At 40.8% G+C, this 144179-nt stretch overlaps 1 protein-coding gene and 1 long non-coding RNA gene across 2 annotated transcripts; one reads left to right on the top strand and one right to left on the bottom strand.

The window, feature by feature from the left end:
- The first annotated feature begins 1265 nt into the window (after positions 1 to 1265).
- LOC103178941 (bcl-2-like protein 11) lies at positions 1266 to 29538 on the top strand. The gene is made up of 5 exons (XM_042332940.1): positions 1266 to 1322; positions 8721 to 8801; positions 8953 to 9107; positions 14830 to 14969; positions 28507 to 29538. Exons 3-5 carry the CDS (start codon positions 8996 to 8998, stop codon positions 28603 to 28605), a joined length of 351 nt encoding a protein of 116 aa, XP_042188874.1. The 5' UTR covers positions 1266 to 1322; positions 8721 to 8801; positions 8953 to 8995; the 3' UTR covers positions 28606 to 29538.
- Positions 29539 to 53860: 24322 nt separating this feature from the next.
- LOC103178942 lies at positions 53861 to 99529 on the bottom strand. The gene is made up of 4 exons (XR_487920.2): positions 99471 to 99529; positions 72233 to 72477; positions 55912 to 55977; positions 53861 to 54639 (listed from the first exon to the last, which is right to left on the bottom strand). It is a non-coding gene; the product is annotated as an uncharacterized LOC103178942 (long non-coding RNA).
- Positions 99530 to 144179: the final 44650 nt, after the last annotated feature.

Here is a 144179-nt window from a genome sequence, read left to right on the forward strand (position 1 = left end):
CAGAGAAAGGTCACTGTGCGCACAAAATATACCGAGTCCCACGCAGCATCTGATGATAATAATAATAATAATAATAATAATATCATCTAAAAATAGCTCGTTTCTCCTTATCTGTAACCCGGGTGTTTCTTTTTGAGCGACTTGTTACAGCGTTACTTCCTCGTTACTTCAGAAATTGTACATTTCTTCCTCGAGTTTTAACCTCTCCCCCCCTTCACCCCCTCTCCCCCACCCCCCAACCCCAACCCCCCCCCCAACCCCAACCCCCCCCAACCCCACCCCCCCCCCCCCCAACCCCCCCCTCAAATCCATCCTCTATTAAAAGCGGTTTCAGATCTCCTTTGCTCTCCCTCCTCACCCGGCGGTGCTGTTTGCCGTGTTTCCCCCTTTTGGCTGCAGCCCTCAGTGAGCTGCAGATGTTACTGTGTGGGGAGTGGGAGGGAAACCTGACTCGAGAGAGGCATCTCCCAACCTCCCGCAACACTCCCAACCCTCCCGCAACACTCCCAACCCTCCCGCAACACTCCCAACCCTCCCGCAACACTCCCAACCTCCCGCAACCCTCCCACCCTCCCGCAACCCTCCAACCTCCCGCAACCTCCCAACCTCCCGCAACACTCCCAACCTCCCGCAACCCTCCCAACCTCCCGCAACCCTCCCAACCCTCCCACCCTGTGCTCGGTGAGCCTCACTCTTGCCCTGAACCCCGGTCAGGGATACGTTCTTAGCTACGTTTTTGATTTTATTAAAACGAGCCTTTTTTGTTAAAAAATGTTTTCCTTATAAATTAACCAGTCAGTTACACTGCCCGGTAACTCCACCCTCCCCCCCCCCCCACCACCACCACCATCAAAACAAAATAAAAGTCGACTCCTTGTTTCCGTCACTGTTATGCAATGGTGTAGACTACTTCCCTAAAAACATCACACGCATTCTCCCTGTGGTCGTGTACTCTCAGCGGCTCGGGGGTGGATCGCTGCCCTGTTTGCTCCCCCCCACCCCCCCACACATCCCCCCCACCTCACTCTCAGCCTCACCTCACCTGCCCTGACTTGCCCCCGGAGGACCGGCCTGTCTTTCCGTATGTGTCGTGTGTTGTGTTTGGGCGGAGACGAAAGGGGAGGAGGAAACAGCAGTAAGAGGTGCGAGAGAGAGGTTCTGAACGCAGTGTGTGTTTCCTTCAGTAGCGAGTGAGTGATGTGAGTATCGCCCTCCGTCAGACAGTCAGTCAGTCAGACAGACAGACAGTCAGTCAGACAGACAGACAGAGAGCTGCAGCGCACAGACCAGCCGCCAGCCAGACACCGCCGAGCACTGCACAGGTGAGCCATTCCCTACCTGACACACACACTGCCCGACACCCTGCCTGCCCTGCCCTGCCCGACACCCTGCCTTCCCTGCCCTGCCCGACACCCTGCCTGCCCTGCCCGACACCCTGCCTGCCCTGCCCTGCCCGACACCCTGCCTGCCCGGCCCTGCCCGACACCCTGCCTGCCCTGCCCGACACCCCTGCCCTGCCCTGCCCGACACACCCTGCCCGACACCCTGCCTGCCCTGCCCTGCCCGACACCCTGCCTGCCCTGCCCTGCCCGACCCTGCCTGCCCTGCCCTGACACACACACTGCCCGACACGCTGCCTCTCAGCGCTGACAAAAAGGACGCGTGTGTGTGTGTGTGTTTTCCCCCCAACAAAGCAGCGGACAGACAACCGGCAAAACTGTGGGGGAATCACACCCGAAACTCTTCCCCAAAACAAACCTCGGGGTTTAAACGCGTTGCGCCTTTTGCCGCGATTGGCATTAGGGTAATGGGGATTGATATGGTTTAGGAGCTGCGCTGCAGTAGCCAACCCCCCCCCCCCCCACACACACACACACACACCCCACCACACCCCCCCCACCCCCCCCCCACACACACCCCACCCCACACCCCCCCCCCCCACCCCCCCCACACACACAACCCCCCCACACCCCCCCCCACACACACACACAACCCCCCCCACACACACAACCCCCCCCCACACTCCCCACCCCCCACACACACCCCCACACCCCCACCCCCCCACACACACCCCCCCACCCCCCCACACACACACACCCCCCCACACACACACACACCCCCCCACCCCCCCCACACACACACACCCCCCCACACCCCCACACACACACACCCCCCCCCCCCCCACACACACACCCCCACACCCCCCCCCCCCGGGGAGGGGAGGGGAGGGGGCGGTGTCTGCTGTGTGTTTATTGTCCGGCGGCTCCGATACTCGTCTGACGGCGACAATAACAAAACCACATGTACTGCGGTTTGCGGAGGCGCTCGACCGAAAGTTGAGAAGGATCTGTTATTCTCTGTGAGTGAGTGACTGACTGAGTGAGTGTGTAATGTGCGCATTTAACGCAACATTATATTTGTTATAGCATTTCGTGCGATCACTTGTCGGAGACGATGTGTTGGGTGTATATATATATATATATATTTTTGGGGGGGGTCGGGGGGTGACTTTCCCGCAGTGAGAGCAGCATTTGGCGGTGGTGTGGAGCGACTTTGGGCGCATTTTAACTTTTACGAAAACTTTTCCCACCGCCGCCGCCGCCCCCGGGACTGAGTTTATCTTTGTACACACAGCAATGCTCACATCTGCTCCAACAGATTTTCGGATGAACCGATTCTTTGGGTGGGGTGGGGGGGGGGCTGGGGCTGGGGGTGGGGGGGGGGCTGGAGGGTGGGGCTGGGGGGGGGGGGGGGGCTGGAGGGTGGGGCTGGGGGGGGGGGTGGCTGGGCTGGGGGTGGGGGGGGGGCTGGAGGGTGGGGCTGGGGGGGGGTGGCTGGGCTGGGGGCGGGGGGGGGGGCTGGAGGGTGGGGTGGGGGGGGGGCTGGAGGGGGGGGGGGGCTGGGGGGTGGGGGGGGGGGGGGGCTGGAGGGTGGGGCTGGGGGGGGGGGTGGCTGGGCTGGGGGTGGGGGGGGGGCTGGAGGGTGGGGCTGGGGGGGGGGGTGGCTGGGCTGGGGGGGGGGGCTGGGCTGGGGTGGGGCTGGGGGGGGGGGGCTGGGGGCGGGGGGGGGCTGGGGGCGGGGGGGGCTGGGGGACTATTTCTTATACTTTTTTTTCTCTCCTTTTCTTTTCCCCTCTCGGCCACAATTCGAGAGGTGGTTTGTCGGTGCCAACTCCCCGCCGGAGGCTGTTGTTGTTGTTGTTGTTGTGGGGGGGGGGGGGGGCAAGGATTTTTTTTCTTTAGAAATAACACTTAGGTATCTGTGTGGGAGTGGGGGTGTGTGTGGGGGAGGGGGTGGGGGTGTGTGGGGGGAGGGGGGTTGTGTGGGGGGGAGGGTGTGTGTGGGGGGGGTTGGGGGGAGGGGGGTGTCGGGGGAGGGGGTGTGTGGGGGGGAGGGGGGAGGGGGGTAGGGTGTGTGTGTGGGGGGGAGGGGGTGTGTGGGGGGGGAGGGGGGTGTCGGGGGAGGGGGTGTGGGGGGGTAGGGGGTGTGTGGGGGTAGGGGGTGTGTGGGGGGGGGAGGGGGTGTGTGTGTGGGGCGGGAGGGGGTGTGTGGGGGGAAGGGGGTAGGGGGTGTGTGGGGGAGGGGGGTAGGGGGTGTGTGGGGGAGGGGGTGTGTGTGGGGGTGTGAGGGGGAGGGGGGGTGTGTGGGGGGTAGGGGGTGTGTGGGGGAGGGGGTGTGTGGGGGAGGGGGTGTGTGGGGGGGAAGGGGGTAGGGGTGTGTGGGGGAGGGGGTTGAGGGGGGTAGGGGGTGTGTGTGGAGGAGAGGAGGTGTGTGGGGGGAGAGGGGGTGTGTGGGGGGGGAGGGGGAAGGGTGTGTGTGTGGGGGGCGGGAGGGAGTGTGTGGGGGGGGTGAGGGGGGAGGATGTGGGGGGGAGGGTGTGGGGGGTTAATCGTTACATTGTGTAAACTTGTTTTGGGGAGTTGTCGGGGCTCCGGTGAAGTCTCGCTGTTCATACTAACACTCACTCTCTACACCTCACTCACCCACTCACTCACCCACTCACTCTACACCAGCCTCACTCACTCACTCACTCACTCACTCACTCACTCACTCACTCACTCACTCACTCACTCACTCACTCACTCACTCACTCACTCACTCACTCACCACCAGCCTCACTCACTCACTTACTCACCCACTCACTCACTCACTCACTCACTCACTTACTCACCCACTCACTCACTCACTCTACACCAGCTTCACTCACTCACTCACTCACTCTACACCAGCCTCACTCACTCACTCACTCACTCTACACCAGCTTCACTCACTCACTCACTCACTCTACACCAGCCTCACTCACTCACTCACTCCACACCAGCCTCACTCACTAACTCATTCACTCTACACCAGCCTCACTCACTCACTCACTCTCACTCTACACCAGCCTCACTCACTCTCTACACCAGCCTCACTCACTCACTCACGCACTCACTACACCAGCCTCACTCACTCACTCACTCACTCACTCACTCACTCACTCACTCACTCACTCACTCACTCACTCACTCACTCATTCACTTCACTCACTCACTCACTCACTCACTACACCAGCCTCACTCACTAATTCACTCACTGTACACCAGCCTCACTCACTAACACTCACTCGCTCACTCTCTACACCAGCCTCACTCACTCTCCACCAGCCTCACTCACTACCTCACTCATTCACTCTACACCAGTCTCACTCACTCACTCACTCACTCACTCACTCACTCACTCACTCACTCACTCACTCACTCACTCACTCACTCACTCACTCACTCACTCACTCACTCACTCACCCTCTGCACCAGCCTCACTCACTAACACTCACTCACTCGCCTTCTGCACCAGCCTCACTCACTCTCATTCTCCACCATACTCATTCACCGCACCAGTTTTACTCCTTCTCTACCTTCTGTCTGACACCTACTCTCAATGTACCCGTCTCTCTCACACACACATGCTGTGTTCAGTGTCTCTCACACTGTGTCTCAGTCTCTCACATTGTTTCTCAGTGTCGCTCACACAGTCTCAGTCTCTCACACTGTGTTTCAGTGCCTCACACTGTGTGTCATTGCCGATCACTGTGTCAGTGCCTCTCACTGTGTGTCAGTGCCTCTCACCGTGTGTCAGTGTCTCACTGTGTTAGTGTCTCACTGTCAGTGCCTCTCACTGTGTCAGTGTCTCACTGTGTCAGTCAGTGTCTCTCACTGTGTCAGTCAGTGCCTCTCACTGTGTCAGTCAGTGCCTCTCACTGTGTCAGTGTCTCACTGTGTCAGTGTCTCACTGTGTCAGTGTCTCACTATGTCAGTGTTTCTCACTGTGTCAATGTCTCACTGTGTCATTGTCTCTCACTATGTCAGTGTCTCACTGTGTCAGTGTCTCACTGTGTCAGTGTCTCTCACTGTGTCACTGTCTCTCACTGTGTCACTGTCTCACTGTGTCAGTGCCTCTATCGCACTGTGTCACTATCTCACTGTGTCACTGTCTCACTGTGTCAGTGTCTCACTGTGTCTGTCTCACTGTGTCAGTGTCTCACAGTGTCACTGTCTCACAGTGTCACTGTCTCACTGTGTCACTGTCTCACACTGTGTCAATGGCTCACTGTGTCAGTGTCCCTCACTGTCAGTGTCTCGCTGTGTCAATGTCTCTCACTGTGTCAGTGTCTCTCACACTGTGTCAGTGTCTCACTGTGTCAGTGTCTCTCACACTGTGTCAGTGTCTCTCACACTGTGTCAGTGTCTCACACTGTGTCAGTGTCTCACACTGTGTCAGTGTCTCACACACTGTCAGTGTCTCACTGTGTCAGTGTCTCACTGTGTCAGTGTCTCACACTGTGTCAGTGTCTTTCACTGTGTCAGTGTCTCTCACACTGTGTCAGTGTCTCTCACACTGTGTCAGTGTCTCTCACACTGTGTCAGTGTCTCTCACACTGTGTCAGTGTCTCTCACACTGTGTCAGTGTCTCTCACACTGTCAGTGTCTCTCACACTGTGTCAGTGTCTCTCACACTGTGTCAGTGTCTCTCACACTGTGTCAGTGTCTCTCACACTGTGTCAGTGTCACTCTGTCAGTGTCTCTCACTGTGTCAGTGTCTCTCACACTGTGTCAGTGTCTCACTGTCTCAGCCTCTGTTCTGGGCGCGATTTTGCACATGTGACGAGCTCAAGACTGTAAACAGACCTGAGCGGCCAATGAGCAGCGCCCTGAGGCCGGCAGCTCCTACGTCAACCATCAGTAGGCTTGAGGCACTCATTCACTCATGTGACTGACAGTCTGTGTGTGTGTGTGTGTGTGTGTGTGTGTGACAGTCTGTGTGTCTGTGTGTGACAGTCTGTCCATGTGCGACAGTCTGTGTGTCTGTATGTGACAGTCTGTGCGTGTGTGACAGTCTGTGTGTCTGTATGTGACAGTCTGTGTGTGTGTCAGTCTGTGTATGTGTGTGCGTGGGACAGTCTGTGTGTGTGTGACAGTATTTGTGTGTGTGATAGCCTGTGTGTGTGACTGACAGCCTTGGATGTGTGTCAGTCTGTGTGTGTGTGACTTACAGCCTGTGTGTATGACAATCTGTGTGACAGTCTGTGTGTGTCGGTGTGACTGAGAGTGTGTGTGTATGACTGACAGCCTGTGTGTGTGTGTGTGTGTGTGTGTGTGACTGACAGTGACTGACAGTCCGTGTGCGTGTGTGTGTGTGACTGACAGCCTGTGTGACTGAGAAGTGGTTTACACCTGTGTGACGAACAGCCTGTCTGAGTGGCTGTGTGACTAATAACTGTGACTGATGGTCCTACTGACCAGCGACAGGATGTGTGACCAACTGACCGATCAATTGGGGTCAAGCTGTGTGATGGACCAACTGAGTGGGGATAGGCTGTGTGACTGACCGACCGACTGACCGGAGACAAGCTGTGTAACCGCAGTGCTGGTGATAAAGTATTGGTGGGGGGAGGTGGAGGGGAGAGTACATTTTTAATCCTCGGAGGAAAAGTCTGGCCAGCAAGAGGGTTGACAGAACAAAGTCTACCAGGCAACAACTTGCAGGAATAACAATAGGGAAGCATAAACTGTAGCTAAAAAAAAAGGCGTTAGTTCTTTTTGAAGAGAAGAGTTTGCTTTCTTTTCGACACTGGCAACACGTATTTCTATTTATAACCCACAACACATCCCACGTGCTATTTTTAAACTTTTTTTTCTCTCCTTTTAAATTAGCACACTTTACAGATGTTTCCCATTACAAAAGTGCAGAAGTAGAGGCTTGGAGTTCAATCTGAGCGCTTCAGCAGTCGGGTAGCCCTGTGCGTGCGTGTGTGTGTGTGTGTGTGTGTGTGTGTGTTGACAGTGTGTAAGCTGTGTGGTGACGCACTTGTTGGAGATGCTGTTGCTGCCAATTCTGGAACTGCTGTGGTCAGCACTTTGGAGAGAACAATGGAACTGTAGTAGGAAAAACGCCAGACTCACATCTCGTCACATCCCTCGCAATGCTTGCCTCTAAATTTCATCAGAACGAAACAAAATATTTCTGCACAAAGAGTGCAGTTCTAGATTTCATCCTGGATTGTGGAATTATGATGTCCTTGCCTTGCACTGAACAGTTCGGTTGGGGGTGGGGGGGAGGAGGGGGAGAGAGGGTGCAGGTCCAGACTTTCCAATTGATTTGTTTTAATGAGTTAATATATATTGTCTTCAGAAGGACTTTTATTGCATTGGAAAAAGTTAGTAAATTAGTGGAAGGAGAGTGCAGATAAAAGAGGATGCAGACCCACGCAAGTTATGACTAATATGTATAAGAAAACATTGACTGCTTACTCAACTTTGAATGGCATCAAGATTGTCAAAATGCTGCCTTACTCCAGTTATTTTATCACAAAACCTGCTGTTTTAAGACTAAAATTAGAGGTGGCAGGAGTTTCATTGCCACGGATGCTATCCAACAATGACAGCATCAGCTTTTATAGATTTTTATGCTAAGCAAGTGGGCTGCTTAGCATAAAAATGTTCTGCATTAGATACATTACAGAGTTGATAAAACACAGATGTATCTCCATCACACTTTAATGAAATGCCCAGAATTGTTCAGCAATACAATTGCTGAACAGTTTTGTGAGCTGGAAGTCATCTGAAGTTGATTATTAACCAGAAATATATTTTGGGATAACTCCCTCGGTTGTAAGAATAATCAATTCTATCAGAATTAAGATCCAGCAGTATCTCTGTTGCTATGCAGGCTAACACCAGATAATTCAACAAACACTAGGATTGAACCACTAGCAGATCTTCCAGGTCTGTTCGAGTTCAATTCACTGGCAGTGTATTCACTCATTGAAACTTCAAGTAAATGCTCCTTGAACATCTTGAGTGACCACAAAATCTTAAAAGATTTAGTTTTACAGATATATTACTACTTGTAATTGACAGTTTTACACAAACAATGTGAAGCACTGGGTGCTAGTCAAAGTCTTGAAGTTAAGCAGATAGTGTTAACTAGCAGTATCCAGTGTGTGATTTGTGATGACATTTTTATTCATCCTTAATCAGTCAGTGATACAAGGCAAGATTTATTTTGCTCTTTTTAAATAGTTAAATCACAGAGAATAAGTAATTTAATAAACACTATTATTAGAATATTTTATATCATTTATTATCTGTAAGTCATCTAATAATACAATAAAATATGTGTTCAGGTGCTTAATGAAAATGAGACATAAATATTAATTGTATCTTTATTTTTTCAAGTAGGACAAGATGCAGTCAGTTTCAGTTCCACACACTGACTGACAAAAGAGAAGGTCGTCAAGGAGTACCCAGGCATGTCACGAGGTGAGCTTTCTGGGCAAAGCGATTTCCCTATTAACACGACATGCGAGAATATCCAATTGTCACCGGCCTTCATTACAACTTGCCCATTATTCAATACGAATTTTTTTCGTACACCATATTCCCCTGTTTCCCCATCTTCGAGAACCAGCAGGTTGTCCAGTGGATATTTTACTTTTGATGTGGACATCGGACTGATGGCTAGACCCACGAGTTGCGACAAGTCTACGCAGACTCCAAGCCCAACCTGCCAAGCCATCTACCTTGCACGTCAAGCTCTGGCACAGACACCGCATTCACAGACTCATGGTAAGAATCTCCTCCTTTGGTGTCAGGCAGAAAGTTAGCCAGAAGTGATGGTCATCAGGTTCAGAAAGTTACTGACATATATGTCTGGTAACCTCGTCATTTAGCTTAGATCTCACTGTAATGATCTGAACTAATTAAAGGTAGCATGTAGCCGAGACCTCAAACAAATGTGTTCTTTGTTTTATTAGATTAATATAGGTGGGTGCCTTTGTACCACAACTGCTATCAACCAGAGTTTCAATTGTAGTACTTGGACTGATGAAACTTTGCAGGTATAACTAATGTGATTTCACTTTCTGGCACCTCCCTACCTCCCTGCACCTCCCTTTTTCAAGACCCGCCTGAAAACCTTCCTTTTCAACCGTGCTTATGGTCATTACCCCCCCCCCCCGGCGCGGAGTCAGGCTCCATTACTGTTAAGCGTTCTGATGAGATGTTACCCTGCGTGGAGGGCGCTATATAAGTGCAAGTTGTTGTTAATTAGGCAGTGCCTTGGAATTACATCTATTTTAAAGACGAATGCTACGCTATCCGTAACTGCAGGAAATATAAGGTTCTTTTCGATCAATGAGATATTTTGGACAAAAATTGCTCAGCTTTACATAGAGAATGTTCAGGGCATTTCTCAAATATATGAAGATTTGGTTGATGCAAAGTCATTGAAAAATGCAGATATTACTGTGTCAAGTATCTAATTACAGATTAGATCACACTTCTTTATCTCTAATGTCGGTAAATGCTTTCTCACTTAAATTCAACCATTTCTGAAGATCGACAAATAAACAGTTCTTAGGTAATCATAATCGTGAACTTGAAATGATGGTTATGAGGTATAGTAAACAGTGTGTGAAAGGAGTACATCTGAAAAGCACACCATTTAATTTTCCAGTTCTTTTGAAATCATTATAGTACATGATGACTATTTAGTATTTTTCTTCCATCAATGACTGCATTTAACATTGAATTAGACCCCCGAGGTAAAGGTTTTGTTATTGTATGAATAATAGAAGTAGGAAAAGATTGTAGTGTAGTCAAAATATAGGTGGAGACTTTTTGTGCTGAGTAGACAAGTCGTATACGATACTCAGCCACCACAATAGGCTGTTTTTGTTGGCCATTCCTTCACTGTTGTAGCTCTATCAGATTTGATTTGTTAATTCACATTCATAATCTTTCAGATACAACCATGCATATAAAGAACAATATTTTCCTTCATACAGTACTAACCAGCAATTCCAGAGCAATGATGTATATGATAAAATAAGTTGTTATGTTGAGTTAGTGGGTGTATTTGGGGAGGGAAGTATCTCTGGTTTATTGTTAAATACATAGTACAATAACCAAACTCAGTACATAATTGTGAAAGTTAAGTCTCAGATAATGCAATGTATTAACAATGATCCCAAACATATTTTTCTAACTATTATACATAGAAGAAAGGAATATATTAATGTGATTTGGTGAGTTATAAGACCTGTCTTTGAAGTCCTGGAAAGTTTTGTTTAAGCTGAATACTAAAAGGTCGACAAAACAAAAATTAAGTACTATATCAGGGGAATTGTAAACGTGGATCAGTTTTCAGTCTTGATTAAGTTTCTAAAAAGAATAGTGGACTAAAACTTGATATTGGTGCCAAGATAAACATTTATCTTCACATTTTGCACTATGGTTGAACACAGCTGTTCCAATAGTTTGGGGTCTTTCTTTGCCCAGAATGAAGAAAAATCCAAGAACAGTAACCCAGGTATTGATCATGGTTTTCTAAAAGATCTTGAAGCCCACCATTTGGTAATCCATCTGGGTTATTAGTCAGGGTCAAGGATGGCTGATGACTTTATTAAAGCCTGCTAGCGCATAATGTTTCTGGTTATGTTTGCATTTGTTTTACGCCCGTTGAAAGTGCGTGTTTTGGATAATTGCCAGTTAGAACTTGAGGCCGTTCAAACAGCCGTGACAGCAATAAATAAAACAGGCAGTGTTTTGTTTTCTTCAAATAGAATAAATCCAAGGAATGAAGTCTTTTTCATTAACATTAATTACTCCTCTCTTTCTTATGATATGCTGACCTCGCTTTTCCTATTGTGAAATAACTATTACAGTTCTACTGAGATTTATGGGTAACATTAATGATAACAATCCTTGCATTTGATTGCCGATTGTTATCCATGTAAAGCCTGCTCTATCTGATAAAACTTTTCACACCTGGGAACGTCAGTAAAGAAAGACAGATTTCCCCAGGAAGCAATGATGTATAACAAATAATTCTTATCAGGACAACAACGCTATAATTAGAGAGTTAAAATGACAGCTCAGACAAAAAATAAACACACAACATAAACAAATACTACAAGGACTTGGTTCCCGTATGGCTAGGAGAGCTGTGAATAAAGCCTATTTCAGTCAACCAACATTTCTGCAATATGACTGTTTCTAATGTTGTATTGAATTAATAGAGTAATATTAATGGTGATATCTCATTGAAATAAATGAGAAAAGGCTTTGGTCTGTCCTCCTTTTAAGAAGCTGTTTTATTCTGCAGCGTAATCAGGTAACATAATGACATTTTTCTCATGTAATGAATATTTTTTCTTTGGGTTTTCTTTGGCTTTATTAATGTCTAAAAGTAGTAAGGGAGATTGAGTTTTTCACACACCACAAGCCGATGCAATATTAAACATCTTTAGGAGCCTATGCCACACATACGGGACTGCTTAATGTCAGACTTATGTGCAACACAGTGTAACTTTACAGATTAAATGGTGCCTCTTTTTCTGCTTTGCTAATTCTATTTTGTGTCTGTCTTTTTTGGTGTTGCACAGAAAGGCCTTTCCGAAAGCCCCAGATTAATTTCACTATCAACCACTTAACCACAGTATTAATTTCCTGAATTACCTAGCTTTTATTGGTATGATGTCAGCATGGGGTGGAAAACTATGCATCACAAGTGCATGGATAGAGTGCCATGTTTTAACATTGCAATGCAAGCTTGACACTCCTGTTGGAGATGCCCCTGTAGTTATGTGGGTTCACTTGAATTTCACTGGATTGCCTCAGAGCTGACCTGCTGCAAAAGCTGTTCTCTGCTCACCTGAATGTGAAACCTCTGCGTTTGGTTTCATTTGAATTGTACACAGGTCCAAAACAAAGTTAGGGTAAGATTCATATTAAAGCAACTTTTAAACCAAAAACAAGCTTTATAAGTAGATTGATGAACATATAAACTTTAAAGCAGTTGCCAAGCCATTTAAAAACCTCCATACATCCATATTTACTCAACATTTTCTACATTAGAAATATTTACTAAACCTTTGCAGTCGTAACTGATCACCATCGACCAAAAAATAACAACAATAAATTATATTGTGCTTTTCACATTGGGAGGACATCCCAACGCATTGGGCAATCCAGGGCTTGCACCCGAGCTGGGTTTGGGGGGAAGATGACTGAAGGCTTGGTGAAAGAGGAAGGTTTTAAGTTGGATCTTGAAGGAGTGAGAGAATGGCCAATGTAAGAGGCCTCGGAGATGGGGTTCCAGAGAGTGAGGGAGGCCCTCCAAGCAGAGAGAACAGAGGTGTTGGTAGGGTTATACAAGATCACAAAAGGAGGGCGGGGCAAAACTGTGGTCTGTACAACTGCAAACACGAGTTTATACACCATGAGCAGGTTCCTTAGTCAAATCTTTTATATAACAGTTTCATATTTCACTGAGCAATATTCAATAAGTTATCATGTGGCAGTTGATTCTGATTCAGTACTGTGGAAAGCAGTTTCTATTGTACTTGACTTTTCTCAGTTGCATGCAAATAAGAGTGTAATAGATCTCTGAATATGTACACAGGAAAGCATGTGCATGTTTCAAAAGCTGAAGAACAGGTTAAATAGTCAACAGATTGATTGATGGTATTGTAGAGTGAGTATGTGTATTTATAAATTGGGGATGTACCTTATTAGCAGCATGCATTCCTCCCTATATATCAGTAATTGAAAGACGTGAACTTTAATCGCCAAACAAAACTGTGAAGATTTCCCATGCTTTCACTCTGCTGCTGCTTCTCTGCATGCTACAGTAATTAATATTGTACATTAATTATGTCTTTTTATAACTAACCACATTTTCCACTCCCTCACCTAATTTCATTTGTCACTCAGCATGCAGTGATATATCTGCCAATTATACTTCAGAATTTGAACAAAACTGATCGATATCCCAATGCCTCAGTAAAACCAACGCTTAGTGCAGAAGCGAGTCATGAAAAAATGACAATCTCAGAGCCAAGCCAGCGGTGAGGGGAAGGGTTAAAATTGGTGTCAATACTCCTGGATTAAGGAAGCAAAACCAACTATAGTTCCCAATCCCGATTCAGGCATTCTCGCTAGAAAGTTTGGGTGTGAAAATGCAACGACAAGATCAGGATTACTTGTGATGCCTTTATAGATGAACTCTTTCACACTAATTTATACTCATGCACTGACAGGCAATCACACACACACTCATTCACATGTTCACTCACAAAAAAAGAGATTCTGTCTGTCTGTTCATGTGGACATTAAAGATTCGCCCACAAAATATACAGTCAATTCATTTTACAGTATGTTCTGTGAAGCACTTTGGGACGTCCTTCCGACGTGAAAAGCGCTATATCAAATGCAAGGATTATTATTATTATTATTTCATGACATTATTTGAAAAGAGAAGGGTGTTTCTCCCAATGGCCTAGCCAACATTCCCCCAAATAAAATTGATCATTCACTTCATAGCTGTTTGTGGGACATTGTTGTACACAAATTGACTGCTACGTTCACCTACAAATACTACACTTTTCAGAAAACTGAAGCCCTTTGAAATATTTTGACTTGATGAAGCACTATGTCAAAATCAAGGGTTATTATTCTTGTTATTTGGGTGAGGTACTGAAGGATAAGTAACACCGAAGGAACATATTGACATTTTTACACTAGCATGAGTTAGCAACTTTTGGATAGGAAGAGAGGAGTGTGGAAGGGGAAGAAACAAATAGATTGCCTGTTATTTTGATAATGCATAGTGGTGAATGGTTATACACTTTTGAAAGATCAAAGTTCTCGCAGATAATTAATGCAGTATTAGGCAACTCTGTTATCCTGCAAATATTGCCAATGCTTTACCCAGTTGTGCGAGTAGCATTTTTAATTTTTTAAAAAGAAAATGTATTCACATGAAGGTCAGTGCTGAGTTCATGATGGAGATTATAACAATAATAATAATGTTTACAATTGATATAGTGCCTTTCATGTCAGGGAACATCTCAAAAGTGTTTCTTAGGATACATTGTAAAGAACGTAATGACTGTATTGTGTAGATGAACGCCAAGATGTGGCAAGCTGCCCTATCACCTCTTGTGTTCTTCCATGTCTATAGGCTCTAAAACTTTAAATTGCGTCTTCCCAAGTGTTTCTTTTGTACAACCAACAAGTAAACACAATACAAATGTATATTTATTATAGAGCCTTTCACATCGAGAGGATGTCCTAAAGTGCTTGACACTGTTGGCCTGGCACCTGAGCTGGGGTGGGAAGAGCCAAAACAACCAAAAAGGAAACGACTTGTCTTGTTAGACATTAGCCTGAAAGCAGTCTGAGGCATTCATGCAGAAATTAATCACATATATCTTACATTCACAATTCACTCTTAGCGCTGCCAGTGAAAGAACGTTTGAATTTTATTTTCCGATTATTTTTGCAGGTAGAGACTCGACCCGACAGGCCACCGGTGTTGAAGAAATGCCTCAACCCATGCCCATCAACATGCATGTGGAGCGGTTGATTGGCCAGGAGCTCCGGAGAATCGGCGATGAATTTGATAATCTCCACCGATTACCAATGGTAAATGATCAAATTTCATATCATATTATTATCGCCCAATTATAATCCAGTAAATCTGCTGGTAAATACCATTCGTTCAATTATAGTCAGGGCTGATCTTTCTAAATTTGTGATGAGAGAAAGACACAAGTCTTACATTAATCAAAATATTTGGAGTTTCTCATTAATTATATTGGTGCTGTCTCCCATTTTAATTTAAACTCCTTTGAGAAGCCTTAGAACAAAAGATTTAAGATTCAGGAATGAATAAGGCAGATCTCATGTGGCAAGTTTCTGTAGATCTGTTCTTGAAGGCAGTGATTCCCCTGTAAACATTGGCTGGCTATTTTATCCTGGAAGTGGGAAAGGGAAGATTAACACCAAGCCTGCTGAATAATGACGAGGAACAGGACCACAGTCATGCTGCCTTCAGCTGAAGTTCTATACATAAATATTTTCCTGTGTGGTTCCTGGAAAGCTAACAGAAGCAGGTGGAATTTTTATTTTCCTTCCTTTAAAGCGGGGTATGGAGGCCAAGTGCTATCCTCCTGGCTCAGCGCAAGTGATAATAAACCTTGCATTTGATATGGAGCCTTATCACGTCGTTGAGACAGCTCAAAGTGCTTCACAGAATATACAGTAAAATTACTTGACTGTGTAGTTTGTGGGTGAAATGCTAACCCACTGGTAGCTAACTCACAGAGACCAGGAACGGAACCCAGTAACTTTCGGGTCTGGTTTGGCTCAGCATACCACATGGTGCATTCCCTAGATTGAGCCAATCAGAGAGCGAATCATTTATTAAACTAAGAAATTGGCTTTTGTTTTAAAAAACACAGACAAATGGGGAATAGCGTCAAAATGACTAGGGGAGAAGTAGACTTTCAGTCTCTGTGTTCGTAAACAGTATTTGGGCTTGCTGTTAGAATTAATACAAGACTTATGGTTTATTGTGATTTATGCACAGATAGCTCTGAATTATCTTAGTTCAGGTTTTCATTCAGTTATTTTGTTGTGTGAAATTCTTTTTTAAAATGTTGTGATCCAGAACAAGAGTACAATGCATCTTTTTAAAAATAAAACAGAACGCTTGATTCTGTTTAACAACGTGTAGTTATTACCATCAAAAAAGGCTTAAATGACAGGAAAGTCCCAAATTCTTGCAGTGTGCTGAGTTAGCGGATATCAGATCAGGCAGCAGCTGAGATGCTACAATTAGCCTTAGTGACCTTTGAACTAGGAGAGGAGATATTAGTCAGGTTTCCTTCTCCCAATTGCTATCCAGTGACCCCATGTCTGCATGAATCACGAGAGCAGAATTGGGCTCAGCTGTGAGGCCCTTTTTCCCCATTGTCACATTGCCTGTGAACATTCCCCGCTTAAGCTCCCATACAAAGAAGGGTCATGTGGGCAAGGCACCAGAGGGCGCCCATGGAACAGTACCCAGCAGAAGTCAGTCAGCACCTCTTGGAAAGGAGGGAAGAGAACAGATGAGAAAATAAATGTGTAAACAAAATGTAAAATGGTAACAATCAATACTACTAAATGATAGGGAAAATATATTCAGAATAGCCTTAGCATATAAAGTTCATGTGAATAAGAACTAATGTATAACAACATTGATTTCTTCACATCTACTGTTTTGTAGATTAAATGTAAAAAAGCACAATAAATGATTCGAGTATTATAGTATCTTAGTTTTGTTTCCAATATCCTATTCTCTTGAAACACTGGCTCTCTAGATTACAGTTGAACAAATGCTATTGTTCCACCTCTTATTTGTCAAAGTGGCTATCAGTCACATATAAACCTCGACATTTGAATATCAGCAGGGAATTAAATTGTGCAGGGGGGAGGCAGGTATCCCATCTCCTCCTATCGACACCATCATTGAAGCATGTTCATCTTTCAGCAGAAATAACTAAGGCAGTCAGCAGTTGATACCCATTTCCCTTGCGCCTTGGTCGCTGTCGTCCCTGATAGAGACCGGATAATTCAGCAGTCCAAAATCAAACCCAAGTCCTTTCTAGTTTAGGGCTAGGTCATTTATGCACTGATCCAATGAAAAATTTATTGTCTTTATATTTAATTTCAAACTTGGATTGATTGAGTGGCAACCTTTTTGGTATACTGAGGGGCTTTATTTGTTTAAAATGCATTTTGGTTAACCACAGGAGTTGTCCCAATTGTTGTAGTATTACAGTTCAGTTGTGAAATGTAAAACCTATTTTCCTACAGCAATGTCTGAAGACTGTAAATGTCATTGTAGATTAATAATTTAAGGCAGGTAAGACTGTGTAACCTACCCATTCAATTCCTGGAGAGAATCACTGTTCACGAGCTAGGGAAGCACAACAGATGTGCTGAGCTTAAAACACTTTAACAGTATATCATGGGAGGATGTTTGTGAAAATTTGATCACCTAAGGCCATAAATTTCTCATCTTATGATCTTAGCTTTATGAGCATAGTTCTAAAGAACTCTGCAAAATTCTCAAATTTAGTATTAGTTTGTGAGCCAGTGACTCCCAAATGACGGAATATAGGAATTTTCCAAAATTCTGCAAATCTAAAGTTTTAAGGCAATGGTCTAAACCTTGAGAGATTTAGGGCCTTGGGCAGGGTGTGCATTATCCTAACACTGCTATCCTATTAACTGTATCTTTTCAACATGAAAGAGAGATACCAGCTCAGGCTGTCAGAGTATATTCAGATATGTTGTGCAGTTCCCCCTGTCATGGTAGAGAGCAGGGAAACAGAAAGACGGTCCTCTTCTCCTTACAATATGAGGCTGATTATAGATCATAAATTATTGTAAAAGTGATCTGTGTTTTCTTTGTCTCGGTACTTACAGCAGCGTACCTCACTTAGGATATTTCCCTCGATAGTTCCTCACATACAGTATCTTTAGATCCCACTGGAAAAGTGCAAACTGTCCATTTAACCTTTGCCACGCACTGGAAAACAAAGAATGTACTTATTAGAAAGTGCTTAACTTTTAGTTCCCACCTCCTTCTCTTCTCCTGAGGCACCAACTCAGACTTGGGTACAATCCAGTCAGTGATCACCCTCTGGTATATCATTCTAGTCTGCATTCTTCATGTGGGGAGCAGGCAGGCCAGGCAGTCACGGGGGTCATCACAAACAAGACCAATCCATGGATTGTGTGTGTATGTGTGTGGGGTGGGAGAGGGAGACTCTGGATAGTAATCAGAAGTTACAAGCCTGCCTGATTTATTCCCCTATCCTAGGGGCACGGAGGCCAGTTGCAGCCCTCCTAACATTGCCTCAGCTGACAGGACCAAACTTGGCAACTTCTCTATTTTGGGCTCAATTTAACAATAGCAAACTGGATCTATTGGGAATGGCAAATATTGGATATCTGTAGGTGAAACTCTTCTCCTGTGATTATGAGCTTTTTACATTTATGTAGTTTTGCCTATAGTGGCTCACTTTTTCCTTTGTGTCAACTTGTTCCTCCTGTGTTTCTACCAGCTCCCTGGCTTGCCACTGCATCCCCTCTGAATACACTGACAATGACCTTGCTTTGGACTCAAAAGAATGAATATCTAATATTATAGAGCCAAGTAATAGATACATTTCAGTACTGAACTACCACAGGTATACATACGCTAGATGTAAAGGAATAGATGTATAGGTTGCTATGAAGTGTATTTATATAAAAAGGAATGTGGATGTTTTATGAAGCAATGGGTTTCAGGTGCAGTTTATTTAATATGTGGTCAGTTTGGTGGCACAGTGAGATTGCATATCAAGTATGTGTGCCACAGAGATGTAAAAATGTGGGCACACAAACCTCATTTTCTTTACAGCAAAGCTTTGCTCTAGTCTGTAGTGAAGAGGGATCCCGGGATGGTAGGATGTAGAGTGGAGACCAGTGGGTACTTCCTAGTGGTGGTTGGGGAGGGGGGAAAAGAAGTAGAGATAGAAAATTGGAGGCTCACAAGCCCAGTCTTGTTTACCTCCTAGCAGCTTCAGCAGAAGCCTGGGAGGATATCAACTAGCTCCTGTCTTGGCTGTGGAATGGTGTTCTGGATGGTGAAAAAGCTAATTTAAAAAGTTCCAAATCAGGAAAGAAGTTGTACAATCACCCGACTCGCTAAACCAATGAGTGGCCAAACAAACGCAGGTGGCATCTGAAATTTTAACAAGGTCTGAGCTCTGATTTCACTAGATATCTTGGCAGAGAGTTTCCATTAGGTATTGATGGAAATCAATCAAGTGGTTGGTTCAAGAGATACAAGGATACAAGTGGTGGAACAGTCTGTTTGCCAAACCTGTGGGTCAGGGAATGGAACACTAAAATATCTTTAAAATTAGGAAAGGAAGTGAGATCTAGGGAAATGACAGTCTTCCTAATCCATTAGGTTTTTGTAAGTTTTCAACTCATGCCCTGAGCCTGCATATTAAAACTCTCCACTTCTTAGCAATATTTTCTTGACTCAGTCTTGGGGTGTGTTGGCATTTTGCCAGGATTTATTTAGTTGCCTTGAGAAGATGGTGATGAGCCTTTCTCTTTCATTTCTATTAATCTAAAAACAAATGCATTAAAAATATATAAATAAAAGTTTGAAGGGCGGCAGTAAAGGGTAGTGACTGTGTTGAGGGTAATTGTGGCTTCACAATGAAGTGAATGGCCAATTTTATTGGGGATTGTTGGCTAGAACACCTGGAGAAACCCCATTCTCTATTCAGATAGTGCCATAAGATCTTTAATGTTTACCTGAACAGGCAGTCGGGTTACATCTCATCTGAAAGACTTCACCAACTACAATGCAACAATCCCCCTCCGTACTGCATTGAAGTGTCAGCCTGCACTACGAGTTCAAAAGTTCTTGATATGGGGCTTCAAACCACAGTCTGCTGACTCCAAAGACGAGAGTGCTACCAACTGAGCCAGGCTAACTCATATATTGTCAAAGTGACCTTATTTCTCTTAACAACCACCAAAATGTATAATTTGTGCTGAAATTAAATTGCTTTTTTTAAATCTTTAGAAACAATGCTATATTTTACCTTTTCTTTTATGCTAATTCCTGTTGTTGAAACTTTTTTTAATAAAAAAAGAAACACAGGAGACAAATACACATAATCTTTCACAATTCCAGGCTTCCCAGAGAATCCAGCAAACAGCACAGAATCAACAGCTTCATTAAATAAAAATAGAATATGGTGGAAACCCAGTCGTCAGTCAAGACAATTTCTCTCATTGAGAGAAATGTCAGAATCTTTATCAGATGAAGGGATTTACTTGAAAGATCAGATGGACCATAATGGTCTTTCCCAGTTTTGTGTGTATATCTATATGTATATATATTTGCCATCTAAACGTACAGAACTGTCTGAATACCATTCTACAGACACCAGTGACCACTGGTGTGATATGTAAGCTCTGTAGATAATAATAATACTTCCATTTGATATATAGCTCCTTATCATGTCTTTGAGACATTTCGAAGTGCTTCACAGAATATACAGTAAAGTGAATTGACTATATTTGTGGGCGAAATGCGGCAGCCAATTGCGCACAGCAGTGTCCCACAAACAGTCGTGGATTGAGTGATCAAATTATTATTGTTTTTTTTGAGGGATTATTATCAGGCGTGTGGAGTAAGGAAATTTGCCCAACATTTTGCCCTGCTGGGAATCAAACCCAGGTATCTCGCTTGCGAGGTGAGTGCTCAAAGCACTGAGCTACAGGACTCCAGATGGCAACAGCCTTATCTTTAAAGGAAACACTGGCTTCTAACAATTTTGTCAGTCATCACATTTTCTAAACCTGTCAGTTGTTTCAGGATACCCTCAAGCGTCATTCATTTGTACAATTTAACCGCATTCGATGATACTTGTTGCCTTGTTAATGTTGAAATAATTAGATAATGAGTGGAAAGATGTTTCTCTGAGCTTCAGCACATCAGCGTTATTGTTGGCACAGGATAAAGTGGGGAAGGAAAGCAGATGTTGTATTAACTAGACTATCACGGCTGCCGGGGTGGGAATTGTAAAGTTGATAAAACATAAGTTGTTCTCACCGTGTCCTGAACCACAAGAGAAGTTTATCGACTTTGTAACAGGATAGACAGTTGTGGAGCTTGCTCTGTTGTTGGTTTTCGGGCTGATACCCCAACCTGTAGCAGATTGAACCCTGGATGGAAGCCTTGTCTAGGCTGACACTCCCAATATAGTCCTGGTGTGCTGCATGTCAGAGGTCAGATGAGACATTAAACTGAGGCACTGTCTGCCTGTTCAGGTGGATGTTAAAGATCCCATGGCACTATTCGAAAAGCGAAGGGGGATTCTCCTAATGTCCTGGCCAACACTCCCCCAGATAAAATTGGTCACATGGTTGCTTGAAGGACATTGCTGTGTCAAATTGGCTGCTGTGTTTGCCTATAAATACGCAGACCCTACACATGACAGTAAATCCAATGAAGCACTTTGAGATATTTTGATGATGTGATAAGATGCTATATCAAATGCAAGGTTTATTATTATAATTATCTATGTGGTCTGGTAACTTCAAAATACTTTTGTCATTTATAAAGAGATATACTATATTTTTCAGATTATCAGCTATCCACTACAGAGTATTATAGTGAATACATTCTAAGGTAAAGACATGGAAGTAAGATATCTGATAACTTTTGTAGTCATCGATTCTCTGAATGCGCTGCCTTCTCCTCCCGACCTGCTGTCCCACCACTCTTCCTCCTCTTGCACGTTTGATCTTTCAGTTGCTGAAATAATGGCACAATGCTGTCCTCCAAATATCTGTAATTTTATACACTTTACCCATAAAATACACCTACCAGAGATCCCCTTTCTTTTTGCTAAATTGCTATATAGTATAACATGTTTGGCTACAAATAAACAGTAGTTACTTTTAAGTGTAGTGACTACATTTGTAGGCACAAATGTTCTCACTGCGTGCTAATCCTGTACTACAATTTTAATAATCACTTTGTCTTTACTTTATATTTTTGGCTATTACTTACATCCCACTTGCTGCTTTGATGTCTAAAGACTGTGGAGTAAGGAAACTTCAGAGGATAATTATTTTATAAACAAGAATTAACCACTTTTGATGTGGTCAAAAACATGTCCTTTCTCTCCTCCCCCCATTCTCCCCCCACCCCAGTCGAAATGACTAATGTTTGCTGATGTTCCTCATATTTACAATTCCCCTTTTTTGTTACAGAGGCACAATTAACTGTTCATCATGTCATTTTGGTGGTACAATATCTGAGTTGTGTACAGGGAAACATGTTATTACATCATCACTTTGCACTAAATAAAATTAGACGTTCAACTTGTAACCAGTGGCAGTTTTAAAAGTGAGTGGGATTTTTTTTACAATAAGAATGCAGATTCAGGTAATAATCTGTGTTCCTTTGTTTCCTCTCTCCCCTTTCCTGTGCTTTTGGGCACATAAGTGGTTGCTTTGTTGGTTGCTCACCTTTACGTATAGGTATATTGTAACCTTTAAGAATCAATAGTTTAGAGGTACTTAGACAACTGCACTAAACAGTTGTGACTGAACTCATCATTACAGAAATAAACATTTGTTTAGGCCCCAATAGTTGATCGGCTTGAGTTTAAGAGATCACTAGCACAACAACTTAAATTATACAGTGTCTTTCACATAGGATGAATGTTTTGAAGTACCTCAGAACGACAGTGGGGATAGGAAAGCAGAGGAATTTGAGGGTGCTGACCAAAGCCGTGGTGGAAGAGTTAATTTTTAGAGGGTTTGGAAGGCAGAGAGAGAAGTTACAAGGCAAAGTTACTTAGGGATCATTTTTCAACCTTAAAACAACATTGGTGATGCTAATCAGACCAGTGCTAAATGTGATGCTGTAATTTGAGCTGTGTGGGTCAATTTTTTAATAATAGTTTATCTCTTTCAAGTAAGTGTGTATGTACTCATGCATGTACGTGCATGGTTATGTGTGTGTGGTTTTAAACTCAACTAAGCCCCTCGTTGTTTGAAAGCTGAGGTTGGATTATTATTTCACCACTGTCTTTGTCAAGTTCAGACAGAGTTTCTGTTACATAAGACATCACATTTAATGGTCCCTTCTGCCAGCATTGCTGCAATGCAGATTAAGCATTAAGTGGCATTAAGTGCTGTAGTGTTACAGAGTTACCCTCATTGAGTTGTGTGCAAGTCATTGCACATCCTATTGTGCAATTCAAAAAGGAATTGCTCCAATATGAATTTGAAATGTGGAATAATACTGTTTTCCAGGATTAACATCAAATAGCATTGTTGCCAATATTTTTATTTGGGTGTGAAAAAAGCAGATTTTTTATTATTACTTTGGTATAAAAAGAGCTTTTCAAATCTACACAATTCCTACAGCAGGATATATAAAGTGGGCTTTTTCCAACATAAAATAAACCGAATCAATGAAATATTAATGAACCTAGAACTAATTCAGACAAACATTACTGGAGTTAATCACTTCGCTATTTAGACTCACTAATCACTTTACGTTTTAAATGTGTAATTTAATATCATAAATTTGCCTCCAGACACACTAATGATATGTTGGAAGAATAATTATAGATATAAGGGACAGAAAAAGACAAAGAGTGAACTTGGTTTGTTACGGATAGAGACGGCTGAAAAGTTTAACCTTGAAGGATTTGAACAATGAGAGTCATTTATTTTAATTACATATTTGTGTTAAGTCAGGTCTGGAACAACATCACGACTCTAGCGACAGGACATGTCTACCCTGGACGTGTGTCAGCACCTACATGATGGTGAAATATAAAGCAAATCACTCACGTGATTTTAGCTTAGTTTTTATATTTTAAAAAATAATCAATCGCCTTTTGATTCTCCGAGGGCTGCATTCATTATATTGTGTGACTGTTAAAAGAGTCTGTGATACTGATAAAATGGCCCAGGTCTAAATAACCATTTAGGATTTGATAAGATCCGCCCTGCCACAAACATTGTAATCGAAACCCTATTTTGTAAACAAAATACTGTTATTTTGTGAATGAATCATTCCAGATTCCCTGCCTCTATTCTTGGGGGCAAGAGTCCGCTTGTTCTGATCTATAGCTTGAGCTGAAGTCACGTTTAAGTCATCGATGACTATCTAGCTACGTTGGTGCTTGGCTAATTTTAAATTAAAAGTGGAGCCAAACTGTTAAAAGTACTTAAAAAAAAGACAACCAGTTGCCAAGGGCTGCTGATGTTTTTGTCCCACTCTAAAAAACGTTTCTATATATGAATTGACATGTGCTAAGTATCTTGCAGCTCTTGTGGCAAACAGATAGGAATGTATGTCCCCACATTCCCATATGCTTCAATTTACTTGATGAGTTGGCCTGGTTGTGTAAGTTTGCACCAAGGCATCTGTTTACAATCTATTGCACACTTCAATTGTCCAAAAGCTGAATGTCTGTGCTCAATTGACCGATGTGGTTTTGGAGTGCAGAGTGGGTCTGGTCATGGAAGACATCTTTAGAATGAGACTCTTTGCCTACTGATTGTGCAGATATTAAATATGTCACCTAATGAATCTAGTTATATGTTAGGGTATAAACTACAATGATTTCTACAATTGGATTCCGTAATTAAAGAAAGGGGGTTGTTGTGACACACTTAAGGATTTCTTCCTCAGGAAACTTGGGAGTACTGCATGTCACTACGACTCGTGGGAACTCCCTCCAAATCTACCTACTTTCGGAACAAAGTTCCCACAAGTCATTGTGACGTACTTTTGGTAACCAGGAATCACCACTTGGATTCCTTAATTAAGGAATCCCATTTGAAATGCTTCATTATTAATACTAGTGACACTAACTTCACACTTGAGTAGCAACTGCACCTGTGTTTTATAGCTGTTCGTCGTTGTCTGTATAATTTTATGAGAAAATCAAGTGGATCTGAAGCTCTTCTGATGGCCTAGTGGGTAAAGGTACTGATTTGGTGCTGTACCAGGGCCACACAGACCAGAAAGTCAGTCCCCATCTGTGCAATGTTAGCTGATTGTTCCCAGCCAGAATAGCACTTCCCGTTCTTTGTGTTTCCAGTGACTGCTTGTGACTGGAAAGTGCAAGTATCAGGTTGTTGGGTGAGAAGTGGGTTAAGGCTCAGCTGTGATGCCCTACATTATCAAATAGCCTGCTGATGTTCACAGTCAGGATTCACGCATAAAAAATCATAACTTGGGCAATGTAGGGAAACGCCTGTGAAATTTTACCTAGCATGATTCAGTGCCTTCAGGATAGGAGTAAATTGGCTGAAAGTTTAGCCAATTTGCTTGGCTGAAACTCTAGGATAGTACCGTAAACAGAAGGCTGGCACACTGTTACAATGATGTGCTATGATGTTCTGCCTCACACAACTACTTCAGTTCTACTGCTCAACCTGGGAACAATTCGCATTGAGTTGGCAGGTCTTATGCTTTGGCATATTCTCCTACAAGATACATAATCACTACACTTTACAGTTAATCCTGTGAAGTGCTTTGAGACATCATCTCTCAATGTGAAATGCACTGTATAAATGCAAGAATTATTCTTATTATTATCTGGGAAAATGCAAAAGGGAATTAATAAATGAAAAAATAGAAGCTGATGAAAAGGACAATCAGTTTATAACTAATAGTGCTAATAAGATCTTTAACATGATGTAAATAATAATAATCCTTACATTTGATATAGCGCCTTATCACGTCATCAAGAGGTCTCAAAGCACTTTGAGCATTTTGCTTTGTAGTGTAGTGACTGTGCAAATGAAGGTGAAGACCAAGAAAGGGGAATTTCATTTTGGAAATTGAGATCAATTTCCAAACATCTAGAGTAATCTTTTTATGAAGAATCCTCTGTAGTTAAAGGTAGTGCAGTCAGCTTCGCTCCATTTGAAACAAAGAAACTGAAATTCTAGCAAAATGTTTTTGAGATATTTCGAGAACAATAGTAAGGCCCTTGCTTTCATTTTAAAAAGATAAAAATCTTTTATTGTAATCGGGTTTTAACTGCTTCCCCAGGAATCACGTCCACAAAACACATTTCCTCACTGCCTCTGCAGGGGAAATGCCCACTCACCATCACAATCCCTTTGTGCCAAACAAGTTCACTTGAGCCAATACCACAGGGCCACAAACACCAGCTGCTGTCGCGAGTTTCTGCTGTGGGTCTGCAGCTTTAGCTGACGAAACCTGCTGCTCCCTCCCCCATCCAGACCATTGCGTTGGCTGAGTAAGTTGTAATCATGTGAAAATGGCTGGTGTAATTAGAGAAAGGACTAAATATACAATGGACTGGTAAATATATTCAGAGATATTTTCTTCTCTCAATAGTGTTTAACTGGATTGTCTTTTCCATATTTATCAATATCACTTTGTTTTAACACAACAAACAATTTACATTTATACAGCACCTTTCACGTTGGGCGGATGTCTCAAAGCACTCCACACAGCTGACTGCAATTGTTTTTGCACGTGGCAAACCCAGAGCAGTTAGCACTTCACTCATGGATAAAAGACTGTGTGGTTATTATTTGCGGTTTCGCCCACAAAAAACATAGTCAATTCACTTGACAGTATATTCTGTGAAGCGCGTTGAGACGTTTCAACAACGTGTTAAGGTGCTATATCTAAAGCAGGTATCATTATTATTGTAAGAGATACCGTGAGAGACAGTGAATAAACTCTTGTTAACTCTTTGCCACTAAAATTTTAGGTGATTCAGAGTTCTGCCATGTGCTCAGATTCTAAGGTGTTTTTTTACAAAAAAGTGGTGTGGCAGTGCAGCGGGGTGCAGATAATTTATAACTAAACATCATTACCAGCTTACATTAAGGCAGTTGTGTTGTCGTAATAAATCATTTTATGACAACCAGTGAAATGGATGTGTGATCTGTCAGATGTGCCCAGAGTTGGGCTCTGAATAGAACAATTGATTCATTATGAAACAAGAGACAAATGCTTTTGAATATAGTCTAAACCAGTGGTAGCCGACCTTCATGGTTGGTCAATAAAATAAATATTCTTGATTAAATATTTCTTGACATATGCCATAAATCAAGAAATATGAAATCAAGAAAGAACTGAAAACATACCACTGATTGAACATGGACTTAACTTGACTCGTGCAAATTTTCGGGGTGGGGGCACTTCCGGCCCGTGGGCCACACGTTGGCCACCACTGGTCTAAACTGACACTCCAGTGCAGTACTGGGGTGCATTTCATTTTAGGAAGTGAGACAATAAACCAAGGTCCTGTCTGCCTGTTCTGATGGATGTTAACAATTCCACGGCACTATTCGATAAGAGAAAGGAGTTTTATCCAGGTTGACTTCATGGCTGCTTCTAGGATATTGATGTGTGCATATTGGCTGCCACATTTGCTTACAAAATACGCAGTTGCTATACTTTATATTATATTATATTCTTTGAAGCGCTTTGAAATGTCCTCCCTACGTGAAAGGTGCCACATCAAATCCAAGGATTATTTTTATATTCCTATGGAACTGCCTTTTGTGTAAAGTTATCACTTAAGCTTTTAATATTTTTCCCCTCCCCTAATCTCCTAGGATTTTTTCTGGACTTTTAAACAAATTCTCAGCCTAGTTTGTGATGCCATATGTAAAGGAGTCTTGAGTGCAGATTGTAACCTCACAGAGATGGTGTAGCGAAGTGTTTAGAACATGTCTGAGTCTGCCACAGATATCATCAACCGCCTGGAGGCTCAACTCTTCAAAGTATTGCAATCTTGACAGTGAACTCCTGATTAGCAACCTGCAGTCTGTATACATATTGATTCATCACTGTTCCCGCTGAAAAAACACAACAATTTACAAAATTCTCTACTTATAAACTGCTTTAATCTTTCACGCTGGTAATTTTATATTTATATTTCCAAATCAAAATATAGTGTAAGAAAAGGATTCTGATAGTACGTGCACATTTTTACTTTTCAGACTCACTGAAATACATCCAAGAGCAACATGTTCCATACGCTTAGCAGTGGCTCAATCTATTATTCACTTGACAAGACCTTAACAATTATTACTACAGTGACTTTGTCTTGCTCAGTCTGCCTTGTCTGCTAACCCCAGCACATTGTAGCTATAAAATTAATCCAGCAAATTTACGTGTATTCGTTCCAGAAGATGGTACTAATAGTACTAATTAGAGTGGTGGTTATATTTGATAGCCAAGCTTGATTTAGAAAACATTTCATTTTGTTCTCCCAAGTTTCTCCCCCCACCCCACCCCTGCCTTCTCTGGAGAGAGTCTCTGACTTTTTCTTTCTGCTGAGGTACAGTTCCATAGTAGTCAGTCATTCTTTGGTACCTTGCCCGAGTGGCCATTATTTATATACCAACCTTGACAAGAAATGTTGGCAAGCTATTTGACCATAAAATAAAGAAAGAAAATAACATTCAAAGCATCTGTTCAGTATAATAGATTTTAATTTTAATGTTTTGAGGGGACAGGAGAGGAAGGGGAAGAAGAGATTTTTAAGTTTACAAAAACTAATAAAAACATCTAACTTCCTTCCAATTCCAGGCCAGGAACCACAGAGTCCCCAACAATGAGAATGAACAAGGACATTTCTGGCACTGGGGTATCTGGCTCTACCTCTACAGACTCAGGATCGGCATCTGAACCTGTCTTCAGTTTTAATTCTGCAAGAGAAGCCAGCAGCAGGATTCGGATCTCTCGACCCAGCAGATGTGTAGCATTTCCAGCATTACTGAATTAAATGACATTGGCTGGCTAAAGATTCTGCTATTTCGATCCTCGCTTTCCTTCTTGGACTTTTTTTTAAAAAAAAACGTGTTTGCTCGCTCATCTTTGACATTAAGCTGCATTTGTCATAAGGAAGAAACAATAATTCAAACATCTGATAATCTATCATTTCGTTGAGACTCGAAGCTTGTGATCTACACGGACCTTTGGCAGGTGAAACTATGTAATGTGTCACAACCGTTTAGCAGTGGATCAGCGCTTTTTCCCTTTCAAGCCTTGGATTGTATTTCACAAATGTTTCCTGCAATTTTTTGGAACCTGAGCCAGCAAGTATCCAGGGCTGTGTCCATTTCCCCAAAACAGAATCAAAGTTGTTTTCCTAACACACCCTTATTCAACTGAAATTAATTGGTGGGGGGAGGGTGGGGGGGAGTCAAAAGGAAACGTACATGTGTAAGTTATTTTGGTCATATTTATTAGACATAGAGAATCTCTTTCTGCATTTGTGTTCTTTTATATAATTTCCTCCATTCCATCATCTGAAGCCCCACTGAGCCAAAACTCTCTGTGCAATTGTTTATTTCATGGCTTTATTTTCTGCTTAATGTTATTTAATTACTGTTCTTGTAGTATCTAGGACCCAGTATATTTGTAGCAAACGTTTAGCAGTTCCTACCTTTTTTTTACAATTTAAGTTTCCCTCTTTGCACTGATCACTGTCTATATAACTGAAGGGGAATTGATACTTGTGCAATAATGCTGTATATATGCTATAATGCTTTTGTATACAACCCATTCTTTCATACTTTAAAATTTAAAAAAAAAACAAATAAACCTTTCTTTGCTAAATTTTGAATGTTGGTGCTGCTTCACTAAATGCCAGCTATGATGTATACGTAATAATAATCTTTGCATTTGATATAATGCCTTATCACGGCATTGGGATGTCTCACAGCGCTTCACAGAATATATTGTAAAATGGATTGAACGGGTATTTTGTGGGCGAAACGCCACAGCCAATTGTGCACAGCAGTGTCCTACAAACAGTCTTGTTCAAATACTGTACAGTATTTTCTTCGTTGAGAAATGTGTGGAGGCTCACGCTGAAGGTTGTTTTACTCGGTTGTTACCTACCTTCCTATAATTTACCGACGTAGCCCCAAAATTGGCTGCCGAGTTTGCTAAAAACAGTCACTATACCTTAAAGTAAATCCTGCGAAGCGCTTTGAGACGTTGACGGCATGATAAGGCACTATCTCATATTGCAAGGATTATTATTGTTACTTTGTGACCCTCATGTGAATATCATTTATTTCTTCTGCCTTCAGTTTATTATGTGGGAAATGCACCACCCATCAAAACAACATTGTGATAATAAAGATCGATTGGTTCATATGGGGCTCTTTGGGAAACTAAATATCAATATTCACTGGATTCATCATATGTTGCATGAGGAGATACTGCTTTAACATCTGGACATAATTTACATTTATGGTGCGGAACCTTGGAAAAGTTTGCTTTTTTTGTGCCAATTTTTCCTTCTTTCCTCGATTATACTAACTCATACTGGAATACAGATCCATGGCCAACCCCCTCCCCCCACCTCACCATTATTCATGCAAGTGTTGGCAGACTATACAACTATAGGAGCATTACAGCAGAGTCCAATCCTACCCTTACCTGAGGTCTAAAATTAGTGGACTACAATTGTGGAAAATTCTTACATCGAGTCTTCATTTGAGATATGACATTTTTAAGAACTACAGAAAACAGGTACCCACAAACCTAAGACCGAATTTCTGAGTTTTTCAGAATTCTGCATAATCTTAAACTTTGAGACACAGTAGTTTCCCAGGTTAATAATAGGTGGAGTTTCAGGCTTCTGACAGGGGTGTCTGCAGAACAATAAGAAAGAACTTTCATTTTTGTAGTCTTGATGTGTTGAGGCCTTCCGTACAGACTATTACCATTAAGTTTAGTCACATTTTTGTAACCAAACATGAAAGCCATGTTACAGTGGGAACTTGGCTAATTTTTCCCTTGCTGACCATGGGCTGTGAGGCCAATTGAAGCCTCAACTACTCGGTTGAGATTGGTGAACTTAACACAGCCAGAGCTCAACACCATTGGTGACCTTGTCTATTATTTACCGCTAAACCAGGCTCTGTGTTTACCCATTAAGAGTATTGTGGTGGTGACAGTACTTTTTCAGGTCCAGTCCTTCAGGTATATATTTACATACAGTTTTCAAAGTGTGATTTTACGTTAAGCTTGATAGCGAGACAATACTGATGTGTGTCAGTCTGGCACTGTGGTAGCCGCTCGCCTCGGAATCAGAAGGTTTTGGGTTCAAGTCCCATGGCGGGACTTGAGCTCACATACTCTAAGCTGACAGTCCAGTGCAGCGCTGAGGGTGTGTTTCATTGTCGGTAGTGCCGTCCTTCAGATGAGATGTTAAACTGAGGTCCCATCTACCTGTTCGGGTGGATGTTAAAAAATCCCATGGAACTATTTGAAAAGAGAACGGAGCTTCTCCCAGTGTTATAGCCAACAATCCCCCAAATAAAATTGGGCACTCACTCTATAGCTGTTTGTGAAACATTGATGTGCACAACTGGTTGCCGTGTTTCGTCCACAAAATAGACTGTCAGTACATTTCACAGTATCCTATAAAGCGCTTTGAGACATTTCAATATGATAAGGCGCTATATTAAATGCAAGGATTCTTATTAGTACCTGTGTGACATGAGGATTTTTTTACTGTCATATTACCAGAATAATGGAACAGCATTTCATTTAATACCTTCCCTTGTCATAATATACTTTACAAGAGGAGTTACTTTAAAGTGTAGGGACCTTCTGTCATGTGGGAAATGTGACAGCTACACTGTGCCGGCAGAGTGATAAATGAGAAAATGTAATCTGTTTTTAGTGAATTTAGATAATGGATGAATATTGGCCAGGACACCAGAAGAACTCTATGTTCTTGAAAATAGTGAGATCTTTAACATCAACTGCAACCCAGAGAACAGACAAGTAAGACCTTGGTTCATGTTTCACCAGAAGGACATCACCTCCAAAAAAAGTACACACAACACCAGCCTGAAGTGTCAGTTAAATTAAGAACTCAAATCTTGATGTGGGGTTTAAACCTTCACGGCGAGAGTGCATTAATTGAGGCAAACCAATTGATAATTTCACTGTGGCACTAGTTTTATTTCAAGATCAATGTTTTTCTTCCCCAACTGTAGTGGAGGCCAGCGATATAAACCCTTTTGCCCTATGGCAAGGCTCAGAAATGTGTAAATGTGCTATTCAATAAAAGTGATTTAAGAGAAAGTGCATGTGTCCAGATTTATTGCACTAAGTTCCAATCACTACGACATGGTAAATCAGATGAACAATTACATTTTGAACCTAGTCATTTACAGCCCAGTAAAACATGCACATTCTGTAAACCATGTGTACAGTGGGAATTCCAAGTGCCCTTAGTTCTACAGTTAAGATATTAAACACATTGGCTGTTGATCACATCATTAATAAACTATTTTTATTAGTTACTTACATAATTAACAAAGCCTGTAATTCTCTCTGTGCACATGGTTACACAAAGCCAATAATAGTGGCCATTTATTTTAATACCATAATGTGTTAGTGCACATTTATTATGCCTCCAGCCTCTGGAACTAAAACTAAGGATTTATTCCATTCCATACACGGGAGTAGTAAACACCCTTCCTCGCGCTCTCTCTCTCTCACTCACTCTCTCACCCCTCCCACACTAAACTACTACTTGTGAAAGTTTCTTTTAAAATGACAGTAGGGAATATAGCCTAGATTTTATTTAACATTAAATCTTGGGTAAGTGCTTCTCTCCAAACGCAACCAATATCTGATCTTCTCAAGACTCCTCTGCAGACTCATGTACGTTCCAACAGCCAAAGGGTGAAGCAGACACATTACAAGAGTCCCACTGGAGCAATGAACGTCCCCTCATCGGTGTCAGTGCATCAGCTATTGTAGTCTTCCAGAAAAACAGTCTATCACTTAATCTTTGCTGGAAAATTTATATTTCATTTACAAAATGAAAGCTGCTGAGATACCAGGAATTGTCAAAAACAAAACTCCAGTGTAAAATGGGAACAGGTGACGGAAGTTTGCGTGGTCGAACCTGGACGTTGTGAAGGTCTTGACGGCCTGCAGTGTGAGACAGTGGCGGAGCCTAGCAATAATAATAATAATAATAATAATCCTTGCATTTGATATAGCGCTTTTCACGTCAGGAGGACGTCCCAAAGCGCTTCACAGAACACACTGTAAAGTGAATTGACTGTATATTTGTGGGCAAACGCGGCAGCCAATTGCGCACAGCAATGTCCCACAAACAGTCGTAGATTGAAAATGACCAATTTATTATTGTTTTTGGTTTTTGGAGGGATTATTATTAGGAGTGTGGAGTAAGGAAACTTGCCCAAGGTTTCGCCCTGCTTGGAATTGAACTCAGGTCTCTCGCTTGCAAAGCGAGTGCTCTAACCACTGAGCCACAGGACTCCACAACACAAACAACACAACCCCAAATCTCAAAGTAGAAAACTGACATTTCCAAGTTAGGGTTAAGTACTTCAAATTTCAATTCATTTCTACTTCAACTATTTCAACTTATTAATCCAGCTCTGAATGGGTTTATCCAAAAATATTAATATTATTCATCTTGATCCACAGTGAAGACAGCTAAATGAGTTTGATTTGGGGGAAATCCCCTGCGTCTCTTGACCAGAGACCATAACGGTAAAATAAAAGGAACACATTCATAACTGAATTTGTTAAATACTCCAAAACATTATGCATTAATATTTTTTTCTCTTGAAATTAAAGAACTTATTAAATAAATTAATTTTCATTCTAATTCATGTGCACTTGTCTATAGTATTATTTAATTCCAATGATAAATGGTCAACATTTGCTTTAAATGTTGCGGGCGGAGGTGGGGAAAGGCGGAGCGGGTCATGGCACGAATGTGGGGTATGAATCACAGTTAAGAGTTGGAACAGGAAGCTGAGGTTCCGTATTGGCTCCGTGAGATGTAGAGTGCATCCATAGAGGGAGATGCTATCAGCGCCCAAGATATGGAGGTGCTGATAGGAGCCAAGCAGGAGAGCCTCAGTTTTGTGGTCATTCAACTGCAGAAAGTTAGCTCTCATCCAGGACTTGGTGTCTGACAGGCAGTCTGTGAGGACAGCAGTGGTCCTGGAATTAAGGGTGGAGGCAGAGAGGTACAGTTAGGTGTTATCCACATACATGTGGAAGTTGACCCCATGTCTGTGGATGATGTCACCAAGAGGGAGCATATAGATATTGAAAAGGAGAGGGCCAAGGACAGAGTCCTGAGGAACACCATACGTGATGGTGCTGGAGGAGAAGCCTTTAGTGGCGACAAAGTGGAGACGGTGGGAGAGGTAGGTTTTGAACCAGGCAAGGGCAGGTCCACGAAGATTGAGCTGAGAGGAGAGGCAGTGTAGGAGGATGGAGTGGTCGAAGGAGTTGAAGGCATCAGAGAGGTCGAGGAGGACAAGGAGGCAGAGAGGGCCCTGGTCGCAGATGCTCAGAATGTCGTTAGTGACTTTGACCAGGGCTGTGAGCGGCACGGAAAACCGATTGGAGGAGTTCAGAGAGAGGATGGCGGGAGAGTAAAGAGTGAAGCTGGGATGAGACAACTCGTTCCAGGGCCTTGGAGAGGAATAGGAAGTCGGAGATGGGGCGATAGTTGGCGAGTAGGGGTGGGTCCAGGTAAGGTTTTTTGAGGATGGGGGTGATGGCAGCTGTTTTTAGGGGGGGTGGGAACAGTTCCACTGGATAAGGAGAGGTTGATAATGTCAGTTAAAAGAGGGGTGGAGCTGGGAGGTGAGGAGAGGGGTAGGGATGGGGTCGAGGGAGCAGGTGGTGGGATTTATTTTTGAAATGATGGAGGTGAGGGAAGAGGGGAGACAGGGTCGTAGGTGTATAGGGAGAGATGGGGGGATTCTGGCGAGGGGTTAGCAGTTGACAGGGAAGAGGTAGCTGAACGAATCCCCTCAAGTTTGGATTCAAGGAAGTCCAACATCTCCTTGTAATTGGAATTGGAGGAGAGAATCGGCGAGGTGAGGGAAGGTGAATGGAGGTTAACGAAACTTCAGTGTGGGTGGAGAACGTTCTCGATTTCAAATGAAGGTTTTTTTAAGAACATCTCAATGTGGTTTAACCAAAGCACTAGTTAGGATTTGTTTCAAATGCACGACTGATGCCTTTTGCCTGGGGGCATAACAAAACGCATGCATTACACTGTGCATATATTGCAGAGTCCAGTGCTGCATCAACTATTTATAGATCAGAATTTTTATGCTAACACAATCCAACTATATGTGTTAACAATACACTTGAGCACATTGGCTAACTAAAGACCAGATTGGTGATAGTTTCACTGATAGCTTAGCTCAGGTTCAGTTAGTGGGAGATCAGTTAATAAAAAAAACAGAAAAGGCCATTTCAGCCCATCCAGTTTATGTAAATAGTTCTGTATCTGGGTTCCAGACTATTGCGTCTCCGCCCTACATTTGACCAAGCCTGTATGCCCTGCTTCCTCCTAAGACATGAAGTTCTCCATTTCCCTTTAATTGACCACAGTGGTTGATTCAGTTGCACTTGGTACCCTTTTATTACAGCAATTGGTAACTCCTAGCCAAGCAAGTTGCTAAATATTAGATCCCATTCAGCACAAGCTTCCAAAGGTTATTCAAGACCCTGATTCTTTGCTCCTTGTTTTGCACAAATTATGGCTTATCTTTTCATAATTGTAAATGTTTATGCCATCTTCCCCTGTGATCTTACTGTTAATGATTGGAAATGATGAACAATTTAACTGAATAGTAGGATTGTGCCGTTTATAATCTTGAAAATGTAGGTTATCTTGAAGCCTCTTTCGGACACTCAAAATCATCTTGGTCATTCATCTCTGACCTTCTAAACACATTCATATTTGTTTTTAGTGACCAGCACAGTAATAATAATCCTTGATTGTACAATGTACTTTGCTACAAAATTAGATATGTTAATCTCCTTTTTTCATAGTGATTTCCTTTCCTAGGTCATATACCTCTTGTGTCCTTAAGGGCCAAGTGGGTTTATACTTTAATGCTCTCAGATGCCTACGACTCTCACGAGTCAGGACCTCCAGAGAAGCCTGGGAAGACACTGGACCAATTTAAACAAAAGAACCTGCAGTGTTTCGGCACGATATCACATTGCAACATCGGGGTGCAATTATATAGACAGACTCACGGTTATACTGACACTGGCTCAGGTCAGAATATGGTTGTAGTTGAATCAATGGCAGCATCCAATGGTGCTAGTGAGTGCTGGCAGTGTTCTGCTTCCAACATTATGGGTTGATTCTTCAGGGGAATTTTAATCAGAACACCTTGTGCCACAGGAACGGGCCATTGTTCTTGCTGTGACTAAACAGCTTAACAGTGTTAAGGAATCACTAGTGTTGAGTTTGCTATTCTGACCGAGAATCGAGTAGAGTGGAAGACATGAATGTAAATGCCACAGCTGCACAAGAGATTAAGCTCTCAAATAACTGACTCAACACAAAGTGCTCCTGTACAGTGGGGCCCTATGCATTTTATCTGATCCTTCAGCAAAATTGATTAATCCCTTCACACATACAGAGTACAATGGGATTTAAAAATGTATATTTTGTAGGGGTTGGGTCGTTCTCATTAGTACCCAAGATGGGAACATTTTCCCACTTTGAGCATTGTAACATTACGGAGCATTCTCAGTTCAGGTACAGTAAAGCTCTCCCCCATTGTCACTGTAGTTTGCAATAACCCTAGCTTCAAAAATGGAGCTACCCCCCCCACCACACCCCCTGCACCAGTGTGACATTTACATTTTCCAGCACCGGCTCGCCTTTGTGGCCTCTTTGAGAGAGCTTGCCAAATCAATGCCAAATTGTGCTAAGAATGCATTCTCACCGGGGACTGGATTAAAAACTGCTCTCGTTCACCCCCCCACAACCCCCAACCCCCAGCTCACTTTAGCATCAGAGAGACTGGTTCGTCTCTTAATTCTGGCAGTAATTTTGATGTTGGTGCCAGAGATGAAAAGACACACTGTACCACTCAGAACTCCATTATTTATTCCTGAATCAAGGGTTTGCGTGATTACTCAGTTGCTTATTGTACTTGATTCTTCTCAGCCAATGACCTAGTTCACATTCTACTATTTTTAAACGTTTTTTCCTCTCTTATTAGTACAGTAATTATTCAGCAGAACTGAAAATTCACAGAGAATGTGAGGATAAACTATTTTTGGAAGTTTTGTGAAAATTCACAACAACTCTTTACTTTGGTGTCCAGTTTATGATCTAAACGTTCCTGTACATAACACAATATTAACAATGCGCCATTTCATTTCCAACGCCAAATATCCTTATTAATGATTTACACTCCACACATTGGGGTAAAAGCTTGTGGTGATTCAAAATCCATTCCTTGAGTTAGTTAATACACTGTTCATTCTCGCTGCTGAGCATCAGTGGCTGGGAGTGGTGATACAAGTGTAGACATAGAGCAGGATCAGGGTTAGGCATCGCTCCCGCTTTCCTCTCTTGCTGAGTAGTTTGCCTACAATATACAGCCATTACAGTTTACACTAAATCCTGTGAAGTGCTTTGAGATGTCCTCCCAATGTGAAAGGTGGTATATCAAATGTAAGGATTGTTTATTTATCCATTGAGTCGAATAACCATCCAACACTCTCTATCAAGGCTCACACATGAATCTAGGCCACTTGGTTTGGCACTGGAGGCTGCATGTAGAACACTATCTTCAGTGGAAGAAAAAAGGAGTCAAACATAATAATAATCCTTATCACATCTTTGTGATGTCTCAAAGCGCTTCATGGAATATACTGTAAGTGAATTGACTGCATATATTTGTGGCCGAAATGCAGCAGCCAATTGCGCACAGCAGTGTCCCACAAACATTTGTGGACTGAGTGACCAAATTATTACTATAATTTTTGTTCGAGGCATCTTCTGGAGAGGAGTGGAGAAAATTAGTGGGGAAAACACCAACAAAATCCTGGCACACAGTTGCAACAGAAATGACTCTATTCCAATGACTGGATGCCAATTAATTGCATTACAATGGGAGATTACACCAGCATCGACAGTCTTTGTTCTTTCTATGAACCCTCTGCTGATGTAAAATCCATGGTTATTTATTCAGCCTGAACACCTGCTGAAAACTGCAGATCACCCGTGTTATTTATTTCATTTTGGTTTGTGTTCAACTCTTTCAAAATGTTTCAAAATATTATTTTCAAGTAACCTGACCTATTCCCTTGCACATACGCTGGCAATCAAAGCAAGAAGATAAGGCATCTGTAAACACTTGTACCTACAAGAAATACTGGCAGTGACTATGAGAATTACCATAACATGTAGGAAATACAAAATGTGGTTTCCTTTTCAATACGCACATTCTGAATACGAATTGCTGCACGCATGAAATGGCAGTCTTTGGAACATTCAACCTCTCCCTAACCTTTGAATCCACATTTGCAAACAGTTTATGTCCAAATCAAACTCTGGAGCCAGGGCAAAACAAATGTAATAACATTTATAGTACAGAGACTGTGATACCCCACCCCCTCAACTGAGGGGCATTTCACTGCATGACTAAGGACAGTTCTCTTAATAGAATCATCTCAACCAAGCAACTAAAATCACAGCAACAAAAATAAACCTTATAATGTAAAGCCACTTACAAGAAATAATTTTAGATTTTATGCTGGATCACAAGTTGGTTTAGACTAAGAAGTTCCGTTGGCCCATCTGATCTCATCCCTCCAGAATACCCACCTGACAGTCATCCCATCACAGAATTTTTTTATGCAAGAGTGAATTTTTTTGCATTAAATTATCTGCAAATTCTTACATGGTTAAAATTGATTGCATTTTTCAGTTTTTGCTGTCGTTTTTCTACACACATTATCCATGCAAGCACATGATCACATCAAGCAGCATTCCAGGTCACCACAGTAAAACGTCACCGTGCAACACATGGGATTAGTTCATACGTATATTCTTTTAAAATTATAACATCCAGGAATAGCATAACATTTAGAAAGCCATTGCAAGTACTTGAGTATTTTTTTTAAAAGTCACAATTTGCGTCAAAGGAGTGTCAAATGTCACCAAAATTGTGCTGTCCCAAATATTTGTTTACTAAAAATGAAACTTCTGGTTTGGAAACCTGCTGTAATTTGGTGGATGGTAGAAACAGAACAACCAATATATGATAGACAGGGTGACCTTATGTAAACTTATGTAAACGTGTGCCATAAGCTGTCAAACACAAACACAAGTAAATAATGCACTAAACAGCTGAAATGTGCAAACTTTATCTTTCAAACGGGAAATTCCAGTAGTTGTACTAGAATATCTTATCTGATTGATATACACTACTGTAGCAATGATTACAGCTGTTGTTTGGAGATCGTACACAAAATGTTTCAAGTAATAATAATCCTTGCATTTGATATCATGCCTTATCACGTCGTTGAGACATCTTCACAGAATATATTGTAAAGTGGATTGATTGTATTTTGTGGGCGAAATGCGGCAGCCAATTGCGCGAAACAGAGCAAAGTAAGGACATAGATCCCAAGACTGGTTCAAATGAAGAAGGCCCTTAGGCCCATCTGATCTCATTCTTCCAGAATCCCCCCACCGTCCTTCTATCACAGCATCAAGCTGTTTTTTTAAACAAGTCCAGTGTTCTGACCTCAACCATTCTTCCTGGCAACCTGTTCCAGTCGTTAATTGACTTCTGAGTAAAGAAAACTTCCTGGTGACTGTCCTGAAATTGCTCTTTGCACCCTCATTCTATTGTCTTGATGAATCCTACAATATTGTTCTGGATTTTCTTTTTCAATCCCATATAAAATATTATACACCTTTATAAGATTCCCCTCTGAGACATTTTCTCTCTCAAGACTGAATTGTTGGTCATAGTTCATGCTGTATTTTACTACTTGTGTGCTCAGGCAATCTGATTATATCAATGAGTTGGCTGCTATTGTTATTGTGGGGGATGCGGGTTTGAAGAATGGTTTCATGAAGCAGTGCTGCATGGGCCAGGAGAAAGAATTTCAACTTCACTGGGCTAGCTTATCACTGACAAAACCACTCACACATCAGCCATTTCCATCACACACATTGTCGGGGGAGGCAGAGAGGTGAGCTGGATAGAAACAAGATTTATTTTGCATCCAGCATAGCAGATATAAGCTTTTGGTTTGCTTTCCTGGTGTTTCTCCAACACAGAATGACAACGGTGGATATTGACAGAAAAGGGTTTTGCATTTTGAATTCCCATTGTACTAATTTTACTGCTGTCTGTCTCTTCATTTGCTGTAGCTCAATGCCCAGTGAGAACTCCAAAATCAGGTGGTAGATTTTCAGTGCTATTAATAACATTAAAAATTAGTCTCTTAGCTCTGTGAGCTCAAGGATTAAAACACTACTGAGCACAGCACAAGCCTGTTCACAATAGAAAATCACATGTTCAGACCCTGAGGCCAAAAATTCCACTTAGTCTTAGCCTGTAAGCCTTTTTTTTGTCTTAAAATAGTCTTTGGTCTCCCTCCCACCTCTCTGCCGTCCCTCACCCCTACACCACCCTTCCCCCATGCTCAGACCCCGACACCTGACTGTTCAGCACTTTGGGACATCCTCCCGATGTGAAAGGCACTCTATAAATGTAATTTTGTTGTTGTTGTTAATTTGCAAATTGGTCCATTTAACAAACGTAGAAAGCTGACTTCCAAATTCCAGTTGAATTCAAGAAATTTTCCACAATTCTTAAATTATTAAGACACAGACAACAGGTTAAGACTTGATGGAATTTCAGGTCTATCCTGAGGCAGCTGATCTCACCTGAGGCACAAATTGGAGACAATTGATTCTGTCTCTCCCCCCATTACAGAGGTGAAAAATCAATCAGGATTCCAAGTACTGATAAATATTCCAAGATGCTAGGTGTTTGAAGGGTGCTATATACATGCAAGTGTTACTGCTGTTGTTAATCTCCACCCAGAGACCTCTTCCTGAGACCCACAGTGACTCTCACTGTCAAGGCTCACACATTAATAATGTTCTCTCAGGCGTGGTGTTCTAGTGCATTGCTCCTTTGGAAGGAAAACTTAGGAAAATTACTTCAGAAGAGGAGGGGAGAAAATTGGAGGAGAAAAATTATTGGGTAGAAATGGTCCCATAGTTGAGTGAGAAATATTAGAGGGAGCATTGGGAGGGGAACGTGACTCGATTTGCACCTGTTGCTGAAATATCTGCTGAAGATTCTCAGCCACAAAGCATTTTGCAGCAAAAAATGTCACAGGAAAATCACAGCATTTCACTGCAAAAGGTGCAGTGTAAACACAGCACCTGCCAGCAGGCCAACATGCAACTTTCCCACTTTACAATGACACAGACTTTTCCCATTTTCCCATTCAGCCAGGCCCACCAAATACTGGGGTTCTGACTGGCTGCTCATTGATAACCAGCTGAGGCTGCTCTCAGCAACAGCTGCATGATGCAAAACCGATACCAGGCAAATTATAAGCACCACCATGTGCACAGTCTCACACATTTAGCTTTCAATACCGCACTCTGACATTCTACACAGAAATGGAAATCCCTCACAATATCTGGTTATTTTCACAGGAAGGAAACACCTCCACTTTCCTTCTTTTAGAAGTCTGTCACATGGTGTAACAAAAACAGCTCCCAACGAATGTGCATTAACACAACACAAGGGACTTGCTGGAAGCGATGCTTCTAATCCGCTCGCAGTACAGATACCATCATATCTACAGGGACAGTGAACTTTCCAGATCACTTACCAACGTTCAGAATAGAACAAGCCATTCATTGTTTTGTTCCAATTCCCTTCGCCCTTCAACTGAATGCACCAATTTTTACTGGTATACAGCTACATGACAGTTGACAAGTACCTTATTCAAGCAGCCATTCTTCCAATGTCACTCTAAATAGTGAGCATCCAGTTATTCAACCACGGAGGATGTCTTGATTCTGTCTGCATACACGTTCCAGCAGAATCGATTGGAACACAAACAATGGTTGTGTTGATGGTTCCCCACCAACGTCCAGGCCAAGTGAAGCCAATTGCACCATCCCAACTGAGATAAGCTCCCTCCACACAAAACCAGGATTTTGAACCTTTGATCATCTAGTTTGTGTAGTTTAATGTTACTTTTACTGGGGTTTAGAACGATAAGAGAGCAAGCATTTCTATTAAGATCTCATTTCCCAAAAGAGGAAACTGGGGTAAATTTTGCTGTGTGTCAATTAATGCACATATGTTAACTCACATATATTTAGCATTTTAGCAATTTGTATGATATTTAACTCATCCCAGGTATGCTGGAGGCAGACGTAGCCATGCCCTGCCCACCCCCCCAACACTATTGTCAATAATCAAGAAGCTGGCTAGGCCATGCTGCAGACATTCTCCCAATGTCTGTTTTAATGGTTTGTAGATCACGGCACTGGGCTGCGGGTCAGTAGGATACCGGCTTTGTTAAGCTACAGCGGTGCCCCATTAACTGGCAGTTTGTTTCACTTCATTGAGGATCTGCAGATGGTGGGTCAATTGATGAGTAATTTGGCTCCATAAAGCAGCCAATCCAGACCTCTATTAATAACACTGCTTTTATAGTGACAATTAGATTTAAACATCTAAACCTCAAGGGATAGAGATACTATCTTGCAGCAAATCTGTCCTTCAGTACTTCTTGAATATCTATAACTTGTTAGTACAGAGTCTGAAAAGATAAATGTCTAAACGACATGAACCGGAGCCCCAGCAACATTACATTGAGGTAAACACGGAGCATTCACACACTGTAGCTTTGGGATGTGATGCAGAGATGTTCGTGCAGCCTGCAGCAACATCAGTTTTACGTCACACTAACATTGCAGGTTTGCCACTAACAGAAGCTCTCTAGTGAGCTTCCAAACTTTAATTGTGAGCCTGGCTCTAGCGGTAGCACTCTTGCCTCTGAGTCAGAAGGTTGTGGGTTGAAGCTCCACATCAGGACTCAACTCAGTCTTGACTCACACTCCAATTCAATGTGAGCAGTGGTGGGGGGGGGGCTGCTATGTAAGACGTGCCGTTCTTTGGGTGTCAAACTTTATTTACAGAGCTGAGGCTTCAGTTGTGCTGCTGTTTTTCTGACAAGAGATTTGTCAACCACATGGCTGCCATTTAAATCAACTGCATATGTTTAAATCACAGCAGAATAAATGCAGCACCAAGCTCACGCATACGCACATCTGACACTCTCCTTTCTGTGTTATTTACATCTTACTCTTACTTCAGTCTGTGCTATCCAGTGTTATTTTTTAAAAGAATGCAATGTCAGATTAATATGAGAGGAAGGAAACAACATACTCTCCTACCATTCTTTGTCCTAGAAAGAGATTGCATTTTTATTCAATGACAGATTGATATCGATATACAACACACTGACTCTAACAAACTAAAAACAGCCTCAATTCTCAGAGGGTTAAATACTGAACTTATGATGTACCTAACGTCATGCCAGCACAGGACATATTAGCTCACGCAGCACAACAACAACAACAACAAGATTCCATTTATAAAGCGCCTTTCACGTCAGGAGGACGTCCCAAGGCGCTGCACAGTTGGGTCATGACCCGAGCGGGGGAAAATGGTCAGGGTGAAGGGAGGGAGCGAGGAGGGGGGAAATGGTCAGGGTGAGGGGAGGGAAGGGAGGAGCGAGAAGGGGGAAGAGAGTCGAGAGGGGAGCTGAAGGCTCGGTCAAAGAGAAAGGTTTTGAGACCGGCCTTGAAGGAGGAGAGGGAGGAAGCGGCGAAGGCACTGGGGGATAGAGTTCCAGAGCCTCCGGGCTGAGAGGTTGAAGGCCCGACCACCGATGGTAGGGCGGTTGGGGCGGGGGACGTGGAGCAGACCGGAGCCGGAGGAACGGAGGGTACGGGCAGGTAGGTAGGGGGATAGTAGGTCAGAGAGGTAGGAGGGACAAGGCCGTGAATGGCCTTGTAGGTGAGGATGAGGATCTTGAAATCAATCCTCTGGGGGATGGGGAGCCAGTGGAGGCGAGCGAGGGTGGGAGTGGTGTGGTCCCGAAGCCTGGTGCGGGACAGTACACGAGCTGCAGAGTTCTGAATGACCTGCAGCGTGTGGAGGGAGGTGGCGGGAAGGCCGGCGAGGAGAGGGTTCCCATAGTCCAGCCTTGAGGTGACAAAGGCGTGAACCAGGGTTTCAGCAGCGTGAGGGGTGAGGTAATGCCGTAATCTGGCGATGTTCCAAGTACATTTTTTTTTGCCATCTTTTTCTTTGCAGACATTGCCTGATCAGGACTTCAGATATTCTCTTCAGAACATCACGAGCCAATATTTGTGAACCTGAAGTTGCAACTAACCCAAAGCCAAATGGTTTGCAAATATCGCATTTTAGACCCCTTTACAAACACAATCTATATCGAAGGTTAGTTAACCTATTTCCCCACCACAGGCTTGTTCATACTGTATTATATTACACAGTGCTCTGGGGAGCAAGAAGTCAGGAAGATAATTGAATTTGTCAACATTTTGTAGTCAACTGCTAGGGATATACAAGAAAAAAGCCTGGGCTGACTAACGCTCCTCCTATGCTCTGAAACAAGGCACAGCTGAGTATGGGAACTCATCATTAGGTGGAATTAGAAGTGAACCAACTTCCTGTCATTCCATAGTTCAGTGTACTGGCTCTTAATTATAAAGCAAAACGGTGATGCCCAAATAATAAGAATAAAAATCCTTGCAATTGTTATAGTGCCTATAAAACTATGAACGTCTCAAAGCGCTTCAAACTTTCTGTAACGTGTAGCGACTGGGTATGTGTAGGCAAAGCTTGCTGAACCTGTGACTTTGTTGACTATATCCTCTAAATCAAGTTCTGTACTGTTCTGACGAAAGGTCGTGGACTCGAAACCTTGACTCACTTTCCTTTCTCCATAGATGCTGCTTGACCTGTTCAGTGCTCCCAGCTTTCTCTGTTTTTGTTTCAGATTTCCAGCATCTGCAGTATTTTGTGTTTTGTCCTCTAAATCAAATGCTGATTTCGTTCAAGAGACCGACTTCAACGATGAAGCCACTGCTCCCAAGAGAATTGGAGGGTAAGACAACTGACCAGGGAAACCTGTTCGCATTAAAGTCCAGATTGTTGTGTTTATTCACTTGTTTGCGGTACTTTTTTTGGTTGCTTTTTTAGTGTCAGTGGAAAGTACCTAAAGAACCTGCAAGGAGACCATGCATAACACATGGCAGGGACTACCTTGTAACTGACTAGTGTGACACAATAGGCAAGCCATGTATTTTGCAGATTGACCTATCGTTCCCTCATCGTCAGAGAACCCAGACTGTCCTGCTGATGTACAATCTTCAGTCAGACAATTAAGAACAATTAAACAATCATCTGTGGGACTTTCCTAGAACCAGATTTACAGGAAGCCAATCATGTTGGTTACTAGAGCAACAAGAGACTAAACAGTACAATAGATAGTTTCACTGTTAACTCATGCTGTATCTATGGATCCTTTACAAAGTGACTGAAAGCTCTCAGGTCACTTACAAAACTATCCATCTTTAACTACATGCAGGATACACAGTGGGGTACAATTTGCCGTACTTCTTATCAAAATTCCTTAAATCTTGGATCATAAGTCCTGTAGCTTAGCGGTTAGAGTACTCGCCTCGCAAGCGAGAAGACCTGGGTTTGATTCCCAGGCAGGACAAAATGTTAGCCAAGTTTCCTTACTCCACACGCCTCTTTTTAACCAGCACTAAGTAGAAACCTGGTTGTTAGTCGATTAGCGGATTACTTTTCCAGGGGTAAAAATCCCTTTTTAAATTTTTTTTAAGATTGGTCACTCAATCCACGACTGTTTGTTGGACACTGCTGTGCACAATTTGCTGCAGCATTTTGACCACAAAATATACAATTCACTTCACAGTATATTTTGTGAAGTGCTTTGAGATGTCTTGAACATGTGATAAGGTGTTATATCAAATGCAAGGACTACTATTATATATTAACCTGTAAAAGAATTTTGTCTTGAAATTTGAGATCGTGGTGAAAATTATTAATTCTGTTTTTTATTTGGAAGTCTGGCTTCCACAGCAATTAAAAAGTCATGGCTTCTGAATTATGACTGAAATTAATACATTTCCACAAAATTTTCTTCAGATTCGTACATTTTATAACAATATTTTTAATAACAGGCTAGGACAAGGTAGATTTTCAAAGCCTATGATGCCCACAAGCACTTTCCAGTGCCATTAAATGTACAATAAAACTAATAATCCTTACATTTGGTATTGTGCCTTTCACATCAAGAGGACATCCTAAAGCACTTCACAGGATATTCTGTAAAGTGCAGCAGTTATTCTGTGTTTTGTGGGCAAATACAGCTGCAAATTTGCTCGGAGCAATGACCCACACATAAACAGCCATAAAGTGAATGAGCATTTTTATTTGGACAGGCTAAGAAGGGGTAGATTTGTGGGGAGGGATGGGGGATTGTTAGCCAGGACACCAGAAGAAACTTCTCTTTTTGAATGGGATTTTTAACGTGTACCTGGTCAAGCAGACAGTGCCTTGGTTTAATGTCTCATTCGAAAGATGGCACCTTCAACAATGCAGCACCACCCCCCAGCACCACATTTGAATTGCCAGCTTAGCCTATATGAGGTCTAAATCCCGACACAGGGTTGAACCCAAAGCCTTCTGATTCAGAAGCGAGAGGACTACCAACTGAGCCAGATTCATGAGCTCACCTGTGATGTCTAATAAAGGTAGTGATTTCTCAAATGCTGTTAGAGCTCCTGCTCCTTGTTGCTAGTTTCAAATGTTAATTACCCTATTTTATATTGGAAAAAGTCAACAAGGACTGCAACAGAAAATATGAAAATAATAGTGGTGGGTGGGAAGGTAGGGCTGGAGTGCGCTTACCATTCCAAACAAGGGAATTCCCATGTATAGTTGGGATATAATCATAGAACATTACAGCACAGAAGGAGGCCATTAGGCCTATCGTGCCTGTGCCGGCTCTTTGGATGAGCTACCCAATCAGTCCCACTCCCCCGCTCTTTCCCCATACCCCTGCAAATTTTTCCTTTTCAAGTACCTATCCAATTCCCTTTTGAAAGTTGTTATTGAATCTGTTTCCACCATACATGGATACATGAAGGTCTCAGTTTGGTTTGGATAGTCTTAGCATGGTGATGGGTTTCCGCTTGGTCTCAAACACCCAGAAGAAAAATCACAATATCGTGGTGCCTATGATTTCGAAACCTCTCAAAGAGCTTTATTCACAGTCACGGTTAGCAACCAATAAAGAAGTTACGACTAGGGAGGAAAATCAGGCAGCTGTAGAACATGGCAGAATGTGACAACTGAAAGGCATGAGAAATCAATATGGCAAAGGCTCCAGTTCATTTTCCTGTCTACCATTTCAAGTAGATTTTAAGGGATGCTGAACACTATTTAAATAAATGTGTACTATCTCTTCAAAATAATAATAATTTGTTCACTCAATCCACAACTGTGTGTGGGACACTGCTGTGCGCAATTCGCTGCCACGTTTTTGCCCATGAAACACAAGAGTCACTACACTTTGCAGTGTATCCTGTGAAGCGCTTTGAGACATCTCGAAGACGTGTTAAGGCTCTGTATCAAATGCAAGGAATATTATTAATTTTATTAAGTTCATTTTTGAGCAGCTTGTAGGATATGGCAGAATTTACCCTGCAGGCTCCATAACAGGTGAGAATAGATATAAATATTCAACTGATGTTCCCTACCCAGTGTTTAGTTCTGTGTGGATTGCTCTGTTTATTTAGCTTTTTCCCAGTCTGCGTGTCTTCCCAGCATTATTAGTTTGACATGGTCCATTTTTGCTCTGTGTTTGTTTTGTTGTCACGAATTTTATGACCCAAATATTATTTTAACAGTGCACTTCTTGGGTTGATTGTGGCACATGGTTGAATAAAGAATGTTGCCCTGCATCTGGCATGTGCTCAATAGAGACTGAGTGCATAGTGTCCCATTCCCAAACTGAGTTCGGACACTGTCCCATTCCCCAGAAGAGACATATGCATATGTGTTTTGCATATTAGCAAGTGCAATAATGCAGTCATTCAAGATGATGTCCAAACTAGAATTTCTTGGTACAAATATTAAATTAATCTAAACTTGCAGAGCAAATATTAGTTTCCTTTTGGTCTCACTTTGGGCTTGTAATATCTCCCGAGCCCTGAAGGAGGATAACAGGAAATCATCAAATGTTTCCAAAGCAATGTGCCTTATCATAGAAATTTATAGCACAGGAGAAGGTTATTTGGTACATCGTGGCTGTTCTGGCTCCTTGGAAGAGCAATTCCAATATAAACCAGAAGGTTTGAATGTCGATGAAGGAAGACTTTTGTTCTGTTTGCAACCAGTGTCCAGACATGACCAGCAAAGATAACATTAAGGATGATGGGAAACACAGAGTTGAATGAAGACTGAGCAAAGAAGAGGGGAGATAGCTTCTCCACTAAACACAAGCAACAGCTGCCAAGACTGAGATTACTGGTGGGATACACTGAGGGTCTGGCACATTGTGAATACACCTGTCGAGGAGTGGTCAGGCCTGCATGAGGGACTGGATGGGAAAGTACATCAAGGCAATGGAATGCTGCCAAAATCAAGCACCCTCAGGCAAATCTATGTTCCAAACCTAGGAGGACAGAACGACAGAGCTTCGCACAGCTGTGCAAGGGAAGGCGTCAGCATTTGTGAGCAATAAAGGACAGATGTAAAAGACCCCGTTGCATTCTGAATATATTTTGTTTTTGACTGGACAGAGGAGAGGCAGATTTTGCCAACATAACAGAGTTTCCAGCAGTGCCCTAAGCAAAGGTGGCTCAAGCTGATCTGAAGAATGGTTCATGATCACATCGTCGAGGACATGAACATTGTCGCTTTTGTCAACAACGATGCCCTCTACATGATAAATATGCTGAGATCATACCTCTCCCAAAGTGGGCATGCTGCTTGCTGGTCACTTACTGGAGATGTGTGGCTCAACAGTTATTAAGACACTGACTGAATGCGTTTCACTGGCAAAATAGGAGTCTCCACAATGTACAAAAGAGCATGGTTCATTATTGGTTCAGGAGATTGTCAGAAGGAGCTTGTTGCTCTGCTGCAGTTCTCAGCAGATGGAAGGTGTGGTTTGAAGCAGTAAGGTACCATTCCACACCTGTCATACTTCAAGCACTTTCTCATCATCTTGAGGTGCAAAACCAGATTGTGAGCTCCAGTCATACAACTCCTGGAACACAGCGCAAGGTCTGTCTTGCAGCTGCTTCATCCTGACCCCATCAGACACACTTTGAGTTGCTAACTTTCCCAGCTTTCCTTCAAAATCAAATGTTTGACAGCTCAAAGAGAAATCTGTCTAAAAGAAAAATCAAAGACAATAAATTCAAGGAACGGTGATAATTTAAATCAAAAGCCCCACTGTTGAACAGTGTGCAGATCTACCTTAAGGCCATTGCAGAATGATCCTCTGATGTAGTTAGTTTGATTATTGGAGATGAATCACAAGCTGCTCTGTAATGAACCTGGCAAGGTCGTCTTCACAACAATTCTGTATTCTGCAATGGCCTTAAGGTAATGAGCTGTGACAGAGCCGAGTCACCACATTACTAGGTGTTGGATGTGTTTGCAAATCATAAGTGCCTAAACGACTAGCTTTAGGAAGTGGGCCATCCTCTATAATAAGTGCTATCTGATCCACTACGATAAGAGTTTGGATGCCCATGTCCTAGACACATACCACCGTTTTGGGCGGCCTGTTAAAATGGAACCTTAAATTGAGAGATTCATCAACCCCCTCTAAATAGTCCAGGAAAGCAAAAACTTACAAAAGGATACAAGCAGAATAAATATTAGCTCACAACTGAATCTCAGGAGAAATGCAGAAATCCATACTCTTAGAGAGAGCCATAACAAATGCTTTTTTAATTGAATTCTGTTCTGATATTAATTAGCTCATTATATTAACATTTCATCCAGGTTCATATTATTGAAACATCATTAAGAGACCCCAGAGCCATGAACATATAATAATAAAAAGTAATCCTTACATGAACATAGCACTTTTCATATTGTCCAGCGCCTTGGGACGTCCTCCCGACGTGAAAGGCGCTCTATAAATGAAATCTTGTTGTTGTTGGAGAATGTCTCAAAGTGCTTCACAGGATTTACTGAAATGTGTAGAGAATGTGTATTTTGTAGGCAAAAAAAAGCATCAAACTAAGAGCGCAGATCCTTAATGCCCACCTTTAAACTTTTTTCAGAAAAATCATCAGTCTCTTTGTTGCAAAACCGATTTGCCACAATATCTGAACAAGCTTTCATTAAAAATTTCAAATTATAGGATTTAGAAATGCTAGTGCTATAAATGTTCGGAAGAGGTATAATTTATTTGAAACTTGGAAGAAGACTGAAATGGCTCCAGCTCAAATAGGTCTACACACACTACTGTATTTTATCAAATATAAAGAGAAAAAGCTGCAAATGTTTTAGATGACAAAAAATTATGCATCTGGATTTTCCCTTGATGGCTTGACAGTAAACTGTATATTTAACCACAAAACACCCAGAAGGTTTTAGTGACACAAATAATGAACGGTTCTGAAGTCATTTCTGTTTTCCAAATCTGCAATGAAATCTAGTTATATCATCCTGGTAACCACTTATCTTTTGATCAGAGCATATAGCCAAAACCATCCACCTTGTGAATTTTCACAATCTCTCAATAGACGCTTCCTCCCAATAATTGAATGGCTAAATGCTTGAAGGGGTACTGTGCATTAACTCATCTCTGGACTCTTGTGACCATCACCTCAGACTAGCCTCCAGCAAAGACCTAACGAACACCACTATGAAACAGTGCAACTCAACTGACTGAAATAGACACAGAATATTTCCCTATAGAAACAAGCCATTTGGTACTAGTGTTTTCCACCACATAACCTGCCTAATTTGATCCCACTTTCCTTCTCGCTCCCCACACCTTTAATATTCTGTTTCAAACATCTACCTAATTTTGCAAGCATTCACCTACAAACTACACTATCACTAATATTTATAATAAAATCCTGTGAAGTGCTTTCAAGGGTCCTCCCTATATGAAAGGTGCTATATCAAATGCAAGGATCATTATTTTAATTCATGTATAGACTGGCTGTAGATGTTGGCGTGGACTTGGCTGTTGCTGAGAGCCGTGTCAGAAGAAGAAAGGGATGAACGGGGTGCGTGCAGGGATATACAATCTCAGAGTCTTGGACGTCCTCTCAACATGAAATGCTCTTTACAAATGTAATTTTGTATTGTATTGTATCTCACAATTTCTTCCTCCAATCCCAGGCGACAACTGCTTGATTCGCTTTTTAAAGAATTTACGTATTTTGGCTTCAACATCTGTTTGTATCAGAGATCCCTACAATCTCTTACTGTGTATGAAGAGCCTTTGGAGAACTCTTTGTTGTTTTACCCTCTAGTCTAAATGTTGTTTTGACACCTCTTTCAGTGAAGTAGCCAATATTATTCTAACTCCTATGAAGGCATCCTATCCCGTTCTTTCTTGCTCATCTGATCTGGAACTACATAGTGGTTCAATGCTATTTGCCCTCGTCCTATGTCAATCTGATAATCTCACACAGACAGCATTTTAGTCAGTATGAAGTATCAATCTGAGCCAATGTTGCCTCATAATTCGCTATGGAAATTGGGAAACGTAAATCTGGTGAGACAGTGACCGTGGTTTTCCTGCCGTTCCAGTAGTCATTCCTTCTGATCCTTTGTCAAAAACATCTCCTGAAATGTATGTGAATTAATTTTCCTCACTACTTCTCCATCCTTAAGAGTTCTGTTGCTTTCTCTCCTAAAGAAATTGCTGACCTCTTTCGCTCACTTTCCTTCTCTGACTCTTATTCTGAAGATTACTGGCAAAGAACCTCTCTCCCTTGCTCCAATCAGCTATACAGCTAGGATAACTGACCAAACCTCACATTTTCTGTCAGATCCTCCACTCCCTAACCTCAAATGAGCCTATTGTTTCCATGTTATCCCTTATATTATCTTCCAAGACATCCAATTTTGAACTTGTTTTTCAATCTGCTGAGATGTGATTCAATAAGCACCCATCACCCTCCAGTCCCTTCCCCAAGTAACCATTATTATGTGCTAGCCTTCACTGTATTTCACTGTAGTTAAATCACATCCAAGTCTAACCTGATATCTACACACATGCATCTTCTAGCAGGGCTCCTTGAATAGCAATCTGAATACTATACTAAGTACTAAACTCCGTACTCTCATCACACCAGTCCAAGCTAGGCTCTACTGGCTCCCTAATGCCGAAAGGATCGATTTCAAGATCCTCACACTCGTTTTCAAATTCCTTTATGCCCTGGCACCTCCTTACCTCTCCAAGCTGCTTACCCCCCAACCCACAACTCGCTGCCTCCGCTCAACTGGCTCCGGCCATCCGTATATCTCTTGTGCTCTCCGTTCCACCATTGGTGGTCGCACTTTCAGCCACTATACCCCTAAACTCTAGAAAACTCTTCCTCTATCCCACTATCTTGCTCCTTCCTTCCCCATCTTCAGGTATTGCCTAAAGACCTTCCTATTCGATGGTGCCTACGATCACATCCCCCTCCCCTGGGCTTGGTGTCATGCTCCACCACTGTCATGCGTTCTGGGACTCTACCCTACGTGAGGGGCAGTATATAAATGCAAGTTGTTATTGTTGAACGGGAACCCTGCCTTATATTCCTCTTGGTAACCTAGGACACTGACCTTAATTGTAATTGAGCTAAATGCTGCTCCAGCTGCGATCAGGTACCTCTGCACAGATGTGGATAGGAAACCTGTAACATGTAGGTATGGGGCTTGGTAGTATTGCTAAGGAAGGAAAGAGGTTTTAATTAAAAAAAACTCAAGTGGGATAAGAGATTCGAAGAACTTTTTGCTGCTCACACTGTAGCAGAGCCGTGTAGAAGAGACACCCAAAAGAAAGGATTTGGTTGTGTAAGGCAGTTGGACATGGTGAGTGCAAATCAGCCATAACTATATAAGCACAACAATAAATACCACGACAAAGCACTGGTAAGTTACACAAGATTTGTCCAGCTAGGAACACTCCACCCAACAACTTGGCTCTCCAGGCCTCATTGATGAGCTAGACAGACTGATGAATCACCACGGTGTAGAATTACCAAGGGCTTTTGCCAGGTGTGTCTTCTTAGAGCCAGTTCCACCCCAAGGATTTCCCACTTACCTCGCTCCCTCAAACAGACGGTATTAATTAACAGGTTTGATCATCCTCTGTACCTTCAACATGGATGTTATTTTCAGCCATAATTGAACACTGTGTCGGCGAGAGTTAAGTAATACCTGTTACCCACAGCCAAGGTAATTTCTTCGGGATGTGTCACTCACTCCACCCACCTTATCAGTGCCTTCAAGATTCTTTGTAAAATGTAACCAGTAAACACAGCACAGCGCAATTCGGTTATTCATCACAGTAAAAGGCAGCCAGTCAACAAAACACTATTCAATGGCCAACAGTATAGTCTAGACACCTTATTGATTGTACTTCATAATTTTTTGTCAGCATCTGCACCACGGTACATGTGGCTGAATGGACCATTGTGAAGGAGGGAGGAAGGGAGTGAGAAGCGAGGGAGGGTAATTGGTGAGATTTCTAAATTGATTTGTGGACAGGGAATCCTGCCAGTACCTGGATTTATCTCAGGCCAGAACTATGTCACTCCACTCAAACACCAATCTCCTCCTGCCAGGTGCCAGAAGCTTCCTTTGGCTGAAGTTTGTAGAAGTTAGAAATTAGAAATTAGATAAATAAATGCATTCAGTACCTCCTGAAGGTTTCTGCTTATATCTGTTTTCTGCATCATAATAAAGCACTGTATCAAATGCAAGAACTGTCATCATCTTAGGTATAAAAATATTTTAAATGTTACAAACTGTGTACTGACAGCAATCTTGTTGGAAGATTTATGTGACAGAGCTGTGTAATGATATCACGTCAGCACTAGATCTAAAAGATCTTGGTGTTCGAGTCTTTGCAAATGCCACAAGTTCAATCATGGAAAGCTATTTATTAATTTTTGACCACACAACATGAAATTACGGATACATGGTGATTTCCAAGCGGACTGCTTGATAAGGAATTTGAGTGGGGACTCCTTCCATATCATGAAGCATATCACCCACATCATGCAGACAGATCATTTTTCTTCACCAATTTTCTCCTCTCTGCTTCCTCTCCAGAAAGCATTTAACTTGATTTTTCTTTCTATTGAAGCTGTGGTTCCTCGGGTGCCAGTCAATCGTCATGCATGCCAGTGAGTGTCATCTGGTGATCTTGAAGTGCTGCACTTATGCATCTCTTGTGGGGATCGCTTTACAGTGATCAGGAATGGAAATGCGAGCTGATTACACTCTCCAGGATACTGAGGCCAGTTGTAGCATTACTATTCTTGTCCCGGCCAGACCAACAGACCAGGATTCAGACCCAAGGCCTTTCTTGTTCATACATAGCTTCACTGAGGCATTGGACAAGCTTTACCAATGGATGGATCCAGAGAGAGAAACAAATAGGTGCATTGCTTTGAACATTCTCTCTGTCCCGTAAATAGCATTTAAATAACAATTTGTTATTGCTGTCACCACAGTAAACTGATCGATGTATCAATTATTTTAGGGAGATGTGTAACTTCTGTGAGAAAAAAAAGGGATAAAAATAACTTGGCCTCTATTTAAAAAATATAACAAGAGTCTGCTCATTTCAGTGGCTTTGCAATTTTCATAACATCTCACTGCTGGCAATGGCTGACCTCGGCAAATCTGACAGTAAACATAAACAACAAAACAGCAACAACAGCAGCACGACAACCATCTCCACCATCAGCTTCTGTTCTCACAATGGACGTCTGACATACACGCAGTTCCAGATTAAATATCATGCCGTGCCTGGGTGTACAGTTTCAAACAACACAACCACTTCCTCTCCTCAGCCACTGGCTTTAGATCTCATTGTACCCAATCCATTCTATGTCAATCAATTGCACACTCCAGTTCCGCGCACGACACTCAAGTTAAGCACTGCGCCTCATTAACCCTGAGATTAACTCTTCAAATTCACTTCTGTTTCATTCACCAAACTCAATCTCGCCATTATTTAACAGGTGGGGAGACAAATGTGGAGTCCTGTAGCTCAGTGGTTAGAGCACTCGCTTTGCAAGTGAGAGACCTGAGTTCAATTCCAGGCAGAGGGCGAAACCTTGGGCAAGTTTCCTTACTCCACACACCTAATAATAATCCCTCCAAAACCAAAACCAATAATAAATTGGTCATTTTCAATCCACGACTGTTTGTGGGACATTGCTGTGCGCAATTGGCTGCCGCGTTCGCCCACAAATATACAGTCAATTCATTTTACAGTGTGTTCTGTGAAGCGCTTTGGGACGTCCTTCCGACGTGAAAAGCGCTGTATCAAATGCAAGGATTATTATTATTATTATTAAATGTGGTATGTGATGCACTAATTGTGAGTCAGACCTTTATCCCATGAAAGAAACGCTACTCTCTGCAATTGGCAATGACCCTGGCAGTGGCTGGGAGCTTCAGGCCAAAGCACTAGGTTCAAATCCCAGATTCAAATCCCACTCCATTTGTTAACTGAAGGTTAGTTGGGATTGTGATAATTATCATGGTGATATGTATTGCTTCACATGCAGCATTTTTCACCCCAGTAATGCCAGCAAACACCTTAAATTAAAAAAAAATGAGCAGAGTTCTTTCCTTGCTGCATTCTCAATGTGAAGACTATGGAACCTTCATCACCTTGTTTGTTTGAGTGAACAAAAATGTTAAAAAAAAGTCAACAAGGCTGAGTACACAGATTTGTGAAGGATGAGAACTTCATCTGAATCACTCTTGTGATCTTATTCTAGTGGACTGTTTGCTATTTTGATTGACTCGATCTTACCTGCATGTGGTGCATATCCGGTTCTTTAATTCACATCCTGCTCCTTTATCTGATAGCCTTTGGAATCTGCAAAAGTGAGTTGGAAATGCATATCAGACTGGTTACTGCGAAAGCGATGGTGTCTAACACACAGTGATTTCTAAGTGGATTTCTTTAAGAGGAATCTGAGTGAGGATTTTTTCCGGGAACCAAAAAATACATTAAACACATTATGTTGAAGGACAGAACATCTGCTCTGAAACAAGATCATTTGACGATGTTTGGTCACAGGCACCCCAAGCTACTTATTCTTTTTGGTATTGCATCCCAAGCTACTTATTCTTCCTGTGTAAGCAGAGATACTGAGTGACCGTAGCCCAAATTTGGAGTCCAAATCTTACCCAATAGCCGCACACCTATACTTTCTTTGTAAAGCTGTGGGAAACTCTGATTGATTTCCCCCTAGCTCGGAAAGAGGCACCGTAACCAATTGCAGTATCTTCAATTTCTTGGCTGAGATGAAGTAATTCAGTACAGATTAGGGACTGAATTAGGGACCTCCATGGTTGTAATGGGCCAGTACCATATTTCATGTTGCATTTACCCTCTTAGACCCAGGGATCCCTTCCTCCGTGGATTTATTATGTCAAAAAATGTTTAAAGAATAATAATAATCCTTTCATTTGATAGAGCTATTTATCACATCAACAAAACATCACAAACACCTCAAGGAATTTCTGTCAAGTGTGCACCCTGTGTATTTTGTAGGCAAACATGACAGCCAAATTGGACACAGTAAACATCCCACAAACAGCCATTAAGTGAATTAAAATTTTTACCTGAAGGATTATTGGGCAGGATAGCGGGAGAAACTCCCTTCTCTAAATTAAGATGGAGAAATATGGAACTAAAATTTGTTATTCAGTTAGAAAGAAATTCAGTTGCAATGGTTTTACTTTGCACTGAAAATGCCACTTTTCAACCACAACAAAAACTTGCATTTATATAGCAAACTTCACGCGCAGTAGCGCCTTGGATGTGGATCATTAACAGGTTGGGAATGGATTTACTAAAACTAAATCTCAAGTCATGTTTTGCTTATGTCTGATGCTGGACATGTGAGTATTTAACATAAATATACGTATTTCTTCTGCTCTGAAAGTCTTTCTCTGGTGAACAAAGGAACTGAAACACAAAAAACATGGAAGCTATGAGTATTTTTAGGCCTAAAGTTCAACAGTGTCATATAGGATCCATCATTTCATAAACATTGTATGATTTTCAGATCATCAGATCTGAATAAGTTGTAGGAGCCATCTGAAACCTAGGAATATTACTTACTGAGCAAGGTCATATTCAAATGAAGTAGCAGGTATTTCAAACACAATACCAGCAATTGTCCAAACCCAATATTGGGGGTGGGGAGTGGGAGGGTTAAGTCACAAAATCCTACAATACAAAATTCACCACATTTCAAATTGTCTTTTAATGTGACCCAGGAGAATGCCTATCATCACCATAAGGGTAGCTACAGGCCAGTGCTACGTAAAAACTTGTTTTCTGCATAAATAAACATTTAGGTTTCTAAACATCGATAATAATACTTGTTCTGGATCACCTCAAAGTGTTTCGCACATTGAACTACTTGTTGCAGTGTAACAACTGTTGTTATATACACAAACACTTATTTACACTTAATCTGTGCCAACGACTTCCTACCAACAGTAAAGAGACGGTGTCAAATGGACACAGCACAAAGGTGGACAGGATGGAGCTGCAACTTGCAGACCAGGAGCTCGCTGGTTCGAATCCCGATCTGTGAACAGTTTCCTAGTGTCTTTTGAGGCTGGAATGGGAATGCTAAATTGTCTTTCTCAGGGTTAGAGAAGGGAAACCAGTCAGGGGTCCTGCTCGTGATCCCTCTATAGCACCCTCTATTAGTTGTGTGGGTGAGTAATGGACGAGTGGGGAGAAGTCATGCTTGGCCGTGATGGGGCGGGGAGGGCTATCGGAGGACAACCAGATATTGTGGAACCGCGTCCTAGCAGTTTACTGTGACCAATTTGGCTGAGGAGCCAGACCAGAGGCTGACAGGCGTATGTCAGCGGAGAGAAAATAGGAAAACTGATTGAATACACAATCTTTTTAAAAACAGAAAGTGTCAAATGAATCGGGTGGGTTTTGGTCAAGCACTCTGAGACGTTCTTTTATGTTGCATAATTCCAACTTTGTTGTTGATATGGGAGAGAGAAAACGACAACAACTTGCATTTCTATAGCGCCCTTCGCACGGGGTAGCACCCGGAGAGCCTGAAAAGTAACGATTGTTACCCTTGCTGCTTTATCGTGCCGTTAACAGTTACAAGAAATTGAAAGGAGCAGCAATTTTAGTTTCACATTTTAAAATAAAATAGGCTAGGTTGTAAAAGCAAGGGACATTTTTTAAAAATGGCTTATTTTCGAGCTGCCATGTTAAAACAACACCGCTATTAGACGATGTCTGGTTTTCCAGACATTATGCAAATATCCAAATCAATGGGAGTAACACAAGACCTTACAAGCTCCTCCTTAGAGACCTAGTTATCTGCGTGTTGAAAGTATGGCACTGATCCAAGATACATTCTTAGGTCAGATGANTTTTTTTGCTATGGTGATGGCCTTTGTGACATACACAAAAGAAGTGTTTGTTTCAGGGCTGCTTCACTATTTACATGAGCCTGAGAGCTAAAGCCACGGCTAATAACAAGTCAAACAGGAAAATAAGATACATAAAAACAAAACGGGAAGCAGCAGGAAACTTAGTTATGAAAACATCAACATCCATCAAACTTAATAAACTTTAAAACATTTTGTTACATAAACATAAGCAAAAAGATCTTTGCTACTTTTGAAACAACACTGTTATGTATCATATTACAATCCACAAAATTGATTTTCTTTCAACATCCAAACACCACATGATAGAATCAGAGAAGGATACACACACAACAAATCATGTTGCATTTTGAGCATTGTTTGATTGCATAAAATTACTAAGTGATAAGCAAAGAAAGTACCTCTCGGTACTACTCTCCTGGTGATAACAATCATGTATCGCACTGCCTGGTTCACCATTTTGAAGATTTGTTGGTTCAAGACTCACATCAGGACTTGAAGCTCAGTCTAGACTGATGCTCCAGGGCACAAGTGGAGGTAGTGCTGCATTGTCGGTGATGGTGGTGCTGTCTTTTGGATGAGATATTAAACCGAGGTCTCATCTGGCTGTTCAGGTGAATGTTAATGATCGATTGACACTGTTCTTAAAGAGAATGGAGTTTCCCCTAGTGTCCTTGACAACAATCCTCCAAATAAACTGGTCATTCATCACCTGGCTGTTTCTAGGACATTGCTATGCGTAAATTGACTGCAATACTTCCTTACAAATACACATACCCTCTACTTAACAAATTCTGATGTTTTGATGTAATAGGTGCTATATCAAATACAAAGATTATGATTATTTCTGCTTTTGCTCTAACTATAATTATCATGAAGAACAGTTTAAGTCCAATACTGTATTAAATACGCCACTGATCCGCAGTGATGCAGGGCTAAATGTTATAGTGCCAGAGCCCTGCAGAATCAGAGTTCTATTGGCGATCACTGGAAATTGTGGTTGAACTAAACTGTTCTTCATGATAATTATAGTGCATTGCCAATTTAGTGATTTTGTTGCTGGGTCTAAGCGATATTTTAGGTCTGTTGGAGATTTTTTAAGCCTTGCTGCGACAAGTCACAAAACTGCAACTTTTAATGAAATTAGTTGACTTTTCATAACCTTAATTATGTTTTTAAAAAAATCAGTTTAGGTTCGTTACTCAGCCCGGGCCCACCCCAGGCCCTGTCCATTGGACCAAGCCCCTGTCCATCAACCCATCCCGCACTCCCATTGGACCATCCACCTATCCAGCAATCTGCCCTTCGCTCTCCTTGACTTGTCTCTTTGTTTCTCTTTAGCCGTGTAATACATACGATCATGTCACGACGCTGTTATGGTCAGTGGCATCGTGATGCGAAATGCAGAAGACATCACTTATCGCTCCATAGACAATAACGTGAGCCAACTCACCAGAGCAACAAGTGACATCTTATGTATTTTGTGTCATGACGCTACTGCTCTTTACTGTGTCAAGATGCAAAACACACCTCACTCATCCACACAGACATTTATCTATGAAGTGCCGGAGCACAGCTCTGTACTGCTCCGGCAGCAATGCACCCCTACTTAGCAGTTCTTTTACACTGGCAATATCAATAACAGTGCTAATGGGGAAGACATCATCAAATAGCCTAACTTGTAGTAATTTTCTAAACTACAAATACTGTGTTAAGAGCATACCATGGGTAAGCGTTTTCTTGCCTCAGTGAAATATTCTTTTCCTTTCAGTTCTATGGTAGAGTCCTGAAGGTTAGAATACTCGTCCTGTAAGTGAGAGAACCTGGGGAAAACATTGGGCAAGTTTCCTTTCTCCACACATCTCTATTTACCTAGCAGAAAGTAGGAACCCAGTTATTAGTCGATTGGCAGATCGCTTTTCCTGGGGTAATAATACCTTAAACAAAATAATAATAATAATTTGCTCACTCAATCTACAACTGTTTGAGGGACACTGCTGTGCTCAATTGGCTGCCGAGTTTCACCCACAAAATATACAGTCAATTCACTTTACAGTATATTCTGTAAAGCTGTTCGAGATGTCTTGAATAAGTGATAAAGCGCTATATTAAATGCAAGGATTATTATTATTTATTATTATTACAACCCTTGTGATCACCAGTTTTGTAAAACATTTCCCTAGTCATATGCTGATTATATTATAAAGGCTCTATTACTGTCTGTGAAAAGAAATACTTCCTAGTGTTTGCCCAAAAATAGACATAAACAAACCTGAACATGTGTCCTCTCAGCCTCCTAACTTTAAATACCGGAAAGTACTGTGTGTGTTTACTTTCTCTAGGTTATAAACTCTATAAGGTCTTCTCTGAAGCATCTCTTTTGAAGGCTGAAGGGTCCTAGCTTATGTAGTCATACTATCTCACAACGCCTGGGGATCTCAACTCAATGCAGCTCAGCATCTTGTCTACTTGCCTTTTAAAAGCTGATATGGATTCGGCTTCACATATATTTTGCTTTTCAATGAAACTGACAATGATGCAGCGTTTGTGAAACTTATGTATAGACAGTATAACTACTGTGTGCATCTTAGTTGAACTGACAGTAAGTCAACGGTTGGTGTCTAACCAAACCAGTTGCTGCTCCCGTTAAATTACAGTACCTCTGTTTTTATAATTAAAGCTAGTCTTTTTGGAAAATGTTCCTGTTGCTATCATTTGTCATACACTGACTGCTAGCAGAAAGATTGCTAATGTCAATGAGAATCTTGTAATAAATCCCCATTATTTAAAATTAATAAGTACACCATTGCTGAGTTTTGTAAGAAATGGGAAAAAAAGTGATAACTAATGAAAAACGAATCTTACAATCGTATTCCTAACCACATTTTGGAATATGAAGACGACCTGAAATACAACAACTTGAATTTACATAGCGCCCTTCACGTGGGGTGAGTCTTGGAGTGCATAACAGAGGTGGAGCTGGACGCTGAGCCGGGGGGAGGTGACCGTAAACATGGTCAAAGAGGAAGGTCTTCAGGTGCGATCTGAAAGAGGGGGCAAGGCAGAGGGATTGAGGGAGAGAGTTCCAAAGTTTTGGGGAAAAGTGGCTGAAAAAACGGCCGTCAATGGTGGAGCGGAGAGGACGCGTAACAAGGAGGAGGCCAAAGCCAGCCAAGCAGAGTTGGCTATTGGTGGTGTGGGGAGTAAGCAGCTCGGAAAAGTAGGGAGGTCCGAGGGTATGACGGATTTGTAGACGAGTGAGATGATCTTCAAATTGATCCGTTCTGTAATAGGGAGAACGGTAATTGGGAGAAGGTACTGTCAGAGGTGAGCAGTGTGACTGAGGTGGAAGAAAGTGGCCTTGGTCAGGGACCAGATGTGGGGTAGGAATGACACCTGGGGATAGAACCTGAAACAGCGACTCTCTTTGCTGACAGACAACAATCTAATCATCGCAGCTTGGAACTACCATCAGCAGTGGGGCCTTCAGCTTCTCTGCCCCCACACTTTGGAACTCCATCCCACAGTCCCTTCACCTTGCTCCCTCCCTTGCTTTTTTCAAGGCACGTCTCAAGACTCTCCTCTTCGACTGCGCCTTCAGTCACCCTCCTACCCCTACCTTCCCTGCCCTCCACCCCTCCTGATCCCAACCCCCAGCTCAGGTCCAAATCCCTGACTGTCCAGCGCCTTGGAACGTCCTCCCAACGTGAAAAACGCAATACAACTGTAATTTGTTGTTCTTAAAAGCAATGTCTGTATTCGACTAAAACAAATCTTTAAATGAAATTGTTCTTACAAAAGATTATTCTTTCAACTGTTACTGATTAAATCAGAAGGATCAAAGGGGAAGTTATTATCAGGTGATGAGTGAAGTGAATTTTTTTTAAAAAATGATCAAGTAAGCAAACATTAATCTTGCATCAAAACACAAAATACTGCAAATGCTGGAAATCTGAAACAAGAAGAGAGAGAGAGAGCTGGGAAAACTCAGCAGGTCGGGCAGCATCTATGGAGAAAGGAAAGTTAGTCAACGTTTCGAAGGGACGTGGACCCGAAACATTGACTCACTTTCCTTTCTCCATAGATGCTGTCTGACCTGCTGAGCTTTCCCAGCTCTCTCTGTTTTTGTTTCATTAATCTTGTATGATCATTCGCAGTGAAACATTTCACTGGTAAACCTTCAGCTCCACTGATGCGAAGTGGCACCATTTTACTGACACCATTCGCAAATAATCTCTTCTCACATTTCAAGCAGGTCACATGGCTGTATTTACCCTTCTAATTACCCTTTTATGCTGCTGGAGCAATTGACATTGCCTCCAACAGCAGATTGAAAAATAATTTGCAGTGTCCTTACAGTGTCTAAATCCTTCTCACCTGGAGCTGAAGGAGCTTTGTATATACATAACTAACCACACAACATACACTGGTTAGGTTTTTAATGATATTAAATAGCCTGGAGTGTGCCTGGCTTTTCAATAACAATAAAATGCTTCAGGGAGGTCCATAGAACCGTCCAAAAACTTTTAAACTTTTATTTTGCAAAAGGTTCATTGGAGCCAACCGCAGTATCAACAGATCCATGCTGCAGCCTGTACCAGCAATTCTATTCAAAACCACCTTCTAAAGAAGAACAATGCCTTTAAATTATAATAATCCTTCCATATGATATAGTGCCTTATCATGCCATTGAGACGTCTCAACGCTCTTCACAGAATATACTGTAAAGTGAATTGACTATATATTTTGTGGGCGAAACACGGCAGCCAATTGCGCACAGGAGTGTCCAAATTCATGGACCAAATTATTACCCCAGAAAGCGATCCACCAATCAACTAACAATTGGGTTCCTACTTATTGCTGAGTACAACAACAACAACAACAAGATTCCATTTATAGAGCGCCTTTCACATCGGGAGGACGTCCCAAGGCGCTGTACAGTTGGGTCAGGACCCGAGCAAGGAGGAAATGGTGAGGGGAGGGAAGGGAGGGAGCGAGGAGGGGGTAGAGAGTCGAGAGGGGAGCTGAAGGCACAGTCAAAGAGAAAGGTCTTGAGACCGGCCTTGAAGGAGGAAAGGGAGGAGGCGGCGAAGGCACTGGGGGATAGAGGGTAATCAGAAGGGTGTGGAATAAGGAAACTTGCTGAAGGTTTCTCCCCAGCCGGCGATCGAACCCGGGTCCTTTCGCTTGCAAGGCGAGCGCGCTAACCACTATACTATAGGACTCCAATTCTCCACTTAAAATATAGAAATTTACATCAAATTAAAGCTAAAGGTGGAGTATAGATAGGGCATTAAAAGAATTAATGGGTATCTGTGGCCAATAGACACAAGGTTACCTTAAAACAAAAATGCATTGATCCCATCCCATAGTATATTTGAATGAGGGTTTCTGTTAAAACCACATATTACTTCTCATTGCTGCAACAGTCATACAAAACAAATGCAGCTAATGAAAAACTTTCACTTACTGTCTGCTCAGACGCAGACTGTGGAGAGCTGCTATTACACCTCGATAGTCACAAACAGCTAATTAATCTTACACAATCTCTCAAACTGGTTTGAAAAGTGAAGAGTTTTGCCTGGTGTCCTGGCCTGGAATTCTTCACATAAATTGGGCATTCATTTCATGGCTGTTTGTGGGACCTTGCTGTGTGCAAATTGGCTGTCATATTTGCCTAAAAAATAGTAACAACTGTTACATTTATTGTAATTATCTGTGGCGAACTTTGAGACATTGGTGTTTTAGGTGTCATATCATATGCAATTATCATTATTATAAATACTTATGGCTATACTGTACATGGAAGTGAGTAGGTGATTGGTATATTCCATTGTAGAAATTACTTGAGATTAGTCCCTTAATATCACAAAGATTGTTGCCTCACTCTTGCAATCATTTCTAATTCTGATATGCACAATCGGCAAACAAAAATGAAAGTCTTTTTTTAATTTGCTAAAATTGTTTCCAGGATAATTGACAAGATCAGAAATTTCACCTACATAAAATGTATTATTACATGTGATGCTTTTTTAAACCTACCTAAAGCCAGACACATGTTTTCAGACTGTGTGTGAGCATTGGAAACCCAGTTATTGTTAATGAAGCATTTCCTTTGAAAACAGGCACCAGTAGAACTGTTTGACGCAAATATACCATCCAGAAGACAACCACAGAACACAAGGCGGTTGAAACTAAAACAACACAATGCAAATGCCTGGGAGATGTTATATACAAAGAAAGTCTGGTCAATTTATACATGCAACCACACTTAACCATTTAATAATCCTTTAAAATAGTCCTTTCATCTGATATAGAGTCTCAAAATGCTCCACAGGATTTACTGTAAAATGTAGTGACTGTGTATTTTATAGGCGAACGCAGCAGCCAATTTGTACACAGCAATACCCCACAGTTATCAGATGAATGACCAATTTTATCTGGGAGATTAATGGCACAGACACTCGGAGAAACTCCCTTGGGTTAGGGTTTCTTCAACACTTTGTATATGAGGGAGTTTCAGGGATCCAAACCCATCCTGCTCCTTGAATACAACCTGGATTCACAGGCCCAGTGTAAGGTACTTATATTTGCAGATATCACCAATTGGGGGGGTAGACTCGAATTCTGGAATCAATGGTCACAAAGAAATGGGGTTTGCACATGGGCTAATGACTGGCAAATAACAGTCAATGCAGTGGAGGGGTCAAGGGATGTGCAAAAAGGACCAAGCCAGTCGAGTGAAGGGGGTGGGTATAGGAGTGGGGTGTAAGCAGGTCAGAGAGTTAGGGAAGTGCTGAGACACGAAGTAATTTATAGATGAGTGTGAGGATATTGAAATTGATTTGTTATGAAACAAGGAGCCAGGGAAGTCTAGCAAGTACTGCACTGGGTTGCTGGGGGTGTGGAGTTTGGTGCAGGTGAGGATATGGGTGGCAGAGTTTTGAATTAGAGAATTCAAAGTTGGACTTTGAGAACGGTGGAGTTGAGGAGATTAGTGAGAAGGGCATTGAAGAAATCGATTTGGAAGGTGATGAAAGTGTGGATGAGGGTTGCAGCAGCATTGGGTGTGAGATATAGACAGAGGCAGGCAATATGGTGGAGGAATGCAGAGGGAGTCCTGCGCTCAGAAACTTTGACGAGGGCTGTCTCAGTGATGTGGGCAGTATGGAGGAGTTTGAGTAGGGTGTGGAGGGAAACGGGTGAGCAAAATTGGGTGGCAAAAATGCGTTCCAGGAAGGGGGTGGGCAGAGAGAAAGAAAACAAGAACGGAAGGAAGGAAGATCAAAACAGGTTTTTTTTTTGCAGGGGGTGATGACAGCAGTCTGTAGGGGAGGGGGGCAGTGCCGGACGGAGAGGGAGATGTTGAATAGTCCGCCAGCAGGGGGCAGAGGAGGGCGGTTGGATGGTTAGCAGCTGGGAGGGGAAGGGGTCACGGCAACAGGTGGTGAGTTTCATGTAAGTGATGATGGTTGCGGGGGACAAGCGAGAAATGGAAACAAAGCAATGTAGAGTAGGGGCAATAGATATGGAGGTTGTAGAGGACATCGGAGCAGGATTGGGGCACAGTGGAGGAAGAGGATACAGGATACAGATGTTATCTATTTTTGATGTGAGGAGGTCCATAACCTTTTTAAATTTGGAATCTGAGGTGAAGATGGGGTGGGTGGGGGGATGCGTGGGAGGTGATGAAAGGGTGGGTAACAGGAGCTTGTGATGTTTTTGGCGAGGTACCGCATATAGCAAGTAATAACTGGAGACACGTACTCTATGGATGGGTTAGAACTTGTCAAGGGTGAAGGTGAAAGAGATATAGGAGTGTTAGTTGACTCATCATTCACTATGTCAGTGCAGTGCGAGGCAGCAATAAACAAAGCAAATGGGAGGCTGGACTAAATTTTTAAATAAGTTGAGTTCAAATCTCCACTACCAGCCCCCGCATCTCCTTCCGAGCTCAGGCTCCCACTCTACACGAAAGGCACTTTATAAGTGTGAATTGTTGTTATTTTCTAATCTCTAAAAGTTTAATTGGGGTCTGTTGCTCTATTACTCTCCCTTAAGTTCTTACCCTCTCTGTAGTTCCTAAAAGAACTTACAGAAAACTGGCTTCAAAATTAAGATTGCATTTAAGGATTTGACAAATTCTGAACCTTTAAAATGTTACATGAGAAAATCTAGACCCAGATTTAAATTTATCCAATAAGTCTAAACCTCTTTCAGTAGTCTTAAAAAATTCCATCCGTCATCTTTTACATTTTTCTTCTGCTTCTTGCTTCATCCTCTGTAAAAAAAAATCCCCATAGCCTCAAAGATTATTCTTTAAAATGCTACCTGCCTCCATTATGTTTTTCAATCTTTTCTTTTACATAGTATCAAATTAACTCGGCAACCCACTTCCACGTTGGTTTGATTTCTGTTGGACTCAGGTCTCTCTCATCGTGTGATGCGTTTCGAAAGTAGATCAGACAAAACAAGGAGGTTAGAAAGCAAGGCCTTGTGGTCAAAGTTTACACAGAAAAGTTAGCAATAAATGTCTTATCTGACAAAACAGTGCCTTATGTCAAAGGGAACAGCAAGTACCAGGAGTCCTGGTTGGCCTGTCAGCTCCTCAGATGATTTACTCGATGTGGTAAATTTGTATTATTGATGTGTTTTTTTTCTCCAATCGGCATTGGCTGTCAATCAGATAAGTGTCACCCAAACAGATGGTTCACTTCAGATCTTAAACCTTTTCTTTATATCAGGGGTATTGCTTATACAGCTAGAAAGAACCTTCCCTGCTCAGCGTTGGTAATTTCTGGTGGTTCTTTAAAGGACTATAAAAAAAGTTTTAAGGTTAACACTGACTTTAACAATTTACCAAATTCTAAACGCTCTGAAATGCTGAGAAAATAGAAGAAATCTAGAACAAGGTGGAGTTTCTCCTCCAATGACAAGTGTACGGAAAAGTAGTGTGACAGATGTCACCTTAAATTGATGCAAAGGTTGAGTCAAACATTAAGGAAGAAAATCGGAACAGGCAGGCATCAGGAGATCGTGTTTCATAAATTGTTTTTGCACTTTGGCAGCAAATGGGGATCACAATTGTGCTTCCAGGATTAAGATGTTTTAGAAAACCCTTTTTGCAAATATCCCAAAGAAACCACCAATAAGGGAGGGTATTGGGATGCTCTGTGATGCTACCCTGCGTGAGAGGCGTTATACAAATGCAAGTTAAATGCAATTATTATTGGATTTTATTTTTTTCAGGAATTCAACTCAGGGTAGATCATTCGATTTGTATAAGCAGCACCTCAGATATTATTTTTTGCATTCCAAAACAAAGGCTGACCTGCTAATTGACAGCTGATGCACATTGGAGAGAAAAAAATACCAATAACACAAACTTACCACCACAAGTAAACATCTGGAGTTGACAGGCCATCTATTCCCTCCTGGTACTTTCTGTTCCCTTTGACATAAGGCAGTGCCTTGTCAGATAAGACTTTTACTGCTAACTTTTCTGTGTAAAAGGGTCTGATTGAAAGTCCCTTACTTTCACCCTCCTTGTTCTGTTTTGATAAATAAGCAGTCTGCTGCCAGGATTAAGACAGCTTACAAAACACTACTCTTTAGTTACTACAGTCAGCAGAAAAAAAAGGCTCCACAACAGCCCCATTCTCTGGTGCTGTTTGTGAAAAGTACATCCCTGAATGTCAGTTAAAAAATAAATAATTTGTCGATTCTCCATGAGGTACCTAGTCTCTCGATTGGGACATTTGAAAATAAGAAAATATGACACAAGAAAAGGTCATTTGGCCATTAACCCATCCCTCCCTTGCCCCCAAAACCACTCTGACCAGGGACTCTACCTAACTCACTGAATCAATCCCCTGAGGGAAAGTTGTATGTAGCTAAAGATTAAAATCATTCACCCATCTCGGGACTTGGACCAGCTCCACCATTTGTATTATGTTTCTGAGTGTATGCACTAACCCACAATGTTTGAAAGAAAAACATGTTATCCAGGTGTGGAAGGGCATCATTAGGTGACTAAACATATTTGGGTGATTTTTTTAAAATCCAGGATCCAATCCTGCAGTATTTTTTCGAGTAAAATTATTCAGGGTTTAAAATGATTGTATGATTTCTACAGTAGGACCACAATTTTGCTGTCAGCCTAGTTCACTTGGTAGCACCCATCGTTTCCTGAGTCATATGCTTATGGATTCAAGCCCCCACATCAGGACTTTGAGCTCATAGTCTAGGGCAATGGTGGCCAACCTGTGGCCCGCGGACCGGAAATGGCTGTGGGAACATCAAGAAGAACCATACACACGAGTCTCGGTAAGTCTGTGTTTGATCGATACTAGGCATAAATGGCATAAATCAAGAAATACTCAATCAAGAAAATGTATTTTGTTGGCCAACCATAAAGGTCTAAGCTCACACTGCAGTACCATGCTGGGGATGTGCTACATTGTTGGAGGAGCCATTCTTCATGAGACAGCGAGACAAGATCCTGTCTGTCAGCTTGACATTACCTCCCAACCCAACTTTTTAAATGCCCTCTTCGCTGGTCTTCCCAGCTCCATCATGCACTGGATCCAACTGATCCAAAACTCCACCACCCGCCTACTCACCCTCACTAAACTCTGTACCCCCATCACACCAGTTCTAGCCAGGCTCCACTAGCTCCCTATCACCAAATGGATTGATTCCAAAATCCCTGGCATCCCCTACATCTCTGACTTACTTACCCCCCAACCCATAACCTGTTGCCTCCGCTCGACTGGCTCCGACCTTCTGCATGTCTCTCGTGCCCTCCATTCCATTATCTGGGGCAGCGCTTTAATAATAATAATCCTTGCATTTGATATAGCGCTTTTCATGTCTTCTAGACGTCTCAAAGCGCTTCACAGAATAGACTGTAAAGTGAATTGACTGTGCATTTGTGGCCAAATCGCTGCAGCCAATTGCGCACAGCAGCATCCCACAAACAGTTGAAGTGACGAATTTATTATTGCTTTTTTTTCTTGAGGGATTATTATCAGGCGTGTGGAGAAAGGAAAGTTTCAAGTTTCACCCTGCCGGGAATCGAACCCAGGTCTCTTGCTTGTGAGGCTAGCGATCTAACCACTGAGCTACAGGACTCCACAATGTAGTGCTTTCAGCCACTACATCCTGAAACTCTAGAACGCTCTTCCTCTATCCCTCTGCCTTGCCCCTTACTTCCCTATCTTCAGGTCACACCTGAAGACCTTCCTCTTCGACTGTGTCTACGGTCACCTCCCCCTCCCCGGGCTTGGTGTCATGCTCCACCACTATCAAGCGCTCTGGGATACTACCGTGCATGAGGGGCACTATATAAATGCAAGTTGTTGTTGTTTTGGGCACTATTCAAAAAGAGAAGGGAGTTTCTCCTAGTGTCCTGACCAACAATCCCCCAAATAAAATTGATCTCTTGATGGCTCTTTGTGGGGCTGTCGTTTTAGCCTTCAAAATAACAGACATTGCATGTCAAAGTATATTCTATGAAGCACTTTGAGACATCCTCTTGACGTGAAAAGCACTAGATCACCTGCCGGGAATCGAACCCAGGTCTCTTGCTCGTGAGGCCGGATTATTATTTATTATTGTTAAGAGTAAAAGATATAGAATGCTGAGATCCTCCCTCCGATGGTCTTTTTGTGAAGACGCTTTATCAAATAAGTAGTGTTATGCCAACATCTAACAAACAACTCCCACTTAAAATAATTGCTAGTCGACTCCTGTGATTATATTTAGGCTCTATATCTCAGTTCCCCATGCTATATGAATCATCACATCGTTCAACTAAAAAACTCCAATAATGATCTCTGGGAAGCCAGATAAGTTTCAGTCAACAGACACAAAGTACAGGTCGACCAAAAAGTTGTGAAATCATTACAATGTCTAATAAGTCTTAAAGAAATTATGATTTTTTTTAGATAATATCACAACTTTTTGGTCACCCTGTCATTGCCATAAGAACAAAAAAACACGAGATGAGAAAAGACAATTCATCAATACACTGTTTTCACAGACAGTAGGAAACCTGCCTTACTGTGGATCTCACTCAATACACTCCATCTCCCAAGGCTAGGGGCAACATTGTGAATTTCCTGATTCTCAATGCTATTCAAGCAAAAACTAACATATTCATCCTTTCAACAACAACTTTCCTACATATCCATAATTAAATTTATCCTGATTCCTTCCATAAACATGAATATCTTCCTCACCCCAACTCCATCTCTCATGGCGTATCTGTTCATCATAGTCCATAGTCTATAACTGTAGGTGTCAGCTTGGCTCAGTTGATAGCACTATCACCCCTGAAGGCTGTATATTCAAAACTCATGTTGAACACAGTCTAGGCTGATACTCCAAATGATTGTTGAGGGTGCACTATTGGCGAAGGTGCTGTACTTCTGATGTGATACTAAATGAAGTGCTATCTGCCTGTTTGCATGGATGTTGAAGATCCCATTGCAGCATTCAAATAGAGGAGTTTCTCCCAGTGTCCTGGCCAACAATCCCCTCAGTAAAATTGGTTACTCACTCCATGGCTAATTGTGGGACTTTGCTATGTGTCAACTGGCTGCAGCAATCGCCTACAAAACATAGTCACTATATTTCACAGTACATTCTGTGATGAAGGTAAGAAACAGAAAATAGCTTAGAATTAATTTCAATTCAAAAGAAACAATCACATAATGTGTGGATTCATCATTCAGCACAAGTCGTTATGCAAAGGATAAGCAAATTACTGTATAACTGTTAACAGTCCTTCAAAAGAGGTTTCAAATTCAATCAGACATATTCCCAGCAGAGACGAAAAATGAAAATGCAGGAAATTGGAAAGCTTCAACAGGTCAACCAGAATTTGAAAGCGAAGGCATATTAAGTGTAACTGCTGTTGGCTGTGTCGTCCTTCAGATAAGACATTAAACTAAGGTCTCCTGTATGTCTGTCCAGGCGGACTTTAAAGATCCCATGGCAGTTTTCGAAAGAAGTCTCTCCTGGTATCCTAACCAACAATCCCCCAAATAACAATCCCTCTCAGTCCACAGCTTTTGTGGGACATTGCTGTACGCATATTGGATACCGCATTCACCCACAAAATAAACAGTCACACCTCCTTACAATATATCTTGTGAATCACTTTTAGATGTCTTGGCACTACATCAAATGCAAAGATTATTATTATTGACAATGCAGGACTGTCTAGCTTGCAAACATCCGACATGCTGCTGCCAATAATGCTCCATTGTTAGCCAACGTGAGCTGTGCTTTTGTGGGATTGGTCAATTTTTTTAAAACCACCTCCTTAAATGGTTGCACATGCAACGAGTGTCAAATATTCCATCTCGTGATGCGGCTGAGACCTGTTAAAACTCATACACCACCTTAGTTTCACTGTCGGTTGGAAACCAGAGTACTTCTGGTAATTGTATGGTGATAAATTGTGAAGCATTAACATAAATGTAGTTCCTTTGCTTATACAGAATCATATAGCATCCACACACACGCACACATCTTGTAAGACATGGCTCCCAACTTTGTCCTTATTATTAGCCTTTGGAACTCACTTCTTAAAAACATTTGCTTCAAGTTTTAGCAGTTCTGGACAGATAGGTGGATAATTATCTTTTTAAAATGAAGCAAAGAAAATGAAAAAAAATTACCTAATTGTAGAAATAGATTGGCCGTTACGACTCCAATGAGATTTCCCTCATCTCGAACGCCTACAGTAAATGTGACATTTCATTAACCTCAAGTTCAATGCAGAACATCTAAAGAGAATCCAGTGCTGTCGTCTTGTTGAAGATAATCCAGTGCTTAGGTCTTCCTTTGATTGAAAGAGCCCATTATCATTTCACCTTCCTCAGTTGCAACCAAACTCAGACATCCAAAGAATGAAGAAGGTCACCTAAGAAACACAAATACATACAAGTTAAATACCTTAATTCATTTCTCTTGGCTTGCTTTTAAATTCCTCAAAAACTTCATTAGACCAGTATTTTAAAAACCTATGACCACAGTCTAAAACTTGTTTTTGCAACAGTCTAAATGTAATTGAACTCTTTCAATAGTTTCCAATGTGTTCCATAATCAACACAGTAAAACTATTGTAAAACTAATTTCTGCAATAAAGACATCAATCCTGAAAAGATTGCCTAAATTGTTTAAGACATATTTAAAATAAAGGAGATTAGAATATTCCAATTTATATGTTGTACTTTACACAGAGCCATGTCTTATGTTATTTTTACAGTCACACAGAGATCTGCAAGCGCTACATTCTAGAATCACACAGCACAGAAAAAGACCGTTCTGTCTATCGTACCTATGCCGGCTCTTTGAAAGAGCTACCAACTAGTCACACTCCCCTGCTCTTACCCCATTGCCCTGCAAATTTTTCCTTTATAGGTACCTTTCCAATTCCCTTTTGAAAGCTATCAGGAAGCCCATTCCAGAGCGTAACAACTCTCCCCTCTGGTTCTTTTGCCAATTATCTTAAATCTGCATCCTCTGGTTACTGACCTACCCGCCAGAGGAAACAGTTTTTCCCTATCTACTCTATCAAAAGCCCTCATAATTTTGAACACTGCGATTAAATCTCCCCTCAACCTTCCCTGCTCTAATAATATAATAATAATAATCTTTGCATTTGATATTGCGCCTTATCACGTCATTGAGATGTCTCAAAGCAGATCACAAAATATATTTTAAACTGGATTGACTGTATTTTGTGGGCAAAATGCGGCAATCAATTACCCACAGCAGTGTCTCACAAACAGTCATGGATTGAGGGACCANTTTTTTTTAGGGATTACCCCCGGAAAACAATCTGCCAATCAACTAATAAACGGAGTTCCTACTTACTGCTAGGTAAACAGGAGTGTGGAGTAAGGATATTTGCCTAAGATTTCACCCTGCCTGGGAATTGAACCTGGGTCCTCTCACTTGCAAGGCAAGCGTGCTAACCACGAACCACTTTAAGCACTCCACGAAGGGAGCTACATAAATGCTAGTTCTTGTTGTAAGATACAGGACTAATGGCCTATTAAGGAGAATAATCCCAGCCTGTCTAGTCTCTCAACATAATTGTAGTCTCTGTGGTATAATTCATAAATGTCCTCTGTGCTGTCTCCAAGGCCCTAACATCCTTCCTAAAGTGTGGTGCCCAGAATTCGACACAATACTCCAGCTGAGGCCTAACCAGTGATTTGTAAAGGTTTAACATAACTTCCTTGCTTTTATACTCTATGCCTCTATTTATAGAGCCAAGGAACCCATAACCTTTTTCAACAGCTTTGTCAATTTGTCCTACCACCTGGACTTGTCCTGCCACACCTCTGTATTCATCTGGGAATTTAATACACAATATGGTCTAAAGTTCAGTGAATTCTAATGGTACTCATTAATAAGGAAGCAGGAGGCAACTCATCCGACGCAATCTACTTCTGAAGCACTCTGACGTATAATCTGAAATTTATAATCCTTATAATCCTTAGATTTCATGCAGCACCATTCACTCCAGCAAGTCATCTTAGACTGCTTCACTGGAAATATGACAAAGTATTGTGATTGTGGATTTGGTAGGAGAACAGATTAAAATTGTAATATTCAAATCTCTTCTTTTTAAAGTATGATGTAAAATGACAAACAGAAGAAGCAATGATTGGATGAATTAATGCTCTTTAGCCTTGAAAAGAGACATCTCAGATGGAAACTTCTTTAAGATTTTAAATAGAATCGAGAAAGTAAACCTAAAACAGTACTTTCAGATATGCCAAGGCGTCAGAATAAGGTGATACAGATTTAGAGTTTCAAAGATCAATTTCAGGGCAAATAAAGTAAAGTATTCTTTACTCAGAGGGAAAATAGCAAGTGGAACAAGTTAGCACATAAGTGGCTGAGGCCAGGAAACTGGACTAATTTCAGAAATACTTGATACTGAGTCCTGTAGCTCAGTGGTTAGAGCACTCGCCTCGCAAGCGAGAGACCTGGATTCGATTCCCGGCAGGGCGAAACCTTGGACAAGTTTCCTTACTCCACACACGCCTGATAACAATCCCTCAAGAAAAAAAACAATAACAAATTGGTCATTTCAATCCACGACTGTTTGTGGGACACTGCTATGTGCAATTGGCTGCTGTGTTTCACCCACAAAATATAGTCAATTCACTTTACAGTATATTCTGTGAAGCGTTTTGAGACATCGCGAAGATATGATAAGGCGCCACATCAAATGCAAGAATTATTATTAATATTATTTATTACACATTCTAGAATGAACTCTGAAGTGAACATCTGGAACCTCTTCCTCTTATGTGAATCGTATCAACCAGAAACCATCTTTAACAGTAATACTTGACTACACGTTGTGCCATAATTGCAACCATCATACACAATCATGTTTGGTGTAATATATTGGATGAACTCATTGACTCGAGATCCATGACATTACGTAAGCTAAGGAATCAATGATTGAGTAAAGCCATAAACACAATCGCTATTTCATTCTTATTATTAGCCTTTTGACACTATTTTGGACATCCTGTGAAGAAATTCTTGACAGAAGATCAGTGGGATTTCAATCTTGACCAAAACAGGTTATTTACTTAATTTTTAAAAACTTACAGAAAGTTAGATAAGAAATGAGCACAGACTGGGACAATAGTAATTGTAAAGAAAATTATACAAAATGAGACAAAAATCAAAGGAGTAATCTTTTAGATCAGGTTTACTCATCTCTAATATTAAGACCAATTTTATTGGTGCACTTCAATCTTGCGAGAACAAAAGAGATCATAATAGGTGACAGTGTGAGCTACACAAACATGGCTTGCTTTTCACTCTCATTCCTCTTTAGAGAATTCCTTAATTTCTTCAGAATTGAACAGAACACAACAAAGCAAGTCATAAACTCCAACTTTTAAGTGTCAGTAGTGACACTGTTGGTAGCTATTGTCATTCTGCAACTAAAATGATACAACAGAAACTTCTCTTGGTTTTAGAGATATTCTGATTTTTAGATTCTAGACTTATGTCAACATGCATAAATACATGACTCTTGTGCTACACAAAGTAAATAGCTGCTCTGGGAGTTGAACCACACTATTGAAACTGCATCACAATATATAATGCACAGAATCTGACTGAGTTTTATTAAAAATACATTTGTACTCAACGTTAGCTAAACAGTACATTTAAACATTTAAAAAGAATAATCTTGATGATGATTATCTCCTTTGTCTGGATTGATCTAATAAAATAAGTTTGGGGACCTCACAAGTGCTTAGTAGGAATATAATAATAATACTCCTTGCATATGATATAGCGCCTTTCATGTCTTCTAAATAATAATAATAATAATAATAATAATCCTTGCATTTGATACAGCGCTTTTCACGTCGGGAGGACATCCCAAAGCGCTTCACAGAACACACTGTAAAGTGAATTGACTGTATATTTGTGGGCGGACGCGGCAGCCAATTGCGCACAGCAGTGTCCCACAAACAGTGGTTTGAAGTGACCAATTTATTATAGTTTTATTTTCTTGAGGGATTATTATCAGGCGTGTGGAGTAAGGAAACTTGCCCAAGTTCTCAGCCTGCCGAGAATCGAACCCAGGTCTCTTGCTTGCAAAGCAAGTACTCTAACCATTGAGCTACAGGACTCCACATAACATACAATGTCAACTCGCCACAAGTTTGCCTGAAATTGTCTCATCAGATGCTGAAAGGCTGTAAAAATGGTTCGCGTGGGAAGGGGAAATGTCACAATCTCAAGACATTTGGGCTTTTGGCACATTATTCGGCAAATTAAAGAGAGCATTACTCTCGACATCTGGCTCTTTACCAAATCTTAGATGTGCATCAGCCTGGCTCAGCTTGTCACATCTGAGTCAGAAGGATTTGGGTTCAAATGTCATGTAAATCCTGTGAAGCGATTTGAGACATCCATCTGACCTGATAAGGCACTATACCAAATGCAGGGATGATTCTTACTATCTCATCTGGTAAAGATTGACTTAGCACAATCTCCTTTCCTTGTGAAGCTGGTTTGAATCCTGTTCCGATAATGGGATGAAAGTTTGCCCTATACAGTTGCTATAAAAGCCTTATGTGAATTGTGTATCTCAGTCCAGTGCCTAGTGGGGATAGTCCTATTTCATAAATTTGCTCCAAATTCAATACTAAATGGCATTGTCACTGAGTGCCTATAAGATTATTGGGACTGGAGATAGTTTGGTGCAGAAGGGCACCACACTCTTCTGGTCTTCTGATGCTAAACTGTGGCAGATGAGAGGGAGATTTCCTCTGTATTTGGCTATGCTATTTACGTCTGTCAATGCTTAATACTGACATTGCACAGTTGTAGATTGGAAAATGTTCTCTTCCCCAGTGTTGACATCTCTTGGCTTAATCAGCACCAAGATACATCAAAGTAAAGCTTTGTGCCACAATCTCTAAATGCGTGATCCATGACTTGACCACATTTGAATTGCTTTCCTATTACTCAAATATGTTAGGAATTTATACTTTTAACTAGCAGAATAGCCAGACTCCCCCTCCACCCCCGATGCCACAAAAACCATTGAAGGAAGTTGGGCCATTTGCTGCACTTACCAACTAAAATAATGGTTTCCAAACAAAGTAGGTCAGTCAAAATTAATTAATCACAATTTGTGACATAAATTGAAGTGACAGATTTCCCAGTGACAAAAGTTGCAAAACTGGTATTCCTAGTTTATTGACAATGAGTCACCCTATAATAAGTTGATTCTTATCTCAGATAAGTGAACATACTTAATTTCTATAAGGTTAAAACCTATGTCCATAGTTACATAAAGGCATTTAAATATTGAAATTTCCTAATAATATAATAATAATTCTTGCATTTGATATAGTGCCTTATCACGTTGAAATCTTTTTGAGTGAAAATGCTGCAGTATTATTTTTTCTGTAAAGTGTGGTAACTGTGTATTTGTAGGCGAAAGTGGCAAGATCAGCAACCCCTACAACATAGTGCTGGCCCAGTACTGCACTGGAGTATCAGCCAAGAGCTCAAAGTTCCTACATGGGGCTTGAACTCACATTATTCTGACTCAGAGTCAAGAATACGCTACCAACTAGTTAGGTTGGCATTGAAATGGGACACTATAAATGAACTGGTTAACAGAATTCCAAACAATTTGTTGGAATTCCCATCAACCCTTGGAAATTCTACTTCTTGTGTGATAGGTTTCCATTTACAGGAAAGAGTTCCCACTCACATAGCTCAAAATCCTTATTAAGGAATCCACTTAAGGAATATCACAAATTAGGCTACAAAAATTGTCACTGTTTATGAGGAATTTACTTTCTCTTACCTAACGCTGTTCCACAGAGGTGTAAAAAAGAATAAAAGGAATTAAAAAAAACATAATTTATACTATGTCCGTGTACTCTGGGCTTATGGTACAACATATTAACAACAGAAAAATTTACAACCTAAATATGGAAAGTGTTATAATCAGCCGCTTGAGAAGAGCAGAGGCTTTTAATGTCCCAAGGATACTCCAACATTGAGTCATCCAATCATTTTCTAAATTTTACCAACCTTTCCCAAAAATAATAATATTAATCTTTGCATTGATATAGCTCCTTATCATGCTGTCAAGACATCTCAAAGTGCTTTATACAATAGACTGTAAAATGATTTGGCTGAATTTCGTGGGCAAAACACGGCAGCCTCTTTTGCTTACAGCTATGTCCACAAACAGCCATGGAGCAAGTAACCAATTTTAATTGTGAAAATTGTTGGCAGAACACCAGGAGAACCTCCTTTCTTTTATAGAATAGTGCCATGGGATCTTTAACGTCCACCTGGACAGGTAGGGGACTCGATTTAAAGTCTCATCGAAAGGATGGCACCTCCGACATTGCAACGCACCCCCAATGCTGCACTGGAGTGTCAGCTTACACAATGTGATACCAAGTCCCGGTAAGAGTGCCACCTCTGAACCAGGCTGGCACACTAGAATCATATTTGAAGTCTGGTCTTTCTTTATGAGAGAAAAAGTGGACATAAATAGTCAATAATGAAGTGGCATGTCTTACGTATAATAATCGAAGACTGGATTTATACATTTGCAATATCTTGCTGGACTTATCAGCCACAATAACAAAGACCACGGCAGGAACGGGCAGAAAAAAAGTGCGAACTTTCCTTTAAAATATGACCTTAATGATTATCATCATGATTGCAAATTTGCACAGCTTCTCATTTGATGTATGTATAGCCATATGAGCTAGGACAGTGAGTTGGAAAATCTTTATTTCCTCTCATCTCCTGGAGGCAGTGATATCATAGACAGTGGGTGACTAGGGGCCTCCCAGCTGCTTGGGGCTGCTCTCCCAACTCATTGTTGGAAACTGCCCACTCGGGTCTAGCAGCTGCTCATTGGGGTGTCCTCACCCGTGATGGCCGATGGACCTGTCAGTCAAGCCGCTTGTCTTAAAGGAGTTGACCTTTAACTGAGTTTTACTAACCTCTCCACACCCTCCCCCCCACAAGAATCACACACCTATAAGTGATACACAGTGAATCTAGATGGGTCTCCACTCCTCTTCTCCCATGCCCAAATGGCCATTCCTGCATCCCACTGGACTGAGCAATCGCAGGCTATTCCACTATTTTCAATTCGATCACATAATGTCACTTTCTGGCAGAGGAGATCACAGAGTAATGATCAGGAGCGAGGCAACAGAGACTGACGGTAGCCCCTAATCACTGCCGATGAAGCTCGCACCTCTCTGGTTCTTGTGGCTCAGTATCACGGGAACAATAACAACAACAACTTGAATTTATTTTGCCCCCCCCACGCAGGCTAGCGTCTCAGCATGCTTATCATCAAAGTAGCTGTAGAAAAAAATACTTTCATGAGAGTTTTGTGAAGAGCAGAGAGAAAAAAGGAGATATGAAAACTGAAATGTAGAATGGATTATCCAATTCCAATCCAGTGTTACTGGCACAAGCAACTTTAAAGCTTTTACCTCATTGATGGTTTGACACCCTGCACTGCAGACTGCTGTGACCTGACCACTCACCACACACAGCTGTTTTTAATCTACCTCAAGCATTTCTTGTACTATTTGTCAATACAAGGTGGAACAAACTGGTAATGTCTTTGATATGGTGAAATTAGATCATCCAGTAGTGTTACACTTGTTTAAGGGGTCACACTGATGAGAGTTGAGCATATTGTAAACAGTTCTATCTGTTGATTGACATTTCTGGCTGGTCCAGGAGATACGTCTGGTGAAAAATTAAAAATTGCTTTGTTTGTGTTGAGCGATATCTGTGCCATGCACTCAAGAGCTAAAGAGCTTGGACATGCCAGAGCATGAAATTGCAAAGGATTCTGGAAATGTAATTGTTTAATAGGGCAGTAGCAGGTCTCACCTCCCTTGATCTGACCTGGATTTGACCTCCAATCATGCTGTAAAAATATTGTTGTCCTAACTTGTCCCTTATCTAAGTGATTTTCTTCCTCTATTTCTCTTGTCTGTTAAAACTGCATCAAATTCCAAGAAAGGGAAGTTGGGCAACCGCATTAGTTTCTTATAAAAAGACAAATAGCTCAGATTTTGTTCAACTTATTTTCACATTGGTATCCCCCACTTTGTTGGGTCCTCACCACACTGCACAGCACAGCTGACTGAATGGGGCAGGGTAAGAGGTTAAGCAGTTTCCAATGCTTAAGGTGAACCGGTTGCTCAGAGTTGAACCAGAGCTCAGTGAATTTGCTGCTGCATTCCCTGAAGAAGAGCTTCACTAGCTCCATCCATACATAGGGCCTCTGTTACACAGAGTGGCTCAGCTCAAAAACTTGCACTTGGAAAATTAATTATCTGAACCCACATTGCAGCACTTAACAGTGCGCAGATTACAATATCTCTTTTCAGTCATTGTCCTCCCAGTCATAAAACCCAAGGCAGGACTTCAAGCTCACATCTCAAATTAATACTCTAGTGCAATACTGAAGGGATTATTGTTGGAGTTGCAGACATTAAAGATCCAATGATAACACAATTTTAGAAAATAAAGAAGTTTCTCCTGGTATTCCAGCCAACCATCTACAAAATTGATTAGTTATTCACTTCATGGCTGTTTGTGCTGGGTGTAAATTGGTTTCCATGATAAATTTACAACCTATAAACCTATAAATTTACAGTCAGTATATTTGAAACAATTCATCCTGTAATGCTTTCTGAGATGTTAGAGCATTGAAGATTTGATATTGATTACATAAATTCTTATTATAGTTGTGTGGTCCCTTCTCCACCTCGAACTTCAATGTGTAGTAGGAAATATTACGTCTTCAGTACTTCTACAATTGCAATCATAGTGACAAATGCAACACTGAACAGGCAAAACTGTTCTTGCCAAAACTGAGATCTAAAGAAACAATTGATTTGAGACCAAGAACATGATGCATTTATACAGTGGCTTTCATGTAAAAGAATATTTAAAGATCTTGACAAATGTATTGGTGGACGCTGAGCAATGGAAATAATATTGTTTTGGACAGCCAAATATCTGACACTTGTGGAAACCCATTACCCTGATTAAGGCTTGTGCAAGGAAGGGGAAGAGAAGCAATAAACAGAAACAGAATGGAGGGAATGGGCTGGACAAGACTGGTCAGGCCACCACATCGCAGCACTCCCCGCCCTAATTTCAATTAACATCCAAACATGAGGGTTAGATTACGTCCGCCATGATTTATGATTTATTGTGTGCCAAAAAGTGAAACATTAACAAAAGTGCTTTGCAAGGGCAAATAGATAAAGCAATCATGAAACTTATCATATGTCAATCATTCAAAATGATACTATTATTACTGCAACCATGGCACAATTAATCAAAACGCAAAGCAATACAGTTACTATGGGGCCGACGGTCTTACAATTCCTTTTTTAATAAATGATTGCTCTAAATTTCTCCCCTCTGCTGATTCAGGTTTGCACCTCAACCGCATAGTAATGAGCTGAGGTCCAAAGTTCCATTTTCTTAGTCTGGAAGACCATTTTGCTTTAAATATTAACATAACATAACATGTAGGAGCAGGAGTAGGCCATTCGGTCCTTCGAGCCTGTCCCGCCATTCAATCATGGCTGATTTTCTAATCTAACTCCAGCTAATAACCTAACCCTGCCTTATCCCCATATCCCTTAATCCCTTTTTCAATAAGAAATGTATCTACCCCAGTCTTGAATATGTTCAAGGACTGAGCATCAACAGCCCTTTGGGGTGTTCCATACATTCACCACCCTTCGAGTGAAGAAGTTGTTCCTCAACTCAGTGCGAAAGGGCTGACGTCTGATTATTCTCTCCCCTCACCCTCGCTAGGACAAGGGTCATGGGACAATAGTATTCCCCAAATAGCACTCGACTGAGATCAATGTAGCATAGACTAGCCTGCTTAAATGTAATTACTTCTTGAATTCACACCAGTAACATTTCAGTGCTTTGTAAATAAAAGCACCACAATTGCATATTTTGTATTCAGTATAACATTTACCTTCGATGCAAATTAAATCTTGGATGTTAAAAATCCCATAAAACTATTTGAAAAGAGAGTTCCTCCCAGTGTTCTGTGAAATAATCTTCTGGATAACATTGATCATTCACTTCATGGCTATTTGGGGGAAATTGTTGTGCCCAAATTGGTTGCTACTAATATCGAGTCATGACAAATTATAGTAAAGCCTGTGAAGCGCTTTGAGATCATTTGACAATGTAATAAAGGTACATCAAATGCGAGGATTATTTTTATCTTGGTTCAGTTCAGAATACTCTGTACAGTAAGTTAAACTACGAGGCACGCAGCACATCAAAACTCTGGATTACAAAGATTTGTTTCACAATGGTGATCTAAACTATTTATAGAGATACGTTTCTCATTGAACTGAAGTTAATTATAAAAATAAAAGTTATCATCTGTAGCTTTTAACAAACAAACACTTCACCACAAAGAAATTCCTTTTGTCTATTTTTGTGAGATTAATCTCACATTAATAATGTCAGGTTTAAACCCATACAGTACAAATAACCCATTTTATGCAAACTCTCAGAACAAGAAAATATTAAAAGCAAACCGTACTCTAAAAATGACTAATTCTCTTTCTTGTATTTATCAAGATAATGTATTTTAGTTACTCATTATAGTATTACAGCTTTAATTTGTGCCTTTTCGCTACTATTATTTAAATACCCATCAAAGTTCACTGGGTTTAATGCAATAACTTGTTAAATTTTCAGGACTGATTGAGAAATATTAGAAACAGATTCCTTTATTGAATAAAAGAGCAACTTTTAATGCCATGATATTTATGGCCTAATACTCTTTAGAGATTAGCATTTTCATCCTCTTCTTTAATATAGATTCTTCATTTAGAATGTAAGAATAGGAAACACATGTACTTCATGGATGGGATAGTACTTGCCAAGAGGGAAGCTGAAAGAGATAAAGGGATATTTGTTGACTCATCAAGGACCATGTTAAAAGAGTGTGAGACAGCAATGATGGGTGCTGGGTTATATTGCTAAATCAGTTGAGTTTAGATCCCAGATGTCATACTCAGGCTGCATATTGCTCTGGTCAAGCCACACCTAGAGTATTGCATACAGTTCTGGTCACTGTAAAATAGTGGGTAGGGGGGTAACTTCCGAGGCATGCAAAGGTCATCCAGTCTTGTCCAGTTCCGTGGCTTTATTATGAGTCATTTTATTTTTAACCATCTCCTCAAATACCACAGAACTAATAGCATTTTTCAATCATAGCCTGTCCAATCTCAGGCCCTCCTTTATTTCTTGCTAGGAGGTGCTCGATGGCAACTTGTAGTTTGTAATGTTCAAGCTATGTGAAAGGTGTTATAATAATAATCCTTGCATTTGATATAGCGCCTTATCACGTCTTCGAGACGTCTCAAAGCGCTTCACAGAATATACTGTAACGTGAATTGACTGTATATTTTGTGGGCGAAACGCTGCAGCCAATTGTGCACAGCAGTGTCCCATAAACAGCTGTGGATTGAGTGACTATTATTAGTTTTTTGTGAAGGGATTATTATCTCCGGAATGCGATTTGCTGATCAAGTAATATCCAAGTTCCTACTTACTGCTAGGCAAACAGAGGCATATGTGTGGAATAAGAAAACTTGCCCAACATTTCACCCAGCCCAGAAATCAAACCCAGGTCCTCTTGCTTGCGAGCTGAGTACTCTAACCACTATGCTACAGGTCTCCACATATTGCAAAAGATAACTAATCAACCCAATTTTTTTGAGGGAGAAAAAAAAAGCAATTTTAACTCTTTAATTAAAAGTCAGCAAATGTCTCGACAGAATGCCTTTCTCACAGGGCAGATATCCGTTTGCATGTAGCGGAGCTAATAAAAAACATCCTGCGAATATGACAATAATATTTCACAAGGTGTCATAGCTTTCACCACCACTTACAAAATATATTTACATAAAAACATTTCCTCCTCCCCTTTAGATTTCCCCCACATTAATATCCTCTTAATTTATAGTTCTATATTTTACACACTTACATATATATATTTTAAACTTATTTTCTTTTTAAATGGTTCATTTTAACCCCTTCTTTCCTTTGTCTCCAAACACCCCTTTTCCCCCTCTATAATGATAATAAACTTTGCATTTGATATAGTCGTTGAGCCGTGTCGAAGCACTTCACAAGATATACTGACTGTCAAGCACAGTGACTGTATATTTTGTAGCTAAACACGGCAGCCAATTGCGCAAAGCAGTGTCCCATAAACAGTCGTGGATTGAGTGACCTAATTATTATTAATATTTTCTAAATAGATTATCACCTCTGGAAAAGCGATCCACCAACTGACTAACAAGGTTCCTACTTTCTGAAAGGTAAACAGAAGTGTGTGGAAAAAGGAAACTTGCTTAAGGTTTCGCCCTGACCCGAACCGGGTATAGAACCATGTATAGAAGTGTACATGGCTATAAATATACTGGGGGTCATTCAAATATTCTTAAAGTACTTCACTCTCTTGCTAGGTGTCCAAACTGACTGATGAAACACAGAGGAGAAAGGGGCAGTGCAATGTTTATTATCACAAAGCAGAAGTTGTTCTTTTAATAGAGGAAGTTCTAAGGAACAAAGCAAATCATATCATGGAACTAACAAGGCTTCCAACCTAATGATACAAAACAAACTGAGGGAATTAGTATAAAGAAAAATTGAATTTTGTTGAATTAATGATGAATAATGGGTCAACTGAATAACCTTCAGAAAACATGCAATGTGAGAAAATCCTCAGGTTGCTCAAGGGAATGATATTTATATCAATTACAACCCAGAAACAGGCTATTCAGCTCAACTGGTGTTTGCTCGTGTTCATATTCCACGTACGAGTCTCCATCCACTCCTAGAATATGTTGATTATCTAAAAGATTATATTTCTAGAGTGGAGTTCCTGTGGGTACGGGTGATGTACTTCCATTTACAAAAAGTCCCTGTTTGGGTCTTGGAGTTGATATTCAGAAATCACGTTAGAAATGGCTGTTTCATGTGCACGAACAAGGCAAATGTTTTTTTAATGCATGTTATCAATGTTGCTAAACCTAGCTAGCTTGGGAATTTTCAAGCCTCTATGTCAAAAGTAGAACCATGTATAGAAGTGGGTAGGATTCTTATCTTGCCACAGAAATTGATCTCACCCCTGAAAATGAGATGAAAGCAAAATGGTGTCACCCTAGCTCAGTTGGTAGCCTCTCAGTTAGAAGGTTGTAGGTTCAAGCCCCAACTCGGGACTTTGAGCTCATAATCTAAGTTGATGCTTCAATGTACTTCTGGGAAAAACTGCATTGTCAGACGTGGTGACCTTCAGATGAGAGTTAAACCAAAGTCTGTCTGCCTGGTTTGGTAGACATTAAAGTTCCCATGACACAAGTCAAAAAGAGAAAGGAGTTTCTTCTGATTTCCTAGCCAAGAATCCCTCAGATAAAATCAACCATTCACTTCATAACTGTGGGACATTGCTGTGTGCAAATTGGCTGCCAGACTCATATATAAATACACAGTTTCTACACTTTACAGAAAAATGCTGTGAAGCACTTTAAGATGTTTTGATGATGTGATAAGGCACCATATCAAATACAAGGATCATTTATCATTTTTTTTGAATACTGGGTTATTGCAATGTGACTTGGGTCAGGAGATTGTCAGGATAATTAAACTTTCCCGAGACATTCATTGTTGATGTTGGTTTTAAAATTGATTTCCTTTGAAAAAAAATTGGTTAACCATATGAATCAAGTAATTAATTGAAGGTATTATTATACTTTGTTATTCTTGTTGGATGCAACATAACAGTATTTGTATTAAAGGCTACAGGATGCGAGCACTAGAAAAGCATATAACTGAAAAAGGATATGACTACAATGTACTACTACAAATGTAGGAAACTTTTCCCTCTTGGATTCTGTCCATAGAGGGTGGAGATCGAATCACTTCCACACCAAGCACTCCCTTTCCTCCAGTCAACTCTGGGCAAAACATCTCAGTCAGTCAGGGAGAAGGTGCAGGGTACATTGTACATGCCTTCATCTGAGAAAGGCAAACAAGAAGGGAGGAAGGAGGCAGCAACATAACCTTTTAAAACACATCAAAAATTCACTTCAAAGTCCATTGATCACCAGAAATAAACATTTTAACCCACACAGAGGTAATTAATCCTCATTGATAGAAGCCAAATATATATATAGATGTGCATAACATGGACTCAAATCAGTCTAGGCACACGATGGTCCTGGGTGAATTGAAGTACTTAGTCAATTCACTTTACAGTATATTCTGTGAATCGCTTTGTGACGTCTTGTAGACAGTGGCTTGGGACAGTACATCTTTGTGCTTGCTTCTGCCCTTACCTTGGAGTCCTGTATCTCCGTGGTTAGAGCAGTCACCTAACAAGCGAGAGACCTGGATTTGATTCCTGGGTTCAACATTAATAACAATGAAAAATGTCCGATTGTCTATCTGTCCGTCCCGCCTCAGCCCTGAACTCAGATGAGGTAACTCAGAGTGTACCAGAAGTGACCTTGGAGCATCCTGGTCTAGGTCTAAGGCTTGTGGAGTACTGTAGCTCGGTGGCTAGAGCATTCGCCTCGCATGTGAGAGTACCTGGGTTCGATTCCCGGCAGGGCGAAATGTTGAGCAAGTTTCCTTCCTCCACACGCCTCTGTTTACCTAGCAGTAAGTAGGAACCCAGTTTTTAGTCGATTGGTGGATCACTTTTCCAGGGATAATAATTCCTTCAACAAATAATAATAATGAATTGGTCACTTCAATCCACGACTGTTTGTGGGACACTGCTGTGCACAATTGACTGTCGTGTTTCGCCCATAAAATATAGTCAATTCACTTTACAGTATATTTGTGAAGTGTTTTGGGACTCTCAAAGACGTGATAAAGTACTATATCAAATACAAGAATTATTATTTTTATTACCAAAGAGGTAGTAAGACTAGTTTAGGCATTAGCAATACATACATAACACAGTATAAATACACTTTTAATGGTAATATCACAGTGGCTGGACATCTGTATACCTGACAACATAGGCGAGACAGAAATCTGTCTAAATTTTCTATCTAAACAGCTCAGTGCAAAAGCCTTCAGTTATTGGAAATTTGTTGTTAGCTTTACATATACCGAATATATTGGAGCCTGAGAAACCTGAACACTTTAACATTTGATCAATCATCTTAACAAATATTTGTAGAGGATATCTCCTCTTGGATCCAGTTTCTGCTTCTAACAACCTGAATCATCCTGGTTTGTGGATCCCTGACTGTCCAGCATCTTAGGACTTCCTACTGACATGGACTGTGCTATACAAATGTCATTTGTTCTTGTTGTTAGTGTTGATCACTGTATAATATGTTTATTTTACAATGAAGCCAGCTCAATAGAAATGTTACTATCTGCAGAAAATTAAACCATATTTTAAAAAAAAGGAGAAATAAATATTTGTACGCCACTCCATATCGTTGTTGTTGTTGAAATTTGTATGTGACAGGTCTTAATATTTCAATGGATAATGCATTATGGCACAATGCTTGTGTGTAACAATGGTAACTTGTAACAATGGAATTTGTAAAATGAATTGTCTTTCACAAATTGCCTTTGCTCCATTGCTCGAGGTAGAAGTTTGACCTATAATCTCAATGGACAGAGGAAAAAAACCTAACTTCCCTTATGAGGCTGAAGGAAAACTGAGGTCCACGCAAGGTCCATAGCTGTCCTGGAAAAAGGAATGGCAAAAGGCCAAGCAGACAATGACTTGATGACCTTAAGTTGAACCAAGTCAACCAAACCACATGTGTTGGGGCTTCTGATTAAAGTGCTCGCCAATAAGAAAAAAGCAACTTGTGTTGCAAACCTCATTTTTTGCAAACAAACTGCTGTATATGCCACCCCAACTCTTTTTTTCTGGTGGTGAGGTGCTAGGCACACTATCTTTCATCAGCAGCCTTTGTTCAACCCTAGTGTCTGAAGTCACAGTATAGGTGCTTACAGATAAAGTATTTTTTCAGGTTTTAGTGACACAATTATCCATGCTTACACCAAAGCAAGATCTCCACCTCTACCCTACTCCAGAGAAAGATTTTCTTTGTTGGGTTATGACATTTAGGTTAACAAACATTGTCTTATTTTCGGTATGTTATCTTATTATCTTAGTGTAGCTTCTGAATAGCTTCTGAGTAGCACTCTCACCTTTAAGTCAGAAAGTGGGTTCCAGCTCCATATCAGGACTTTGAGCTCATCATTGAAGCTACGACTTCAATGCAGTGTTGGGGTTGCGCTATATGGCAGGAGGTGCCATCATTCGCATGAGATATTAAACTGAGGTACCCTCTGCCTGTTCCAGTGGACATTAAAAATCCCATACACTACTCTATAAGAGAATAAAGTTTCTCTATGTGTTCTGCTCTGTGCAAACAGGCTGCCAGTTATGCATACAAATACACAGTCATTACATTTTACTGCAGTGACTTTTTACTGAGATATTTCTGTGTAATAAAATGCTATCGATATCAAATGCAAGGAACATTGACTTTTGTCACTGACCAGTACTAGTTTAACATGGTGCCCTCTTAATGTTTGTGCAGAATTATTGGTAAAATGAACAATCCTACGTGTATTGTTGACTCAGAACATATTGTGTTCAGTCACTATCAAGCAGCAGAATAAAGCAGATAAGTCACTCTCTGGAACATCAGAGTACGCGGGACTGATGAGTGTCTGTCAGAAATTATAGATTTAGTGGCCATTGTACTTAATAGTAGAATTGAAATTCTACTAAACCCATTTTCTTTTTTTCAGCAACGTATCTCAGGAGGTCAGTTACAGTGGAATTCACTCTTAGCAAGTCCAGTCATTTTGAGCATGTTGTAATGGAAACAAAGGAGCCATAGGACAGTTTTACATAGCTGTAACCTAATCAAATCGCCAGCATAAATTAAGTAAAGCTCTAATTATTTATTATCACTAAAGCTTCAGACTATATTCCAGGCTTGTACTACACCACCAAGGATTTGTTCTGTTTTACCACTTAAAAAAAGTGGTAAAAAAAAATCACTTTGGACTTCCAATTTCTCCCCTAATATCATGCAGTTGTCAGCAATGGAAGAGATAATAATAATAATAATCCTTGCATTTGATGTAGCACCTTATCACTTCTTCTAGACATCTTAAAGCACTTCACAGAATATACTGTAAAGTGAATTGACTATATTTTGTGGGCAAATGCGGCAGCCAATTGGGCACAGCAGTGTCCCAGAGATGGTCTGAACTAAAGATGACACCGCAACCTCTGTGAATCATGACCAATACATTTGAACCAAGTAGAACAAGAGGACATATGTTTATGTTTTAGAGACACAAAGGGCAATTTCAGGACAGACACCAGGACGATTTCTTTACTTACAGGGTAATTAACAAGTGGAACAGGTTGACACGAAAGGTTGTTAAGGCCAGGACACTAGATTCATTTAAATACATCTTGATGCTATGATGGGTGTTCTCTCCTCTCTCAACCTCTTTCTCCACATCCACTCTGCTACCCACACCCACGGTCACCTGCTCGACCTGGTGATCACCCGGGGCCTCAGCGTCTCGGATGTCACCATCACTGACAAGGCCAGCTCTGATCACCACTTCATCTTCCTCAACTCCCATATCCCTCTCCCCGCTGCCTCCAAACCTACCACCACCTTCTACCGCAAGTGGAAGAAGATCTCCCCGCAATCCCTCTCTGCTGCCCTGGAGTCCTCTGATCTCCTCCCCGTCTGGCCCACCTCTCGCAACAACCCACTTACTGCACTCACTCTTCTCCACAGCACCACACTCGATGCCCTTGTCCCCCTCACTTCCAGAACTGCCTCCTATTCCCGATCCTCACCATGGTTCACCAGTCACCTCTGCTCACTTAAGGGTCAGGTGCGGGCTGCCGAACGCGCTTGACTCAAATCCGGCCTAACGGTCCACCGCCACATCTGGCTGGACCTCATCACGACCTACCGCTCCGCTCGCACCTCGGCCAAATCATCCTTCTATTCCATATTAATCCTGGAGGTGAAAGGCAAACCCAGGCTCCTGTTCTCCACCACTAATCGGCTCCTCCGCCCTCCCTGACATGCCTCGCAGATACTTCCCTCCAATTCTCACTGCGAGAAAATGCTGGACTTCTGCTCAGGAGGGAAATCGAGGGAATCCGCTCAGCTGCCACTGTCCTCCCAACTTCCAACCCCCTCCCTATCCCCACCCCACACAAGTACCCATCTGACAACTACCCATCCCTCCTTCCACACCTTTGAACTTGTCACGCCCTCTTCTGTCTTCAATACGGTAAACTCCATGAAGTCCACCACCTGCTCCCTGAACCCCATCCCCAACCCCGTCCTTGAATCCCAGCTCCACCTTCTTGCCCCATTATTCACCGCTCCATGTCATCTGGCACTCTTCCTTCGCCCCTCAAAACAGCCACTATCACCTCCACCTTGAAAAAACCTTCCCTCGACCCATCAAAGCTATCTAGCTACCAGCCCATCTCAAATCTCCCTTTCCTATCCAAGGTCCTTGAGAGAGACTTTGCCTCCCAGCTTCACTCTTTCACAGCACGGAAACTGCTCTGGTCAAGGTCACAAACGACATCCTGACCATGTGTGACCAGGGTTCCCTCTGTCTCATCGTCCTCCTCGACCTCTCTGCCGCCTTTGACACCGAGGACCACTCAATCCTCCTCCACTGCCTCTCCTCCCACCTTAACCTTCAAGGTTCTGTCCTTGACTGGTTCAGGTCCTACCTTTCACACCGCCTCCACTTTGTCGCGGGAAACGGCTTCTCCTCCAGCTCCCGCACTGCCTCGTGCGGTATTCTTCAGGGGTCTGACCCCGGTCCCCTCCTCTTCACCCTCTACATGCTCCCCCTTGGTGACGTCATCCGCAGACATGAGATAAATTTCCACATATATGCGGATGACACCCAACTCTACCTCTCTGCCTCCACCCTGAACTCCAGGACTACTGAGGTCCTGACCGACTGCCTGTCCGACATCAAGTCCTGGACGAGGGCCAACTTTCTCCAACTCAACATCAGCAAGACCGAGGCCCTCCTGATTGGCTCGCACCAGTGCCTCCGCACCTCAGACGCTGGCAGCATCAGCCTTCATGGCTGCACACTCAAATTCACTAAGCCAGTCAGGAACCTGGGTGTCTTGTTTGACCTTGAACTGTCCTTTCTCCCCTACATCCGCACCATGACCGGAACTGCCTACCACCACCTCCGTAACATTGCCAGACTCCGACACTGCCTCAACCCTCAGGCTGCCGAAACCCTCACCCACGCATTCGTCACCTCAAGGCTTGATTACGGGAACTCCCTCCTCATCGGACTTCCGAACTCTTCCCTTCACAAGCTGCAGATCATCCAAAACTCTGCAGCTCATGTACTCTCACGCACCAGGCTCCGTGACCCCATCACTCCCACCCTCGCCCGACTCCACTGGCTCCCCATCCCCCAGAGGATCAAGTTCAAGATCCTTGTCCTCACCTTTAAGGCCATCCATGGCCTTGCCCCCTCCTACCTCTCTGACCTGCTGACTCCCTATCAACCTGCCCGCTCCCTCTGTTCATCGGACTCCGGTCTGCTCCATGTCTCCAACCCGAAACGCCCTACCATCGGTGTCTGGGCTTTCAGCCTCTCTGCCCCACACTCTGGTACTCCATCCCACGGTCCCTTTGCATCGCTTCCTCCCTTGCATCCTTCAAGGCCGGTCTCAAGACCCTTCTCTTCGACCGTGCCTTTGGTCTCCCTCCCACCTCTCTGCCTTCCCTCACCCCTACACCACCCCTCCTCCATGCTCGGGTCCCGACAGCTGACTGTTCAGCGCTTTGGGACGTCCTCCCGATGTGAAAGGCGCTCCACAAATTTTATTTTGTTGTTGTTGTTGTTTCCACCACTCTGGAAGTCGCCTGACATGTCGTGTCCCAAACTATTTACTGTATCCTGAGATATTATTTTCTAGCAAAAATCTATCTAATTTGTTCTTGAAACGAATGGTCAAATAGGCTGAAGGGCGTTCTTCATCTGAAACAATCTTCTGATCTTGTGATATAAAGCACAAGATTAGTGGCAGATTTTGCCACCAAGCATCCTACACCGGAGATAAAACAGTCACTAGACGGCACTTCAGCTTAACAGCTTCACACAAATTTAGAGGTCAGATAAGGCACTTTCCAAGGAACCAGCACTGAGAAGCTGTGAATTACAGGGTAACAAGTTCAATGGTTAGGAAGAAATCAACTGAATTTTCAATTATGTGATAATATTGCTGGTGATAATTATCATATCACATGGTGGTGGAAACATTATTATCCTTTATTGAGTTTTTACTTAGATTAGTTTCATCCTTTGCTCCCCTTCCCGCCTGAAGCTTTTGACTCATACTTTGTGTAAATGCTGGCTGCTTGGCAGTGCCTCATCCAAATGCCCATTCCTCATATCTGAGGGAAATGATGAGTGCTCTGGGATGTTACCCCGAATGAAAAGTGCAATAAGGGAAAAGTGCAAGTTGTTGTTGTTGAGGGCTGGCAAATTCTCTGACTGTGAAGTCATTACACTTTGTGAAGTGTAGTGACTGTGTATTTGTAAATAAACCCAGCAGCCAATTTGTACACAGCAATGTCCCACAAGCAGCCATGAAGTGAATGATCAATTTTATTTTGGAGAATTGGTGGCCAGGGTACTGCGAAAAAACTCCCTTCTCTTTTTAAATAGTGCCCTGAGATCTTTAACATCCACCTAAACAGGCAGACAAGACCTCTGTTTAACATCACATCCATATGATGCACCTTCAACAATGCAACATACTCCAACCTGCATTGGAGTGTCAGCTTAGACTATGTGAGTTCAAAGGCCCAACATAGGCTTTAACCCACAACCTTCTGACGCATAGACAAGTGCTATCAACTAAGTCAGCCTGACATAGCTGAAGTTTAGACTGATTTATTGTTCTTGGCTTATTACTTTGGATTTCGAGGCCAATTGTAGCGCTTTGCTTTGGCTGAGATCAGCTGTCACCATAGACCAGGGAGCAAATCTGATCTGTACAGCTCCAAATTGTAGCACTTTGCCTTGGCTGAGATCATCTGTCACCATAGACCAAGGAGCAAATCTGATCTGTTAGGTTCCATACCACGGTGGAGTACCTCAAATACGTTTACCCACTGAGCCATCAGGGGAGCCCCCTTTTTCAATCTTAAAGGTCGTGCTAAAGTTAGCTACATGGTTGCTATACAGTTTATGCCTCATAGCAATCAACTTAAATAAATGCTCGTTTCAGTCAGAAAGCGTATTACTTTTGCACAGGCAAGATGTGGTGCAAAATGAGAGTTGACAGTAAAGCTTCTTATTATGTCTCTAATTTCACTTTTCTAACACCTAGACATATGTTCTTTCAATAGGTCACTGTCTAGTTTTCAGCAGTGAAGATCAGGGTGATTTACTCTTTTGTAACCTTGTGTTCAAGGCTATTGTAGAATCCCTAATGTTGCCCCAGCTGAGATCATCTAAATCAACACAGACATGAAAGGCACTATAGCAAAGAAAGGAATTATTATTAATAATGATTAATTAATGACTAATTAATAATATGTGCTAATTCACTTTTCTTGGCTTTGAACCGTATCTACCACTCAGCTGCTCATCCTATTTGCACATCACAAACCTCATCACAATTCAACATGCTACCCAACTTAATGCTACATCTCCAAAGCACAAATAAGTACAATAATTTGCAGTTACATAGCACCTTTAACTTCAGAGAGCTGCACAGTGGCAGGGTTGGACACCATACAAGGGAGAGAGGGGAGATGACCAAAGACATGGTCAAAGAGGTAGGTCTTAAGGTGGGATTTAAAGATAAAGAGGGGGCAAGTCATAGGCATGGAACATCAGAGTAACTAAAGATACAGACACTGATGTTGGCGTGGAGGGGTCCTTAGACCTTTTATACATACATACTAAATATATATATGTATATATTTCTACTAACAAATCTCCTGGATTGAATGAACTGTATAATAATAATAATCCTTGCATTTGATATAGCGCTTTTCATGTCGGGAGGACGTCCCAAAGCGCTTCATAGACCACACTGTAAAGTGAATTGACTGTATATTTGTGGGAAAACGCGGCAGCCAATTGCGCACAGCAATGTCCCATAAACAGTTGTAGATTGAAAATGACCAATTTATTATTGTTTTTGGTTTTGGAGGGATTATCATTAGGCTCTGTGTGGAGTAAGGAAACTTGCCCAAGGTTTCGCCCTGCCTGGAACTGAACTCAGGTCTCTCCCTTGCAAAGCGAGCGCTCTAACCACTGAGCTACAGGACTCCACATAGCTTTGTCGTGCACTGACAGATATTATGAGGGAGTCAATCAGGACTGGGGAAGTTCCAACAAACTGGAAGCAAGCAGATATTGTTCCCATATTTAAGAAGGGCGACAAAACTAAAGCTGGCAACTATAGACCCATTAGCCTGACCTCAGCAATAGGACAAATTATGGAGTTAATCATGAGAAAGGAAGTGGAAAGTTAGCCATATAAAATAATCTAATAAAAGATAGCCAACACAGGTTCGGAAAGGGTAAGTCCTGTCTGGCCAATCTCAGACTCATTTGAAGAGGTACGGCCCAACTCGACTATAGGAAGCCATATGATGTAGAATATCTAGAATATGAATGAACTTGCCAGGTGAAAGAGATCTAGGGGTGTTCATATGAATCGCTCACCATATCAAAACAGTGTGAGGTAGCAGTAAACGAGGCAAATGGAATGCTGGGCTATATTGTTGAATCAGTTGCGTTTAGATCACCAGAATCATACTCAAGCTGTACCTTGAATACTGCAGACAGCTCTGGTCATCAAGACATAAGTGAGCTCCCCAGGCCCTAGAGTTAGTGCAGAGGAGAACCATGAGGTTGATAATAATGATCCTTGCATTTAATGTAGCACCTTAACACATCTTTGAGACATCTCAAAGCACTTCACTGAACATACTAAAAAGTGAATTGACTGTATATTATGTGGGGGAAAATAACACTGATCCCCAGTCTTAGAGGAATGAGCTATGGGCAATGACTAGACAAGCTAGGGCTCTTCGTCTTGAAAGAAGACGACTCAGAGAGGACCTCATAGAGGTGTACAAAACTTTACGTGGCATTGAAAAAGTAAACGCAGATCAATAATTTAGGATGCATCGAGACTTTGGAACAAGAAGGTATAGAATAGTAAAGGTCAATTTCAGGGCAGTTACCAGGAAGATTTCTTTGCTCAGTGGGTAATTAACAACTGGCACAGGTTCTGGGTGAGATGATTGAGATCAGGAGCCTCACTAAAAAGCAGCTTGATGCAAGAACAACAACAACTTGCATTTATATAGTTCCCCTCACGCAGGGCAGTATCCCAGAGTGCTTGACAGGGTGGAGCATGACGCTGAGCCGGGGCGGAGGAGTTGACCGTAGGCATGGTCACAGAGGAAGGTCATCAGGCATGACCTGAAGACAGGAAGGAAGGGCAAGGTGGAGGGATAGAGGAAGAGTCTTACAGAGTTTCGGGGCATAGTGGGTGAAAGTGCGGCCACCAATGGTGAAACGGAGGGAACGAGGGACATGCAGAAGGCCAGAGCAGTGGGTTATGAGTTGTGGGGTAAGCAGGTTGGAGAGGCAGGGAGATGCTAGGGCATGAAGGGATTTGAAAACGAGTGTGAGGATCTTGAAATCGATGCGTTATTTTATAAGAAATAATGGATAAAGTAAAGGATGAATGCTTCTTAGTGAAGTACTCTTCCATTCTTTAATCATTCACGTTACATTTTTAATTTCATCTGAACACTGAGAATGGGCTTCAAAGATTAATTTTCAGTTAACATTAAGATGCCCTGCCCTAAACTTGTTTGGGCTGATTATCAATGCCAGACAATGCTATATTGCTTGCTGCCAGAATTAGGAGATAAAATCTCAACTTGAATGCTGCATTCAAATTAAACAATTAAAGAAAAGACTACACACAAAACATTTTAATTCAGTTATCTAATTTTTTTTTGGACCACAAATAAATAATATGGGCTACATTTCTGTTCAGTTCCTGTTCTGCGCTGAGTGGTGGCCTCTCAATGCTGGAGGGAAGGGGATAAGAAAATCTGAGGTCAAAGTCCTGTCTTGGTGCGCCTCACTGCTTTGTTGAGATTTTTTTAGTGTTAATGATGCTATTTAGAGAGTAAACTAATGCTAAACAGTCTTAAAAAAACTTTGTTTGGTGGCATAATAGTATAAAAACCATAAATGGATCTCATTAATGTGTGTGGTTAGTTTATTCTATAAATTCTGTTCTTTTTCGACCACCGCTGATTTGTGGATGATATTTGTTGGTGTAATCATGCTACAGGCTGCTGTGGAAGGGCCCAATAGGTGGATTGCACAGTAGGAATGACAGACAATAAACATCCTGTACGTAAAACATTCTTTTTCCAGTTATTCCACTTTCACCCATAAATATCTGTTCTAGATAAAGGTAACTTCTGCGTGCAGTTGTTACATCAACTCCCATCAGAACTTCCTCAATCTTTTTTGCACATTTTCTAATTTACTGAGAAGGGATAGGTCTATACAAATTGCACTAACAGGCTACCACTGATGATAGATGAAGTTTCTGGACTCAAGAAATTATACTCTACTACACTATAGAATTAGTCTTCAGTATTGCTGGAACTTGAGAGGATTCTGGATGTTGTGGCCTTACATTCAGATACTGTAGAAAAGATGTCATGAGCAGGTGAATTTTTTCTTCAATATGTTTGGTCACTTGGTGGCTAATTGCAATGTTGTGATCCCTGTGTTTGCTCAATACTCTGGCAACGTGGTGGACTCTTGAAATGACTTTGCATGTATTCCAGGCTCTGCGAGCAATATTGAGGAAGCTAAGGAGTACACCACTCATTTCATGTTTGAGTTAAAAGGACTAGAGTAACACAAGAAGTGGTGTTGGCAGTGACCTGATGTCCTGCAAGTTGATCATTTTAGTTTCCCGGTCTGAAATGTATTGTTATAGATCTTAACCAATGCATTTTAATGAGGCTCCACTGTACTTGCATTACAAACATCCCAATAGATTCTGCATATACAGCTTTCTGAGATAGTGTATTCTACCTGCTCAAAACCTTGTATGACAACATTCACATTGATCACTGGCCTCAAATGTAGCAGTATCAAGCAGACCAACAAGGGACAACAAACAACTCACCTGAGGGAGACCTGGGCAAATAAACTTGAAGAGTCATGAGAAAAGCTGAAGATCTTAAACAGCTAAAGTGAGAACATGCATCCAATAGCAACAGTGAGTGACAGAAGAAAACTGAGGAGGAAATCTGCCATTGAGCCTATTATGGGGATTGTCTCTAGGCCTCCATTGTTGGGTGAACACATTCTTCCCCGCTTTATCATCTTTATTGTTTTCTAAAAAAAAGTAGAGCTCTTCTTAAGGAAGGTATTTTCTTCTTCCTGTAATAAGTTGACCCTTGGAGGTGATGCACTTTATCTATTTTAATTTTTTATATTAACATTCAAAAATGAAACAACTAAGATGGAGTACAAACCACTTTCTGACAATAGGTGTCACTAGTTTGTTCGGTACATATTAAACAAAGAGTATTCCTAAAGCATGGCAAGAATACTCAGCAGTGTTACCCTTCCTTTTTTTGTCATACATGAACAACGGCAATTAAATCTTTCACAGAGGTTATTGTGGTATGGTCAAGTGGACCAGAAGTTTAATACGAAATGATTGTGAAGTAGATTGTGCAGTGGCCAGTGAGCTCAGATTCAGCGACACATAATCATAGGATGCGGGCGGCGAACCATGCAGACATAAATTAAGAGGTAAGAGGCAAAAATTCAGAACATACATAACCTCTCCCCTTTCCCCAAACCAATTATTTGGGACTGGGTCAAGAGCAAGTTTGCCAGAGGCCCGGGAGCAGCTTATCTGTCACTTCTCAATCTGGGGACTGTACTTGACACATAGAAACCTAAAGAGTGATAACAACATTCAAAATGTCCTTCCCCAACAGACTAATGCTATCTCTAAAGACGCTGTCATCATATTGTATGTTTTTTATATTACATGGGCTAAACAAAAAAAACATAATTTTCAGAACATCAACATTTCTCAAAGCTCTTCACAAGTCAATACTTTGTTTTGTATTAAAAGTTATATCTAATTTCTTGAAAATAATATTTGGGTATTAGTTGCTGAGTTCATAAGATTCTAATCTCTTATTTTAAACCCCATCCCCCTCTTTTGGGTGTTGTTTCAGAGGTTCCTATGTTGAATTCACAAAATTAAAAATTTTTTGTTAAAAGGTTGTTAATGCTCACTTTACACTTCACCTTGTGTGCTGATTTGCAAGGACCACTCTAAACTCTAACCACCCTGAGAAAGTGGCTTCAGCATCACACTGATCGACACTGCAGCAGGAAACTGCACCAGGTGTAAATTGGGTGTCAGCCCAGCTCAGTTGGTAGCACTCTCTCCTCTGGGTCAGAAGGTTGTAGCTTAAACTGAGGTCCTGTCTGGCTGTCCAAGTGGACGTCAAAGATATCATGGCACAATTTAAAAAGGGAAGGGACTTCTCCCGGTGTCCTGGGCAACAATTCCCCAAATAAATTAAATCGGGTAAGGGTCATTCATTTCATGGCTGTTTATGAGACACTGTTGTGTGCAAATTGGATACCGCGTCTGCCCACAAAACGCAGTCACTACACTTTGCAATATATCCAGTAAAGCACATTGAGACATCATCCTGACATGAAAGATGCTATGTCAAATCCAAGGAATTTTTGAAATTATGGATTAATTCATGTGTTCTCCAGATGGCCTTTAAATATCCGCAGGTGGCACAATATAAGCAGTGCATTTGTGACATCCAAGGCCTGGATTCTTTCACCTCAATTTAGTTTTCTTCAGTAAAAACTGGCTTCATAATTAAGTTGGAATTTAAGGATTGTCCAAAACTTAAATCTTAAACTTCAGGCTAAGATAAGCATATAAAAGGAAATTTAGAGCCTCAGGTTGTACAGAATGGCTATGAATCCAGGTATTTCACCCTGCAATGAACAGAAATAATCCTGAACAGGTTCCATTCTTAACAGAACTGCTCCATTGCTTGAGCAATCTTCATTGCCCTGGGCATGAGGATTGTTGGTAGCTATTACAGGCAAGGAATTATCAAATCACATTTATACACAGAAATAGAATATTACCAGTAACGTTATTCCCAGCACACTGTCAGCAGACCAAGAGAGTGAAGACAGAACTGAGGAGGAGGCTTGGAACTCACTGGAATGATGATTAACACCTGTGGTATGAAAAATACATTCCAGTGTGAGATCGAATGTGGCCCAAGCTCACATTAATAACAGTGAAAAATGTCCGATTGTCCATCTGTCCATCCCGCCTCACCCCCCACACTCAGATGAGGTAACTCAGAGCGTACCAGAAGTGAACTTGGAACATCCTGGTCTAGATCTATGGCTTGTGGAGTCCTGTAGCTTAGTGGAGAGAGCACTCGCCTTGCATATGAGAGGACTTGGGTTTGATTCCCAGCAGGGCGAAATGTTGAGCAAGTTTCCTCACTCCATACCCCTCTGTTTAACTAGCAGTGAGTAGGAACCCAGTTGTTAGTGGATTGGCAGATCGCTTTTCTGGTGGTAACAATACCTTAAAAAAAACAATTTGGTCACTTAATCCACAACTATTTTTTGTGGGACACTGCTGTGCACAATTGGCTGCCATGTTTTGCCCACAAAACATAGTCAATTCACTTTACAGGATATTCTGTGAAGCACTTTGAGCCATTTAGAAGATGTGATAAGGTGCTGCATCAAATGCAAGGATTATTATTAATGCCACAGCACACGGTGCCTTTACCCACTTGGGCATTGAGCGAGCCAAAAATGAAACATTTTAACAAATTCTTCTTCCTGCACAGGTGGTTTATTTCAGGAAAACATCTGGCACATCAGCAGCTGTATTAAACCAAGTTTGAACTTCGATGATCAGTGCGGGGGTAGGGGGGAGTGAATACACTGACCTTGGCTATTGCACTTATAGTTGGATTTCTTTCCTTCCCTGCCCTCCAATATACTCACACAAACTCAAGATCAGTAATCATACCAACCAGTAGCAGGTCACCTATTGCTACAACAGAATAGAGATGCTACAAGCAGTTGCACGAATAAGAAGACAAAAGCGAGAGGAACTGATAGTGTGGTGGGCTAATATGCTGAGTTTTTTTCACTTCTGGAGCTTGGTTTCGAGCTCAGATTGATGGGATGAAAACCTCTCAAGTGTTAGAGTGCTTTCTGGAATTAGCTTGGGCAGCCTCAACCTAGTTCCTATTGGGCACAGAGCATACCACAAAACTGCCCACAATTTGGCACTAATTGATGGCCTCACTCAAGGCCCAATTATGCCTCAGACACACAAGGAAGATTGATTATTATTATTATATGAGTTAACAGCTTGGAGTAATCCTGCTTGCTGCTCATTGTTCATCATGGCCTGGGCTAAGCAACCAAAGTTCTGTGCATGCTCCCCCCAGTGCCAGGATGGCAGCTAATGTTTGAAGTTACAATGAAGAGACGCTGTTCCCATCAACTCTTGATCGATATTAAAAACCTTAATGGTGGTCATGAATTTAAAAAATTGCCTTTATATCAGTCACAGTCCCAAGGAGTCAACCTGTATGAGATTAACCTCAGAGGCAACTCTTGGCTAGGCAAGGGGCCCACAACACAGGAACATGGAAACATAGGAATTGCAAGATGCAAAAAGACCAAGGTCCATCTAGTCCACCGTCTACCATCCTGGTAGTCGCATGCTACGATAATGGAGATCAGATGCATTTTGTGTCAGTTGGTAGCACTCTCATCTCTGGGTTAGAAGATTGTGGGTTCAAGCCCCAATTTGGGACTTTGAGCTCACAGACTATCATTAGTTCAGGAAGCATACACCGCACATTGAGGTGCACTGTCACAAAGACATGAGCACCAACAGCAATCCAGAGCTGTAGAGGTGGAATTAACAGGGTTGTTTAAAAAAGAGATTGCCAGTTGCTTGGGTAGTAGAGGTATTAAGTCCGGTAGCTTAGTGGTTAGAGCACTCACTTCGAACCTGGGTTTGATTCCCGGCAGGGCAAAATGTTGGGCAAATTTCCTTACTTCACACGCCTCTGTTTTACCTAGCAGTAAGTAGGAACCCAGCTGTTGGTCGATTGGTGGATCGCTTTTCTGGGGGTAATAATTCCTTCAAAAACAAATAATTTGGTCACTCAATCCATAATTGTTTGTGCGACACTGCTATACACAATTGGATGCTGTGTTTCGCCCACAAAATATAGTCAATTCACTTTACAGTATATTCTGTGAAGCATTTAGGGACACCTCAAAGATGTGATAAGGCGTTATATCAAATGAAAGGACTATTATTATTATTATTATTATTAAGATGTATGGCAAAAGGACAGGGATTTGGGATTAAAAGACCTGATAAATTCTATTAAACTGATGGTACAGGTTATTGATGGACTGAATGGCCTGTTGTTCCTGTTTTCTTATGTTCATTTAGGAACCCAATGCAGCAGAAGCCCACAAGCATGTTAGACATAGCCTACATTTACAAACTCTTTGCAGCAGTTGCTAAAGTGAGGGTCAAGGTGCCTCAGAATGGAAAGGAGCATAAGAGGAACAGAGCCCTTACATCATCTCTACCCTACTCCCATCTTCGTAAAGTCTGAAGTCAGGTATGTCAGTGACCCACACAGCCTCCCAGTCAGTGACCCACACAGCCTCCCAGTCAGTGACCCACACAGCCTCCCAGTCAGTGACCCACACAGGTCCCAGTCAGTGACCCACACAGCCTCCCAGTCAGTGACCCACACAGCCTCCCAGTCAGTGACCCACACAGGTCCCAGTCAGAGACCCACATAGGTCCCAGTCAGAGACCCACACAGGTCCCAGTCAGTGACCCACACAGGTCCCAGTCAGTGACCCACACAGGGCCCCAGTCAGTGACCCACACAGGGCCCAGTCAGTGACCCACACAGGGCCCCAGTCAGTGACCCACACAGGGCCCAGTCAGTGACCCACACAGGGTCCCAGTCAGTGACCCACACAGGGTCCCAGTCAGTGACCAGGGGAAATGAAGAAAAGGTATTAGACCACCTTATTACTTTGTGTAATGTCAGAAAACACTAGTGGTAATGCATTAGTGAAACAATTTTAATTATGTTGTTTCTTAAAAATAAACCTAGTCTAATCAAGGGTATAAATAATGATGCTAATAGTGGTAAGTGCTACTGGCTCTTCACCACGTAAATAATACTGCTACCTTGTCAATAATACAAATAATACTACTGTGTCAGTAATACTGCACCTGCAGGTATAATAGCTGGTTATACAGCCATTTCACGACAGATGTGCAGACACACAGCTTCACATTAACATATGGCGGGGTACTACAGCTTTCAGTCTGGGTCACTAACAGCAGATAGCACATAGACTCACTGACTGCCCACAACAGACAGATGGAAAGCCAAATGAGTAAGAATGTAAAAGGATACTTCCACAACACCCTTCACCATTCACAGCAAATGCTACTTTCAATATATATTTTTTAAATATTCAATTCAATAACCATATCTGGCTACTGTTGCTGCGTTTCGCCCACAAAATATACAGTCAATTAACTTTACAGTATATTCTGTGACGCGCTTTGAAATGTCTCGAAGGTGTGATAAGGTGCTATATCAAATGCAAGGCTTATTATTATTATTACAGCGACTCTATAAAGGAGAGGGGAGACCATCACTGTAAATAGATATTAATTTCAAGTACCCAAAGTGGAATGTTTAAATATTATGGTTATTGAGACAAGCATGTTGCCATTTGCAGTGAGAAAAGCTCTCTAAAGACATCAGCTCAATAGGAATTGTTGGTGGTTTAGATTGCACTATTTTCACACACACTTGTGGCTGAATAATCCAACTGCAGTTGTCGCAAAAAAAATCTGCTTCTGACAGCGGGCTGAAGCGTGGTCAAGTCACAATGTGCACAGGGAAGGAAGGGTGCGCACACACGCAGCGCGCACACACACACACAGACTGTGCAGAACTGTTACTGGACTACTGAGGGTTTTGGATTAGCAATTTACCACTATACTGAGTACAGTACATCATGTTCGGTAAACACGACGATTCCGCTTCCTGTTTCAGCTTTCAGTAATTCTGAAACATAAACAAAGACAAAACTGACCAACGTGTCATCTAAAAAAAGGCATGGGCAATTATTTTAAGCAATGTTAGATAGGGTGCAAATTCACAGTATGACACAGAATATTTGACCTTCAAATTGGAAATAACGACACACAAAAAAATGATATTCATGGGTTTTGATTTTAAATACTGCAAATATGTTTCAGAAAGAGATACTGACCCAGAACAAATACTCTGAGATCAAGTTCAATTGAGAAAAGTACAAACACCTTCCTTATATTTAAACTAATGTATTTTACTTCCAAACTAATTCTTCTAAAACACATACAATGGAATCACCAGGTACTTGATAAACCTCTATCAGGTTAGAATACTCTCTGTTTCTTTCTACCAGTTGCTTTACTGTTTATAAGTTTTTAAGTCCTTTTTTAAAATAAAAAACACAGGCATTTTTTAATAGCTCATAGACACAAGTTAAAATAGTTTGACACCAGATAAATGAAAATCTTTAGTTGCATTCTGAATTAGGTACACACAGCTAACATTCTGCTATAGTAAGTTATAGCAAACAAGTCTTCCTCTGACCCTTCATTGCAATGTACTAATGTGATAGAAATTTACCCCAAATGCAAATTATGACAGAAATTATTTATCTGTTATATACGATCTTACAGATATTAGACACATTGCCCACATACAGAAAGCACTTTCCATGTAATCTCTGGTAGTCCTGTAGATTTTTTGGGTTCTACCAAAATAAATCCTTCTTTAAAAAATCCAAGGCTCAATTTTAAATCAAATTTGTATTTTTTTTCTAAACAAATTTAGGATGAGGATATGGTTTGCATGTCAAATTGACAAGGAAATAACAGAATCAGCTGACAAACCACGATCAGAGAAAACAAGTTGCGTCAGAAATCATCTGTAGCGGGACACTGTCACAAGAAAAAAAACCCTGTTTGAATATTAAATACTTGAAAAACCGACAGGACTAACAATTTCTAAATGCGTGTGTGTCTTTTTTTGTTGCCTCCAGACAGATATGATGATTTAGATACAAGAGGTGGCTGAAACTACCCACACTTTAATTAGTGATATTTTCCACTTTTCTGCATTTCGTTTCAGTGTAGGAGCATGTGGTTTTCTCTATCGGGAACGAAAATGACTGAGCTAAATAGCACCAAATACTAGCGGTGGAAAAAACAGAACCTGTCAGCAAAAGAAAAATCTGCTTTAAACATCATGACTTTTGTGTGTATGTTAATGCAAGATATTTGATGTTTTATCTTTTAAATGGCTTTTAAAGTACAACAACCAGCATTTCAAAGAAGCTCAAAGTATTTTTTTTCCCCAATGCTACTACCACTTTGCTAGTATAGTACCTAAAAACAAGCAACTAAAATATCATGTAAATCACATTAATGGAAATAAATGATAGTTCTTAGAAGATCAACTGAAGCGATTTCAAAACTAAACCTAGCATCGAATATGAATTTATTTCCTAAACATCTCTTTTTGACGATCAGTCAAAGAACATAACATATTTTTTTTAATTGGAAGACGATCTTTACAGAGTCTGGCCACTGAATAAAGTTCAAGTTGAACTTCAGTTCCTCACGCCGCTGTGCGTAGGTTGTGAAACAAGACAATACCATGAAAATTTCCTTGTGGCTGACTTAAAATAAAATCAGTAAAGCCATCAAGTTTCAGTCTGACTTATTTATATTTACCATATTTACTTATAGCAACTCGAAAATTAGATAAGTAGAACAAAAACAGATTGTGTTCCCACACAGTGCCTGCCCTTCAACACCCTGCATCCCACAAAGGATGGTGAATTCCAAATGAGCGATTATTTGCACCATCCAAACCCACACTTTAAAGCCGAATAGAATTAAGTCTATTTTTTTCTTCACCAGCTCACAGCAGTACATAATGAAATATTTAAAAACACTGCAATTTTTAAAAAACAAAACAAAAAGCTAATTAAAAATAAATTGATGCTAAGAAGAAAAACTGATGAGCACTTCTTCATTTTTTGTAGCGAGGGACCGTACCTCAAACAGAAGAAAACACATTAAAAAAACAGGCTTTGGTGGTCTTGCACGTTTCATGTACCATTTTCTAAATGTTTTTGTGTGCTTGGCTTTGTTATCAGTAACATATATCTCTGCTTGTGGCCAAAACGCATGCTTTGTAGACAGCCTTTTTGTTCCCCAACATTATTCTATCACACGTACAAAACAATACACTGAACTATAAATGTTCATGAAAAATAAGCCATCTACGGTATGGTACAGCATGATCCTGAACGTAGATGTTTTTTAAAAAAATGAGAACCATACAACGAATTAAAAGAGCTAAGGCTTTACACAATTTTTTATACCATCATCCCATTCCAGCCAAATATTGTTCATCATCAACGAACAAGTAAAATGTAACACTTTGACCTCCTCAATCCTACAACAGAAAACATCTCAGCATTTGCGTGGCTTTGTGCTGTGAATAACCTGCAGACTCTCCTGCAACATGAATGGCAGCTATACCCACAATAACACAGATAATTATACTTGAAAACATGCTGGCTGCTTATATGATTTTAGCTGAACAAAATAGGCCTCTGAGCATTTTACAGTTACAGAAGCAACCATTGTTCAAAAATTAAGATCCAGTTTAAATTGAACTTCGCATTTGATTGAACAGCAACGCAGATAGAGTTCATATATTTCTTACACGTTCTTAATTCAAATTGTGGTTAGAAATGTCATTATCTTACTACACACGAATTGTTGAAACTGCTGAAACTATATTTCCACCGTTCTCAGTTTAATGTAATTTATATGCCCACACAGTGCATGAATGAACTAGAGTTTTAGGGCATGACACATTGTGAAACTCTAGAGTATATAAGCTCTACTCTTGATAATATTACTGCATTCGGTATATATCAGTATGTAAAAGCCATTCCTCAAAAGCTCAATTACCCCAAGTATGATTTTGTGATAAAAAGATCTGTATAGATTCAGAAATGGATTGCCGATTTATTAAAAACAATTTAAAACCATATATATTGCAACTGACGATATTACACAGTAATTGGAAACCTGCTCGAGATGTTGGGGCTGTTATTTTATGTGTAAATATCTACAAAGTGAGGTTTATGGTGCTAAAAATGAAAGGGGTGAGTGGGGGGGCAGTAGATCCTTGTAAAGTGAAGAAAAATCCAATGTGTAATTCACATTTTTAAACAACTGCAAGACATAATTTAATAGCAGAATAATTTGAATCTCAGAAATAATTTGCAAGATATCTGCACATTTGAGCTACATTGATTTACAAACCCAGTCTATTCACAACATGTGCACGTTAAATAGACAACAAGAATGAGATGTGCGAATAGCTATTGAACAAATACAGAAATAATAAATCTTCAAAATGAATAACTACTGTGTCAGAAGCTTTGCGATATGATAATCACACAAGTTGTAAAGTTTAAAAAATGTTTCTATTGAGCTGTTACTACTGTAGTTAAAAAGAATGACGCACAGAGAGCTTGCACAGTGCAAAAGTAACACTTCTAAATTCTAAACAAAGTGGGATCTGAGATAAACATGGAATAAAAAAAAATTATCTTCACACAAGAAGTTTCGATTCAAGTTCTGTCATAAGTGGCAAAAATATGGCATACATTTCTCAGAGTTGAGCTACATTAAAAAAAAGGGATACGTGCAGATGTCTGACATCTATCCAAATGTTATTTACTACTACGTAAGTGCTCAGCGAACTGGAAGGATGGTTGAAACCACCACCCCTATGACTTTGCTTTTTGGAGACTTACAAAGCACAAAAGGGGCAAACTGCATCTTATTTGTCAGGCAACCTGAAGAGTGAGCCTCACATCTGTGGTTTATCAGCCTAATAAAGGGTGTGGGCTCATTCTTGTTTTTACTGAAACAGTGCTTCTCTGTGGTATTTGTTTTCCATATGAGCCTTATCTTCAAACACAGAGAACAATTCAAATGTATCGGAGAAAATACCACCATATATATGTGCAAGGAAATGGACAGGAAGCATTAAAAGCAGAGTGATTGCCATTTAGAGGCCTATAAAATATTTTGTCTTTGATGGTGCTGCAATGTAACACATTGTCAAACTGTAATAATTGGCCATGTGGATTACAATAAAGCATCATGTTCAAAGCTAGAATATCACTCTAGGTGTCTGAAACAAAATATACAGGGACAGATTATTTTTCTTAAAATAATATTTTCTCATATACTATTAGGTTTACACATATTGACTTTATTAAGACTCTTCTATGCTGGGAGGGCTGATTTTTAAAAAAAATCAAGTTATTTTTAAACACCATCTGTCAGCACTAGGTGAGCTTTCGATAGGTGGGCCTTAATGTAGAAATATCGCACAGTGTTCATGTCAATATATTTTTTAAAAAGAGGTAAATGTCAGTGTGTATATATATATATTTTAAAAAAGATGTATTAAAAATTAAAAATGTTTTGTACATACAAGAAAAGAGAAAGAAAAACTGACATGTGAACAATCATCCTGAAAAACAGAGTAAGTTAATTGAAAACTGTTTCACTTTAGTACAATGGTTTCAAAGCACAATAAAATAAAGAAGAATGTTCAATCATTGTACCCACTAATAGTAATACTACTCTGCTACTAATAATTATAATGATACTTGCATTTGACATAGCGTCTTTCAAGTCAGGAGAACGTTGCAAAGCACTTCACTGGGTTTATTGCAAAGTGGAGTGGCTGAGTATTTTGTAGGCGAATGGGGGATTCAGTGACAACACTAACAGGAGATAAGTTGGTAAAGAAATCAGGTTGAAGCTGCTGTGCACTTTGAGCCCACACATTATGAATTTATAAAAGCTTTGAGGCTCCATATCACGCAGTTAATATCGCAAGAAACAGTTTCAGAATGACAATAATTAGGTCATTGTTGTTGGGTGTTTTTCCAAACTGACTTCACATTAAAATGCCATGGCATTTCCTCGTTTTAGTTTCTGTGAACATTGCAATATCAATGTGAGCTAGGAAGCAGCTGTGGCAGGACGTTCTGACTTACAGATAGAAACGAGATCACTGGGACCTGTGATAAAATGATTAAATTACTCACGTCTTGCAATTAAAAGGGTATTTTTTAAAAAAACAAAGAGTACAAATTTGTCTCTTTTATTACACAATATAAAAAAACCTAACTTTCCATCCACCCGAGGAGTCATTAGCTACACTGAAATTGAAATACAATAAAAGTAGTATTAGTTTTAGCAAAATCACCAACTGTGCACACAGGGTCTGCTTTTGCTGATTTTACAAGTTACTGTTACGATGTTTTTTTTCTCTACTGTGGACAGGTGGGCAGCCAAGCGATTCTTATTTTAACTCAATTCTTTGTAACGTCGTTGGCTTTTAAAAAAGAAAAAAATCACACTTAAGAGAGTCATTTATCATACAAATTTCAAGAATAAAGGAAGTACGGTGAAGGGACACATTCAACATTTCCTACAGTATTCTCAGAATAAAATAAAAATGCTAACCACACACATAATGTATGCATTATCAAAAGAAAAAATCACATATACCTTCAGAGTAGAAATATTGATAATTTAGTTCACTTGAAAAAAAGCCCTTGGGTTGTGTTTAGAATGGTTACACTGTTGGTTTAGTTGTCAGTCATCAGCAACCTATTAAAGGATAATTCTTCTGGCCTATTCAAAACGAAGGTCTGCCTGACATTTTCCTGTTCTTAAGTCTCATAAAAACACCTAAAATGTACTCCAAATGTATCCACAATCCCAAACTATGAATCATGGCTCAAAATATCCTGCTGCTTTACTGTTGTGTTTATTTCACTGGATGTGGTCAGGATTTAGCCCAGGTAAAGTACGATTTGCACTGGGTGGATGGGGGAAAATGGGAAGGGAAATAAAAAAGTTGGGCTAGGTTAAAAAAACATTACATTTGCATGTATACAATATGGTTTATGTGGTTGATACAGTCCACAGAAAAAAAGCAATGCTGTTGTAATATCCAGCTAGTTCTGATAATCTGTACATGTCAATTATGTTCTTTAACAAATTCAATATTTGCTAATCAGATCGTATGCCTGGTTGAGAAGTTGCATCTCAGTACACTTCGGCTAAATGGTCCTGTGTCACACGGTGTCACCTCGGAGACGTTATACCAGATGGTTAGCTCAAAAATGCAAGTATGATTTGCGCTGTGGTGATGAACACCAATGGCACACTTTGGGCAGGTGGAGCTTTTCCTGCAACTTGTAATCTACCACAACGTTTTTAAAGAAAATAAATTATACTGTAAAGGTCAAAATCTTACAAAGTGAGTTTGTAATCTACTCATACAGCCACAATTGAAGGCAAGTAAGATGCTAAGGTTTTTTTCTCTCAGAAGTGCTTGTGTGGTTATTTGTGACTCACTGCCTGATTTCTGATAACTGGTATTAGATGATAAAGGTTATCTGCTAATTACTTTCACAACTAAGAAGACTGCCAATGTTTATTGCCTGACACAGGGTTGTTGTAACATAAACCATCTATGTACGAATCGAATTGAGGAGAAAAACAGCAGTGCAACAGAAACACTCAATGCACTTCTTGGCCAACCCTACCCTAAATGGCACCAGAATTCTTGCTATAATCTGTGAAACAGCAACACCAGTACAATACTTTAAAAAGGACACATTTTACATTCAGCAGGTGAAAGGGAACCAATTTGTCTTCAGCTCTACCTCTGCCAGCTCCTTTGTTTCATGCCATTGAAACTAGCACAGTACCTATACAAATGAAAAGGACTAGCCACATTTTAAAGTGTTTTGTAAATTTATGGTAATGAAGAGAAAGTGCCCATTTATTCCTGAATATTACTCCTGAAAGCTGTAACTGGGTGGCAGTGTGATATAGCACACAGTGACAAAGTTGATCACTGCAATGCTGGTAAGTGGAGGTTTGGTTCTTATCCCCTTCTCTCACCCTTGATGCTGCTGTGAAAGGTACCAGATTCTGTGCCTCTTCATTCAGTTCACTCTTACTCTCCTAGAACGGCTGTGAATGGTTTAGAACGCTGCTGCTGAACAAAAGAGACTGAGCTGCTTACTCTCAATAGCAGCCGAGGAGTGAACTGAGCAAAGCTAAGGCAAACAATGTGCCCTAAAGATCAAATTTAACAGTAGATAACACAAAAAGTACAATCGGCATTTAGGAGGAACTGGGTTTGAACACAGATAATGTGAAGTTTATTATAATAATAATAATCCTTGCATTTGATTATGATAGTAATCCTTGCATTTGATATAACACCTTATATTGTTGAAAGATCTGAAAGCACACAAAGCACAGGATTTTTATTGTAAAGTGTAGTGCCTGTGTATTTATAGGTGAAAATGTTTTAATGGCATAAGGTATTTTGTAGAAGTTACTGTAATTGTGTAAGCCGAGGTAATTTGAACACAGCAATGTCCTACAAGCAGCTCTAAAATGAATTGTTGGGATTGTTGGTCAGGAAGAAACTTTTCTTTTCAAACAGTGCAATGGGATCCTAAACATTTAACTGCAACAGGCAGACAAGACAACAACAACAACTTGTATTTATGTAGTGCCCTTCGCGCAGGGTAGCGCTTGGAGCGCTTATATCAAGACCTCAATTTGACATCATATCTGAAGGACGCCACCTCCAACAATGCAGCACACCCCAGCACTGCATTAGAGTGTTAGGTTAGACGATAAACTATAAACTCAAAGTCCCAATGAAGGATGTGAACCCACAACCTTCTGACTCAGAGGCGAGAGTGCGACCAACTGAAGCCAGGCTGACGCCCGCTGAACTTTTCTGAATACTGCAATGCCACAGCTAATTAAACCTTCAAATATTTAAACTCTACCTCAGCCAAATAGCCGCATGGTTTACAAAGTCTTGACAGGTACCAATAGGCAGAAAATACATTAAGTGAAACAAATAAAATGCAGCTGTGAATCACGATGATGTGTAAACAATTTCTACGTGCTGTTGGCAGTGGGTGAGTGTTTTATTTCTGACTCTGCGGGGTATCGTTTAGTCTATGTATGTGTGTCAAAGAACTAAAGTAAAGCTTGCATTTTAAAAAGCAATAAATCATGACCTGTGCATCCAAACGGGAGTGCAGAGGACTAAGAACTATTTTGGCGGTTGGGTTGGGGGATGGGGTAGAGGTGCATGGTCAGGTTACACACAGAATACCTTTGTGTTACCCACCTATTGATATATATTTGTGCAGCTGCCCAGCAAGCTCACACGACCAGAGCTGAATAGCACCTGATGCCATGTGTGAAACAACAGATCAAATATTGACGCCTGGTATGTGAACTACCAACAGTATATGTGCCCAGTTTCATGGGGAAAAATCATCACTTTATTACGAACCAAAACAATAATGAGCATCACTCTTACCCCCTTCATATTTGCATCTTTGGGTAAAAAACTGCCCAGGTTCTGATCATGTTTGTCAGCATTGGCTGTGTATGTTCTGTAAGCTTGTGCTACTGTTAACAGTGACGGGTAGATGTGTAACACTATTCAGTAAAATTGATCAAGTTCCACTGGCCATTACCATTGTTCTAGCCACGTCCCTGCAAAAATAATCAGTCACAACATTTTGTATCTGTGTGATGTCCTTCTGACGTAAAAGGCTCCATATCAAACCCAAGGATAATTACAACAACCACCTGCATTTTATAGCAGCTTGCACTCAGGATAGCATCTGAGTGCTGACATCATTTATGTCCGTTTTTTGTTCGTTTGGGGTATCTGACAGACGCAAAAAAAAACATCACCATGAAAGAATATCCAAACCAAAACTACATATATGGTGTAGAAATTTCCATTTGTCTGGAATCTGCCACATCCAGATATCACTGTTTCAAGAGCTGAGGAGATATATCTGTATGAAAGTGGCTTTCGATTCCATATGGCCCCTGCATCCAAGTCTGTGGAAGATGTATCCTGGGAGGTCAAAGTGCAAGCAAATAAAAGACTAATATGAAAACATTGAGTGGAACCCAGACTTTGAATTCTCGAGCGGAGAGATCATATATATGCCTCTGTCCACAAGAGAAAAGAAAGCAGCAATCCACTTTATTGTATTTACAGTACTTAGAACAGAACCGGCAACAACTGCTCATTGCACGACATGTGGAAAATGACGTGATTCCCCCATGTAACTCTGGACTCACATTAGACAGCTGCTCATAAGATGAACAGACTCCTGGATCTAAGCACTTTATTAATAATAATGGCCTTTCTTCAAGAAAATATTAACAATCGCTCTGAGAGCTGTGCAGGTTTCAAGGCCCGAACTTCTACGTTATATATTTCTATGATTTTACCTTTACATTTGGTGTAATGCCTTTCATGTAAGGAGGGTGTCTCAAAGCCCTTCATGGGATATACTTTAAAATGGAGTATTTTTCTTGTGGACAATTTTTGTGCATTTTTTTCTTTGTATGTTTTGGACTTTGATGAGATGCGCTAATAATCAAAATGAAGAAAGCAATTTAAAATATTCATTTATTTTTGGTCAGTAGGATCTTCATCGCTTGCTGTCAAATGCACGGTCAGGACACTACACTGTAGGGAAAAACTTTGTTAAGCTCTTTGAAACATTCTTGACGTTTTAGGCACCATATCAAATAATTTGCTGTACCCCCCTCACCATCGGCGGGCGGGCTTTCAGCCCCATCCTGGAGTCCCTGTGACACGCTTCCTACCTCATCTCGTTCAAGGTTCATCTCAAGACCTACCTTTTTGACCACACTTTCGGTCATCTTTCCCCATTCCCACATTTCGCCCACAAAATATACAGTCAATTCACTTTACAGTATATTCTGTGAAATGCTTTGAGACATCTCGCAGACGTGATAAGGCGCTATATCAAATGCAAGGATTATTATATTATTATGATTTCGATCCCCCTTGACTCTCACCCCCAGCTCAGATGCTAAGCCAGTATCGATAAATGGCTTGTGTTGTCCTCCCGACATGAAAGCTGTATAAATGTATTATAGATGTTGCAAGACAAGTAAGGAAGCATAGCGACATGACAGCAGGGTGACATTTTTGCTCGATTTAAGTTATATTTGTAACTGTGTAAAAAGTGCCCTTTACAGAATCAAAGTACTAAGAAATCATATTTTACAATGTCTTCATCTAAACAAAGAACAGGGTAGGAGTGGCAAATACAGTGTAACCACTGGCCTCTTTTAAATCTCCTTTCATCCAGCCTAACCAAATGATGCCAGCCCTGGAAGAAAAGGCCTAACACATCTGACAGGAAACCACAAGGGTATAAGGGACTACTTGTCTTGTAGCTGGTGTAAAGCACCCCAGTCACAGGACCTAATCCAGGGTAAAAAACTGAGTAATTGCATTGGCAAAATATACAGCATTTCACATCAGACTGGATGAGATGGTGAGCTGATCAGCTGATAGTCCTCACCCGGTGATAATTATCACATCAAATTAGTTATGAAACACATTATGATTTAACCTAATGTGTGTCGTTCAGTACTCCTCGCCTTAAAAACATTTTAAAATGAACTAATTTTAGAACCACGTTATAATCCAGTTAATAAAATGTGTCAAGTGTTTTATTTTGATACAACAGCAAGATAGCCTTACCATCATTTTAGAACGAGTGTTTGGATCTTGAAGTTGGATTTACACACCATAAAACAGGGCATGACACAGTTAAGTCACAGTGCCTAATTGTGCCATATGTTTAACTCTGGGGCGATGGTTTAAATGAGGCATCTTTCTGAAAGCATCATTTTTGATAAAAAAAACAATGCAGTAAAACACCTTAGACCACAACTGACACAGTTTGTAGAAGCACACGGAGCTACAAGCAGCAATAACACTTTCAAGACATTTTGTAATTTTTTTTATGTTTAAAAAAAAAGGGAAGTTTGAATCCAGGACTTTTTGTTTTTTAAACTCATTTCTAATTGACATGTCATTTGGGAAATTAAAGTGCAAATGCACTGTTGCAATTTATGTAGCACCCCCATTCGGCCAGATGTGAAAATGCACAGTGCTATAAAAGATGCCTGAGCTAGTGCTGCGGAGCTTCTGCCCCCAACTCCAAACTGAAAATCTGGCTCAGAATTCCAATCCCTCCAATTAGTTAAAAATGATTTGATACCCTCCAATTGAAGGGCATCAAATCATTTTCACTTTGGGAGCTAATGTGAATGGATATCATCAAATGATAAATCATGATAAATCTTGCATTTGATACAGCACCTTTAAAATACAAAGGTGCCTTAAATTGCTTCACTGGACCAAAAAAAACTGTTAACTGTGGTGACTTTTTGTGTTCTGTAGGTGAACATAGCGGCCAATTTGTACACAACTTGAATTTATATGTATTTATTAGCATTCCTCACGCAGAGCCATGTCTCAGAGCACTGTTAAACAGCTATCAAGTGAATGACTAATTTTATTCAGTGGATTGGTGGCCAGGACACCAAAAAAGTTTACTTGCGAAAGTTTATTAGAGACTTCATTTGCAGTTATAAAGACCCTATTCCCACAGAGACTGAAGCAATCAGTTATAATGGGACAGGAAAAGTGGGCAGGGCTTTGATCTTTGGTGAGTAAGGAGCTAAATGGAAATTGTTAAACACTAAAATTGTTTTGAATTCCAAACAATAAGATTTGCTGATTGCACTTCAGTGTATTCAATGTCTACAATTTCTATAATGAATGAATTGAAAGTTGTGGTGTAATAGTATTGTCATATGTTTTATAAGTAGTCCTAACAAGCATAAACTAAACCCATTGCACAGTTTTTGACCTGTATACTTGATGCCCAGACCAGGCACTAGAAACACGACTCTACTTGAGAATTTTTTATCTGCAAAGCTTCTCCTTGCTGGAAGGTCAATTAAAGAACAGAATAGCCCTGATACAATAACCTCCAATATGCTTCTTCCCAAATATTTCAATAAAAAACAGAACTTTTATGGACTTTTGTGACTCAGTGGTTAGAGCACTTGCCTTGCAAGCGAGAGACCTCGGTTTGATTCCCAGCAGGGCGAAACCTTGGGCAAGTTTCCTTGCTCAACATGCCTGATAATAATTCCTCAAGAAAAAATAGATAAATAATAACTGGTCACTCAATCCAGGACTGTTTATGGGACACTGCTGTGCGCAATTGGCTGCCGCGTTTCACCCACACATATACAGTCAATTCACTTTACAGTATATTCTATGAAACGCTTTGAGACATCTAGAAGAGAAAAGCGATATATCAAATGCAAGGATTATTATTATTATTTATCAGTTTGTAATATCAGTGAAGAGCCCGTCAAACCTCCAATAGAGATTTGTACATAAGTCTTGTTGTCCTCGGACCAATGCGATTAAAAGCAGGAAGTACAAATCAGACTCCTAAATCGCTCTATGCTGGAAATGATATCGCTCTTTCTCAGCAAATAAACAGGTCATGACTGGTAGTTATCGGTCACCACATTAAGTGGTATTTATACATTGATTGCCAGAGTTAGAGGCCTTCGGAATAGTCAGATGAGGGCAAATTGCAGTGTGTCCTGCAAGACCTATGATTTCTGACCTATGCAGGATATACGTTAGTGAGTGGCACACTCTTGAGTTTACGGTTTGTACTGTATGTATTGGTATGGCTGTGAAATACAGTAAGTGAATATTACTGACACTGACCGGAACTCTACGAAAACCAAACCGGTTACTTTCCGTCTGTTTTCCATGCACATTGGAAAACAATGAGCCGCTCGAAACTTAGGTAGACACTGAAAGGGGAAGGGGAAAAAAATTGAAATTTAATTTAACGGCTCATATTTTTCAGTGCCTTTCTCATGACTAAGAGTGAAATCAGTGAAAAGGATCTGAAATGATCTGTGGTGTAACTATGAATCATCAAAGGAAGACAAACAGACGTAAGCTACTCCATCCACAAACTCAACAACATGTAGAGACCATAGAATTTACGACTCGGAAGACACATCATTTCCCGAAAGTACAGCTTTACCTCCAATTTAGCATAGTTTCTTAATCCAACCATTATGTTCAGCTATCGTAAGCTTACAGAGATGTATTTTCACACAGTGATTCCTTTGGATTTTTTATAAACAAAATAGATGGGAGACCAGAGTGTAAATCAATGGATACTGTAACATTTGTATAGATTGCACAATATTATCATTTATCAATAGCATTATTCTAAAAGAGCTTCTGTGCTCCTTAACTATAAATTCTGGAATTTGGAGGCTGTGGAAATTACAGGTAAACAAAATTGCATTAGTCTAAACAAATTATTTTTCTCACTTATCCTTACTTAGGGGAGGTGGAGCACTGCACTTTGTATGTTGAACATTAACTTCCCAGCTAATTCTCAGTTGCACCAGCGAAGTCTAATTTGGGATTGTTGTCACCAAGCCAAAGGCAACCTTTTATTGAACAATGGAATGCCAGGATAAAGGGAATTCAAGGGAGCCAAACTTTGGATAAATATTGCTTCATAAACTCCAAGAGGTGAAATGCATTAAATATATTCGTAATCCAGTACTTCCAAACAAAGGCAACACTAAGCAAATACTCTGAAAATACCCACAAATTAGTCAACTCTCTACAAAGATTGTGACCTTAATGAAGCTAAATCTAAAAAGATATGACAAAATGATGTATAGGAGACAAATAGTCATATGTGATTGGAAACCAATATGTTCATACAGAACCTAAGGGAATCATTTACCCAAGTCAGTCATGTATTCCACAAAGCATATATCAATCCATGACAAATTCTAAGCATGCTCGATACTGGCTCATATCTCATTTAGGTCAAGGATCACAGAATAGAACTGCAAGAGTCATCATCTGCATAGATCTGGTTTTNAAAAAAACATTCCCAGCACTTGTTTCATTAATAATGAGCAATGAATACAAAAAAGGAAAAGAAATCCCTGCCCGATGTATTACCAACAAAACCGCATAAAAGACGTTGTTACTTATACCACCAACGAGCATTAGATTAATATCTGAACTGAGGCGGTATGTACTGATCTTTATTCAGGGGTACTGTTGTTGCAAAATATTTGAACACTATTCATCTGAATAACTTTAGTGACATGGCACTTTTATTTCACAAGTGCATTATCTGTGTCCTTCACAGAAGTAAAATAAGCACATGAGCTGCGAACGATTGGCAACAGAACTTGAATGTGGAACCAACTGGCGTGCTTTCAGTGGGTGCAATCTTCACAAGTTCTCAGTGCTGCCATTTCCTACCAGTGCAGTGCTTTACCAACCATCCACTTTCAATAGATTCTTCTCATTTATCTTTGAGGAGATGGGCAGGTAAACGGGATTGTTCTTTAAAAGAACCAGCACAGACGCCATGGAGCCAAACGGCCATCTTCAGTGTTCGGAATTTCTTTCTGGGTGATCAATTTTTTTATACGGATGCAAATATAAAGCAATGAATAAGCATCTATCAAAGTAAGAATCAAACAACTATTCAAAAGGCACTGATGAATATTTTGAGAGTAATTAATTCAGTGGAAAGTCACAAAAAACAACTGGTATCAAATTGTTTTTGTTAGGCCATTCCTTGTCTGCCCAAAGCAGATGAGGTATCACATGACAAACATATTCCCCAAACCTCCTTTTCAATAGAATATGCCCGTGTGTTTTTCAAACCAACAGCACAGAATGAGTAGGCAGCATGGTCGAATAAACCTCTTGCACTCTCAATAAAGGATTGACGTGAAAGCTGCAAAGATACAATGGCAGTGTGACACCACCAACGCAAAACTGAAACATTACAGTTGACATTCCGATGCTGCAAATTATGAACAAAAATGTAAGGGATGAGTTAGTACTCTACATGTTTATGCTGACACTCAAGAATGAAATGCTTAAGATGTATTCCTTTTATTTGCTGTTAAAATATACTTGCCTTTTCTCTGTAAAACAAAGAATCAACTAAGTCACTGCAATGCTGGCGGCAACACTGAACTAATCATTTGGATATCCCAGGAGTGTTTTTAAAAAAGAACAGTGCAACCCAGCAATACACTTGAGTGAAGTCTTATTGTACTGCAAGTTTCAGGGCTGAATTACTGGCTTGCTATGTGATTTGTAACATCTGCTCAAAATATAGTCTTAAAAAAATCACATATAAGAATCCATCAACTGCATATCAGTTTTCAATTATATGTGGCAGTAACGGTACATCTTGTGGGAGTGGTGAAGAATTCACTTGGTGTTCTATGTTTGACCGTCAGATCTATTTACTGACGTTATGTTGGATGTTTGTTGCAAAAAATAGAATTGTGTTCACAAAAAGGACAATGTGCCAAACCAAAAGATACATAAGTACAGAGAGCATGGTCCACAACATCAATGAATATTATAATCATTAGTTTACACGACTGTTAGTACACGCAGGGAAACTATTTCTACTGTGAGAAAATGTTAACACTCAACCTTCACGAATAAAAACACCTACAGACAAGGGAATGTATTGAACCAAAAGATAAGCCTGTAATCACATGAAGAACAAGACATGAAATTTCAAACCCATTTCAACTCACCTTAAATCAGCAATTTATAAAAATATATTTTAAAAGCAGAACTGTAGATATTTTAAAGATAATAATGTAATAGTTCAGTGACTAGAGTTATTTAAAATTTCTCTCCATCATATTTTTTTCCTGTTTCTATTAGTCAATAACAAAGAACAACAATTTGCACTTATATAGCGGCCTCCACTCAGGGTAGTGTGTCAGAGTGCTTGGTCACGACTGTTTGCGGGCCACTGCTGTGCGCAATTGGATGCCGCGTTTCGCCCACAAAATATACAGTCAATTCACTTTACAATATATTCTGTGAGGCGCTTTGAGATGTCTCGAAGATGTGATAAGGTGCTATATCAAATGCAAGGAATATTATTATTATTAACTCAAAGTTGGATCAAAATTCACTGCATTGTCTTCTCATCACAAATTAAGAGATATGTGCCCGTTTTAAAATTATTTTTATACAAAACTATCCCAATTTAAACTTTTCCTCCTTGTCCCCCAAGTCCTCCGCTCCACCCTCAGCAGCCATGCCTTCAGCCACTACACCCCGAGGCTCTGGAACTCCCTTTCTCACTCCCTTTGCCTCGCTCCCTCTCTTCCTATTTTCAGGTCTCTGCTAAAGTCCTATCTTTTCGACCGCGCCTTTGATCACCTTCCTCTCCCTCCCTCTGGCTCAGCCCCAGGATCCGTTACTGCGAAGTGCTCTGAGACACTATGTGGGCTATGGAGGGCGCTATATAAATCCAAGTTGTTGTTGTTGTTCTTTAATATAAACATTTTATTGGTATAAAATTTCAGAAAAGAGACACTGACTGGCTCATTTCTTGAGATCAAAACGAACTGCTGTCACCTTTGTTAATTAACACTGAGAAACAGAACATTTCTTACTAACTTGCATCTCCCTTTGTTGGGTGGATGTCAATTTCTAAGTCACTACAACCACTGACAATGGTGTGGGTTTTCCTTTCATGAGATAGGTTAGTGTGACCCTGCTATTGAGGTGTTGTTGCAATAATAATCCATTCTGCTTTAGCAAACTCCCGATAAACTAGAGCAGCACGCTCATATCCGATGATGTTAAGTATTGTATGTAAAATTTTGAGGCCTTTCTGAATGTATTTAGTTCTGGATGTATGGAGCACTTTAAATCATTCTCCCGGTGTGAAAAGCATTACTTAATTGTACATTGTTGTTGCACCTCACAGCTAGGACTTGCCCTGTTGACAGAGTCCATAGTCATGTTGAGTCTTTGCCTTTGCCTTGGATGGAACATCAATGTCAAAGGCTCATGCTTCTTCATCTCTCTTTCCTCAATGTGTCTTGGAGCACATCGAGCGAGAGGAGAGTGAACTTTTTTGACTTTGCAGGACTAGAGGCTGCAGATGATGTGGACCTTTTAATTTCTCTCTCTATCAGTTCCTCAATTATTTGCTGCAAATGAGAAGTCCTCGTACATTTTACAATCAAAGTATCATGGTTTAATAACAAATCACGTGCCTCTCCGGAATTATAGTTGCCCTCACTATACTGATATTTTGATGACTCTAAGGAGTCCTGCACTCATTCACCTGATACTCCAGAGATGGGAATACAGATGTGTTGGGATAATTCCAGCTAAGGGAGGCTTCCCTTAACAACAACAACAACAAGATTCCATTTATAAAGCGCCTTTCACGTCAGGAGGACGTCCCAAGGCGCTGCACAGTTGGGTCAGGACCCGAGCAGGGGGGGAAATGGTCAGGGTGAGGGGAGGGAAGGGAGGGAGCGAGGAGGGGGAAGAGAGTCGAGAGGGGAGCTGAAGGCACGGTCAAAGAGAAAGGTTTTGAGACCGGCCTTGAAGGAGGAGAGGGAGGAAGCGGCGAAGGCACTGGGGGATGGAGTTCCAGAGCCTCGGGGCTGAGAGGCTGAAGGCCCGACCACCGATGGTAGGGCGATTGGGGCGGGGGACGTGGAGCAGACCGGAGCCGGAGGAACGGAGTGTGTTGATTGTTATTTCATTGATAGCTACATGTTTTTTTTTCTCTTGAGAGGCTGAAGACAGATCAGCCTTCTGCCAAGCTGATGTTTGCCAGTTTGGCTCAGCTGGTAGAACTCTCTCCACTGGGTCAGAAGGTTGTGGTCCTGGCCCCATTATCGAGATTTGGGCTCGCAGCGTACTTGACATATCAGTGCAATACTGGCAATCTACTGAAGATCCTATGACACAATTTGAAAAGCGAAGAGGGTTTCTCCCAGTGTCCAAGGCCAAAACTCCTCCCGATAATTGGTCATTCACCTCATTCTTGTTTGTGGAACCTTGCTCTCTACAAAATGGTTGCTAGGTTTGCTGATAAAAAAGGCACTACTCTTGGCAATAATTGCCTGAAAAGGCAATTTAAGGCAATTCAATGTGATAAGGCAATGTTAAAATTGCATGTTCCTTTACACCATTTTTTTCTGGGTATTTGCTAATAAAGTATCCACCCAACAGCCACCTTTCCTGAAATGTGAAAAACAAACAAAAATAACAAAGGCAACAGATGGCCTGAGCAGTGCTCACCACTGCTGTTGCCCACCTTCTCCTGCAAACTTCTCCTTCTTCTTTGAAGTTCAATCTCTCCCAGCCCAGTAGCTCCTAATCTGAGATCCTCACATAACCTTTTCCTTTCACTAGCTATAGTCAGCCAAGAGTTAATAGCTGAGAGTCAGTGTGTCAAGACATCTATGTACTGAGCAGAAAGGTTGCCAGTCATACCATCTAAAGGATGTGTAGAAACAAAAAGATAAACAAGGTCTGAACCCTTCTATAAGGGATGGTACAATTCTTGGAAAGAAATGTCCTGAGCTTTAAGATGCAAGTCTCCAAATGGCATTTCCAACAAAGCAGAACTCCCCCAGTACTGCAATAAAGCCTGGAATCAAATTCAGTTGTGTGTCTGGAACACACACATTTCTGAACTGCAGTACTATAATGCACAACAAGATTCATAAAATAAGCTTGTCACTTTCTGAATGAAAATGCAATACACATTTACATAATTCACAAAAATGCAAATTTGTGAACAGATGATGCAGTATGGGCAGGATGAAATTGCAATACTGAAATTCCACCACAATCAATAGTTTAGAGCTAAATTGCTGCACTTACGATGTGCAGAATGGAATGTGTTGTAGGCTGCATTTTACTTCCATTCGACAAGTGTGGATTTTCCACTGGAGTGAAAGCAAGACACAATTAGCGTTTGCTAATGTGACCCTGGAGAGTAGCATGGTGAAGCCTGAATGCCTTATACCATGAGTGGCAAGTCATGGGTTGATGCCCATGGATTCCCACAGTGAACACTGATTCTCTATTGTGCTGTCTTGGGGAAATAGGAAGCAGTGAGATCTGGTGATTCCCCCATAGGAAAGTCTGAGCTTCAGTCAGCTCAGTTTACTCTCATACACAACCCAGCAAGTGGTTGGAGAGCTACATGTGGCACATCTGGCAATATACCGCCTGTACTTTTAAAAACACATACAGTCTTAGGGAGTACAAACCCAGAAAAAGGGTTCCAGTGGGGCCCAATTCCCAATTCAAGTGAACATCACCAAAGATACTGCATTTATTACTGTCAAGTGGAATATTTCAGCCTTGAACTTATAAATCAGGGGTAACAAGTTATGAGGGAAAGCCAAGAGTTTCCGCTGTTCACAGATAAAAGCAGTGGGAAGAACTATTTGGTGTACAGCTTTGTCAGGTCGAGTTCAAACTGCAGGGGAGCACCATCCCCACTTGTGGCTGAGGTGACTCAGTTATTTACCTCTCAATTCCCCATCTCAAACTTGCCCAGCCATTCATGAAGGGATTTTTCAGGCAACTTGTACAGTATAGCTGAGGTTTAGGGTAATTACCCTTAAAATGGGGTAACAAATGAAATCAGAACATAGCAGTGAAATATCACTTGTATTTCCAGCCGCAAGACTGATTATGACTCACAAGTTATATCTGGTCAGCCCCACTTGTGCAAATCTAAACTTTTTTCCACCGCTGTGCAAATTTGGTTTTAATCTCCCCAGTGGCTCTCATAATAAACCCACGACCCAGAGTAAATTAGCCATATCCATCCAGAAAGTCTCAGGTTTGATCTCTGGCTTGTGCTGAGTTAGTTAATACAGTAGAATCCTGCTACTACACAGCAGTCAGGATTCATAAATTCCTAACCAGTATTATAACAGGGTGCACTTGCGATTGCATGTATGCAAAAAGCTGGCCGACTTCCTGCACTAAAAAAAGCCAACTTCTGGGTCATCAGGTTGCCATGACTCCAGTTCCTGCACCATCTTGATTAACCTCCTGACTCGTGTTCCTTGAGGACTGATGTCTTCCTGCTAATTCAGCAATGCCAGCGTGGGGAGAGCAAAGGGTTAACCAGGGAGGCGACAATTACTGTAAAGTGAGAAACCAATGTTTCTTCCTCATCCTTGTAATGTATGCCACAAATTTCACCTCTTAAGCATTTGCAAGTAGCTGAACAAACAGTCCACATAAACTAACACTTCAACTCAGTCCTCGGAGCTCAAATATCTGGAACTCTTTTTAAAAAAAACATCGCTCCTCAAAATGACTTCACCCACCACTGCCCAGTGTATTTTCTAGCTGAGGCGCACTTTCTATTGACCTTCTGCTTCAGTGAAACAGCACAGGCAGCTAAACTCATAACTGGCTATCACTGCACCATTGGATAACATAAAACCCAAACCCAAGGCGAAAGCTGATTGTGATAATCACCAACATTGATCTCATTAAGGTGGCTTTTAAAAAAAAGGTCAATTTAATATATATTTAAAGGCTCAGTTGGCAAAACCACTAGTCAGTGTGGGATTGAGTCAGACAGGAAGGAATGTACACCAGCTGAACACCCGGTTCCAAACTTAGGAATTTTGACAACTCTTCATGTCAAGCTTTTGTTCTGAATCCTGCTCTCTGTAGTTCTTAAAATAATCTACAGAAAGTTATCTTCAAAATTAAGTCTGAATTTAAGAATTGTGCAGAATCTGTTTACTCCAAAATGGCATGGAAAAAGTCTAACCTAAATGTTTCCACTGCTCCTGAGATTGATTGCATGATTATTGATTTGGTTTGGACCAAGCTAGCTAACCTCTGCTCAGGTAGCATTGTGGAAGGGGCATTATACCCTGTATAATAAAATGAGTTCTGTAGCTCAGTGGTTAGAGCACTTGCCTCACTAGCGAGAGACCTGGGTTCGATTCCTGGCAGGGCAAAATGTTGGGCAAGTTTCCTTACTCCGCACGCCTCTGTTTACCCAGCAGTAAATTAGAACCCGGTCGTTACTTGAAGTTTCTGGCTCCGGGCCTCGCACACTGTTTATCCGACGCAACTGTGGGTTGGGCAAGCGGGAAATCATTCCACTCGGAGACCCTGCTTTTGTGATTGTCTGTGTGTGTGTCTCTCTCTCTCTATGTGTCTGTGAGTATCTGTTTTTGAGTGTGTCTGTCTCTCTTTCTCTACATGTTTGTGTCTCTATGTGAGTGTGTGCCTCTCAGTGTTTGTGAGTGTCTCTATGTGAGTGTGTGTGTCTCTCTATGTTTTTGTGAATGACTATTTGTGTGTGTGTCTCTCTCTGTGTTTGTGAGTGTCTCTATATGAGTGTGTCTGTGCGTCTCTCTGTTTGTGAGTGTCTCTATATGAGTGTGTGTGTGTCTCTCTGTTTGTGAGTGTCTCTATATGAGTGTGTGTGTGTCTCTCTGTTTGAGTGTCTCTATATGAGTGTGTGTGTGTCTCTCTCTGTGTTTGTGAGTGTCTATGTGTGAGTATGTCTCTCTCCTCTGTATGTGGTTGTGAGCATTTGTGTGAGTATGTCTGTGTGCCTCTTTCCCTCTATGTGTGTGCGTTTGTGAGAGTCTGTATGAGTGTATCTGTGTGTCTCTCTCCCCCGTATGAATGCGTTTGTGAGTGTGTCTGTGTGTCTCTTCTATATGTGTGTGTTTATGAGGTATCTCTGTGTAAATATGTATGCGTGTCTCTCTCTCCTGTGTGTGTGTGTATCTCTTTGTATCTATGTGTATATGTATATCTCTCTGTGTCTGGAAGTGTGTCTGTCTGTGTGTGTGTGTGTGTGCGGAGCTGGGCCATGAGAGACAGGAGGTGGTGAGCTCCTGTAGCCACTCAGTCAGCACACTGGTCCTGAGTGTCTTTTTTGGTGGTCTTCGAGGCCTGTGTTGGTATCCCCCCACACCCACCCCTCCAAATGGGCCACCCAGTTTTTCTTGTTAAAGAGGAAATTCATTTTAAAAAATGCAGCAATCTAATATGTGTTATTTCCTCATGTTTAGTTGTTATCAATAAAGTAAAAAAAAATGTAGGTTGGTAGTAAAATGTACCTCAATAGCACAAATCAACTCCCCACAATTTTCTGCAAAATTTCCAACTTTCCCTGCAAGTTTTGGCAAATATTTCCTCACTTTTCTATTGGCTAGGGTAATAAGATATGGCAGCAGTGAATGAGGTACTACAAAGCAGCCAGCAACTTTGGAAAAGAACGAGAGGCTTAGTTTTGAGGGAAGAAAGCGAGAAGGTGACCCACTCCCTTGAACTCCATCCCAGAGTCCCTTTGCCTCGTCCCTTCCCTCGCCTCCTTCAAAGTTTGTCTCAAAACTTTACTCTTTGACCTTGCCTATGATCATCTTTCCACCTTGACCTCCATCCCACTTGAATCCAACCTCCATCTTGGGTGCAAACCCTCAACTGTCCAGTAGTTTGGGACGTCCTCCCGATATGAAAGGTGCAATATAAATGCAATTTGTTTTTGTTGAGAAATGTGGACAGGGGCATTATTTTTTTAAAAACTTGGAAATGTTAAAACACGAAGCTAATGATGTCAAATAGATTAATTTTCTTCATCAGGGAGATTCTCACAATTCATTCCTCACGAAAATGCTTGTGAATTAAAAGTCTTTAAAGCTGTAATTCGGGAACCAAGTCGTCTAATGGTCATAAACTAAGACTGGTTCCAAATCCTCTGTTTTCTTAATGCACAGTAACAATAAAATACAATTAACATTTATGTAACGCATTTCATGTTAGGATGACATCTTAAAGTGCTTTATATGGCTGGGCACCCGAGTAGAGGGGGGAGGATGGAGAAAAAGATGACTGAAAATGCAGACAAAGAGATACGTCTGGAGGCCGACTGTAAAAGTGGGGAGGGATGGGGTGAGTTAGAAAGACTCCCGGATCAGGTTACACCGAGTGGGGGCAAAATGCCAAAAGAAACCTGACTTATGACATTAATAGACAAATGAATGGTTATAAACACAGTACTTCATGTACAAATGTCAACCAACACTCATTTCACTGGACTGTAGAGGAAAAAAAACACATATGATTTGAATTCAAATTTTACCTGAAATATGGAGATGCCTGGGGCTTGAGATGTACCAGAAGCAGAATTCACTCTGTGTCATCTGTGCCCCAAAACTGTGAGTGTGTTTGTGTGTGTTGGAGGGCGGGGAGGGGGGGAGGAGAGAGTAATGTATTGAGAGAGGTAGGCAGGATAGTGGTTATTGAAAAATGTGACACCTTCACTTAACATAGATTTAGAAACAAAGGAATCTAGAAGGAGGCCATTCGGCCCATCAGGCCTGCAAGAATATTGCTTCAATCCCACTGATCTGTCTACCTCTCTTAAAAGTTACAATGAACTCTACCTCTATCACCCTACTCAGCAGGAAATTCCACATCCCAACAACTCTCTGAGTGAAAGAATTCCTCCTAAATTCTACTTTCACTGTTCTTACACCTATATCCCCTAGTTACTGACTCCCCTATTAGTGGAAAACAGTAAAATTCTCAAGGTTGTGTAATCAACACTAAATGCACACTAACAATCAACTGATTTTCTATTTATTAGGCGCACACACAACTGACATGTGCACAGAATATTTTGCAGTATAAAAAATCATTGAGGAGAAGCTATTTTATGTTTAAATCAATGAAATTAGTGGAATGGCATCTGGCAGCGCAAAATACAGCATTAAATTAGTTCTAATGAACAAAGAACTAATTAGCAAAGCAATTGAGTAATAACAAACCTTGCATTTGACATAGTGCATTTCACATAGGGAGGAAGTCTCAAAACGCTTCACAAGACACACTGCAAAATATAGTGACTGTGTATTTTGTAGGCGAACGCAGAAGACAATTTGTGCACAGCAATGTCTATAGCCATCAAGCAAGAAAATAATTTAGCAGCTGAACACAACTGTATGGTTGTGAATTCAGTTACAACTGTGTGTCATTTTGATTCCTTCAGTTTGGGATTGTTTTGTTAGTTCTCCGTTGAACCATTAGATGGAGTACCATACAGAACTATTTGCTTCTGAGGGGATGCAAACCCCAGTCATATGCCAACATGATAAAATGTGCTAATTGATACTATTATTACTTCTGATATAATCATTGGATTTGATTGCAGTGCCTAGAACAAACTTCAGTATCTTGAAGTGTTGTATAGGTAATTACTGTCAAGAGTAATGGCTGTTTTTATAGGCAAGCACAACAGTTAATTTGCACACAACAAACGATGTGACAATACAATCTGATGGTAAATGGCCAATTAATAATAATGATAATAATCCTTGAATTTGATATTGTGCCTTATCATGTAGTCATAATATCTCAAGGTAGGTACTTCAAAGTGTACCGACTGTATTTTTGTTGGCGAGCTAGCTGATCTGGGATCATAGGAGAAACTTCCTTCTCTGTTCAAATACTGTCAGGGATAAATAATCAATTCACATAAATCGGCAGATGAGAACTTGTTTAATGTCTCAGCAGAAGAAACAATATCTCCAACAATGTAGCTCTCCCCTAGCACATCACTGAAGTATTAGCATAGACTGTTATGCATCCCAATGAATAGTAACATAAAATTATCTTTTCATCTGATTATAGCACCTTATCATGTCGTTGAGACTTCTCAAAGCTCTCACAGGATATAATGTAAAGTGATGTCACTGTTTGTAATATGGGCGAACGCAGCAATCAATTTGCGCACAGCAATTCCCCACAAACAGCCATGAAGTGAGTGACCAATCTTACTTGAGGGATTTATTGACCAGGACACTGGGAGAAACTCTCCTGTATTTTCAAATAATGCCATGAGATCTTTAATGTCAATCTGAACATTCAGACAAAACCTTGTTTGACGTCTCACCCAAAGGACAGCAGCACCAACAATGGAGTGCTCCCCAGCACTGCACTGGAGTGTCAGCATAGACATACTGGTTCCATGTCCTGATGTAGGCTTGAATGCACAGCCCTCTGACCCAGAAGCAAGAATGCCAACTGTGAGTCAAGTTAACACGCTATGCAGATTCTCAGCTAATATAAACTGAAACTGAACCCATGGAAATTTATATGGAAAACTTGTTAGATTCCATCTACACATGTGAGCATTGTGTTAGCATTTGGCTGTGCTGTGCTCCTGCACTGCCCTCCACTGCTCCAAATCTGTTCAATGGCTTCTTATGTTGGCAATTGAAACAAAGTGCAAGCCAAGTGGAGTTTTTAAAAATAAACAATAAGCGTTTTGGTGATTTAGCACTCAGCAAGGCGAGGGATTTCACAGCAGGATACTTCAGACCATATATTTCATAGTTATATCCAGAGTAAACCTCTTTCCATTCTATCCAAAAATATACCTCAGCCTTAATTCTATGATAGTAATATGACACTTTACATTTCCGACACCAGCCATACTGAAGCTCCTTGAATGAGTTTAGGAACCCAAATCCAAATAAAATATGGCTGGGTTTTGAGCTACATACTTACCTTAAATAAGAACCTGTTTAAGACTGTCAAGTTTCCTTTCAGCCATGACCTATTGAATTAGAATGAGACCCCCTTGACTAACCTGTTTTCAGACGTGTTTGTATAAACAGAAATATCTTCAAATCTGTGTAAACCTACACAAGTGCACATGAGCAATCAAGTACTATTCCTCTTTTACTGTCAACAGAAAGAAACATTCATCTCTGTGGTGTGGTAACCCACTACATCAGGCGTTTGTAAATTTTACTTTTATGGAGCAAAACGGCATTTTCATAGACGTTTGACACTGTGATCCACTCCATCCTTTTCCACTCTCTCTATCCTCAGTCCTCTCATTTTCATCATTTTCATGTTCCCCTTTGGTGTCAAAGGCATAGGACCCACTACCACATGTATGCAGTCTATCTCTTTGCCATCGCCCTTCATTCCAGGACCACTGCTGTTCCGAAGAATGTCTATCAGAGATGAGACTTACGGTTCTCCAACACAACATCAACAAATCTGAAGCCATCCTGCTCAGTTTCCCAGCAGCTCCTCCTTAGCTCAGGTGCTGACTGTATCAACCTCAATGACTGTTTTCCTTTCTCTCTTATTCCACAACACTAAAAAAAAGTGAAAATTAAAATAAAAACTGCATGGAATAGCACTGAGCACAGAGCAGGGAGATCTTGATCTGAACTGAATTGATGCAATCTCAGGCAGTTCTGGTGGTGAGGTGAAGGCAGGCAGCAGCAAAATTTCTTGCTCTTAATTGCTATCCAGTGACCTGAATCACAAATACACATGAATAAAAATAGAAAATAATCCTTGCATTTGATACAGTGCCTCAAAGCCTTCCCTTCCTGAATAGTGCTGCGATCTTTAACATCTTTAACCTGAACCTCAGTTTGAAATCTCATCCAAAGAACAGCCTAGACAAGGAACTTAAATGTCCCGACATGGGGCTTGAATCCACAACTTTCTGACTCAAAGGCAAGTGTGCTAGCTACTGAGCCAAGCTGACACCTAAAAAAATTGTGGATAACAATTGGATTAAGACTTAAGAGCAGGAAATCTGTAAAAAAATATATTTTTCTTCTGCTGCCTGCCTCCCTCTCCCTACCAATATTCTGCCTGAGATTGGATCAACTAGTTCAGATCAGGGACCTAAGAAAAATAAGTGATGGTGGTTTGCAGAAGGTCTGAGAAGATAGTGTGAGATTCATCACTACATTTTTACATTTATCAGTGTTAAATACATTTTTAAAAAATTAAAACTAAGATATCAATGTACAACAATAATTCAGCAAATTACCAAAATCTTATCTAAAATTAGATAAATTCCAGACGTGCCTAAAAAAAAACACTAAACCGTGAAAAAGGCAAGAAAAAAGTGCAATCACAACGGATCTTGTTTGTGGGACACTGCTGTGTGCAATTGGCCGCTGCGTTTCACCCACAAAACACACAGTTAATCCACTTTACAGTATATCATGTGAAGAGCTTTGAGACATCTCCACAACATGATAAGGCGCTATATTAAAATGCAAGGATTGTTATTAACTAAAGCTTTGTGCTAAATCAAGGGGTTTTAAAGTTCAGGTGCTGAGTTGCTGCTATTGCAGGAAACCTTTCAAGATGACAGGAGACACTTTCAAAATTTAGCAAAACTAGATGACTAAAATACCATCCATGATGACTATGTGAAAGCTAGTTGCAATGTGGCCAGTAATAGTTTTGTGTGTGCTTTACTTTCTATTTGGTCTCCCACTCTGCTATTTTGATTGTGCTACGGGTATCTTCTAAGGATAACGCTATGGTGGGGTGAGAGCTGCCTGGAACTATGCTTTGATAATGGCAGTCAAGCCCGAACTTCAGAGTTAGTTTCAGTTTCACTTTTTACAACTTAAGTATTGCATATATTTCTAACTATGCACAATATACAATATAACAGAGGCACCAATATTTATCTGACAGTTTATCATTATGTTTGATCAAATAATGATACATTATCCTGGCTGACACTGATGCATTCAAGCTTTCTCTCAAAGCTACAATGATTAAAAACTCTTTAGTATCATAAAGAGCAAAGTTCATAGTTTAAACTAGGCTTCCCTTCCACCTCCTCCCCTTTGTTCCCTGTTCGACCTCTAACCCCACTACTGTGAAGCACTCCAAGACGTTTCCTATGTGAAGAGCGTTACATAAATGCAAGTTGTTTTTGTCGTAGGCTTGATTGCCCAAATCTAAAATGATAGTCTTGGATTATAGTAAGGTAACCCCACTCCCTTCACCCCCTTTGCTTACAAGCTGTCTAACTGTGGAGTGGTTGGTAAATGCCATGCCGGAGTATTTGACCAGTCAAAAACAGGCAAGCACATTTCACTCTCACTTCCAATAATTAATTTAATTTCCATACGCTATGCATATAGGTAAGAGATGACATTCATGTATGTAAAATGAGCTAAGTGTCTGAGGGCCTTTTGAAGAACTTAATGCATCTATGACCAGAGTCAATGGAATCTGCTTGCGAGTCAACATTAAAGCTGGCATTGAGCGAGTCCGAAGCTACATACGGAGTTAATTTAATTAGAGAGGTGAATCATCAAACCACTGAAATTCCACAATGACATCAGTGGGAATCAGAACTACCAGTGACCACAAGGAGCAAGAATGACTTAAAGTTTCACATGAATCCATTCTTTGATTTACACGTGTAACCAATGGCAAATGACATAACGGAATTCCACAAGAAAATCTCAGGCTTCAACGGTATTAAAGTCTTGCAGCTATAACCACTGCTCCAGCAAAATGACTGAACTATACATTCTCTTGTTCTTAAATGTATATTTTGCTAGCCCCTCTTCCTCAAATCACACACATAAAGGAATTAAACAATGATTTTCACATGAACTATTCAGTATAGATGGCATTAATACCCATTTTGGACACGAAAAAATCTGCATCTTGCCGAGATCCAACCTGCGTATATGGACATAATTTTTTTACAAAAAAAATTCTCGCAAGCTAGACAGGACAGTAACAATGGAGAAATTGGAGAATCTGTCTGCTATTTTATTCCAATGTTGCTTGTTTGTGCCATGTAAAATGTGGGCTCAGACAGCATCTCACACATCAGCCATGCTCCTCACACCATACTGCAAGGGGTAGGATTCAGAGATGTGCAATTGACAACTGCCCAGTATAAATCTAAGCAAATGTGATTCACATTGCGCTTGCTTTTTGAGGCATTCGTGTGTCTGGCTGTTTAACCATATTTAAAAAAACAACCTTGGCATTCGTTGTATGTTCATCTTGGCACACATAAGAACATAAGAAATAAGAATTAGGAGCAGGAATAAGCCATTCAGCCCCTCAAGCCTGCCCCGCCATTCAATAAGATCATGGGTGATCTATTCTAACTCCACTTACCTGCCTTATCCCCATATCCTTTAATCCCTTTATCCACAAGAAATCTATCAATCTCAGTCTTGAATATGTTCAAGGTCTGAGCATCTACAGCCCTTTGGGGTAGAGAATTCCATAAATTCACTACCTTCTGAGTGAAGAAGTTTTTCCTCAACTCAGTGCAAAAGGGCTTACCCTAATTTTAAGACTGTGACCCCTGGTTATAGTTTCTCCAACCAGAGGAAAAAGTCTCCCACTATCTATTCTGTCGTGCCCCTTTATAATCTTATACGTTTCTATAAGATTACCTCTCATTCTTCTATATTCTAGAGAATATAGGCCTAAATTGCTCAACCTATCCTCATAATTCATCCCCCTCAGCCCAGGTACCAACCTAGTGAATCTACGTTGTACCCCCTCCAAGGATAGTACATCCTTTCTTAAATAAGGAGACCAAAACTGCACACAATACTCTAGGTGCGGTCTCACCGGGGCCCTATACAGTAGCAGCAAGACTTATATTCTAACCCTTTTGTAACAAGTGCCAACATACCGTTAGCCTTCCTAGTTGCTTGCTGTATCTGCAAACTAACTTTTTGTGACTGATGTACAAGGACACCCAAGTCTCTCTGAAAGCTAACACTATCTAACGCTAACAGCTCTACTGGTTTTGCCACTTAGGTGGATGACTTCACACTTCCCTACATTATACTTCGTCTGCCACCTATTTGCCCACTCACCTAGCCTATCTATATCTCGTTGCATTTTTTTAATGTCATCCTCGGTGTTTACTCTCCCTCCTAGTTTAGTGTCATCCGCGAATTTGGATATATTAAGTTCGATGTCCTCATCTAGATCGTTGATGTAGATTGTAAATAGTTGAGGCCCAAGCACTGATCCTTGTGGCACTCCACTGGTCACATCCCGCCAATCTGAGAAGGACCCATTTACTCCTACTCTTTGTTTTCTTCCTGTTAGCCATTCTTCAATCCATGCTAATATATTCCCCTTAATTCCATGGGCCCTAATCTTGTGGATCAACCTTTTATGCGGCACCTTATCAAATGCCTTTTGGAAATCTAAATACACTACATCCACTGATTCCCCCCTATCTAATCTACTTGATATGTCCTCAAAAAACCTAAAAGATTTGTTAAGCATGACTTCCCTTTTGTAAAGCCATGTTGACTCTGTCTAATCATATTGTGATCCTCTAAGTATCCCACTACAACATCCTTAATTAAGGATTCTAGAATTTTCCCTACCACCGATGTCAGACTAACTGGTCTATAGTTCCCCATCTTTTCTCTCCCACCCTTCTTAAATAGTGGTGTGATGTTTGCGATCTTCCAATCAATGGGAACCGTTCCAGAATCCAAAGAATTTTGGAAGATCAGACACAAGGCCTCCACTATCTCATGAGCTACCTCTTTTAAAACCCTAGGAGGCAAACCATCAGGTACAGGGGATTTGTCACTTTTTAATGCCAACAATTTCCCTAGCACCAATTCTTTGCTAATATAAATTTCCCTAAGTTGCTCCCTGTCATTAGCCCCTTGGTTCATCTCTATTTCTGGTAAACTTCTTGTGTCTTCTAACGTGACTCTGCCATATCCTTATCCCCCATTATAATTCCTTACAATCTGTCTTAATGTTCCTAGTTAGCTTGCCCTCATAATCCATTTTCTCACTCTTAATGAGCTATTTGGTTTTCCCTTGTTGGTCCCCAAAACACTCCCAGTCCTCAGGTTTGCTACTCTTTTTTGACAGTTTTATAGGCCTTTTCTTTTAGTTTTATACTTTCTCTAACTGCTCTAGTTAGCCACGGATGAACTGCTTTCCCTGTGGTACTCTTATTCCTCAAGGGAATATATGACCGCTGAGAATTATGCACTACATCTTTAAACGTTTGCCATTGTTGGTCTATTGTCATATCCATTAATCTAATTCCCCAGTCTAATTGCGCTAATTTTTCCCTCATACCTGCAAAGTTAGCTTTATTTAAATTTAAGACCTTTGCTTCGGAATTGACTACATCGCTCTCTAACTTAATACTAAATTCTAGCATGTTATGATCACTCTGCCCTAGAGCCTTAATATCTATATTACCGACTAGCCCTGTTTCGTTACAGAAAACAAAGTCTAGGATGGCCTGTCCCTTAGTTGGTTCCTCAGCATATTGCTCCAGAAAGCTATCTCTCATACATTCTATAAACTCCTCCTCTACCCTACTTTTGCCGATTTGGTTTTCCCAATCTATGTGAAGATTGAAATAACCCACTATAACTGCATTACCTTTGCTACATGTTCCTCTAATTTGGGGGTCTATAAACTACTGCCACTAATGTCTTCTACCTTGTTATTTCGTAATTCTACCCATACCGTCTCTACATCCTGGTTTCTGATTTCAAATCCTTCCTCTCTACTGTTTTTATTCCATCCTTTATTAACAAAGCTACCCCCCCCCCCCCCTCACCTCGTTTTCCACATTGTCTATCTTTCCTATAAGCTGAAAACCCCGAATATTTAACTCCTACCCTAGATCTCCCTGCAACCCTGTCTCAGTAATGGCTACTAGATCATACCTGTTTGTATCTATCTGTGCCTTTAATTCATCTATCTTATTCCGAATGCTTTGTGCATTCAGATATAGCGATTTTAATTTCTTACCATTTCCCCTACTCTCTGCTGCCCTATCTTCTTTACTGAGCTTCTTACCCCTCTTTGACCTATTCTGTTTATCTCTCTCGCTATTCTGTTCTGCCACATTTAGTTTTTTTTAATAAACTGCTAAAATTGGGTGTTTTTCAATCCATTTTAAAAATCATCGAGCATCCCACTCCATCTGCGTCCAGTGTTGTGTTTTCTCTAATTGTGTTGTGGACACGAGTTCATATCAAGGGATGTAAAAAAATAGTATCCCACACGAGTTCATATGTCACCACCACTAGCTCAAGTGTGCTTTTGACATAATGGTTGTAATGAACATTTCAGTGGTTTAGTCCAATAAGCCCTCTTGCCTTCTGCTCAGTACAAAATACAATGAAACATTTGTTATAATCATAGCAACGACTTTGCTATTACACGGTGGTTTTGTGATTAACAACGTAACTACCCATTAGTAACTTTTGAACTACATTTGTTATTCATGGCACTTAAAGTGAAACATTACCAGATACTCGGTGGTTGTGCAGAGGGTGCAATTTCTGGTAGAAAGCTAGTGCGTCCTCAATTGACTGCTAGACCACCAAAGTTGTCTCTTCTGCTGCCCCTGTTAAGTATTATTGTCTTAGTCAGTGACTCATTCTTTTTGATTTTCATATTCTTTAAGATATCAACCTTTCTTGCAGCAAAAAGTACCGAATACACCCACGGAATATAGGAATTCTGTATAATTACAGCAAGTGTTGCTGTAGTCATTTTACGATTTAGAGTTGGTTATTTGTTGAAAATGAAACTACTTTATGTAAAAATATTATCGCAGCCTACCAAATTAGTTACATAGGCTGTTTTTAAACTTTGAAAAAATTGCTTTCAGTCATCTTTATTCACATCGCTGTATCTGAGCATTTCCACAAGCAGAAAGGCCTAACTCACAGAAAGGTTGTGTGAGATAATGCCAATCATTTACTATGCTCACAATTCTTTGGGTACAATGGACTCTACTCCAACTTGACATTGTACAAATTGATAGACCCATCATTGATTATATAGCGTGTGGATAAATGACACTCGACTGTATCTAATTCCCTCTCCAATTCCACATTCCATAATCCCAGTGTATGGTGGATAACTACAAAGTGGAAAATCAAGGCACAGCCAACAAAATCAGGGTATCAGTACTGCACCAATGAGTAAAGGCTGCCAAGTTCATAATAAGTGGCCTCAAGTGCCCTGTGTTAGGGAGAGGAAACCTTGTTAGAAGGTGCCTGTGCATGGAACAATCTGGATCAACTGTGATTTCCCCTCCACAGACATCAGTCAAATAGGCAACAACTTCACGTGTGAATCTTGTGGTGTGGGCAAGGTACTGTGAAAGGCACATATACAATAAGAACTGCATTTATATAGCGCCCTACACATGGGGTAGCCTCCTGGAGTGCTTGACAGTGGTGGACTTTGACACTGAGCCAGGGAGGGATGTGAGGGGTGGTGACCATAAGCACAAATCAAAAAGGTCTTTAGCTGGGAATTGAAGGTGGTGAGGGAGGGGGCAAGGTGGAGGGATTGAGGGAGAGAGTTCCAGAGTTTTGGGGTGTAGAGGCTGAAGACACGGCCACCGATGGTAGAGCAGAGGCCATGAGGAACAAACAGGAGGCCAAGCAGAGGCAGTGAGTGGTGGAGAGGGGTTTAAGCAGATCAGATAGGTAGGGAGATGCCAGGACATGAAGAGATTTGAAAACGAGTGTGAGGATCTTGAAATCAATCCATTGAGTGATTATGGAACTATGCCCCAGGTGAAGCGGCGAGAAAGGAATCTAAACACATGGACAAGAGGAAAACTGGCAAAAAAAAACAATTAAGGTTGTAAGTAAATAATAACCTTGCATTTGATATTGTGCTTGATCACATCATCGAGATGTCTCAAAGCACTTCACAGGATTTATTGTAAAGTGTAGTGAATGTATCAGGCAACCAGTCTGGAAATGAAAAACAGGAGTTGGGAGTTCTCAACTGAGCAGCCTGAAGCTGAGGATGTCCCTCTCACCTCCTCACTCGATTATTGTAGCCTTTCCTCCTAATAAGCCACCTCCCTCCCAAACCTCTACCCTCTAAATTCATAATGCTGTCCGTGTACATCATCAATTACAATCTACATCTCAATTTAAACAAACATATATGTTGGGAAATATTGCCAACAAATCCCCATTCAGTCTCTAACTGACCTGATCTGCTTATCCAGCAGTTTGAAAATAAACATTAGCTTGAACGACAATTTAACATCTATTTGCAAGGCAGAAATAATTTGCTTTAATTCTGCTTAAATAAATGTTTGCAGTGTCTGAATGGTTAATTGCACAATTTAACTTTTTTCAACATTCACCAGCTTAAACCAGTTTCTTCCATTGTCACTTGCTAACAAAGGCTTGTTGAAGCATGTCCTTAAAAGCCTTAAATGTGGTGAAATATTGTCAGAAAAATTAGTGTTGTCCTACAGATCAATTTTTACTATTTGTATTTTCAAACTGCACACTGAATTATGAGCTTAGTAAACAGCTAGCGCAAAACCGCAGCATCACGACTCACTTAAATACTGTATTGTGCGTGAGTTGAATTTTGTTAGTATTCAGTTCTAAAAGGAAAGAGGGTATTAGATTTTTATATCTACATTAAGGGAAGTTCCCAGAAGCCAATATGTACTTCATCAGAAGTAACAAAGTATTGATATATATCACACCACCTACATGCTTCCAGGCAAAAAAACACGAGGAAGAAATGCCTCAAATCATTCCTTGCTCTTCATAATCAAAATACAATCTCCCTTTCGGTGTTTGACTCACTGGTAAATCATGCTTAATTTCAACCTACAGGGTTAAAACAAGTACCGAGTCACTTCAATTATTTATTATAATGGACTCCAGCAATTAGCAAATAAACTGAACATATTTTGTCCAAAAAAAATGAAATGGGAAAGAGACAACCATTAGTGGGGCTGCAGGGTTTCACAAGGTTTGTCAAACTATAACACAAGTCCCTGGACGATGTCATTTCCATGATGCACTTGGGAAAAAAAACATTTGTTACTGTATTTTTTCATGTATTAACTATATAGAGGAAGTGTGTAATAAGATAATAGTAAAAGGTTGATGGTGTCAGACCACGAGAAATGGTCTGTTTTCTCCTAAGTGCATTCAGTAAAACGGTTCAGTTTACTCTGCAATAATGTATTGTCTTTGCACAGCTTTGCTTTACTCTGCTCTAACTTTAGAGGAAGAAATACAGAAAGTCGAAAGATCATATTTACCCACAAGAGAAATGCACCCTTACGACTGTGCCTAAATACAAATACCTTTCAATAATACAAGGTTAAAACACTAAATGGGTGCCAGAAGGCAAGACACTCGGCGAGGTTTCAAGTGGAAAGACTCAACTTTTTAACTCAATCAAACATACTTTGTGCAGAAGCACACAATGAGTAAGCTATTTCTCATTTCATCTGCGGTTCAGTATTTATTTAGACATTTAAAGATGAAGTGACTCTGTAGAAAATTTCACAATGTTAGTGCTCATTTAGTATGAGTGTGCACCAGTCTTCTTTAAAAAAAAGTAAATCCTATTTTTAATCAGTCAGCTACAAATGTTACATTTAATCAGAAATTAATATAACCTTCAAACATGTCTGATTTTTGCAGAGTGAGCCCAAGAAGAAACCAGGAGTGATTTAAAGTGGGTTAATTTATCAGAGATTCTGCATGATTTTGGATACTGCAAGAGGGAAGCTCAATCGATTCACAAACCTCTACTAGTCTGATCCTCAGATGACATAGCTTGTCTGATGCCTTAGCAGGTTTATTCAGTGATTATCCAGAGCAGAGTTAGTTATAAACTCGAATGTTGTGCTGGAATAGTCGAATTTTGCCGGGAAGGGTGGCCAGGACACTGGAATAATTCAAAAACAGCATGATGCTGTGATTGGAAGATGGCGGGGTGGGAATTCTGGAAGACTGAGATCAGATAGGCCTTCTTCTTCATTCTTCATCTTGTTATCTTTGGATCTCAGTTAGTGAAGATATTCGAGTGCTATTTATCTGGCTTCAACAGCCCACCTGAGAGAAGGGAACATTGACTGGAGTTTTCTGATCATGATACAGTGTTTGGACAATGCATTTGTATGAACATTGGCTGAGGACAGGATATATTATTATGTACATTATGTTAAGTATATTATGTTGCGTGACAATATATATTATGTTAAAATAACCTTTTATAATGAAGGACCAAACAACACTTTTATCAGGACTAACTCAAATTTTCAATAACCAGGTTTCTTTACAAATTGTATCTCTTCTCACTAATGTTTATTGATGGTCATGTAATACAATCAGATTGAAAAATGTTGTTGTAAATGTAATTCTGTGCTTAGAAAATAAATGTTTTTTTACAGTAAAACTAAATATAATGGACATCAGGCTGAAAGTATACCTAGATTTAAGACCATTTTGTCTTACAATTTAATATTACTCAAAAATCTGGACCAGTCTTCTTTAAAATCTGAGTTGTAAATCTCAATTTGAAAGCTGGTTTTCTGCAGTTCTTAAAAAGAACCAACTTTGGTCCGAATTTAACAATATTCCACAGTTCTGCTCGCTCTTACATTTTAAAGAGAAAATGGTGTTATAGCTCTGGCAAAGTGGAGATTTCGAGTTTCGGGATCATAAAATGGTGACAGTAAAACTAACCTAAATGGAAAGGGAAAATTGAGATGTTTAAAAAGATGGGAATACATTGGACTGAGCTGGAATTCTCAATCACTGTTTTATAAAAAGACCTCTTCACAAATTACAGTCTAATGAAGTCTAATTTCTTAACAAAGAATCCAAATCACACAAAATGGAGACTCCTTCTAATAGTCAGAAGTACATCACATGACCCATGTGAACTCCTCTCTGACCATAAGTGACTTTCCAAATAGCATTTCCCTGGATCGATACTAATACTAAAGGGATTCCAGTTTGTTATTTAAAAATAATCATCTCAAGGACATCTGAAAGGCTGTCACTATGTTACTCTGAGCCATCCTCATAATTAACCTTCAACTCCAACAAGTTGTAATAATTGAGAGTATTTCGTCTCGAGGATATACTGTGAAGTGTAATTACTGTATTAGGCAAATGTGATAGTCAATTTGCATACAGTAATGTTCCACAAACAGCCATGAAATTAATTAATTTTACCTGGGGAACTGTTTCTCGGCACACCAAGAGAAACTCTTCTATGTCTCTCTATGTCTTTTAAAATATTATATTTTCTCTTTAAGTACGAAATCTCACAAATTCGACAACAACATGTCAATAACAGGATAAATCAAGTGGAAGTACTAAATAGTCTCAATTATTATAACTTTTTGGAGTTGAAGGTTAAGTACGAGAATAGCTCATAATAAGAACAACGCAGCTTTGAGCCCTGCTAGTAAGCTGTCATTGTTGCTGTGTTCAGGAAAAACATCTCGTTGCTAAGTTGCTGTCACGTTACTTGACTGGGCACAGGGTGTCGTCCAGGTATCATCGCAACAAGAACAATATTTACCTGGACGTTTGCATGTCGGTCAGTGTAAAAAAAAAATTGATAACAATAGTCACCATTAATATTTTACAGAAAGTTGACTAGGTCATGCAGGAAACCTGGTATATCATTTTCTGGAGCCTATCAGTTGAATGCAACTCATCATTTGTCTCAAGCTCAAGATAAAGATAGAAGATCCTAATATCTCTTGTGTTGATACTGTTAGGTATCAGCCTGGCTCAGTTAGTAACACTCTCACCTCTGAGTCAGAAGATGGTGGGCTCAAACCCTAACCATACATGATGTTATTCACCAGAAATGATGACGCTATTGCATGATGTAAGGGAGCTATGTGACACCAGTCAATGATTTAGTGGTATCTACAGATGAAACTATAAGAGTTATACTTGCATTTGATAAAAGAATAATAATCCTTGCATTTGATATCGTACCTTTTCACATCTTCAAGATGTCTCAAAGTGCTTCACAGAATATACTGTAAAGTGAATTGACTGTATACTTTGTGGATTGAGTGACCAATTTAGTATTATTTTTTTTCAAAAAATTATTACCCCCGGAAAAGCGATCTGCCAATCGACTAACAACTGGGTTTACTTACTGCTAGGTAAACAGAGGTGTGTGGAGTAAGGAAACTTGCCTAACATTTCGCCTTGTTGGAATTGAACCCAGGTCTCTTGCTTGCGAGGCGAGTGTTCTAACCACTGAGCTACAGAACTCCACGCTTTATCATGTCGTTGACTCAAAGCACTTCACAGAATAAACTGTAAAGTGAATTCACTGTATACTTTGTGGGTGAAACATGACAGCTACATATAATAATATATAATAATATAATAATTATAGTTTAAATGGGATTAGAGTATGTTAAGAATGAATTGAGTGATTGAATTCACTGTCTGGGCTGATAGTAGGGCAAAACCTGATCTAATTTCTCATCTCTGAAATAGTCGATTGTTTGAAAAGCAAGTAAAGAAAATGGACTTTCATTCACTGATAACTGATTGTACAATAATTTCTTTGTTTCCAGGATTCTCCCCATTGCTCCCTGCTGCTCTCTTAAAGACAGTGATTCTTGCTGCATCTCAGTTCAACAGGCACCTTTGATGTCTCATCTTGGCAGACATTTTCTACGTGAGACTGTCAGCAAGCTATTTGACCTCAGAAAGCTGAAGGAAGCTCCATCCAGTTCTTACACAAAAACACCCACACCCACTCCAGCGAGTGTGATCAGAGGTGAATATCCACACTGACTTTCCCTCCCTAGCTCAGGTTATGGACAACTGGTGCCCCAAGTAAAATCAGGCCAAATCAGAGCAGACTGGAGATTGGATTTGTGAGCTGCTGGTTTAGTATCCAGGCTGATTTTGAGTTATAAAAATTAGATTATAGGAGGAGGCCCTTCAGTCTATCCAGGCTGTTCTGGAAAAACCTACATAAAATAGACTTTTTATGCAAGGTAGAGTTTCTTATATTTCATAAAATAACAACAACAACTTGCATTTATACAGCTCCCTTCATGTGGGGTAGCGTACTTGAGCTACTATAGAGACAGATTTGCTTACATTTATTTGCCTAATTGCAACAGGTCTTCTTCCCCTATGCATTTAGAGTGAATAATAGTGATCAATGCTTACACTGATTATCTTTGAATTTCTACAACATTTTGGCATGGTCAGTCAGTACAGATACAGTAAATGTACAGTGTTCCCATCATTGTACATCACATATTGTTCTGCTGCAAGTGGTTTCTTGTCTGCATCTGGCAAGTCTGAAAGCCTCTAGCTAGCTACCCTAGAACCTGTTTAAACAAAGGCTGTTTTCAACTAAGACCCCTTTCTGAGCAAAAAAAATTGTGGTTTTCCACTAGGATAAAATGCGTTCTTAACCAAAATGAGTCACATTACAACTTTCCACCATTAGGAACAGATGCAGAACAGACAAATTGCCCTGAATCACCTCACTCTTATGGAGTAAACCACGGATCATCAAAGTTAGGCTGTTAGCCCAGTGCTTGCTGGACGACAAAGAGAATCAGTACCCCTGTGAGCTTTCCATGCGGCGAGGTTCTGGTCTCAGCCAAGACTTCAAAGAGAAGCACCAGGCTCGGACTCTTGCCCATGGGACACTCTTGTGCCATGTCCTCGCAGCTGGTCATGAGATGGCATCAGCAGAGGCCTAGAAGTTGGGTACCTGCCCACTTATGGCTGAAGCACCAGTGGGGAAAACCTAGTGGGTAAAAGGCTTGGCGCACTGACAGGTCATTCCTTAAAAGGGTGAACTCAATAAGTGAAAACAATACTTATAAGCAAAACTGTGTGCACAAAGCAGAAATGTAGAGGTAGAGAGAGAACAGATAAGAGGGAAACTACACATGGGATCAAAGAATCTGAAAGGAAGAATCATTACACAGCTTATTTTTAAACAGAGTTGCCTGAAATGCAATGCTTACTAATATTAAATAAGTTATAGATTCATATTTAACACTACAGCTTTTACAGTATTACAGTTTTACAAATTTGGAATCAGCTGGTGCACAATAATAAAAATCCTTGCATTGATTTAGTGACTCTAACAACAAAATGTCTCAAAGTACTTCACAGGTGTAGTGACTGTGTATTTACAGACATGGATGTATTCATGGTAATCCAAATACAATGGTATATCTGTTGCACTTTTCCAGATACAAATGCAGAAACATTACATATGCAAGACATCCCTTTTCTAGAGAGAAATCCACCCATTTTCTTTGTGTCTGACAGAGGCCTGTGGTGCAGTTGTAAATTCATATAAAAAATTGCTTCTTTTCTCTAAGTCTATTTTTGACTTTAGGTCTTTCTTTAATGGTTGCACATCTGCTTATTAGTCAGTCATCGGCGGTATTTCAGAAGAGAGAACAAACTGCATTAATAAAAGATGGCTGACAATGCATTAGTGATTCTGGATTTGCTGGTTTTAATTTACCAGCCAAAAAAAATGTACCAAAAAAGTGGGAAACAACTAAGCTTCAATCCCATATAAATGTACTGTACTTTTCCCTCAGGAGGAGGATTCTAGTAGAACCGAAATCACTATAAAACATGCTGGAGCCAGTCAGTCTGTTATTTTTTTCAGTGTCTGCTAACTGCAGTTTTAGGAAAATTGTGATAATATCAACCATTTATTCCATCTGGATGACATTGGACAATTTTTAAAAAAAGAGTTTGTGTGTACATTGTGTAAAAGAGTAAAAGAAAAAGCAACAAATGGCAGAATTGCTGATTGTTTTAAAAACGCTGCTGCATTGCAAAAAACACAATCCACCACAAAGAACTACAAGGACTTCAGAAACAAAGACAGTGACAGTGCACAGGAGTCAGCAGCAAATGGGACAATAATAAACTGAATTACAGTCATTAATGGGCTGCCATGAACACTGTACTGGGTATAAGACTGAGACACTGAAATACTTTCCAAAACAGCCATTAGCTGATTAAACCCAGTACTGTTTGGTTGTAAGTTCAGGGCAGGCTATAAGCCGTTGATGTAATTCAGCTGTGGTAAATGATTCATCGTAGACTTCTGTAAGAATTGCTTCATGCTCATGGTTTCCTTACAGTAATCAGACAAAGGATTC

This window comes from Callorhinchus milii, unplaced genomic scaffold, assembly GCF_018977255.1.
Source record: "Callorhinchus milii isolate IMCB2004 unplaced genomic scaffold, IMCB_Cmil_1.0 Scaffold3, whole genome shotgun sequence".
In the NCBI taxonomy this organism is placed as follows: Eukaryota; Metazoa; Chordata; class Chondrichthyes; order Chimaeriformes; family Callorhinchidae; genus Callorhinchus; species Callorhinchus milii.

Excerpts from the sequence above, each read along its gene's own strand:
- LOC103178941 (XM_042332940.1), top strand. The coding sequence starts at position 8,996 with ATGGCTAGACCCACGAGTTGCGACAAGTCTACGCAGACTCCAAGCCCA. Across the intron at positions 9,108-14,829 it reads ACCGCATTCACAGACTCATG|GTAGAGACTCGACCCGACAG; the intron begins GTAAGAATCTCC and ends TTATTTTTGCAG. Across the intron at positions 14,970-28,506 it reads ATCTCCACCGATTACCAATG|GCCAGGAACCACAGAGTCCC; the intron begins GTAAATGATCAA and ends TTCCAATTCCAG.